This window comes from Haliotis rufescens, unplaced genomic scaffold (genome assembly GCF_023055435.1).
Source record: "Haliotis rufescens isolate VD_foot unplaced genomic scaffold, xgHalRufe1.0.p SCAF_1, whole genome shotgun sequence".
NCBI lineage: Eukaryota > Metazoa > Mollusca > Gastropoda > Lepetellida > Haliotidae > Haliotis > Haliotis rufescens.
The window spans coordinates 1,777,307-1,893,734 of NW_025963779.1; the positions used below are offsets into that span (position 1 = coordinate 1,777,307).

Here is a 116,428-nt window from a genome sequence, read left to right on the forward strand (position 1 = left end):
CAGCTATATCATGTATATGACTGCAGTCTGTAAATAATCGAGACGATCGAGTGATGGACATCTTGAGCATCCATCCACACAATTGGGATATGATGACATGCATCAACAAAGTCAGCAAGCCTGACCATCTGATTCTGTTAGTCACCTCTTACGACAAGCATAGTCGCCTTTTACGACAAGCATGGGTTGCTGAAGACCTATTCTAACCCGGATCTGGTGAAATCACCAGTACTTGACTCGCCTTCTGCGTTTCCAACACAACTGTAAACATGTGTTAGCATAAGGACTTCCTTCCCCACCTACTACACAGGAAGTCATCATCTCAGCCACATGTACTTAAAGAGCAATCTTCTGATTCCATGAACTAAATTCTGTGCTAAGTTAGTGATAAGAGAAATGGCGACATCACTTGGGAAATGAAGCTATTGTGGCTAAAGGGCCCAAGATATTTATCCTAATTTAATAGAGATATAACACACTGGCTAATTGAGGATGGAGCATCTAATGTTCTCACAAAGTACACAACAAAGGCGAAGGGTGGCTTTATATCACAGCAGCACAGTTAACATGGATGTTTTATAGTCAGTAACATCTCGAAATATACAGTAGCATAAATATGTAAAAAATCATCTTGTGCAAAGTTTGCGATCAGTAGATCACGAAACTCCTTAGACAAACATTGCAGGAAATGTTCACAACATGGGATATACTTTAAAACAGGGCCAAGATTCTAATGACATGAACAAGAGTGAGTGAGTGAGTTGGGTTTAACGCCACTTTAAACATTATTCCAGTTATATCACGGCGTGTCAGCTTAATGTGGGAGGAAAGCCCGAAGTGATGCAGGTTTCAGATGTTTACCACTTCAGTGAAACCCATGAGCACGGGTATGGTGCTGACAAACCTAGAAACATAATCAGGGCGAACCGGGATTCGAACCCACAATCATAGGTTTCTGGCATGCCCAAGGGACGCAACTCTGTGAAGCGAATCACGGCGCCTTAGACCACTGGGCCACCCGTGCCCCCACATGAACAAGCATTTGTTTAAATCAAAGGTTCACTTGTTTGCTAAGGAAACTGGTGCTTTGGCAAGAGAAGCTGAACATGATGAAGGCTTCAACCAGGGGTTGGCCAATACACCATAGAATCATATGCTTTGAATCAATCGTTCCTTTCTCAATGAACAAGTCATGTCCATGAAAATAACAGAGGTGAGATCAAAATGAAAGATAAATAGCTGTGTGTCAATAAACTTTTGTGCCAAAATAGTTGCTAAATACAGTTCCTCCTCTAAACATTTTCTTTCAAGACAAAATCAAACTCATTTTAGTTAATGAATTAAGCATGTCAAGTGATATGTAAGTTTTGAGGTTGGTCTTTATTTCAACTGGCACTCATATATAATGCCCTCCAACAACTGCCAACATTGTCCAACAACTGCCAACATTTTCCAACAACTGCCAACATTGTCCAACAACTGCCAACATTGTCCAACAACTGCCAACATTGTCCAACAACAGCCATGTAAACACAACTTGTTCTGTTAATGACTGGCTTCTTTCCTTGGATTTCAATAGTTCCTGGAAGTTTCCTCTTCTTCCAGAGAATTCTCCATATCAGCATCAGTCACTGGAAAATGAGGAAATCCAAAGAAAAAAGCCAGCCATGAACAGAGACAAAGGCATTAACCTACCCAGCATGTACTCAACTGTTCTCTCATCATAGCATCAACCACAAATGGACATCTTGATCACCATCTGTTGTTAGTGTTACCACAGGCAGCCCCTTGTTATTACGCCCAGCTCAACCACTCACCGTCATCGTACTTCATTGGCTTCTCTAGTGTTAATCTCATTGGCTACGTCATTATATTGTTATCTTTGTACATAAACCCTACCATGTGTTAACACATCATCACGTATATATATCAACTCTGTATGTTCACTCAGTATTCACCTGATGAAGGGACAAAAGTAGCTCTGAAACATTGTGACAAAGAATTAAAGAAGTTGTTATCAATAAAAAATTGTCATGTATTCATGTTCTTCAAACTACTTAATGCCTATCAGTCTCCATGGCTGTTGGCATTAAAACGTCACAAGTGTTTTCAACCAAATACTACTTCTCCTGCTTACTTGTTATGAGAATTCATGCAGATTGCTATCTAGTTGTATGTATCGTATGTATGTTGTATGTTCATGACTTTTGACCTGGAACCAAACATTTCTAATTTTTGAAAAACCATGTTCAAAGTTTATTTAATAGTTTAATAGTCTTCAGCGTGACGAGCGTACACTTTAACCACAAGGCTACCCCACCGCCCCACAAAGACAATGTAGCTCACCTGCCATGTTCCTAGTGATACAGTGTAATCGGCACTGCTTTACATGGGATGGCTGTAATGCAATAATGTAATATTCAGAGGATGTGCTTATTACTGTTATATCCTTTTCTTTTGCTACATATCGTACTAAAGTTTCAGTTCCCTTGACCTTCAAGGTCATAAAAGTTGTTTTTACAAAAGGAAGAAAATAATAACCTTCTTCTCACATGCTTTGATCTGAGTCCAGTTAAGGTGCTACATATCCACAAAAAGTTTCAGGATAGAGACAAAAAGAGTATTTGGTTGAAACTTTAATTTTTTGTCTGAAAGCAGACATAAATTGCTTTCATCAGTGTTCATGGTCTCCCTGACAGCCTGGGGACAGACAGTCAGGGTATACCTGCTGATTTCTGTGACAAAATACCCTGCATGGTCCTCAGCACCACGTCCGACACAGTGTCCAACTCTGCCCTATTCTGTCCCTGTTAGTGGTCAATATGGCACTGAGTTCATTCACAATATATAGGTCAAAACATGAAATCCTCAAGCACCATGGCCTTAGTCTTAAACAAGTAGTCAATTTCTCCCAAGGAGATATAATTCTTAATGGTCTCTGGAAGCTGCATCTGTAGCAGCGCATCAGGTACAAAACAAGTGATACTTCGTCTGAGTGTGACTCGGCACTGGTGCATCAAGGACAGGGGACTGCTCTCGTACCTCCAGCACCACCTTGCTATCTCGGGGCAGATCTTCTTGATGACACTCACGTCTGACTTGGTATAATGCCAGCCTGCCCCACTGGCATACAGGATCAGTTTCCGAAATACTGATGCTTTTGTCTCTCTGCATGCCCAATGGGATTCTTTGTAGTATTCAAAAGAATTGAAAACAACACACAGATTTTCACCATGCACAATCTTTAAGAGTTTGACAGTAAAGTCGGCCGAGCGCTGCAGGAAGGGGTCAATGATTCCAGCACACATGGGCTGAAGCCGGTGCAGCTTCTGAAGTAGCAAATCATGGAACTGTAGTGACGTCGCATGAGCTATGCATGTGTCGATAATACGGAAGATAAAGTCATGGTCCTCAATTTTGAGGGCTGTGCGAATTACGTACATCATGGCATCCTTGCGGACAGGTTCTGCATGATTCTCCAACAGAACTGAGACAATCTGCCAGCATATAGCATGGCGTGGTTCCAGACGGTTGTCGAAAGTTGTAACCAGCGCTAGATCTAGGGGAGAACAGTTGCTTATGTTGACATAATTTTTATCACAGTTTTTCTGTTTGAGCAAAATCTGGACCATATCAATATGACTCAGTTTCACTGCAAGGATTAATGCAGTTTCCTGGCGGTCGTTGAGAGGTAGATTGACATTGATGTGTTTGAGCAAGTCTTGAAGGTCACTGGAACTATTGTTAATGATGGCATTCTCCAACGCTCTGGACTTGGCCAAGGTTGGCGACAGTTTTCTTTCTGTGTCACATTCATAATCCATATTAGTGGCGCCAAGGATCACATACCGATTCCATCAGGGTCATGCTTTGGGGAAAAACCTGGAAATACAAATCAAATGGAATATGATTTTCTTCTTGATTAGCTTGTTTCAATGATCAAATGAAATTGTAAAATGATAGGGAGTGTGTGCTGCAATTTGATTGGTTGAAAAACATTTAATGGGATTCAAAGCCTGGAAATCTTATTGACTACCCATTTCGTAAGCATACCATTTCTTGATAAGTATCTTTTTCAAAACAGGCCATTTTATTGATTATTCTATGCCCAGAATATTTAATACTCAAAACTTTCAGCTAACACCATTGGTTCCAAATGAAATGTCAGGATATCAGATACTTGATAAAACCTGACAATCTGAAAACATATAATGTTTATCGCCTAATTAATTTGATTAATTTGAACAGTTTTAACGCACCATGGGAAGGAATCATAGGCCACATAGGGTTCTACTACTACCGTTTGAGGCAAGGCGCTGGTTACCATGGTAACATAATCAGAGATAATCTGGGATTCAATCAAAAATATTTAACCAGCTATGGAACTATTTGTTTTGATTATCAAAACTGACTTTTCTGGGAACTGCTGCGAAACAAAAATTAGTTGAACACAATAAATGTTTATTTGATGGCTTGTTTGTTGTTTAACACAGCACTCAGCAGTATTCCAGCTATATGGCAGCGGTCTGTAAATAATCAAGTCTGGACCAGACAATCCAGTGATTGACATCATGAAAATTGATCTACGTTATTGGGATACGATGACATGCATCAACCAAGTCAGCAAGCCTGACCACCTGATCCTGTTAGTGGCCTCTTACGACAAGCATAGTACTACTAAACACTACATTCTAAAATGCACGAAACTATTATGACATCACAGTCTTGTAAACAATACATTTTAAAACGCACTACACTAATATCACATCAGTCTCATAAACACTACATTCTAAATAGGGTTAAATATTGCATTCCAGATTATAGTAGCCTGCAGCCTCGGGGAACCGGGGAAACAGAACAAAACCCACTAGCTAACCTTTATGATTGATTGTGTTATCTATTTCAGATATCAATTATTTTATTTCACTATGCATATTATACTGATAAAAGTTTATTATTTACATTCGTCGCACCGACAACTCCAGCCTATCGTGGAAAAATTGTGTATGGAGGTCTGAATTGAACAAAAACAATACATAATTCTACCTACCAGTACCACTAGATCTGATGATGCCAGACTTCAGTAATTTATCCAAAGACAGCACAAGCACAATTCAGTATGTGTAATAATTAGTAGGTATTCAAAGCATATTTACCAAAAAGTAAGAATTGTTTGTTTTTTATCAATAACAAAATATCAGGAAAGATAGTTTAAGATTTTTATTTTAGAATTGGATGAAAATAAGTTTTCCAAAAAAGTGGAAAAAAATGTTAAAAGCTAACAATAAATATTTAAAAAACACTCCTTTTAATGACAACAGTATGTATGTATCATTTGGCTACTGGTGAAGAACGTACTGCTAGTTATGGAATTATGGCCCTTATATTACCTATTAAAACAATCTGGCCACATAGCGGGAAAAATATGTAGACTACGTCACTTCCATTGCCTTATTTGTCACCATGACTGTGCAGACGATCTAGCTCAGGTCGATAGAGAAAGTTTACTTGGGAAACTGCGGGTCATATCGTAGTCCATTGATATATTGGTGTAAGGTGATTTTAAATGCTAAAAAGATGCCAGAAGTAAACTTGTATCAACACGTTAATAAATCCTTACTAACAGTAGAAGGAACATTCTGCAGAAATTGAAATTGTTTAAGAAGCAAGCACTTCCTGGTTACTGATTTGCATTAGTAAACGGACGCAAGGATGCGAGTTATATAGGCGTATGGCAACGTTCAGGCACACATATAAAGGTCAGAAGGAATGTGAGCATAGAAAGAAATACCAAGATTAGCGACTTGTAGTGTAGCCATGAAGTATTATAGTTACTGTAGTCCTGTGACTGACCACGGGGCTGGGTAGTCCTGTGACTGACCACGGGGCTGGGTAGTCCTGTGACTGACCACGGGGCTGGGTCGTCCTGTGGGTATCGAGGCCCTACTCTGGAAACACCATGTAGCCTGGTCACAAACATATTCACAAATATACAATAGATTTATTATCCCATTAAGTTAATTATGAAATTAATTGAGTATAATCTTGTATTGATATTGTTTTACACACCTGATATGAGAATGCTATTTTTAAAAAGGATGAGACTTTCGCCCGTATACCCCATAAGTATACACAAATATAAGGAATGGGCGGCACGTAGGCCTGTAAGTGTAACGTTTGGATGGGGGAAGTCTTTCCCTTGCATCATCATTTACAAAGTATCACAATACATCTTTACTACAGATGTTAATATGTATCATAATACAGTCCTCAGTGGCACAGTTAACAGTACACCAAGCAGTATAGCCTAATTAACCCGAACTGTTGGGGAACAGCGTTCAGGGACGCCGGTGGTCAGCAGACACGCTCGACGAGAAAGTGAGATGACATAATTTGTGCACAAACGTTTCCTTTTTGCACATAGAAAGTTCAGAAAAATATCTACACATTAATCCATCGGAGAGGTAGAAGTGTCACACCGCAGGCATATCAGCTGACACCGTGCATCAGCACATGGAATCAGCTGAACTGGAGGTAACAAATTGTAAACAAGATTCACTTCCGGTGGAGACTCGGGTATCTTCGCTACGTTCCGTTTGAAATCGGAATATGGGCCATCTCCGTCTCTCGACGTTGCCTGACATTGGTGGCCTCGTCTATGAAATCTTTTATAACATTTCTCTCTTTTAAACAAATTTATTTATAATTTTGATTTAATATGTGTAATGTAGATAGCTGGATTTTGCTTTTATAATGTAGATTGTATTTGATAAAGTTAAATGACGATATCCCGGGCCACAGCCAGAGTGCAGGGTGCCGTTGGACGAAACAGCTTAGCGCTACGATTGTCGTAAGTCTATGTTAAGGTATCGTAGAGTTACGATCACCATAGCACTAAGATCGCTTTGTACATCCAGAACGGCCCCAAGGACTATTTCTCAGCAGAGATGAAGTTCAGATTTCAGGATACCTCAGGAACCAACGATGATACATTCGATACCAAACACACATACATGTTGCTCAGTGATACGATCTCCATTATCTGTGCCCCAGAGTAACTATCCTGACCCCCCACCCCCAACCCAGAAGCCCCCTTGACCCCCCTCCGCCCCCCTATATGTCACATGGGATATTCGTCACTTGTTACAGCCCTTAGACATGATGACGTGTCTAATTAGAATAAGGGGCCAAATCTCCCTACTGAATCATATAGACATATGCTAGATTAAATGAGACTAATTCTCATACACAGATGCATTTGACATCTTCATGTTAGGTCTTAGATATGTATTCATGAGTAGATATATTTGTGATAAGTATGTTATTCATCTCTACTGAAATTAGAGATGTCTGTTAGAAGCGGCCGCTGGTCATCTGTCGCCATGTTGCATGGTGTCGCGACAGGGCCAGGTCACAGACCGGGTCGGCCCTTTGTCGATTACCAGCATACCACTGCAACCTCACGAAATCCTAGTGTGATGTAGTATGACCAACATGACCCGTGAAGATCCGTGTGAGAATCGGTTGGTCTGGCTCGCTGACTTGGTTGCATAGGGATCCAGAGGAGGTGTCCACGAACCCCCCCCCCCCCCCCCCCCCCCCCTTTTGGATCCCGCCCTTTTAAAAATGCTGGATCCGCCCTTGCATTTGCGTAGATCGATGCTCATGATGTCAATGTGATGTGGTAACTGTGATGTGTGGTTCAGAAATGTAGCGTTTACAGGACTGTGATGTCATATTATATTTGTGCTATTCAGAATGCTCTACAGGACTGTGATGTCATAATAGTCTTGTGCATTTTAGAATGTAGTGTTTAGTAGTACTATGCTTGTTGTATAAAGAGGCGACTAACGGGAGCAGGTGGTCAGGCTTGCTCACTTGGTTGATGCATGTCATAGTATCCAAGTTGCGTAGATCGATGTTCATGATGTCAATCACTAGATTGTCTGGTCCAGACTCGATTATTTACAGACCGCCGTCGTGTAACTGGAATGTTGCTGAGTGCATCGTTAAACAACAAACAAACAACACAACATGTATACACGGTCAGAAGCTTGAAGTCATTGTGTTTATGGACGACAGCCTCTTTCACCGAGTCACAACACGGAAGAAGTCGTTTCCTTGATGACGGTTTAAAGGCTACTCCGTTTCGCTGATAGTCAAGTACCAGTTAGACTTGCACAAGTCTCTAAGGCAAAAAAAATATTAGTTTCAATCACAATTTTTAGATTATGTAAATAATAAGAAAAAGTTGTCTCTATAAGAGACTGGCGTCCTTGCCTTTTATAAAGATAGAATTACTTTACAACCATGGTCTTATCATTCAGTACAGCCCTCGAGCAAGGCTAAGTACCAGTGCGATGCGCCGTGAGTGTACGGACAGTGTTAACGTGTCACAGGCCTGCTTGACAGTGAAACGTACAACTACTCCTTGTGTTTGATGGAACACGCTGGCCTTGGGCATCTTGTTGTTTCTATTGATGATACAATAATAACTTCAGAAGTAGTCTTAATAACAACGCCATTAAAAGAATCTCAAATAAATAAAGTATGACACACAGGCACATACACATACACACACATGGATAAATACACACGTGATGCACATATGGCACGTGATACGCACATGAGGCGCATAGCGGTATAGTGGTTAACGAGTGACACATGTAGCGGTATAGTGGTTAACGAGTGACACCTTTAGCGGTATAGTGGTTAACGAGTGACACCTCTAGCGGTATAGTGGTTAACGAGTGACACCTCTAGCGGTATAGTGGTTAACGAGTGACACCTCTAGCGGTATAGTGGTTAACGAGTGACACCTTTAGCGGTATAGTGGTTAACGAGTGACACCTCTAGCGGTATAGTGGTTAACGAGTGACACCTCTAGCGGTATAGTGGTTAACGAGTGACACCTTTAGCGGTATAGTGGTTAACGAGTGACACCTCTAGCGGTATAGTGGTTAACGAGTGAAACATGTAACGGTATACAGGGATGTGAAATCTCCGCGGAAACGCGGAAAATCGCGTTTTTTAAAACAGTAGTCCTAGGAAAAAATCATCTTCCGCGGAAAAAAATATTAAATTTAAAAAAAAAAACACTCCGAAAAATATGATCGAAAACCGGACAATTTGCGCGGATTGTCCTGTTTTCGATCGGAGCTTTCACAGCATAGGTTTTCGGACATCATACGTTTTCTGTCACGAATACTTGCACTATAACGTGGGGCATGGCGTCACACAGAAATTGTAAATACTCAGAGTCAGCTGATGGCTTGTTTTTAAGATAAAGTTGTCTTTTAGCCTGTAAGTGAATGAGATGTTTTACAGTTGTTCATGTGATAAGCGAGAAATTTATGAATGTTTCTTCAGCGTCCAAAACCCCATGTCATGGGGATATATATTGTATTAATGTCTTATGTTTGCAATGGAGTTTTGTTTTTTTCATCAAAAGGTAAGTACAAGGTAAGTTTTTTTTCAATATGCTTCAACATGGGGAAAGGGTCAGACATTGCACACTTGTGACAGTTGTCCTTGTGTCTGGGGGATGGGGGTTGAAGTTTATGGCAGTATTGCTCCCAGACCTGGCGGGTAGCCAGGTGCGCGAAAGCTATGCCCGATTTTTTTAAAGTACTGATTTAACTTCGAAATTTTACTGCATCTGCCATCTTGTTTATTTTACTTATTGACTTTTGCCATTGACTTATTACATTTCTTGGTGTGAATGTTGTCCAAACTGCATGAAATTGCTTAAAATGCAATCAAATGTTTTAAAAATTTCTGGGGGGGCATACCCCCAGACCCCCATAGACTTTTCCTCTTTTTTCGGCAAAATCTGCTCACATCCCTGGGTATAGTGGTTATAACGAGTGACACCTCTAGCGGTATAGTGGTTAACGAGTGACACCTCTAGCGGTATAGTGGTTAACGAGTGACACCTTTAGCAGTATAGTGGTTAATGAGTGACACCTCTAGCGGTATAGTGGTTAACGAGTGATACTCTAGCGTTATAGTGGTTAACGAGTGACACATGTAGCGGTATAGTGGTTAACGAGTGACACCTCTAGCGGTATAGTGGTTAACGAGTGACACCTCTAGCGGTATAGTGGTTAACGAGTGACACCTCTAGCGGTATAGTGGTTAACGAGTGACACCTCTAGCGGTATAGTGGTTAACGAGTGACACCTTTAGCGGTATAGTGGTTAACGAGTGACACCTCTAGCGGTATAGTGGTTAACGAGTGACACCTTTAGCGGTATAGTGGTTAACGAGTGACACCTCTAGCGGTATAGTGGTTAACGAGTGACACCTCTAGCGGTATAGTGGTTAACGAGTGACACCTCTAGCGGTATAGTGGTTAACGAGTGACACCTCTAGCGGTATAGTGGTTAACGTGTGACACCTCTAGCGGTATAGTGGTTAACGAGTGACACCTCTAGCGGTATAGTGGTTAACGAGTGAAACATGTAGCGGTATAGTGGTTAACGAGTGACACCTCTAGCGGTATAGTGGTTAACGAGTGACACCTTTAGCGGTATAGTGGTTAACGAGTGACACCTCTAGCGGTATAGTGGTTAACGAGTGACACCTCTAGCGGTATAGTGGTTAACGAGTGACACCTCTAGCGGTATAGTGGTTAAGGAGTGACACCTCTAGCGGTATAGTGGTTAACGAGTGACACATGTAGCGGTATAGTGGTTAACGAGTGACACCTCTAGCGGTATAACGGTTATGGAGTGATACCCCTGGCGGTAGTGGAGAATGAAAAATACCTCTAGCATTAGCGGTTAACGAGAGACACCTCTAGCGGTATAGTGGTTAACGAGTGACACCTCTAGCGGTATAACGGTTACGGAGTGATACCCCTGGCGGTAGTGGAGAATGAAAAATACCTCTAGCATTAGCGGTTAACGAGAGACACCTCTAGCGGTATAGTGGTTAACGAGTGACACCTCTAGCGGTATAACGGTTACGGAGTGATACCCCTGGCGGTAGTGGAGAATGAAAAATACCTCTAGCATTAGCGGTTAACGAGAGACACCTCTAGCGGTATAGTGGTTAACGAGAGACACATCTAGCGGTATACCGGTTAACGAGTGACACCTGTAGCGGTATAGTGGTTGACGAGAGACACATCTAGCGGTAGTGGTTAGCACAGGTCCTATCATGGCAAAGGCGTGCCTCTGTGCATATTTCACATTTAAATATAAAAGGGACATTTCAAAAGAAAAATCGTATCCTGTTTGTTACAGTCAATGTCTATATATAATCAGGCAGTTTGTACATTGACTGATTCACTCGGGTAATGTATAGATTGGCTAAACTACTCTGGCAAAAATGCACATATTGACTAAACGTTTCAGTTAATATACATATTGTCTGATTACAGACATTGACTGTAACATAATATGTTTCTGACGAGACATGCTTGTTTTGCAAAAAGTGACGCGCTCAAACTTAAATGCAGAAACCGAAATCAGTTATGTAAAGACATGTTATGTAACTGTATCCCATGGTAACACTACTTTCATTATCCTTTCAACCACTTCGTCTTCCATCGTGTGACGTGACCAAGTCCCAGGGACCGGCTGGGGCAACAGCTGTCATTCATCGCCCTTCATACCAACTTTAAATGTCAGCAGGTATCTGTGGTTACAATATGTTATATGCAGATATTTAAAAGAAAAGAAAGTATGATGTAAACACCAATATTATTTGAAAATAAATAAATAGTGGTGTTTAACCTTTTTTCATGTGTATATATTATGATTCAGCACTTTATGTGTAGAGACGTGAGTGGATAATACTTAAATAGCACGTTCACCGAGCTTCATGAATGGTGCAGAAGAAAGCGTGTAAATTACAAAAATAGATAATTAAAAGACATAGCATATTTTCTTCCTGTTTTATTCATCAAAATCAAATATGATCGAACAATGTTTGTTATGCGCGGCCAGTAGAGAACGATTTTTCATCTTCGATTTCCCTTGACTGCGGACGTACGTCACATGAACCGTCTGGCGTGTATTGACGCGACCCGTCATCACACTCAAACTGCTCCTTGTATCAGTCTTATACGCTATGGACAGTCATCTGATTTAAATCTAAAGACTTTCATCTACAGCTGATTTAACTCCATGTATTCTCATATCAATGTCAAATTTGACGACCCATCCACAAATGTCAGTGATAATAGGCTTCGCATGTACACTGAAATGCACTGGGAAGCTGTAGGTGGTCGAAGCATATTAAAACACGAGCTGTGACCGAGTTTGATCTGTGACTGCCACGCAAGGCGCTTCCAAACTTAACAGCCTGTTTACTTAAATCCCATACTTGGCTGCCATGCTGTTATCAATACCCATATAGCCGTCATATCATAGCCAGCTGTGTCGTGTCCGATGTGGCAAAACAAATATTAGTGACCGATCACTGCAATGTGTCTCCATACATTGTAGATGTTCTTTTTGTGTGAAAAAAAAAGAACATAAATGTTTGATTGATCCATTCTCTAATTCCAGACCTATACATTACAGATGCTGTAATGTCACATTTAAACAGCATCTGTCCCTGAGATTAGCTGGCGATAATGCTGTTATAACGCTGTCAGTCGGTAGATCTATAACCTAATGTATTAATGTAGCGTAAATATAGGTAACGTTGACACATACAGATGGGTGATGTGTCATTTACTAACATATGATGTTTATAAAACGTAAATTCTAAATCCCCAGCGGTGGGGTCGTCAGAGTTTGAATTCCTACCTGTCACCACAAAGGTCACGCATATGAACCTTATGAAAAAGACGACATAATATATTGGGGGTGTAGAAAACGTCCCAATGCAAAAATGTTCACAGACAATTTGGAGAAAATATACTAACACAAATCTGTAGTGACTTAGTTTATTTATTGTTTAGACATTCAGTTAATTTATTGATATTCTGGAATGTCACAATGTCACATGGTTTCCAAGTCCACCTGCAACTCTTCCCAAAATGTGTGGCCATTTTCACTAGAATTTGGGCTCATTTTCTCCAAACTGTTTGGTGCCAATTTTGCATGTGTTCATTTTCTTTCTGACCCTAGATGGCACATATCTGCATTATCAGGAGTGCTATTATATGTTATATCATACTTAAAAATTCCAATATTTCTGTTCATACTATACGAACAGATGTTGTATTTTGTATGGCATTTCTAACATTCGTTTTTAATCGTGTGTCTTGATTGCTGAATGTCAAAGGTTTTGAGCAAGTTGCTTGGAAATCTGCCAATCAGCGTGCGACACATTTTATGCCCATTTGTCAAAAATAGTTCACAATAGTTCAATCAAACAACGTCAACGCCTGTATAAATTGCCGATTATCTGGAAACATTTCATACTAACAATTGTATGTAACATTTTCAAGAGACAGGATAAACAATTTTCTTTATTAATAGAATCTTGATGAAGATTTGCTGCGATCAGCGAACATTGATGTTCGGAGCTTTACAAATGAACCGGTGTTGTTTGTGAAAGCGCTTTCTACAACGAACAATGTAAGGAGTTTGCTTTTCCAGCAACAGGTGTCTTGACCCGGAAGAACTCCACGAAGGTCAGACATCGTGGACCAATGAGAATCCGACAACGCACGAGCCGGGTCCACGTTAGGTCACTTCCACAAGCACGTTGCAGGGTAAAGGTGTGCGAAATTTATTAGAAATTAGACTCTCATCGAAGGCAAGATGAAGATTGTCGTCGTAGCTCTTGCTCTTATCGCCGCTGCTCAGGCCAGCGACGTCCTCGAATTAACAGATACCGACTTTAAATCTAAAGCTGCTCAACATGAATTGACCCTTGTCGAGTTCTTCGCACCGTGGTAAGTTTGGATGCCTGATACGTGCTCACGTTTCAACAATCTTCATTCAATTCCATTATAAAACTCCTTAGGCCTGCTTATTTTCCACATTCACGTCTAGAAGTATTAACATAACACTTTGCTGTGCCGACATGTATAAGAACGATGAATGATGACACACTGTCAGCATACCAAGTGTGTGTGAATACCTCTCATGGGCCTACAAACATGGTAAAGTTACATAGAACATTTATTTTCCTTTATTGCTGAACTGATGTGTGGAAGGCAGAAAATGGTGTTTCATTTAGGGATTAAACAATCAAATGAATTGGTAGTATTACTTAATCACAGTAATGGCATACCAGGTTTAACCGAAGATAAATTGTAGTCTACTTGAAACTTTAAGGGTAAATAAACTTTGTAATTTTTAGTTTTGGGAAGGTAAATAAAGTTTTGGGAAGGTAAATAATCAGATAGTGTTGAGTATTTTTTCTATTTACGCAATGGACAACCAGCTAAGCTAAACACTGATTTTCAATTTTCAGTTTTGGTTTTTAGCATGTCTAGCTGACAATAACTTCCTTATGTTGAATGTACACGTCACTACTGGGAAGAGTCTAGTCATTATTACAAAGTACTTGTACTAGCTGTTAAGATAATTGGTCTTGAAGAGCTGATATGTTTATTAGTCAAGCAATTGTTTCCTGGCCAAAGCAGCCATTGCAATGACACTTGACATGTTTGTGATGACAGTTTTTAATATAAAATGGTTTTGAGATTGTCAAAAGCTACAAGAGTGTTATCACAATGACATATGGTAGTATCAGATATTTGTTTTACGTTCGGATATTGATTAGCTTTGAAAATTAAGCATTATCAATATTGTAACTGGGGGTGTTCATGAATAACACGAGTCATTATTTGTGATGAAGATTTATTATCAGTCAAAACAAACGCCCTGAAACATATACTTGAAAATAAATATACACGTATATATATATGTATGTAAATATACACAAACATAAATATGTAAGAGCACATCACATTATATTATATTCATTCACATCGTCACACCGGAGACATCATAGAGATAGAAGGTAAGGTGAAATGGGGTTTAACATCGCGTCCAAGATTATTGCACTTGTATAGCGACATGCATGCACGTGTGTGTTTGTGTGGCTGCTTGTACTAGTCTGGACTGATGCCGATTTATAGTGCTAGCACACTAAGATACCATGCCGCAGTTTAACATGAATACCCCACTCAGAACAGTATACTGACTCCGAGCCGTCCAGTCCTTGTTTTAGCCCTTTAATGCCGAGCGCCAGACAGGGTAACAAGTACCATCTTTTAACGTCTTTTGGTATGACACGGCCGGGGATCGAACCGGGGATCGAACCCCAGACCGAACCCCAGACCGCTCTCCGGGCGGACGCTCTACCACTAGACCACGGAGGCGGTCATAGAGATAGAAAAAACTCATGCTTTTAACAAATACATTGAAGGATGTGTTATAATTCACAATACCTTTATATACATTTGTATTCCTATACATGTGTATTGTGTAATATGATAAATACAATTAATTAATTTCATTAATACCTGAAACCTGGGCGGGACCTGCGTTCACCAACACAACTGACAGGACTTATGTTGCCTGCATCTAAATACAAATACAAAAACAAATATACTCACTTAGGTAAAACAGGTTACCTTAGAAAACATGAATTATGTGTGACACATAATATACCTATGAACGCTTTTCATTATACATAAATAACATTGTCATAAGCAAACACATACATCATAAATACATACCCACTCGCTCACTCATTCTCAAATGAAACATTTAGGAAAGGTGAAGATATACAGTGCTTGATTTCTCTTGGAACGTACTGACCTAGTTAAAACATTTACATGGCTGCAATTATGAGTATATGTAATGACCTATCTGAATATGTATTAAGACTATGTAACACTACAACTGATTACACAAATAGATGAAAGTATATTGTAACAATACGTATAGAAACATTACTAACCTGTAGGAAGATCTCAGTTGAAAATACTACACAATGCAGATATGTTGTCAACATGGTCAAGGTGTAGTGGCTGGTGTGCTGGTTAAATGCTGGGTGTTAGTATTTGAAACAAGGCCAATCAGGCGTCAGCTGTATTAGACAAAGGACCGACCCAAGCTACCTTCCCTACCCCACAACCAGTAGAAGTTAAATAACAGAAAACTCTGCGCAGAGATCAAGTCGTTATGCAGAGCTGTAGAATACAGCAGCCATACAGGGTTATTTAATTTAATGCAACACAATAAAAGGTTAAAACACCATTTCATTACAAAACATTATATGTATACAAATATATAAAATACAGACAATACACATGTATACAACACTGCCACAATATGACAGTATGTTGATATACTAAATGTGACAAGTCATGGCCATTTGAAAAAAGGTCCTTTAGAACTGATGGTTCTCTAGACATGCTATAGCGTGGGCTAAAAATCAATGCTGTTGCCATGTCTGAACTTCTGATAAGAATTTTCCCTGATCAAAAGAGGGGTAGCCATTGTGTCCATGTCAAAGATTATGTTGGGTTTTAACTTAACTCCAGTACACATTAATACATATTTATTCAATGACCACCAGCCCACTCATCCCACTTCATTGCTTGGTATCGGGAACATTATACATGGTATAGCTTTCCAACAGTTTTTTAGTTTTATTTGAGTATGAAACCTGCACACTTTTCTGTATGAAGTTGACAGTATTTGTATTGTTACTAGTGCATGATCAGTGTGGTATTGGCAGCATTGTAATCACTATAACCCATTGTATTATTTCATGCTTGTGGAGAAAAATCTTTGATATACTTCAGTTCATGTATTGATTGCTCCTTGCAGGTGTGGCCATTGTAAAAAGCTTGCTCCGGAATATGAAAAGGCTGCAACGACTCTGAAATCAAATGACCCTCCTGTCGCTTTGGCCAAGGTAATGATATTATTGGTTGAATGAAAGCGTGCTTACAAGTAATTTGAGCTCATCCATGCTGCTCAGTTGGGGGCTGATAGACATGTCAGAGAAGTGATGGACTACTGTACATTGCACTGCCTTTACGTCCCGCTTCCTGCAACATTTTTGCAGTTGTACAATGTTGTATGTAAAATGTGTGACCTGAAGCATACTTTACTAGAGCCATGGCAGTAGGCAAAGTTAGAAGGTATTGCATAAGCAAATTGTAAAGTGAATTGATTTCAAGCGTAATGGTCGGTTGCTTAAAAATGTGAGTGAATATAATGGTTGGAGTTATCCTTGTATTTGGAACATTGCGAGACTCCCCTTCTGCTTCCAGGTTGACTGTACTGTCCAGACTGAAGTGTGTAAACAATATGGGGTCTCGGGGTACCCAACCCTGAAGATCTTCAGGAATGGTGAATTTGCTGAAGAATACAACGGCCCCCGAGAGGCAGGTCAGTCTCAGCTCTATTGACCTGCTGTGTTTCAGAAGAGATTGTACAAGTTTGCCCAATACTGACATGCTGATGATGAATCTGTTGAGCTTATATTGCTGAATAACCATGACTATCAATGATAGGACTGAAGCATGTTTCATCTTCTCCTGACACAATCCCCAGGCCTGGGGATCTGAGTCTTCCGACACATGCCATCCAGGGGTGGGGATCCGAGTCTTCCGACACATGCCCCCAGGGGTGGAGATCCGAGTCTTCCGACACATGCTATCCAGGGGTGGGGATCCGAGTCTTCCGACACATGCCCCCAGGGGTGGGGATCTGAGGTCTTCTGACACATGCCCAAAGGGGTGGGGATCAGAGGTCTTCTGACTCATGCCCCCAGGGGTGGGGATCCGAGGTCTTCTCCTGACGCTTGCCCCCAGGGGTGGGGATCCGAGGTCATCCGACACATGCCCCCAGGGGTGGGGATCCGAGGTCTTGCGACACATGTCCCCACGGGTGGGGATCCGAGGTCTTCTCCTGACACATGCCTCCAGGGGTGGGGATCCGAGGTCTTGCGACACATGTCCCCAGGGGTGGTGATCCGAGGTCTTCCTACACATACCCCTAGGGGTGGGGATCTGAGGTCTTCCGACACGTACCCCTAGGGATGGGGATCCGAGGACTTCCGACACATACCTAGGGGTGGTGATCCGAGGTCTTCTGACACATGCCTCCAGGGGTGGGGTTCCGAGGTCTTCCGACACATGCCCCCAGGGGTGGGGATCCGAGGTCTTCTGACTCATGCCTCTGTCGGGCATACAGGCTATGACAAGACTTTTGTAGGAGTTAAGCTGTGAACGACAGTGTTATATTTGTCATTTTTCTGCAGTGAATGTAAGTGTGTGTACAAGAGTGTTCCTTGTATTGTTTGTCTTGGTTATGTCTGTAGACTGTTTGGTTGTGGTTCATGCATGCCAATTGAGGACTGATCTTGAATCTCTGAAACAGTCTCCAAACAGAAATATCTGATGCATGGTATCTCCTTCAGGTGGCATTGTCAAACTCATGAAGTCCAAGGCTGGGCCTTCCTCCAAACTTTGTGAATCCGAAGAGGACTTGAAGAAGTTCCTGGCAGTGGAGGAATATGGAGTAGTTGGTAAGGCTGTGTGATCTCTGTTGCAAGGATCACGAGTATCAGAATAAAGACAAAAATACGAGCCAAACAACTATTCTTTATAATATATTTTATCTTGCAATACATCCTGACATTCGACGTACAATAGTTCTACAACAATACTAAAAGGTATTCCTGCTGCTGTGATCTTGCACCCATGAAAGTTTTTTTTTGTAACATATTCTCTTGAGCATTATGCACATAGATATATTGTTCCAGAATTTAATTGCCGTAATTAAGGGTGCATATAACACAAGTGCGTATTATGCATGAATAAATAAGTCTTGTGTACATTTATCAATCTGGGGGCTAATTGGGATTGTTCACTAGCAAATAAGTAAGCAAATATCGCCATGGGCGCTTAGTAGAGCGGGGCGCTTAGTATGTCAAATAAGGTAAGTGCATTACACAGACATTGAATAGTTTTTCTGACTAATATTTAAACACATACTTCTTGCGTGTAACCGAAAATAGCGTATCACCAAATCTGTACTAAATGCCCCAAGTTGACCCTGTTATAACACCATCTGGTTATAAAGTGTTAATTGTATATGTCTTTGTTTTTGATACATTTTATTTAAAATCCCTGGTAAATTATTGGAGTTAATGTGCATTCAGCTGATTGCTATTTATTCCTTTAAGATACAATTACATAATGAGTCTCTGAATTTTATAGATGCCTAGCATGAGGGTAAATAGAATTCAACTTTTGAATCACGTCTAGTGTGTTTTGTTTCAAAATTCATCGTTTACTTTTTCACCAAATACCTAACACTGCTCATTTATATTGAAAGGATTGTTTTTTTAATATAACACGACTTAGACATAATAGATGTCCTTACTGTCTTGAGAGTCTTAATACTGTTTGCTGATCAGTTTTTAATTATTAATGTAGGACTGTCGCATTAATGATTTGTTCATGACACATTCTAGTCTATGGGTGTATAGTTGTTGATATAGGCACTCAGTTCCCCCAACTTGCTTTGCGCTGTGCCCCAAGAGGGCTATCACACCTGTAAAGTTATGTTAATTGTAAGCAGCAAATCAAGTCTTGGAACTGATGCCAATGATGAGATGACATGAGCTATTTCCTTACTCATCTGATATCCCATGATCAGGAATGATAGGACTGAGGCATTACGGTTCCCATTATTAATGAATTACCAGAACAATCCTTTGTTTTAGGTGGCGCAATGTTTGATAATTCAGGCACAGTCTGTTACTTGATAGAATTATATTAACCAATCACACCCACTGCTGATTCTGTCAAGTTCCATATCTTCCTGTTTCTAGGCTTTTTTGGTTCCAAGGACGACGAACTGGCCAAGATATTCAAGACTACGGCTGATACCATGTCCAGTGATCTGCGATTTGCTCACACATACAGCAAAGATGTTGCAAGGAAATTCAAACGCTCAGAGTAAGCTCCCTTAGAACATGTCAGCAGTCATCTGAAAAGCTTCTTATCTTTGGTGGAAAGCTTTGGTGCAGCTTATTTAATGTTAATCAGAATTGACGACAGAAGCACCAGTACTAACATGTCAAAGATGCTTTCTGCTTGTAACTGGCTACGTGCCACAGTTCACCTGTGATTTGTCATGTTCTGCGTGGTAACTGCCTTCATGATTAATCACTCTGAAACAATGGGTGGCTTGGTTAGTATTGTTGGAATAATCAGATGAAATGTCCTGGATTTGTACTGTAAGCCTTGGTTAATTTTAGGTAATGTTCTCTTTTTCAGTGAAATTGTAATCTATAGACCCAAAAAATTCCAGAGCAAATTTGAAGACAAAGAGGTCGCCTTTGATGGGGATGTGAAGGAATACAAAGTAAAGGCGTGGATTGAAGACACAAGGTAAGATGAGTTTGTTCTGTTTACCTGTTTAAGGAGCCCTGAATACCGTACCAGTCAACTAGAATTCAGCTGAAACTGAATTTAAAATGTAGCTGTGCTATGTTTACATTTTCTGTCGGTTTTATTCAGATCAATTTGTAGCAAAGTTGAAGCACTGAGAACTGGTTCAGCATTATAGCCCATAAATGCTACTGGTTAATGAGGCCTATCCTCATTGGGTTTTCACCTGTCCTTGGCACAATGTAGTAGTCTCTGGCCAGCAGGCTAGCGTGACTATTGAAGGATGTATTGTAGGGGTGAAACGATACAGCAAGGTCACGATACGTATCATGGTATGTAGGTCATGATACATAATATGATGCACATATTAACGTCCAATCACGTGGAACTTCTTGACCAGAAGTATTTAAAAGCAGTTTCAAATGGTAAAGCTAGCTGGCTAGTGGCTGTTGTAGTAGTGAACTTGAGACCTTAATATTGCAACATATTTTGTGACATTTGACTGACAAAAATGCTGTCATTAAATGAGTAGTAATGTCTTCTAGGAAGTGTCGTCTTGTATCGATACAGTTCTTCTAGGAAGTGTCGTCTTGTATCGATACAGTTCTTCTAGGAAGTGTCGTCTTGTAACAATACAGTTCTTCTAGGAAGTGTCGCCTTGTATCGATACAGGAAGAAATGCATCATGCATTGTATTGTCGCATGAAAACTCATAATGCACCGATACATTGTCTAATCCCTTTCATGGGCTTGGAGGCTGTGATCTTGGTGAACTGGGCTGGAATTTCTGGGCTCATCATAGCACCACCAGTGGCTATTACGAGTTATCTCTTCTGTGTCCCTTCTATTGACAATCAGATTCCACCTCTCATATCACTTGCATTTGCTTCAAAAGAAATGGCTGCACACAGTCAAGATGATCTGATCGATAAACAAAATCTATATTGTAATTAAGAGGGTCTTACTTCACTAGGTTCATCAAATCATGTGAACAGTTTCATTCAAAACATGAAAAGATTTGGAAAATATCTGTCGATTTCTTTATGAGATTTTGATTGGACTATACATAGGCTCGTTAGTCCAGCCAAAATATAACTCCTTAATTCCAGCCTAGATCGGCAAGGCTGGAAAAATGGCCTTTTGAAGTGAGTTACCTCCCCTCCCTGTGAAGATGCAGTTGGGCAAGATATACAACATTGATTTTATTTTATTTTCAGCAAGGGCCTGTGTGGGCAGAGGAAGCAAGACAACGCCGACCAGTTCAAGAAGCCTTTGTTTGTAGCATACTACGATGTCGACTATGTCAAGAATATTAAAGGAACAAACTACTGGAGAAACAGGTGAGCCTAAAACAGGACTCCATTTAGCAACAGTAGAGGGACCTACGTAAATACTTTAAAATATCCTAGGTTTGACAAAACCGAAAATGAAGAAAGGAATACACAGGGACCTTGCTTTTACTTTGAGACAACAGTAGGTTCGACACTTCGGTGTTTGACTATATACAACAAGCACCAGTGCAACCTATTATTGAAAAATGCAACCAAAGACTACATGCACCAAGTGCATGTCAAAATTTGTGTCTTGACCCTGAATTGTCCACACATTGATCTTTGAACATACTCAATACCTCTTAGCTTTATTTACTTACCATACTACATCACTCATCTCTGGGGCGGTCGGGTAGCCTAGCGGTTAAAGCATTTGCTTGTCATGCTGATGACCCGGGTTCAATTCCTGACATGGTACAATGTGTGAAGCCCATTTCTGGTGTCCCCTGCTGTGGTAATGCTGGAATATTGCTAAAAGCGGTGTGTAATTTCTTGTGATGTGGGTACTTCAACATTATGTACTGTACCGGTAATCATGTTGCCACAAAAGTACTGTCTCTACAATCATGACAGTCAGCAAAGGATTGAAAATTTATTTAGACTTGATCATACATCTATATTTCAACTTTGATAGATTTTGGGACTAGGTTGGAACTAGATTTTCATGTCAACATGAAACTGGTTAAAGTTAAATCAGACTCGTGAAGATCCGGGGTAGAATAGGACTTCAGCAACCCATGCTTGCCGTAAAATGTGACTATGCTTGTCATAAAAGGCGACTAACATGATCGGGTGGTCAGACTCGCTGACTTAGTTGATGCATGTCATCGATCCCAATTGTGTGGATCGATGCTCATGATATCAATCATTGGATTGTCTGGTCCAGACTTGATTATTTACAGACCGCCGTCATATAACTGGAATATTGCTGAGTGCGGCATTAAACAACAACTAGCCATCCAATTGGGGTAATCAAGCCGTGCTAGAAGAATTATTAGTTTGTTTGTGTTCTTGATTTAATATAAAGTACTTCTTGTTCTGATGAAATGTATGAACTGATGGTGTGATGTCATACCCTGAACATGCTGATGGTGTGGATGTGGAACAAGCTATGAAGCACTGGTTCATGTGTCCCAGACTATTTACAGGCCACAGTGAAAACTGCAGAAAAGGGTTTCTCTCTGTAGTCCTGTTGATAAGTTGTATGGAAATGTTTTCTGCCCACAGAGTGATGAAGGTCGGGAAGAAGATTAGGGACGAGGGCAAGACTGTCTACTTCGCCATCAGCAACAAGGAGGAAATGAAGTTTGAGCTGAATGAGAACGGTATCGACGACATCTCCGGTGACAAGCCATTTGTCTGCGCCAGAGATACACAGGATAAAAAATACAGGATGGAGGGAGACTTCAGGTGTGTTGGACAGCATGCTTAAAACAGCGGACGTCTTATGGATAACTGTTTGTCACGATGTTCCATTGTGTTCAGCCAACTTCAAAATGCAAATCAGACACCATGGTTAACTTTATACTTTAAAAATCTCATAAATAAGAAAGTAGTATTGTAGAATTATATATAAAAGATCTATATCTGCATGCGCTGAAGCGCCTTCTTCTTGATGACCTGTTCTGCAATAAAACATTTGTTGATTATTTCAAGTCAGAAAAGGGCCGGTGGGGTAGCCTAGTAGTTAAAGCGTTCACTTGTCAGGCTGAAGGCTCGGGTTTGATTCCCCACATGGGTACAATGTGTGAAGCCCATTTCTGGTGTTTCCCTATGTGATATTGCTGGAATATTGCTAAAAGCGGCGTAAAACCATAATCACTCAAGTCATTAGAAAATAGGACATAGCTAGCTTGGTATGATTCATGTAAAGATGGAGAGGTGATTTCCTTTAGTTTTGTCAGTATTCAATAATGTCTTGTTTCCACTTGTGTTAAAGTTTGACATGGTAGGAATGTCATGTAACAATCTGTAACACATTGATACTTGTGGCTTTCAGCATGGAGACATTTGAACAGTTTGTGAGGGATGTTCTTGATGGGAAGGTGGATCCCTACCTCAAGTCTGAAGCCGTCCCGGAGCCTAATGATGAGCCGGTCAAGGTACTCCCACTTTTCCATCAGGTCTTCAGCAACCCATGCTTACCGTAAAAGGCGACTATGCTTGTCGTAAGAGGTGACTAATGGGATAGGGTGGTCAGGCTCGCCGACTTGGTTGATGCATGTCATCGTATCCCAATTATGTTGATCGATGATCATGTCAATCACTAGATTGTCTGTTCCAGACTCAATTATTTACAGACCGACGTTATATAGCTGAAATATTGCTGAGTAAAGCATTAAAACAACAAACGTCATGTAGACTCTGTACGAGAACAAAATCAACGTTTCCTTGCTGCAGGCTGAGGCCATCGTTATCCATCATTTGATTCCGGAGTTGAATCGGTACAAGTAGAAATTCTTTTTAGGCCCCTTTGCATTTCGACAGCTAGTCGTCAGTGTTCTATGAGGAATCAGGGACTTGATTTCTGATCAAATAAAACATTAACTTTCTGACACTTGCTGTTTGCAGAATTCATGTCATTGAATGAAATGTTCATCATATTGATTACCATCTACAGTTAATTGGCATTTCCTCCATGTTGCATGATGCAAAGAATGGGAATCAGCAAGGTGGATGAGCAAACTAGTGAGTCCCTTGAAGACACTAGCCCAGTCCACGCCGGGCTCATTTCGGGGCTCATGATTCTACTAATGCTATGATTATTTTTTCTAGGTTCTCGTGGCCAAGAACTTCGATGAAATTGTCAACAACAAGGAGAAGGATGTTCTTATTGAATTTTATGCTCCCTGGTGCGGCCATTGTAAGAGTTTGGCCCCGAAATATGATGAATTAGCAGAAAAGGTTAGTGCTCTGATTGATACGTCGGTGCATGGCTCTGATTGATACATCGCTGCATGGCCAGTGCAATAGTGACTGCAGCTCTAGGCATGTGGCTTTGTTTGACCAGCTAACATGATGATAAAAGATGGGACGTAATTCAGAAATGCTTTGCTGATAATCTTTCTGATTGTGCTGTGTCAAAAAGTAATGTTTTATCTGGCGACATGTTTTAAATAAGATACTTATCATATCTCTTTTGTAGACCAATGTCAAAATTAAATTCAGCCTTCTATAAGGCAGTTAGTTAAAAATAAATATGGTGCTAGAATATCATGAAACATACGACTGTATTGTAGTTTATTAATGATTAGTTTTATGTGGTACGCAATTATGTAATAGCAGAATGACTAAGCATGCATGCAAATCTTTTGCATCTTAGTGAATGTACTTTGCATCAGTTTTCAATTTTTATGCAAAAAGGATGCAGGATTTCGCTACAGTAAGTCTGTTGATCACTTTATGGAACCATATCACCGAATTATCCCGAAGGCTGATTTTTGAATAGTTTAATTGAATGTTTATGCATTGATTTTGAAGCTAATCCATGGCCTCAGTTTCTGTCAGTCTCCTTCACCATGTTTACTATTTTGTATCTTTGGACCGAGCATGGCATTTTAACAAGCTTGATCCCTGACCAGCTAACATGATGATATAAGATGGGACGTAATTCAGAAATACTTTGCTGATAATCTTTCTGATTGTGCTGTGTCAATAAGTATGTTGACCCGTGAAGATTCCGGGGTAGAATAGGTCTTCAGCAACCTATGCTTGCCGTAAAAGGTGACTACGCTTGTCGTAAAAGGGGACTAACGGGATCGTGTGGTCAGGCTCGCTGACTTGGTTGATGCATGTCATCGATCCAAAGTGTGTGGATCGATGCTCATGATATTAATCACTGGATTGTCTGGTCCAGACTCGATTATTTACAGACCGCTGTCATATAGCTGGAATATTGCTGAGTGCGGTGTTAAACAACAAACCAACCAACAATAAGTATGTTAGATAAGGGAGCACATACCCAACATATAACATACCCAGTCAGTGTCTTCGATCTGTCGAGCCCCCGACCTCCACATTGAACATGACATGTAGCTGGCTGTATCAAGTTCACTGTAGTCAACAATCAACTTTTATGACTGAAATGTTTTTTCAAGATTGTTAGTTGTATGACCAGGTCCTTTTATCATCTAATAGCATGTGTATGTATAATCTCCATAGCTTCTCTGCCTGAAGCATTGCATTCATATGACAGGTCTGTATGAATTCTCAGCATGGTGTTTTAACAAGCTTGATCCCTGACCAGCTAACATGATGATATAAGATGGGACGTAATTCAGAAATACTTTGCTGATAATCTTTCTGATTGTGCTGTGTCATGGTCAAACAACCTTCATAATGAACACTGGGGTTATGTCAAAATCTATTTGCTCTTTTACTATAGCCATGATAGTTTCTATAGTTGTGCTGTATCTATAGGACACCCATACTTTACCCCAGTTGTGCTGTATCTTTAGGACACCATACTTTACCCCAGTTGTGCTGTATCTATAGGACACCCATACTTTACCCCAGTTGTGCTGTATCTTTAGGACACCATACTTTACCCCAGTTGTGCTGTATCTATAGGAACACCCATACTTTACCCCAGTTGTGCTGTATCTTTAGGACACCATACTTTACCCCAGTTGTGCTGTATCTATAGGAACACCCATACTTTACCCCAGTTGTGCTGTATCTTTAGGACACCATACTTTACCCCAGTTGTGCTGTATCTATAGGAACACCCATACTTTACCCCAGTTGTGCTGTATCTTTAGGACACCATACTTTACCCCAGTTGTGCTGTATCTATAGGAACACCCATACTTTACCCCAGTTGTGCTGTATCTATAGGACACCCATACTTTACCCCAGTTGTGCTGTATCTTTAGGACACCCATACTTTACCCCAGTTGTGCTGTATCTATAGGACACCCATACTTTACCCCAGTTGTGCTGTATCTTTAGGACACCATACTTTACCCCAGTTGTGCTGTATCTTTAGGACACCATACTTTACCCCAGTTGTGCTGTATCTATAGGACACCCATACTTTACCCCAGTTGTGCTGTATCTTTAGGACACCATACTTTACCCCAGTTGTGCTGTATCTTTAGGACACCATACTTTACCCCAGTTGTGCTGTATCTATAGGAACACCCATACTTTACCCCAGTTGTGCTGTATCTTTAGGACACCATACTTTACCCCAGTTGTGCTGTATCTATAGGACACCCATACTTTACCCCAGTTGTGCTGTATCTATAGGACACCCATACTTTACCCCAGTTGTGCTGTATCTATAGGACACCCATACTTTACCCCAGTTGTGCTGTATCTATAGGACACCCATACTTTACCCCAGTTGTGCTGTATCTATAGGAACACCCATACTTTACCCCAGTTGTGCTGTATCTTTAGGACACCATACTTTACCCCAGTTGTGCTGTATCTTTAGGACACCATACTTTACCCCAGTTGTGCTGTATCTTTAGGACACCATACTTTACCCCAGTTGTGCTGTATCTATAGGAACACCCATACTTTACCCCAGTTGTGCTGTATCTATAGGACACCCATACTTTACCCCAGTTGTGCTGTATCTATAGGACACCCATACTTTACCCCAGTTGTGCTGTATCTATAGGACACCCATACTTTACCCCAGTTGTGCTGTATCTATAGGACACCCATACTTTACCCCAGTTGTGCTGTATCTATAGGAACACCCATACTTTACCCCAGTTGTGCTGTATCTTTAGGACACCATACTTTACCCCAGTTGTGCTGTATCTTTAGGACACCATACTTTACCCCAGTTGTGCTGTATCTTTAGGACACCATACTTTACCCCAGTTGTGCTGTATCTATAGGAACACCCATACTTTACCCCAGTTGTGCTGTATCTTTAGGACACCATACTTTACCCCAGTTGTGCTGTATCTATAGGAACACCCATACTTTACCCCAGTTGTGCTGTATCTATAGGAACACCCATACTTTACCCCAGTTGTGCTGTATCTACAGTGTCACAAATCAAAAGCAGAACTAAGGATAAACAGCACACATTATTACAAACGAAAAAGAAAAATACTTTAGGTTGATTGCATTTATTACAGTCAGCAATATTTCACATGTTAAGTCAGCAATATTCACATCATCAGGTGTCCCATTCAAAAGTCGGTGATGGATGTACAAATTAGGGACTGCAAGTAGGAGCAATCACACTAAGGCCTGAAATCATGAAAAATGCCTAACTACAAGGTGACAACTATCATGTATTTCAATACAAGAAGTTAAGAACATTGAAAAGAACATATATAACAGGCTATATTTCCATGATGGACAATCCTTTTGGCAAAGCAAACCTTATTTACAATTAAACACGAAATAACTATTCAAAAAATTTATCCTCGAAATAACACAATATTATACTCACAAAAGCCTTTCTCCTGGCCAGGTCTCACGACAGTGAAAGATCAACTGTGTCTTAAAACTGCTAAGACATGGCTTTATATAATCAAGTCAGAGACAAAACGCATGCTTTTCACATGTCAAAATGGTGTGTTTGGGCGACCCGTTCCAGTATTAAGGATGACATCTACCCCTACCAAACTACATCCCTAAAGTAATGATAAAAGAGCACATGATGTGACTTATAGGAACACCCATACTTTACCCCAGTTGTGCTGTATCTATAGGAACACCCATACTTTTCCACTTAACATGAATGCATTCGATTGTTTCAGCTTAAGGATGAGCCAGAGATCACGATAGCCAAGATGGATGCTACAGCAAATGATGTAGGAAAACCATACGAAGTCTCTGGGTAGGTAATCCTTCTGTCAGCAGTGGGCCGTGGTGAGTCCGCCATGGTGACTCATTGTAAAATTGGTATGATGGCTTGCTTGTCATGAGATGAGATGAGGTTAATCAGATGGTTTGGGAGGCCACTCTGTGCATTGGGTGTCAATGTTGGGTGCATTGGGTGGTCACGTTTGGTGCATTGGGTGGTCACATTGGGTGGTCACGTTGGGTGCATTGGGAGGCCACGTTCGGTGCATTGGGAGGCCACGTTTGGTGCATTGGGAGGCCACTCTTTGCATTGGGTTGTCACTCTGTGCATTGGGGGGGTGGGGGCACGGGTGGCACGGGTGGCCAAGTCGTCTAAGGCGCCGCAATTCGCTGTGCATAGTTGCGTGCCTTGGACACGCCAAAAACCTAGGATTGTGGGTTCGAATCCCGGTTGGCCCCGATTATGTTTCCAGGTTCGTAAGCACCATACCCGTGCTCGTGGGTTTCACGGAAGTGGTAAACGTCTGAGACCTGCATCACTTCGAGCTTTCCTCCCACATTAAGCTGACATGCCGCGATATAACTGGAATACTGTTAAAAGCGGCGTTAAACACAACTCACTCCCTCACTGTGCATTGGGAGGCCGCTCTGTGCATTGGAAGGCCGCTCTGTGCATTGGGAGGTCACTCTGTGCATTGGGAGGCCACTCTGTGCATTGGGAGGCCGCTCTGTGCATTGGGAGGCCACTCTGTGCATTGGGAGGCCACTCGGGGCATTGGGAGGCCGCTCTGTGCATTGGGAGGCCACTCTGTGCATTGGGAGGCCACTCTGTGCATTGGGAGGCCACTCTGTGCATTGGGAGGCCACTCTGTGCATTGGGAGGCCACTCTGTGCATTGGGAGACCAATCTGTGCATTGGGAGACCACTCTGTGCATTGGGAGACCACTCAGGGCATTGGGAGGCCGCTCTGTGCATTGGGAGGCCGCTCTGTGCATTGGGAGGCCACTCTGTGCATTGGGAGGCCACTCGGGGCATTGGGTGGGCGACAGCATGACAACATTGCTCTTATCTGGTTTGTCTGTCCAGGCGGCTGACATGAAGCTCAAATGATGACTGTCTTACAGCAACAAATGATGTAGAATATTGTGAAGGAAATGTCCCTTTACCAGCAAGAGGTGACAGAAACGGAGACAAGGTGTACAAGCTGATGCCGTCATTATAGCTGAAATCATGTATTTGGGTATTAAATCTTGTGCCTTTGAAAGAAAACTAAATGTATTTGTATTTGTTTCAGATTCCCAACACTATACTTTGCACCCAGGAACTCAAAGAGTGCTCCCAAAAAATATAATGTAAGTATGACGTCAGTCCGTGACATTCTATACAATGAAGTATAACAGCAGAGCATTTACTGTGACACAGCATCAACGTGACACAGTATGGAGCGTGACACAGCATCGAGCGTGACACAGCATCGAGCGTGACACAGCATCGAGCGTGACACAGCATGGAGCGTGACACAGCATGGAGCGTGACACAGTATTGACAATGACAGTATCGGTGGCAGCTGCACACACATGATGTTGTTTCAAGACGGGGCAGACAATCACTGTTGATACTCGAAGTGCTGATGTGTGCGGCAGACCAGACCACGACTCCATTGGCTCGAAAACTTACTGCTTATGTTTCGATACATCGAAAATCATTCCCATAACGAGTCAGTTTCTTAATAAAGCAAATAAGTTACCTCCCCAGGGGGGTTCTGGGGAAGAATGGTTTCCCAGCATGTATGCAGAATTAAAGTCAGGATTTGATGGCTACCCAAAGTTTCACTGTTAGGGCATCAAGCAGCTGGGAAAGGCAATTTACCTAAGCATTGACCCAGGGTGGGTGGTTCTACTTCAATAATTAGACCCGTGAAGATCTGGGTCAGAATAGGTCTTCAGCAACCCATGCATGTTGTAAAAAGCGACTAACGGGATCGGGTAGTCAGGCTCACTGACTTGGTTGATGCATGTCATCGTATTACAATTGCCTGGATCGACGCTCATGTCAATCACTGGATTGTCTGGTCCGTTCCTGACAATTTACAGCCATCACATAGCTGGAATATTGCTGCATTTGGCAACAAACAAACAACTCCATGCATTGACCCGTATAAGGGCTTCTACTCCATGCTTTGCATTGACCCAGGGTTGGGAGTTTGTTCAGTCTGTCACAAGTGGGGTATCCTGTCACACACATGATGGTGTTTCAAGACGGGGCAGATATATACTGTTGATATCCGAAGTGCTGATGTGTGCTGGCTACATCCACTTGATGACAACACGCACTCGCTCACTCCTATACACCACCTTGCACATTGAGTTGAAGACGAGATCTTTGAATTAGGGGAATAGTGCGTAGAGCACATCTCTACAGTGGCTTTCCCAATGACAGGCCTTCATTTATAACAATTGTTTGTTTGTTGACACCACAACTCTGCATGTTGGTTTCCCAAATAGCGAAGCCCACTCAGTCATTGAATGATTTTTAAACTTGGATACAAATTCGTGTTTCAGGGAGGTCGTGAGGTCGATGACTTCTTGAAGTATCTGGCAAAAGAGTCTACAAACCAACTGAGGGGATACGATAGAAATGGAAAGAAAGTTAAATCTAAGAAGACAGAGCTTTAGAGGAGATTGTTATTGTACAGATGTAAGAATATTCCGCAGTAGCTAGCCTCATCATCTCCCCCCCCCCCTCGATTCTGTTGGCAGGAGCGATAGTTTCATTGGCTGCGACATGGCAAGTGGAATTACTGTTCTTGTCTGTCTGCTGTCATTAGCTCAAAACATGTACATTTTATACTGTCATTCTTTTAGTTCCCACTGTTTGATGTATATTTTGAAGATGTCAACTCATTTATCCGGGGAGTGCTTGGTGTTTGTCATGATAATCATGATTGTGAGTTTGTTCATTTCTAAATCCGACGCTTCCAATCTTCCCTGACTTAATAACTAAACTCACTATACAGATAAGTATCATAAAGCCTGTCATCTCTACCTAACATGTTTTTACTCAGTTGGAAACTTTTCCTTAATTATTTATTCTTCTTTGTAAGATGATTAATTTTATAGATTGATCTGTCTGTATACAGGTTTACAGAGGTTCATTTTATGCTGACATGTTATTTATGTGCCATCGGGATACAGTACTCTGAAGTCCGTACGTCGCCATCGTCATCATGTGTTGTGCATTACTCGCCTAATGCGTATGTTTGGCTATTTGTTAAAATTTTCATACATGCAAGATGTATAAATGATAGTTATATCGAAAGTAAATATTACATTTCATAATGGTTGTTTGTTTTGTTTGTACATGGGCAGAGGGTAGCCCAGTGGTTGAAGTATTTGCTTGTCATGTCGAATGCCTGGGTTCGATTCCCCACATGGTTACAATGAGTGAAGCCAATTTCTGGTGTCTCCTGCTGTGATATTTTTGGAATATTTCTGGAATATCGCTGAAGTAACGCTGAAAACAGTGTCAAACAATATTCACTCACTCACTTGTTTGTTGAGATATTTTATTATTTTAACAAATTTTTATATTACATTCAATGCAAAAATTAAAAATTAAACTGAAAGCACACTTCTTGTAACCATGGTAACAAAAATTGTGAAAAGTTGAAGTTCAATTTTGTCATTTTTACCAACATTAACTTGCAGGCTTGGAGCCGAATTTTGGCCTCTGAGCAGGGCGAGATAAATCGATGGGGATGCATGAGGCGCATGACATTATCCCCCCAGTCACCAGATCAGTGTACATTTCTCATTCTCAGCCCCCATAGTGAGTATCGACCCCAGGCTGCCTGTCAGGCGTAACCATACCTCACAGTATGTTTATCTCCGTTCTACCAGGAAAGTTAAACACCTTAAACACTGCATCACTTCAGCTCTTTCATGCAAGACAGCCTCCGTGGTGCGTCTGACTGGAGAGCGGAAGATCTGAGATTTGATGTTAAAAGATGGGGGATACTTTTTGTTGCCCCGTCTGGCGCTTGACAGTAAGGGGCTAAAACAAGGACTGGTCGGCTCGGAGTCCGTATAGGTGTCTGAATGGGGTATTCACGTTATAATGCATCATGGTATCTCAGTGGGTTGGCACTATAAAATTGGAATTAGTGTGGACTTGTACAAGCAGCAGCGCCCCCCCCCACATATAAGTGCAATAATCTTGGACGTGACATTAAACCCCATTTCACCTCACCCTCCCCTTTCCCGCAAGCCAGGAGGTTACTGTGATACTGTTTAAAGCCATGTTTAACCAAACCAGTCCCTCATGATTAAACAATGAGTAGTATGTGACTGAATTAGTACAGCTGAAAAAACTATTCTAATGGGGAAAAAAGAAACTACTCCATGTCAACTTAATAAATATATTCTGAAATTATATACTGCATCTTTTAATTCATATTCATGACATCTCCCCTACTTTTGTTTCACCTTAAATCTTGGCTTGGCAGCCCCAAGGCTTGCTGAAATTCAACATCTATGCTGCAAAACAGGAATTACACAGAAACAGTTAACAGACATTTTTAATGTTCATCGAAACAATATCATCTGTTTGAAGATGGTATCTTCAGCAGGGCAACACTCGTGACTTGCCACGGGCCAGTTGTCCATGTGTGATGTCAAGACAACCATATTCGGTTGGTGCATCTACAGAATCGATCCCAAATATTATTGTCACATTAACAGCTTTGACATTTCCTTGGTTGAGACCGATTAGTGGCACAACAGTACGCAAAGGGTTGAGGGAGCACACCAACTGGCCCTGACGTGCCAACGAAACCTCACTTGAGGTAAGCGCCATCAGAGAGGTGCAGAAGACAAGACGGTGCACTGTTGAGGTTTCATCAGGACGTCCTGATGGTCGCGCAAGGTCTACAGGCGCCAGGAGAATGTTTACGCGACTTGCGTTATTCAACATCGCCAGTTTTGGGTGGAAGTATGATGGTATGGGTAGGCATCATAACTCATCATTGTTAACGGAAATTTGAATGGCGTGCGCTACCAGGACGCCGCCGTTCGAAATCATGTTCTGCCCTTTGTGCAAATGCAGGGCGTCTTCAGTGCGCCACCGCTGCCTCGCCTGCACCAACGCAAATGGAGGTCACACCCGATATTGACATTGTTTGAGTTCGTGCACCTCTCCTCTTTTATGGGGTGTCTCCCCGTCTCTTGTTAGGTAAATGTTTTGTCAGTGGACTCATGATGATAAATCATTGATCTGACGAATGACTAAATGTTATATTTTTAAACTTATCATATCTCACACTATGCATTTCTTCCTTCTTTCGATCGTTTTGTGGAAATGTGCTTGAACAAAGTTTTCAGCTTCTAAACCCTTTGGCCGAACACATCCCAGCAGTGCCATGGTCACCACCCCAACAACAGGGTCTCGCACTGTAACCCCGTGCATAGTGACCTTCGCCATATTATCACCTGACTACCACTGCCACATCATTCTCTTTCTGATCACCAACCTGTGGAGAAGTGTATTTAGTTGTAGAGAATATATTAAGTGGTATGCCGGATGCTTTGTTTGTTTCTTGTTTACCGCCGCACTCGGCAACATTCCAGCTACAGGACGGCGGTCTGTAGTCGAGTCTGGACTGCATTATTTCGGGTTCTCCTCCCACAAAATAAGCTGACGCTGTGTTATAACTCCGGATACTGCTCAAAGCGGCCTTAAACGCAACTCAGGGAAGTGCGTGACAATTATATGAATGAAGCGCCTGAAAATATCAGCCCACTGCCCAGTGGCTCTGCTGACATTATTCCACGCAATGCATACAAAAACCATGCAGCTGTGATGTTAAAATACCCACTTAATACAAATAAAGCCATTTAAACAATTGCACTTTTGGACAAATCTTGAAGGCACCATATTTATGAATACATTGCGAGAAACGGCTACGAGAAAGAGCTTTTATATTGTTACAAGACATGAAATCTGGATTATATATACTCATTCAAACAAGTATGGGAACACCCCCACATTGTACCATAGTACATTCAACCTCTGTATTTCTTGAAACAAGCACACAATTTGATGCTGTAGAAACAGATCGAACACTGGAGATCCCATGCCTTAAAAGCAATAAGATTTTTGATTGTGTGATGCTGCACACAAGGGAATAAAGGTTGACATTGCACTGGACTAACCACTAGGGCACCTAGATGACCACACGCCTCGTGGACAGAGGGAGGACACTGCATGGCTACAAGATGGACAAGCCATCAGTGAAGGTGCCGTCTGTTCCCCGTCTTGTGGCACAGGTTCCAGAACTATGAAGAAGTCAAGGATCGACCTCGTTCAGGCAGACCAAGATCAACCACAAGGCTGAGGACCGTTATGTCATTCTGGCAGCTTTGCGGCATCGGTTCACAGCAGCAGAACCATTGCGACTTTAACTGAGGGCAGTGCACAGACAACCAGGAACTGTCTCAGAGGTGCTGGCTTCTGCTGGTATCAACTCCAGGCGTCCAGCTGTAAGACCACCTCTACTGGCACGTCACAAAACTGCACGTCTTGCATGGTGTCGAGCTCATCTCAGCTGGAAAGGCAGAAGTGGTCGCAAATTTTGTCCACACATGAGTCCTGTTTCTGCATGCAGTTCAATGATTGTCGTGGTAGAGTGTTTTGCCACAGAAGAGAACGGTTTCAAGATGCCACAGTCAGGGAACGGGACAGATTTGGTGGTGGCTCAGTGATGATATCGGGAGGCTTCAGTTTGAATCACAGGACCCCACTTTACATGTCAATGGAGAGCTGACAGGTATTTGCTATAGGGACGAGATCCTTCGACCAGCTTTGGCTGCCATTTGACCTGGTGCCACACTTCAGGGTGATAATGCTCGGCCTAGCAGGGCAAGTGTGGTTAATGACGTCATCAACTAAATGGGATCACCAGAACGTGGGCTGCCTATTCCCCAGATCTGGAACCGATCGAACCCCCGTGGGACGTACTGCGACGACGTCTGCGTCCACATCACCACCTTCTTCAACCTACAACGACTCGTCCAATACCTGCATACTGAGTAGCGAGCAACACCTCAGGCAACTTTAGGGACTCTTGTCAGGCCCATAAGACAGCGGCGCAGAGACCGTTCCTTTTCACGAACACCTGGTGTCATTACTATTTGATAGTGATTCATAAACACATACTCATGATATAGTCGGAATGGTACAATCGACTCTGCTGTGTGCAGAGATTTCTACTGGATATGGAAAGGGTTTTGTCGCTTTATGTAATACTGACTCCACGTGTACCCATCTGCTCCAGGTGGTGGGTGTGGCAGGACTTGTCGGGTCTTGGCTTACATTCGACAGAGTAACAGGTCAATAACAACAGGAACCGGGGAACATAACAACATATACATCACTCTTGCGGTTACAAGGATTGTGTCTAACAAAGAAAGTCTTCTAATCTGTTACGTGTACAGATGATACCATAGTAACAGCTGTAACAACATTCATGGCTCGTGATGATACCATAGTAACAGCTGTAACAACATTCATGGCTCGTGATGATACCATAGTAACAGCTGTAACAACATTCATGGCTCGTGATGATACCATAGTAACAGCTGTAACAACATTCATGGCTTGTGATGATACCATAGTAACAGCTGTAACAACATTCATGGCTCGTGATGATACCATAGTAACAGCTGTAACATCATTCATGGCTCGTGATGATACCATAGTAACAGCTGTAACAACATTCATGGCTCGTGATGATACCATAGTAACAGCTGTAACAACATTCATCGCTCGTGATGATACCATAGTTACAGCTGTAACAACATTCATGGCTCGTGATGATACCATAGTTACAGCTGTAACAACATTCATGGCTTGTGATGATACCATAGTAACAGCTGTAACAACATTCATGGCTCGTGATGATACCATAATAACAGCTGTAACAGCATTCATGGCTCGTGATGATACCATAATAACAGCTGTAACAACATTCATGGCTCGTGATGATACCATAGTAACAGCTGTAACAACATTCATGGCTTGTGATGATACCATAGTAACAGCTGTAACAACATTCATGGTTCGTCATGATAACATAGTAACAACTGTTACAGCATTACGTGTCCTTAATCACAACATATTCATCTTCTCCATGAGGGAGACGTGCTGTACGTTTACTGCGTGATGCTGTGGGAATTCTGGTAAAAAACGACTCACTTATCTAGTCACTCCCTCATTCACTCAACCGCTAACAAACTCACTCACTCACTCACTCACTCACTCACTCACTCACTCACTCACTCACTCACTCATGGTGTTGGATGTGAATGTGTAACTGCTCACTGCTCGTCAAGATCCGCTGATCTCTGATAGAGTGACCTATGTAACACCCTCTCAACGCCATTCCCATGGTCGAGCTGCATCACTGTTTCCACATTTAACACACCGTATTACAATTAAAGTGCTTTTCAAAGTCACGTTCAACTCACTCCCTGCTAAAACCCTGAAAACCGTAATTAAATTGTCCCGTCAATTCAATAGGATATGGTATTTACAGAACATTAACATGTTTTGAGTCCAGTTCTCCGCTCTATGTCCTGAAGTATAATTCATTTAACGAAGAACAGTAGAATGTCAAATGTCATAACAGAGGACAAAACGTAATAAGAATTTGTCTCTGCCGATTACAGTCTATTCTGTTGTAATCACATCCGCCATGTACACACAAACCACGCCCACTTCTCGGTACACGATCAATGTTACGAAGACCGAGCCTGGAGCCAGAAGCTGGGAAGGCATCGTGACACATCAGAAGAAACACCATCAACTGCGCAAATCACCACCTACAATCTCTCCTACAAAAAATCCTCCCATCCTTGTGTACGAGTGTACGAGCTTTCGCGATAACACCCATAATCCCACTAGAGACATCTGTCTGAGAACACCATGTTCCATCTGCACACGAGAAAGACTGTTGGTATTGTTGTCGACGTGTCAGCCTGGGGCGCGCGTGATACCGAACACCTTCTAATAACGTAATGCAAGATCCAATCAATACCAGTCCATGCATCTGCTGGATGCTGATCGGTGTACGCCAGTGTAGAGTTTCAGGTTAAGTAGGCTACTTCTGTAATGACAAATTTCTGTTACCATGGCAACCTTCTAAACATTGTCTACAATTATTGGGCCAGAATAATCCATTTATGCCACAGTACCAATCCCCAGAGATCTGCCTTAACGCTAATCTGTGTATATACAGGGGGTGGTTCCCTCAGGGATCCCTCATCGTGATTCATCATCGTTTCAACTCTAGTATCAACAAATATAACGGCAGGATAGATGATAATTCTAATATATACAAAAAAATCAAAAGCGATAAAAATGATAATGATAATGCTAAAACCAAATGACGATAATGCCAACAACAGCAGCAGCAACAACAACAATAACAACTCTAAATATATAATAATAATAAACTAGTGTCCAAAAGAAACGATACCACCTGTTTGCAACGACATAAAAGAAAAACTAAACAATGCAGAAGTTTAGGATTGGTGTTATGCTTTTGAGAAATCCTTTCACAACATCTGTACAAAAATTTCATTTCAATAAAATCTGTACAACCAATATGACAAGCCTTTAAAGATGGGTGGGGTCGAAAAATGAACATTTCGTTAGAGCACTGATCACAGAAACAACGGGAAATGTCACACCACACGTCTCAAAGTCAAGTCAGTAGCGGGTATGTCCACCGTGAGCATCAATACATGCCAGAACACGCCTACGGACTGATGACGTCAAACGTCTGATGACGTTGGGAGTGATGCGTTGCCATTCCTCGAGGAGACATCGTTCCAAGTCCTGGACGTTGACTGGAGGCACACGGCGACGTCGGATTTGCCGATCGAGGTGGTCCAATAAGTGCTCGATGGGATTCATGTCCGGTGAACATGCGGGCCATGGCAAAACCTGTACGTTGGCGTTGGCAAGGAAGTTCTGTGTCAATCTTGCTGTGTGTGGCCTTGCATTGTCATGTTGGAAAAGGAGTCCACGAGGCTGTTGCTGAATAAAGGGCACCACAACAGGCCGTAGGATGTCATCAAGATAACGCTGTGCATTCAGGTTTCCACGAATTACGACAAGCATCGTTTTGACGTCACCACATATGCCACCCCAAACCATTAACCCTCCACCTCCAAACGGCCGGACCTGTTGGATACAGTTAGGCGCCAAACGTTCACCAAATCGTCGGTATACAAGCTGCCTTCCATCGTTTCTGAAGATGAGGAATCTGCTCTCATCAGAGAACATAACACGTGCCCAGTCCCGCCGTTGCCAACGTCGAACTCGCTTGGCCCAGATCAGTCTGTTGTTCCGGTGTCGAGGCGTCAGGAGCGGTCCGCGGTAGTGATGACGTGGCCGGATACCATACTGCCGTAGTCTCCTGTAGACGGTCTGTCGACTGATCCTGTGTCCCAGTGCTGTAGCCGCCGTGGACGTCGCTGTTACGGTGCGGTTCCTCAGGTGTAATACCCGGATGTAACGATCTTCACGGGGCTTGGTTACTCGTGGTCTTCCACTCCTGGGCCTGTCTGACGTCTGACCTGTCTGACGTAACCGCTGCATCAACCTGGTGATAGTGATGCGTGCGCAGCCCAACCTTCTGGCGACGTCGACGTGTGACGCTCCTTGTTGGACCATTCCAACGGCTCTCTCTCTCTCGATGGCTGTCAAACGTGGCATATCTTGTGTTCTTTTTGTTGCTGTGATATCAACGTGTCTGATCAGCCGTTTTATACAGTTTTTCTGCACGTGCAGAACATGCTAGAGAGGGAAATGTCACTTTCACGAAATTTACGTTTTTTCCCCGGAAGTGATCACGTGTTCCCAGTATTTTTTATCGCCTATGCTGTGTTTGGGATGTGCAATACGAATTGGCATGTTTTCATACTTGACAATTCACTTAGTAAAAAACAATTTTGATAATAAGTTGGTATCGTTTCTTTTGGACACTAGTTTATATTGATAATGGTGGTGATCACATTGAAGATGATGATGACTATGATGATGATGATGATGATCACGCTGCTGCTGCTGCTGATGATGATGATGAAGACAGATCACGGACAGGAATAACAATGCAGGACCTTCCCCGAACCACACCACACAGTATCTATATTAACTTGATAATTGTAGACGTAAAGTGAAGCCTACAAGAGCTCCGTTCCTTGACCGGTTCGTGTCCATGTTTCTCTCTGATTATCTTCCTGGCTCGCCAGCACCATCCATTGTAGGCGTGGGTTGTATCGGAACAATGCAAGTCTGGGACCTGCGTCACTTCAGGTTGTCATTCTATAACAAAATGTCAACCAGATGAAATATATACTACTTAAAACAAGTTAAAGAACACCCACAATTGGAAGACTATGCGTTGCAATACCCACAAGCTATGACAGATAAATCGCGTTTTCTTTAACTTCTCTTGAGTAGTATATACACAAGGGCAAAAGAAACTACACGAAGTATGATATGATGATGATTAACATAAGAGTGAGTGAGTGAGTTAGTGAGTGAGAGTATGTTTTTTTACCCCGCTTTTAGCAATATTCCAGCAATATCAGGGCGGGGGACACCAGCATTAACAGAAGAGGCAAGACAGCTGAGATATGATAGTTGTCATTGCCCAATACATCATTTTGCCCAACATAAGGAATTAATCAATGGTAGGTTGATAAAATAAAGTGTGCAGGGGAAGTTGTCCGTATTCGACGATTCAACAATGCATTCAGTAAACCGTCAGTCATGGTGACATGATGGTCACTTATTTTGTCAATATCGAGTGTTCCCACCACCGGCATCAATACAGACTCTCACTCGACGGCGAGCGGGGTACGTCAGACGTCGAATGACCTCTACCAACAACCTTGTGTAGTCACCAGTGGAACCTGTCTTGCTCTAATGTTAAGGTATCTACTGTTGGTGAGGTTTAGCCTCCACTACACCCCTGCCCCAACCAAAACCGACAAGAATCCGTCCCCATCAGAAGATTTCACATCAAATCAGCAGATTACTTAAGCATCAAACAGGCAACTATGTCATCTTCACTGGCTCCCCATCCCTAAGGACCATCCTCCAAGCTAATGGCCGTAACCCTCCCTCCAAAAAGCGGCCCCCCAAAGGAGTGATCCATAAAATTCACTGTTACTGTGGTGACGAGTACATTGGTGAAACGTCCCGCCCAGTATGTACCCGCATCAGGTAACCTTATACTACAACAGCAAAAAACACCGGTGAAGATCCGGGGTAGAATTGGTCTTCAGCAACCCATGCTTGCCGTGAAGATCCGGGGTAGAATATGTCTCCAGCAACCCATGCTTGCGCGTTAAAGGTGACTAAGCTTGTCGTAAGAGGCGACTAACGGGATCGGGTGGTCAGGCTCGCTGACTTGGTTGATGCATGTCATCGTATCCCAATAACATAGATCAATGTTCATGATGTCAATCACAGGATTGTCTGGTCCAGACTCGATTATTTACAGTCCGCTATCATATAGCTGGCATATTGCTGAGTGTGGCGTTAAACAACAAACAAACCATCAAACAGACATTTATTGGTAGACCCGAGTTATTTATTGTGTTCAATTATTTTTGTTTGTTTCGCAACAGGTCCCTATTATAAAAGTCACTTCGTGATCCTGTGCCCAGGAAACAAATCAAGTACGTGAATTTAAGCAACGTCGGTCGCGGTGAGACCTTGGATGGGTGGCCGTGTTTCAGCAGCTTGGCTCCTGTGAGTTTCTGGGTTTCGGTTCTGCCCAACACTGAATCCCACGTAACACACGTGGTTCCACCTTGTAGTGGCTTTGTTCGACAGGCATACATCTGCTCACCAAGCAGCGAATGGGTAACCGGTAGGACTTGGTGGGTGCATGTCTTCGTATCCCAGTTGCGTAGATCGATCACTGGAGTGTCTGGTCCAGACTCGATTATTTACAGCCCGCCATCATATTGCTGGAATATTGCTGTGTGCGTTAATCAGCAAACAAACAAAAATGATGAGATGGTAACCTTCCAGCGCCTAACAGGCAGCATGTGTTGTATACTCCCCAGGGAGATTGTTGAGTGCACACTGATCCAGTGACCGGGGTAATAACAGCGCATTGAATGCACCAGTGTGGTGTGGAAACATCCGCAATACAAATGGCCTATTATCATTATTAACTCCTCTCTACCAAACATCAGGACTTCACAAAATATCAATTGTCAATGCAAGATACAAAAACAGACCATATTATCCGTCGAAGCAGATTCCATTTGGCCTAATTATTAGATGAATAGATCAGTGAAAATGGTAATGACACCAGGTGTTAGCGAATAGAGTAGGTATGCCCTGCTCTACCAGCAGAACCCGTCCTCATAGAAAACTCTCACATCTCTCTAGAGGCTCTACCAGCAACACCCGTCCTCGTAGAAAACTCCCAGATCTCTCTAGAGGCTCTATCAGCAACACCCGTCCTCGTAGAAAACTCCCAGATGTCTCTAGAGGCTCTACCAGCAACACCCGTCCTCGTAGAAAACTCCCAGATCTCTCTAGAGGCTCTACCAGCAACACCCGTCCTCGTAGAAAACTCCCAGATCTCTCTAGAGGCTCTACCAGCAACACCCGTCCTCGTAGAAAACTCTCACATCTCTCTAGAGGCTCTACCAGCAGAACCCGTCCTCATAGAAAACTCCCAGATCTCTCTAGAGGCTCTACCAGCAACACCCGTCCTCGTAGAAAACTCCCAGATCTCTCTAGAGGCTCTACCAGCAACACCCGTCCTCGTAGAAAACTCCCAGATCTCTCTAGAGGCTCTACCAGCAACACCCGTCCTCATAGAAAACTCCCAGATCTCTCTAGAGGCTCTACCAGCAGAACCCGTCCTCGTAGAAAACTCCCAGATCTCTCTAGAGGCTCTACCAGCAACACCCGTCCTCGTAGAAAACTCTCACATCTCTCTAGAGGCTCTACCAGCAACACCCGTCCTCGTAGAAAACTCTCACATCTCTCTAGAGGCTCTACCAGCAGAACCCGTCCTCGTAGAAAACTCCCAGATCTCTCTAGAGGCTCTACCAGCAGAACCCGTCCTCATAGAAAACTCTCACATCTCTCTAGAGGCTCTACCAGCAGAACCCGTCCTCGTAGAAAACTCCCAGATCTCTCTAGAGGCTCTACCAGCAGAACCCGTCCTCATAGAAAACTCCCAGATCTCTCTAGAGGCTCTACCAGCAACACCCGTCCTCATAGAAAACTCCCAGATCTCTCTAGAGGCTCTACCAGCAGAACCCGTCCTCGTAGAAAACTCCCAGATCTCTCTAGAGGCTCTACCAGCAGAACCCGTCCTCATAGAAAACTCCCAGATCTCTCTAGAGGCTCTACCAGCAACACCCGTCCTCGTAGAAAACTCTCACATCTCTCTAGAGGCTCTACCAGCAGAATCCGTCCTCATAGAAAACTCCCAGATCTCTCTAGAGGCTCTACTAGCAACACCCGTCCTCATAGAAAACTCCCAGATCTCTCTAGAGGCTCTACCAGCAACACCCGTCCTCGTAGAAAACTCCCAGATCTCTCTAGAGGCTCTACCAGCAACACCCGTCCTCGTAGAAAACTCCCAGATCTCTCTAGAGGCTCTACCAGCAGAATCCGTCCTCATAGAAAACTCCCAGATCTCTCTAGAGGCTCTACCAGCAACACCCGTCCTCGTAGAAAACTCCCAGATCTCTCTAGAGGCATCCGCCGTCACAAACCTTTGATCAACAAATATCAAGGATATTACATCGTGTCCGCCTATGAAGAGCTAATCAAGCAATAGACTCTTTTTTATTTATAAGCCAATCGGCTTGTTCAACCGTTTAATCCTGACTGTGTATCTTGCTTCATTACCTGTGTGCTTCATTACCTGTGTGCTTCACTACCTGTGTGCTTCATTACCTGTGTGCTTCATTACCTGTGTGCTTCATTACCTGTGTGCTTCATTACCTGTGTGCTGTTTGTTATCCTTACTCTGCAGCTGGTCTCATCCAATTACCTGTGAGCTACTTGTGATATATTACCTGTTGTTAATATGTATCTGCTGCGTATCACAACATATCATGTATATATACCTCTCGTTGCTGTAGTCACTCCAGCTTGATAATCTACATCGAAACGTCGCTGAATACAACAAACCAGGAGTTGTTATTCATAAAGTTGTATGTTTTTTTATGTAATCGCTAACTTCAAGAACTCCAATGAAACAGCTCTTTGTTAACAATATTTCGATTATAGTTACGACAAAATTTAAAATTTGGTATAGTTCCTTCTGCCCGTGAGTACATATCAAACCGCGGCGTTCAACCAAGTCACTTCCTCCTTCCGTCAGCCAGTCAGTAACTCACTCACTGATGCGTCGCCCGTGTCACGTGCACAGTTACACGAGAAGACCGCTGCACTATTTCTTTAATATATTATCTGCCATTTCGAAATGAATAAACTTGTTTGACATAATTAACTTCGGCCATATATGCTAAAATTGCTTATCAATAATATTCAATTATGCCAATTTAGAATCTATTTAATTTAATGCTTTAACAGATAAAGCAACTTTGTAGATTTTGATATTCTGAGAGGGGGGTTGGGGAGGTTATATGTGCATGGGATTTTGTATGAAGATATTTTGTTAGTTTCAGCTGAAAAAGCAGATACTTTTTAAATTAAACCTAGAAGCATATGTATTGTTTAAAAACAGCCACTTGCAACAACGTGTTTTATTTATTCCAGACAGTTAGTTGACAGTTTGAAGCATAAATATTTTGTTCGAGCATTTACTGTGACAATTTCCTTTTGTCGATAAATTCCCAATACAGTACAAGACTGTAGGATGAAGAGAGAAAAAAGCCATAAAAATATGACAGCGGTCTGTAACTAGTCTGGGCCAAACAATGCAGTGAATGACATTATGAGCATCGATGCGCGCTGCTCCGCTATCTACCAAGTCACCGGGCCTGGCCACCCGATCCATAAGTCTGCCCCTGACAACCAGCACATGCTGCAGGCACCAGCTCCACCCCGGCTAACCGCGGGATGCTACATGTGTTTGTAGCTATGAAGCAGGTTGATAAACAGTTTTGTTATAGTGAGGTAACAGGGCAAAGGATGATGGGAAACAACTCTACACGGATAGATTCCACTACAATTAATGTAATACCAGATACCAGTACGTATGTAATAAAAGATACAAATACAAATGTAACACAAGATACCAATATGAATATATTACAAGATACCAATATGAATATATTACAAGATACCAATACAAATGTAACACAAGATACCAATATGCATATATTACAAGATACCAATATGAATATAATACAAGATACCAATACAAATGTAATACAAGATACCAATATGCATATATTACAAGATACCAATATGAATATAATACAAGATACCAATATGCATATATTACAAGATACCAATATGAATATATTACAAGATACCAATATGAATATAATACAAGATACCAATACAAATGTAATACAAGATACCAATATGCATATATTACAAGATACCAATATGAATATATTACAAGATACCAATACAAATGTAACACAAGATACCAATATGCATATATTACAAGATACCAATATGAATATATTACAAGATACCAATATGAATATAATATTAGATACCAATACAAATGTAATACAAGATACCAATATGCATATATTACAAGATACCAATATGAATATAATACAAGATACCAATACAAATGTAATACAAGATACCAATATGAATATATTACAAGATACCAATATGCATATAATACAAGATACCAATACAAATGTAATACGAAACACCAATCTTTTGGAGCTACTCCTTGTCCTCTAATCAGATGAATACTGAGTATGTACAGGGATGGAGCTACTCCTTGTCCTCTAATCAGATGAATACTGAGTATGTACAGGGATGGAGCTGCTCCTTGTCCTCTAATCAGATGAATACTGAGTATGTACAGGGATGGAGCTACTCCTTGTCCTCTAATCAGATGAATACTGAGTATGTACAGGGATGGAGCTACTCCTTGTCCTCTAATCAGATGAATACTGAGTATGTACAGGGATGGAGCTACTCCTTGTCCTCTAATCAGATGAATACTGAGTATGTACAGGGATGGAGCTACTCCTTGTCCTCTAATCAGATGAATACTGAGTATGTACAGGGATGGAGGAACAAGGAGTAGACCGGAAACGTCGTTATAAAGAATTAAAGAAGTTGTTATCACTAATAAAGTGTCAGGTATTCACGTTCTTCCAACTTCTAAATACTTATCACAGACTTCAAGACTTGAAGTTAGTAATCAGCTCATACCTGGTTGTGATCAGTCCATACCTGGTGGTAATCAGACCATATCTGGTGGTAATCAGTCCATATCTAGTGGTTATCAGTCCATATCTGGTGGTAATCAGTCCATACCTGTTGGTAATCAGTCCATACCTGGTGGTTATCAGTCCATACCTGGAGGTAATCAGCTCATACCTGGTGGTAATCAGTCCATACCTGGTGGTAATCAGCTCATACCTGGTGGTGATCAGTCCATACCTGGTGGTAGTCAGGTCATACCTGGTGGTAATCAGGTCATACCTGGTGGTAATCAGCCCATACCTGGTGGTGATCAGTCCATACCTGGTGGTAGTCAGGTCATACCTGGAGTTAATCAGCTCATACCTGGTGGTGATCATTCCATTCCTGGTGGTAATCAGCTCATACCTGGTGGTGATAAGTCCATACCTGGTGGTAGTCAGCTCATACCTGGTGGTAATCAGCTCATACCTGGTGGTGATCAGTCCATTCCTGGTGGTAATCAGCTCATACCTGGTGGTGATCAGTCCATACCTGGTGGTAATCAGCTCATACCTGGTGGTAATCAGGTCATACCTGGTGGTAATCAGCCCATACCTGGTGGTGATCAGTCCATTCCTGGTGGTAATCAGCTCATACCTGGTGGTGATCAGTCCATTCCTGGTGGTAATCAGCTCATACCTGGTGGTGATCAGTCAATACCTGGTGGTAATCAGCTCATACCTGGTGGTAATCAGGTCATACCTGGTGGTAATCAGCCCATACCTGGTGGTAATCAGTCCATACCTGGTGGTAGTCAGGTCATACCTGGTGGTAATCAGCTCATACCTGGTGGTGATCAGTCCATACCTGGTGGTAATCAGTCCATACCTGGTGGTAGTCAGGTCATACCTGGTGGTAGTCAGGTCATACCTGGTGGTAATCAGCTCATACCTGGTGGTGATCAGTCCATTCCTGGTGGTAATCAGCTCATACCTGGTGGTGATCAGTCCATACCTGGTGGTAATCAGCTCATACCTGGTGGTAATCAGTCCATACCTGGTGGTAATCAGCTCATACCTGGTGGTAATCAGTCCATACCTGGTGGTAATCAGCTCATACCTGGTGGTGATCAGTCCATACCTGGTGGTAGTCAGGTCGTACCTGGTGGTAATCAGGTCATACCTGGTGGTAATCAGCCCATACCTGGTGGTGATCAGTCCATACCTGGTTGTAATCAGTCCATACCTGGTGGTAATCAGCTCATACCTGGTGGTAATCAGTCCATACCTGGTGCTTATCAGTCCATACCTGGTGGTAGTCAGGTCATACCTGGTGGTAATCAGCTCATACCTGGTGGTAATCAGTCCATACCTGGTGGTAATCAGCTCATACCTGGTGGTGATCAGTCCATACCTGGTGGTAGTCAGGTCATACCTGGTGGTAAGCAGTCCATACCTGATGGTAATCAGGTCATACCTGGAGTTAATCAGCTCATACCTGGTGGTGATCAGTCCATTCCTGGTGGTAATCAGCTCATACCTGGTGGTGATCAGTCCATACCTGGTGGTAGTCAGGTCATACCTGGTGGTAATCAGCTCATACCTGGTGGTGATCAGTCCATTCCTGGTGGTAATCAGCTCATACCTGGTGGTGATCAGTCCATACCTGGTGGTAATCAGCTCATACCTGGTGGTAATCAGGTCATACCTGGTGGTAATCAGCCCATACCTGGTGGTGATCAGTCCATTCCTGGTGGTAATCAGCTCATACCTGGTGGTGATCAGTCCATTCCTGGTGGTAATCAGCTCATACCTGGTGGTGATCAGTCCATACCTGGTGGTAATCAGCTCATACCTGGTGGTAATCAGGTCATACCTGGTGGTAATCAGCCCATACCTGGTGGTGATCAGTCCATACCTGGTGGTAGTCAGGTCATACCTGGTGGTAATCAGCTCATACCTGGTGGTGATCAGTCCATTCCTGGTGGTAATCAGGTCATACCTGGTGTTGATCAGTCCATACCTGGTGGTAGTCAGGTCATACCTGGTGGTAATCAGCTCATACCTGGTGGTGATCAGTCCATACCTGGTGGTAATCAGTCCATACCTGGTGGTAGTCAGGTCATACCTGGTGGTAGTCAGGTCATACCTGGTGGTAATCAGCTCATATCTGGTGGTGATCAGTCCATTCCTGGTGGTAATCAGCTCATACCTGGTGGTGATCAGTCCATACCTGGTGGTAATCAGCTCATACCTGGTGGTAATCAGTCCATACCTGGTGGTAATCAGCTCATACCTGGTGGTAATCAGTCCATACCTGGTGGTAATCAGCTCATACCTGGTGGTGATCAGTCCATACCTGGTGGTAGTCAGGTCGTACCTGGTGGTAATCAGTTCATACCTGGTGGTAATCAGCCCATACCTGGTGGTGATCAGTCCATACCTGGTTGTAATCAGTCCATACCTGGTGGTAATCAGCTCATACCTGATGGAAATCAGTCCATACCTGGTGGTAATCAGTCCATACCTGGTGGAAATCAGCTCATACCTGGTGGTTATCAGTCCATACCTGGTGGTAGTCAGGTCATACCTGGTGGTAATCAGCTCATACCTGGTGGTAATCAGTCCATACCTGGTGGTAATCAGCTCATACCTGGTGGTGATCAGTCCATACCTGGTGGTAGTCAGGTCATACCTGGTGGTAATCAGTCCATACCTGGTGGTAATCAGCTCATACCTGGTGGTGATCAGTCCATTCCTGGTGGTAATCAGCTCATACCTGGTGGTGATCAGTCCATACCTGGTGGTAATCAGCTCATACCTGGTGGTAATCAGTCCATACCTGGTGGTAATCAGCTCATACCTGGTGGTAATCAGTCCATACCTGGTGGTAATCAGCTCATACCTGGTGGTGATCAGTCCATACCTGGTGGTAGTCAGGTCATACCTGGTGGTAATCAGCCCATACCTGGTGGTGATCAGTCCATACCTGGTTGTAATCAGTCCATACCTGGTGGTAATCAGCTCATACCTGATGGTAATCAGTCCATACCTGGTGGTAATCAGTCCATACCTGGTGGTAATCAGCTCATACCTGGTGGTTATCAGTCCATACCTGGTGGTAGTCAGGTCATACCTGGTGGTAATCAGCTCATACCTGGTGGTAATCAGTCCATACCTGGTGGTAATCAGCTCATACCTGGTGGTGATCAGTCCATACCTGGTGGTAGTCAGGTCATACCTGGTGGTAATCAGCTCATACCTGGTGGTAATCAGTCCATACCTGGTGGTAATCAGCTCATACCTGGTGGTGATCAGTCCATACCTGGTGGTAGTCAGGTCATACCTGGTGGTAATCAGTCCATACCTGGTGGTAATCAGTCCATACCTGGTGGTAATCAGCTCATACCTGGTGGTGATCAGTCCATACCTGGTGGTAGTCAGGTCATACCTGGTGGTAATCAGTCCATACCTGGTGGTAATCAGCTCATACCTGGTGGTGATCAGTCCATACCTGGTGGTAGTCAGGTCATACCTGGTGGTAATCAGTCCATACCTGGTGGTAATCAGCTCATACCTGGTGGTGATCAGTCCATACCTGGTGGTAGTCAGGTCATACCTGGTGGTAATCAGTCCATACCTGGTGGTAATCAGTCCATACCTGGTGGTAATCAGCTCATACCTGGTGGTGATCAGTCCATACCTGGTGGTAGTCAGGTCATACCTGGTGGTAATCAGTCCATACCTGGTGGTAATCAGCTCATACCTGGTGGTGATCAGTCCATACCTGGTGGTAGTCAGCTCATACTTGGTGGTAATCAGTCCATACCTGGTGGTAATCAGCTCATACCTGGTGGTGATCAGTCCATACCTGGTGGTAGTCAGGTCATACCTGGTGGTAATCAGTCCATACCTGGTGGTAATCAGCTCATACCTGGTGGTGATCAGTCCATACCTGGTGGTAGTCAGGTCATACCTGGTGGTAATCAGTCCATACCTGGTGGTAATCAGCTCATACCTGGTGGTGATCAGTCCATACCTGGCGGTAGTCAGCTCATACTTGGTGGTGATCAGTCCATACCTGGTGGTAGTCAGCTCATACTTGGTGGTAATCAGCTCATACTTGGTGGTGATCAGTCCATACCTGGTGGTAGTCAGCTCATACTTGGTGGTAATCAGTCCATACCTGGTGGTAGTCAGCTCATACCTGGTGGTGATCAGTCCATACCTGGTGGTAGTCAGCTCATACTTGGTGGTAACTCTTTTTGAAAAGATGACACAGCGTGACGACGTAGTTTCTGTGATCCAATCGTTTGGTTTTCATCACCTATTGTGCTCGGTTCAGTCAGTTTCGGCGGGTGGTTGAGGCTGAATATTATCTGGCGTTGACGCTTCATCTTAAGTAAAGTACACTTGCAGTAACCGTCAGCATTGTCTCACCATATTGGGAACTCGAAGACTTTCTTATGAGCTGTTTGAGTGGCACATAGAAGTTGTATATATAATACATGACAAGAATGTAGGCGAGATCACTTCTTTATACGATTGTAGCAACGTTTCGATGAAGATTCCAACACCGCTAGTAAACATGGGCTGGCTGTGTGAGGAATGGGTTGTATACCTGCACATCTTCCTGAGGCAAGGGAGTTAACTGTAAAAATCCAGTTTTTACCCTTGCCGAACTAGATTGGAGTTATGGAGTTTTATTTTGGCCGGACTAACGAGTCTATGCATAGTCCAATCAAAATCGTGTGACGGGTAATAAACAACATGGCAATTACCGGGCAGATATCGCTCGATTGCAGGATTCGCAGAGCATGTGTACCGTCAACTGGGCGTCTACAGATATTTTTCAAATCTTTTCATGTTTTTCAAGGTGCTCAAGTGTTCTGATGCACTTCGCGAGTTAAGACCATTAACCATCATTACAATAATGATCTTGATTATCAATCAGATCATCTTGACTGGTCGCCACAATCTTGTCTGAAGCAAATGCAAGTGATACGAGAGGTGGAATATCTGATTGGTCAATAGGAGGGACATAGAATAGGACATTACTCGTAATAGCCACTGTTGGCGCTACGATCGAGCCCAGAGATTCCAGCCTAGTTCGGCAAGGGTGGAAACTGGACTTTTACATGACGATGATACCTGCATTAATACACTCACTCGGTACCGACACTGTAATATGTAAAACCATTACAAACACGTGTAGGTTAATACACAAACAAATACCGCCTTAGGAAAACGAAATTGTTTGACAACGATGCATGCCTATTGTGTGAGATACATATAGGAGTATTTTACTCATCCACCATGAGAGAACTTCATTACAATAATTATTACTGTAGAAGGCAAACGGACAGGGCGTCGGTATTCCATAATACCAAGAGCCCGGGTATGCAGACCTTCTAGCATCTGACAGGTAACTTCGCTTGTATCCTTCCCAGGGAGTTGAGGACGTAATATGACTGCACACCGATCTGCGGACCGGCGGAGTAATATAGCAAACGCTGTGGCTGTGATTCGCGTGTGGGGATGCTTGGTATCTGGTCCCGGGTAATATGTTACAGTCCGCCTAGATGGAACAGGTGGCCAGGCCGGGTGACATGGCTGCTTGCGTAACAGGTGTTGCAACTAAATTACGCAGGATCCAACTACCGTCATCATATCGGGTACGTTATGCTTTCCACTCCCTTACACAATGTTGTGTTTGATGATCTGAATTCCACACAGCTCATTAATGTGGTTGGGAAACGGACCGGACCGGACCCACCAGCCAGCCCCGCAGTAAAGATCGCTGGCCAACATCACTTGGAGCTTCCAGATGACCTCATACAATATACTTGTAGTAAGACCAAAACGGGATCGTCATCGAGCCTTCCTTATGTTTGGGTACAGATGTATGCTGTCGGAGTTTAAAGCCACATCCGTGGATTTTTGCCATGACAATGTTTGATTTGTGCATTGACGCATTGTCCTGATGGAAGAGCACATCTTTTCTCCGCTTCCCACGTCTCCTTGTCTTAATTAGTGCAAAAGTGCCGCATAAAATGCTCCGTTTATTGTCTGGCCTTTTGGACAGTCCGCCAGGATGACAGCCTCGGAACACGGAGATAATAACCTTACACGCTGATGGGACAGTCTGTGCCATCTTTGGCGTTGGTGATGGCAAGTGTTTTCGCCGTTTTGATTGTTGTTTGAACTCAGGTTCAACAATAGTCACACATCATTGCAAGAACCATTAAGTATCAGCTTCCAACAGAACTAGTTTATCGCAAACCATGTTCTGTCTGTTGCGTTTTTTGATCAGATGTAAGAAGCTCTGCGACCCAACATGCTGATACCTTCTTCATTGACAAAGTTTCTGGGATAATGGAAAGAATTCTCTCGTGGGGAGAAATCTACTGAATCAATATGAAGTTCAGTCATTCGCCGGTCGGTCATCTCCTTATCGTGGATTCTCGGGAGCAGTTCTGGTGTTGCTGACGTTTAGGCCGTCTCCCAGGGTCTCCCTGTCCGTCTCTAGCTCTTTACAGGGGCATGGTATGGGCATCCTTCGCTCGTGATGGCGATAGTGGCTTTTGGTGTTAAACGCTTTTTCTGAAAGTACTTGATCACTGCGCATTCCTCAACTTTGTCCATGTCCCAAAGGTCACAAACCCTGCTTATTTTACTGACATGGCCAAATAATTGGCTCAATTGGCCCAGGATGTCGTGGATGTACCTCTGTGACATCATGTAATGTCCTCAACAAAGCATTCACTAGTACCAAGACCCTCTTTGTGAGGCTCAGAACCTATCAAGCAACCCTTGTATGATAACACAGTTTCCACATATCAGCTTGTGTTCAGAAAACCTGTCAATATCTCTGACTGTATTTAAAGCAGAACATGCTATTGAATGCAATGTCGTTGGCAGATAGTTATTGTGACTTTTTGTGGCAATCTGAACGTAAACTGTAGCCTTCTATTTCAGCTAAAGCGCCTTATCAGACAAACACGATGTAGTGAAAGAAAATATACTCCTCATTCTACGGATAACCCAAATAGACTTTTGACCAGCAGAGATCCTCCCGACACGAAACATGACTAGCTTTTAATAGAAACTTCGAGAAGACATATAATTGGTTACGGTATGTGCTAAAACTGCAACGTTCAAACTTGTTATTCAAAAGCTGGGTTCTAATTGCCGAGCGAGTGTCCCCCGTAGAACCAACCCATCGATCGGGAGTGGAGGCTGGTGAAGCCGGGCAGGCAGCGTGGTCTGTGATACAGCGACTTCGTCTCCATCATGATGCCTCGTGTCCGTGGCCGCCGCTGTCAGCAAACGATGTGGTCGCTGTCCCTGTGATTAACGTGATTTCGCTCATTGATCAACATGTGCCAGTGAAATCTGATGACAATGACATGGCACGTTTCCATGGTGATTGTGACAAATCTCGGCACGTGGAGGCGAGTGGCACGAGATGTACGTGGAATAGTCGAGATGATCACAAGTAAGATGGCGGGAAAAGTGCCCCACTGACAAGCCGCTGGTAGTACTGCTGCTGCCACAGCGATGGCGTCGGCTGGCTCGGCGTCCGTGGATCTTAACCTGGAACACTCGGAACTTGTGTTTTATTCCGGGGATCGGATGAGAGGGGCTCTCGTAATGCAGCTAGCGACACCGCTCACAATTGCAGGTCAGTCATAAAGGGCGTGCCCAATATGGCCGCACTCAGTAATCTTTACATAGCAAATGTTCTGTCTTGTAAAGTTTTCATCCTCTTGTCTCAAGCAAAGACTATTGCATACTGAAACAGCATGAGGAGCCAGTGCAGGGCATAGCGTTGTGCTTGGTCGTGAGGTCGCGGCCTGCAGCACGGGTACTCCGTATAATGTGATCGATGAGATCGTGTACTGTGCGATATAAACGTGCTCAGTACAATGGAAGGTCAAGCGTGGTCAACCGCCGGATATATGTTAGCTTTGTCACAATAACAAAACCGCTATGAAATATTTAGAGAGATTGCTGGTGTGGGTTGTATGAGCGTGCGATGCTCCGCGGCCCTCGAATCAATATGGGCGTGATAGAGACTCAGCCCAGAGACTACACTGCTAACATAAGATATCGATGTGCTTCTGCCAGCAGTTGTGGATATTTCCAACAGGGTTAACCACACGTGTGAAACAGTTGACAACTATTTGCTGATTGATTTAGTTAAATGTATCATTGTTACGTATGACGATGTTGACACATATTTCAGCTTATATTCGTTTCTGTTCACACGACACAATTATTGGTGTTTGTTCTTCAGTCTCAAATATGATATTTGTTTTTCTAAGAACCCAAAAGCTATTGGTATCGTTGAGACCGGTAGAAGAACGTAGACCAGTAGAAGAACGTAGAAGTCGTAGAACCATGGTGTCACGGAGGGTGTTTTTGTCATTTGGTGTTGTAGTATTCCTTCAGACATTACTCCCGCTTCGTTACATGTGTGTCTGAATAAATCTTCCTCGATGTGGCGAGTGGTCATCAACAAATTCCCCACCCACACCCTTTCAAATTCCTGGAGCCTCCCCGGAAACGTCTTCCTGGCTGGTGAGTGACGGTTATGACAGTGCAACCGTCTTCAAAAACCGATCTGTAATTCATACAAACCAATTCACCAAAATACTTCATCTCATATTATTGAGAGAAAGCAACTGTCTGGAACTGAACGATTGTAGAATGGTTGTGGACTAAGTCCATGGTGACATTGACCCTCAACAGAACGGTTGCTAGGGGTACAACAGGGCATGCGCACAGCGGACACCTGGTGTCACTTTGTTGACCTAACGAATGTAGAATGCCCATGAATTTGTTCACAGATTCCATATTTTCTTATTGTTTTGAAACATGACCGTGAGTGGGAATCGTAAGAATGTAATAAGCTTATAATACCCACTTACGCACCTGTCACCTTCGTCCACATTCATGGCTTTTAAAGTGAAGAGTTGAATACTCTGAAGGTGGCGAGGTAAGCAAAACAAGAACTGAATGCTCCTTGGACTAATTTGACTGATTTCCGAATAACCTTGAGAATGAAGTAAAATGTCATAAGATATCATAATAGAACAGCAGAATGGCTTAAAGGTCCACTTGTCCTTGCTGAGCTGCTCGCCCGCCTCTGGCTTGGATTACATACGTATTGTGTCGGAGTTGCTCATTGGCCTCTTGCTTGGATTACATACGTATTGTGTCGTAGTTGCTCATCCACCAGCAGCTTGGATTCTATACGTATTGTGTCGGAGTTGCTCATCCACCAGCAGCTTGGATTCTATACGTATTGTGTCGGAGTTGCTCATCCGCCAGCAGCTTGGATTCCACACGTATTGTGTCGTAGTTGCTCATCCGCCAGCAGCGTGGATTACATACGCATTGTGTCGAAGTTGCTCATCCGCCAGCAGCTTGGATTCCATACGTATTGTGTCGTAGTTGCTCATCCACCAGCAGCTTGGATTACATACGTATTGTGTCGTAGTTGCTCATCCGCCAGCAGCTTGGATTCCATACGTCGGAGCTGCGCCTTCTGCTTAGACGTTTTGGACATTATTTTGGTTTATGAAACCGTTTCTTTCCAGGGGGTAGAAGGCTTAAAATTACACTGGATAAGGCGATTGTCCTCTCAATGGATTTCCGAATTTAAGACTGTTGACATCCAACGCGTGTTTGTCCATGTCTGTGTATAGGAGTGTGTGCACGCAAGTTGCCAACAACTGGCAGGATCAACACAGCGTGGGGCAGGTTACGCTCAACCTTCGGGAACACCTGGTATCACCACTCTTTGATCGTGTTTCATTAACACATGCCCTTCATGTAGTCGCAATCGTACAGTCGACGCGATCAATCGAGATGTCAATACAAATATTGAGGGCGTGAGACGATATAGGCAGATATGAATACAACTGCGTCTGCGTTTGTACTGCAGGTGTGAGAGGATATAGACAGACAGGAATACAATGATGTGCGTGTTTGTACTGCAGCGAGATTATATAGACAGATATGAATACAATGCTGTCTGTGTTTGTACTGCAGGTGTGAGAGGATATAGACAGATATGAATACAATGTTGTCTGTGTTTGCACTGCAGGAGAGAGAGGATATAGTCAGATATGAATACAATGCTGTCTGTGTTTGTACTGCAGGAGAGAGAGGATATAGACAGATATGAATACAATGCTGTCTGTGTTTGTACTGCAAGTGTGAGAGGATATAGACAGATATGAATACAATGTTGTCTGTGTTTGCACTGCAGGAGAGAGAGGATATAGACAGATATGAATACAATGTTGTCAGTGTTTGTACTGCCGGTGTGAGAGGATATAGACAGATATGAATACAATGTTGTCTGTGTTTGTACTGCAGCTGTGAGAGGATATAGACAGATATGAATACAATGTTGTCTGTGTTTGTACTGCAGCGAGAGGATATAGACAGATATGAATACAATGTTGTCTGTGTTTGTACTGCAGGTGAGAGAGGATATAGACAGATATGAATACAATGTTGTCTGTGTTTGCACTGCAGGAGAGAGAGGATATAGACAGATATGAATACAATGTTGTCTGTGTTTGTACTGCAGCTGTGAGAGGATATAGACAGATATGAATACAATGTTGTCTGTGTTTGTACTACAGGAGAGAGAGGATATAGACAGATATGAATACAATGTTGTCTGTGTTTGTACTGCAGGAGAGAGAAGATATAGACAGATATGAATACAATGTTGTCAGTGTTTGTACTGTAGCGAGAGGATATAGACAGATATGAATACAATGTTGTCTGTGTTTGTACTGCAGGTGTGAGAGGATGTAGGCAAATATGAATACAATGTTGTCTGTGTTTGTACTACAGGAGAGAGAGGATATAGACAGATATGAATACAATGTTGTCTGTGTTTGTACTGCAGCTGTGAGAGGATATAAACAGGTATGAATACAATGTTGTCTGTGTTTGTACTGCAGCTGTGAGAGGATATAGACAGATATGAATACAATGTTGTCTTTGTACTACAAGAGAGAGAGGATATAGGCCGATATAAAATACAATGTTGTCTGTGTTTGTACTGCAGGTGTGAGAAGATATAGACAGATATGAATACAATGTTGTCTGTGTTTGTACTGCAGGTGTGAGAGGATATAGACAGATATGAATACAATGTTGTCTGTGTTTGTACTGCAGCTGTGAGAGGATATAGACAGATATGAATACAATGTTGTCTGTGTTTGTACTGCAGCTGTGAGAGGATATAGACAGATATGAATACAATGTTGTCTTTATACTACAAGAGAGAGAGGATATAGGCCGATATAAAATACAATTTATGTCTGTGTTTGTACTGCAGGTGTGAGAGGATATAGACAGATATGAATACAATGTTGTCTGTGTTTGTACTGCAGCTGTGAGAGGATATAGACAGATATGAATACAATGTTGTCTGTGTTTGTACTGCAGGTGTGAGAGGATATAGACAGATATGAATACAATGTTGTCTGTGTTTGTACTGCCGCGAGACGATATAGACAGATATGAATACACTGTTGTTTGGTTTTTGTACTGCCGCGAGACGATATAGACAGATATGAATACAATGTTGTCTGTGTTTGTACTGCCGTGAGACGATATAGACAGATATGAATACAATGTTGTCTGTGTTTGTACTGCCGCGAGACGATATAGACAGATATGAATACACTGTTGTCTGTGTTTGTACTGCCGCGAGACGATATAGACAGATATGAATACAATGTTGTCTGTGTTTGTACTGCCGTGAGACGATATAGACAGATATGAATACACTGTTGTCTGTGTTTGTACTGCCGCGAGACGATATAGACGGATCTGAATACGCGAGTGAAACGAAAAGTGTACGTTTAACCCTTTTCCTTGAAAACAGAGTATGAAACAAATAAAAAACAATTAGCTTTCAACTTATCCCTGATTTACAGAGAACGACACCAATTGGACGTCAACACACTTCTATATTTGTTAAAAAAATCAACTATCTGTCTTCCTCCAAGCTGTCGATCTCCGTGTCCTCACAGGAGTGGTTTGTGGCACCGTCATAATCCTGTCCAGCGCTGAGCCTCACCAGCTCAGGAGACAAACTAGCCCTCACGTCGTCCTCCCCCACAACCAGTACAAGGAAGGACCCTGGGGCCGTTACTGCCTCCTTGTCATTCCCAAATAGTCTCCACAACTACCAGTGACCCGTTATTAGACTGACAGATGACAGTGTGAGCCCTATCCGTTTGTCTCGCTACCTGTGTGTAGCTATAAAGGGACGGAAGCACGGAATACACTACCGACGTGGAGGAAACAATACCAGGAAATATAACTCTCTCGTCCATCTCGCCAGGATCGCTGTACAGAACATCCTGTTATGTTAGACAGCGTATTTATTCAGAAAGGCTCCGTTACGTATCGCCATGACCATATGAATCATGTACTAATACACCGTGGCACACCGCGAGTGCATATAGTTATTTTCATATCGTTTGATTTCTCAACTTTCCGAGAATATCATTTTGTATATGGTCAGTGTTTTCTGATGGAGTTTACCCGAAAGTTTGTGTTTGGGCTTTGTACGTTTTCCCAAAAAATGGAATTGTTGCTATGTCGCAAATTTCTCTTTAAATTTAATCTTTAATAAATGCCAGTGTCTGTCACTGGCAGGACAATACCTTCTGTGCAAATATATATGCAGTGCTTGAAAGTGCCACCAGCCACTGTAAGCGCTATGCCGGAATGGCTGCAATCAGTTTACTTCCAACAGCGACATTACCGAAATTAATATTTGTTGACCAGTGTTTGGAAATGTGACCATACTGCACGGCTACGAAAGACGCAGGTGTTTTAACATATTTGACAATATCCTCTTTGTAAAATGTATTTCTTAACACTGCACCACACACGCCAGATGACGCTGTATCGCCGGATAATGAGATTTGAACAATGAGAATCCGAGAACAATAAATATTGTCGGATCCGTTTTTACTCAAGTCATGAATACTCCATGTCGTACAATGACACCGTGTATGCTGCCGGAGGTCAGGGCTCGGTTATTGCCAACAAGGATTCTCTACCACAAGAGCAGCGTGTTAGAGAACGCAGTACACCTTCCTGTGCTCTGGAGCAGGATGAGGGCGATGTTGGCTGGACTGACGAATCAATGTCCGGCTTCGCTGTGATCCATACAACACAGCATGTCACTGCGGTCATAGCACTAGTGAAGCGGAATGTCACTGCGGTCATAGCACTAGTGAAGCGGAATGTCACTGCGGTCATAGCACTAGTGAAGCGGAATGTCACTGCGGTCATAGCACTAGTGCAGCGGAATGTTACTGCGGTCATAGCACTAGTGAAGCGGAATGTCACTGCGGTCATAGCACTAGTGCAGCGGAATGTTACTGCGGTCATAGCACTAGTGAAGCGGAATGTCACTGCGGTCATAGCACTAGTGAAGCGGAATGTTACTGCGGTCATAGCACTAGTGAAGCGGAATGTCACTGCGGTCATAGCACTAGTGCAGCGGAATGTTACTGCGGTCATAGCACTAGTGCAGCGGAATGTCACTGCGGTCATAGCACTAGTGAAGCGGAATGTCACTGCGGTCATAGCACTAGTGCAGCGGAATGTTACTGCGGTCATAGCACTAGTGCAGCGGAATGTCACTGCGGTCATAGCACTAGTGCAGCGGAATGTCACTGCGGTCATAGCACTAGTGAAGCGGAATGTCACTGCGGTCATAGCACTAGTGCAGCGGAATGTTACTGCGGTCATAGCACTAGTGAAGCGGAATGTCACTGCGGTCATAGCACTAGTGAAGCGGAATGTCACTGCGGTCATAGCACTAGTGAAGCGGAATGTCACTGCGGTCATAGCACTAGTGAAGCGGAATGTCACTGCGGTCATAGCACTAGTGCAGCGGAATGTTACTGCGGTCATAGCACTAGTGAAGCGGAATGTCACTGCGGTCATAGCACTAGTGCAGCGGAATGTTACTGCGGTCATAGCACTAGTGAAGCGGAATGTCACTGCGGTCATAGCACTAGTGAAGCGGAATGTTACTGCGGTCATAGCACTAGTGAAGCGGAATGTCACTGCGGTCATAGCACTAGTGCAGCGGAATGTTACTGCGGTCATAGCACTAGTGCAGCGGAATGTCACTGCGGTCATAGCACTAGTGAAGCGGAATGTCACTGCGGTCATAGCACTAGTGCAGCGGAATGTTACTGCGGTCATAGCACTAGTGCAGCGGAATGTCACTGCGGTCATAGCACTAGTGCAGCGGAATGTTACTGCGGTCATAGCACTAGTGCAGCGGAATGTCACTGCGGTCATAGCACTAGTGCAGCGGAATGTTACTGCGGTCACAACACTGGTACAACTTAATGTCATTGTGGTCACAACACTCGTACAAGTTAATGTCACTGCGGTCTTAACACTGGTAAAATTTAATGTCACTGCGACAATAAGAATGGTACAATTTAATGTCACTGCAGTCATAACACGGGTACAATTTAATGTCATTGTGGTCATAACAATGGTACAAGTTAATGTCATTGCATTCATAAGACCGGTACAGTTTAATGTCCATGTGGCCATAACAATGGTACAGCTTAATGTCACTTCAGTCATAAGACTGGTACAGTTTATTGTCCATGTGGCCATAACAGTGGTACAGCTTAATGTCACTTCAGTCATAAGACTGGTACAGTTTAATGTCCATGTGGCCATAACAATGGTACAAGTTAATGTCACTTCAGTCATAACAGTTGTACAATTACTGCAGTCATAAGACTGGTACAAGTTTTTGCCATTGCAGTCATAACAATGGTACAAGTTAATGTCATTGCAGTCATAAACCTGGTTCAACGTAACGTCACTGCGGTCAAATCACTGGTACAACTTAACGATCAGCTGTGCTGTAACAAGACAATGATATCGATGTTGAAGTGTATGGCTTGGAGCCAGTCTCTCTCTCTTATAATGTTGAACGCAGCGTGGAGCGCCTAATCAGCAGTGGTGTGACAGTCCGGAGGGACGTGTAGTGGCGCTCACTGACATCAATAAGGCGCGCTAGGGGGAGGGGGGTGGGGGAAGGGGGGGGGGGGGGGGGGGGTGGGGGGGTGGGTGGTGGTTGGTTAGACTGGAAGGACTGGCGGCATGGTTAGACTTACTGGCGTTGTGAATGTGTCTCATGATTGTGTCTTGGCCACAAGTTTATATCAGTTATATAAAGATTAATATATTATACTCGTAATTGACAAATCTTACGATTGTATTATGATCTGTATAGTGCCGAAGATGAAACACACTGACTGCAAGTTCATCCTTACAATACGTACATCCTTATTACATCTAAAGTTTAACACCACTCCCAATTATTTGGAGAATTTTTATAATTGTAAGGTGTGACAATATGTCACTCATGTTGGAATATTATTATACAATTCGCACGTTGCTTTATCATTGTTGTTTTTCAAAATAATTTATTTTCATTTTTCGGTATTTATGAGGAAGGATAAATCACTGTATATTCACTTTTCTTGCAGGTGTTGAACTTCGATTCCGCGGATCTGCACGTGCGAAATGGCGCGAGCATGTTCACGAAGGCCTCCGACGAACTGAGGTTGAACATGAGAAGGAGGAGATTTACTTTGATGATCGGTTCTGCCTCTGGGGAAAAGGTAGGCGGACAACACTTTACTCGCAGCGTCAAGATCTGATCCCAGTGTAATTGATGCACTGGAGACCAAATTTAGCTTAATCAATGGTTGCCACACGGAGCCTGGTCACGACGAGCTTCAGGGTCGGTTGATGCGTGGCCTGGCTGTCAGTTAGTCCTTACCTTCCTGGCTGTCAGTTGTCCTTACCTTCCTGGCTGTCAGCCGTCCTTACCTTCCTGGCTGACAGTTGTCCTTACCTTCCTGGCTGTCAGTTGTCCTTACCTTCCTGGCTGTCAGTTGTCCTTACCTTCCTGGCTGTCAGCCGTCCTTACCTTCCTGGCTGTCAGTTGTCCTTACCTTCCTGGCTGTCAGTTGTCCTTACCTTCCTGGCTGTCAGTTGTCCTTACCTTCCTCGCTGTCAGCCGTCCTTACCTACCTGGCTGTCAGTTGTCCTTACCTTCCTGGCTGTCAGTTGTCCTTACCTTCCTGGCTGTCAGCCGTCCTTACCTTCCTCGCTGTCAGTTGTCCTTACCTTCCTGGCTGTCAGTTGTCCTTACCTTCCTGGCTGTCAGTTGTCCTTACCTTCCTCGCTGTCAGTTGTCCTTACCTTCCTGGCTGTCAGCCATCCTTACCTTCCTGGCTGTCAGTTGTCCTTACCTTCCTGGCTGTCAGTTGTCCTTACTTTCCTCGCTGTCACTTGTCCTTACCTTCCTGGCTGTCAGTTGTCCTTACCTTCCTCGCTGTCAGTTGTCCTTACTTTCCGGTTGTCAGTTGTCCTTACCTTCCTGGCTGTCAGTTGTCCTTACCTTCCTGGCTGTCAGTTGTCTTTACCTACCTGGCTGTCAGCCGTCCTTACCTTCTTGGCTGTCAGTTGTCCTTACCTTCCTGGCTGTCAGTTGTCCTTACCTTCCTCGCTGTCAGCCGTCCTTACCTTCTTGGCTGTCAGTTGTCCTTACCTACCTCGCTGTCAGTTGTCCTTACCTTCAGCGCTGTCAGCCGTCCTTACCTTCCTGGCTGTCAGTTGTCCTTACCTTCCTGGCTGTCAGCCGCCCTTACCTTACTCGCTGTCACTTGTCCTTATCTTCCTGGCTGTCAGTTGTCCTTACTTTCCTCGCTGTCAGTTGTCCTTACTTTCCTGGCTGTCAGTTGTCCTTACCTTCCTCGCTGTCAGCCGTCCTTACCTACCTGGCTGTCAGTTGTCCTTACCTTCCTCGCTGTCAGTTGTCCTTACCTTCCTGGCTGTCAGCCATCCTTACCTTCCTGGCTGTCAGTTGTCCTTACCTTCCTGGCTGTCAGTTGTCCTTACTTTCCTCGCTGTCACTTGTCCTTACCTTCCTGGCTGTCAGTTGTCCTTACCTTCCTCGCTGTCAGTTGTCCTTACTTTCCGGTTGTCAGTTGTCCTTACCTTCCTGGCTGTCAGTTGTCCTTACCTTCCTGGCTGTCAGTTGTCTTTACCTACCTGGCTGTCAGCCGTCCTTACCTTCTTGGCTGTCAGTTGTCCTTACCTTCCTGGCTGTCAGTTGTCCTTACCTTCCTCGCTGTCAGCCGTCCTTACCTTCTTGGCTGTCAGTTGTCCTTACCTACCTCGCTGTCAGTTGTCCTTACCTTCAGCGCTGTCAGCCGTCCTTACCTTCCTGGCTGTCAGTTGTCCTTACCTTCCTGGCTGTCAGCCGCCCTTACCTTACTCGCTGTCACTTGTCCTTATCTTCCTGGCTGTCAGTTGTCCTTACTTTCCTCGCTGTCAGTTGTCCTTACTTTCCTGGCTGCCAGTTGTCCTTACCTTCCTCGCTGTCAGTTGTCCTTATCTTCCTGGCTGTCAGTTGTCCTTACCTTCCTCGCTGTCAGTTGTCCTTTCCTTCCTCGCTGTCAGTTGTCCTTATCTTCCTGAATTAAAAAGACTAACGCCATATGGAAATCAAACCGACTATAGTTATATAGAATTGGACTGTCATTGTCTCTCCACTATCTATTATGGTGTGTCCTTTGTTGCTGGGACCAATTGTGATGGCACTTGGAGAGATGGAGACTATTTTACATTTTCTTTAGATACAGTTTACCTACTGATTGTCTTTGACTATTTACACCGAGTCACTTAGTTGTCCTGGGTGCTCCCGACATGATGGATTGTTGGTCGTTTACTGGCGTTTGTGTGCTCGTAAATTTGAAATGCTAGTTTCAGACTCCCTGAGTTCCTGAAACCAACTACTAAAGACCATCTGGTAATTAAGGCATAACATTTATTTACATATCTCATTTAAGCTTTACATAAACAGGCTATCAATAAAGGGAACACGAACACACAGAGCAGAGACTGTTACATGGCTGACTGAAGTTTTCTGAACGTGTTCTCCACGAAAACGGCACTGTGCGGCCTAACACACCCACACAAAACTCTGTCGGGGCACGTGGTCCTACAAGGGTAGTTATATAGCTGACGGTGTTCGGCAGCTTGACTCCTGAGAGTTTCTAGGTCTTCGGTCCTGCCACAAACTGAAGAACATATAGCACATATACTTTGTTCGAAATGTGACTCTGTTAGCCCAGCAGTGAATGGGTACCCGGAAGGATGAGATGGTTTTGTGTCTGTAACCTGATCCATTAGCCGGGGTAATAATGGAGTTAGCGCTTTGAGCATGAGTCAACGGAGGGCTTATAGCGGTTAGAAATATCCATAGTTACATAAATAGAATGGAGGACGGAGAAAGGGGACGGCTTGTAGCACACACACGACACACTGTATACCCCGAATGCCCATTACAACAATGGATGGTATGTATGGCTGGTGTACAATAGCCTACTGACATGGGTACAGAATATACAGTGGAAATTGTGTTAAATAGTGTGTATGCTACAAGCTATACATGTAGATAATACATCTGGCAACCTGTAGTAATTATACATGCGACAGGTATATGTAGCGATAGTGAGAGCCTGCGGTGTTTTACCGAGTTGTACTCGCAACATGTGTATGTATGTGTTCAGAGTTGAAAACAAACCAGAAGAGCAGTAGAACCACAGAACACTGGCCAGATTCAAATGAATTCAAATGATTCACTTGTCAGAAGGAGAATGAAAGGTCATTGGAAATACAATCTCATTAAAATCAGATCTCAGTTCTCGCTATCGCTAAACAAAGACCTGAGGACATCCCATTACGGGTCACGTCAGAACGACCTTTCATCCGACCAATGAAAGCGTCGCTAAACAGGTCATGAAAGTGACAGTTGGAATGTGTTTTCAAATCATGCAACCTCGAAAACGTTAACACGGGATAATCCGAACGACAGTTACGGCCCGTACGACTGATTCCGTCAAAATTATCGTCTGTCTCTCGCTTCCGTGGGATAAACATTTGAACGGAGGAGGCGTTGCACAGTACGTGGGAAGCACTGCAATACAATCGCAACCATATATTAGACGTTCTGGAATGTTCGTTTGTTCAGTTTTCGAGAACTGTGTCAACATAGTTTTAAGCATAGTCTGAAATGGAAATCGCCAGGTTGAAACGAATGCTGTAAAGCTCAAGAAAGCTGCTTTCTAATTGGCTGATGTCATTCCAGTGGTCTGTCGAAGTTCGCAAAAGGTTGGTTCTGAAGTGACCCGTTATGGGATGTCCTCAGATCTTTGATTAGCGGCAGCGAGAACTTAGATCTGATTTTAATGAGATTGTTGAAAATACGAGCTAGAAAGGTAAGGTGAGGTGAAGGTGAGGTGAAATGGGGCTTAACGTCGCGTCCAAGGTTATTGCACTTATATAGCTAGATATTTGCTCTCGCTCGCGTGTTTGTGTATGTGTGTGTGTGTGTGTGGCTGTGGCTGCTTGTACTTATGCCGGTGTTATAGTGCTAGCCCTCTGCGATACCATGTCGCAGTTTAACATGACACTCTTACCCAAATCAGACACAGTGTTCTGACTCCGAGCCGACGAGTCCTTGTTCTAGCCCCATAATGCCGAGCGCCAGACAGGGTAACAACAAGTACCATCTTTTAACGTCTTTTGGTATGACGCGGCCGAGGATCGAACCCCGGACGCTCTTCCACTAGACCATGTAGGCGGTCAACCTGAAAGATATAAGTATCTATGACGCGCTTTTTCTGTGGCAATAAGTAAGGGGCATGGGTGCGATGATGGGGTGGTGGGTGGTGGGTGGTGGGTGAATATTGCAGTGTAGTCCGCCTTTAAGGGATGCCGTGCGCGTGACGATGACTCTGGCACGGCTCAGTCTAACGTATCGATGTATCGCATGGATGTTCTCCATGAGGGCGTTATACAGCAGTCTCCGGAGGCTATTCACTGCGCCGCCTTAATGAACTAAGACGCAATCGATATTTCTTGAGTTTGCCAAATATAAGGTCATAGCAACATTGGTATTGAACAATGTTTAAACATTTTATACGCCCACAAAACGTTTGACGCAGGTTATCCCAGCTCATTCTCCGAGCTTCAATGCATGGTGTGTTGGATATTGACCTGTCGTGATGGCTGGTTTAATATGGAGCACGGAAGTGTTATTAAAGACTGACTGTGACTCTGTGACTTACACATACTGTTTCATCTGTTGAAGTGTGTGTTACTTTGGTTGAACCAGAAATCCATCAACATCGCAGGACACATATGTCAGTTTCATATTTACTCACTAGTTCCACGACAAACGGTTTGTTCAATTCTTAACTTTATCCAAATTGAGTTACCGTCATACTATATATACATAAATAAAAACGCCTATGTCATAAAGGATTAAATTTTATATTCTTCACTCTGTCACAAGAATAGTTAAAAGCAAAGTTGAAAGGGACAGAGCTCAAAACAGTGAATGAAGCGGATTGTCACGTTTCGAGTGAGTGAGTGAGTGAGTATGGTTTTACGCCGCTTTTAGCAATATTCCAGCAATATCACGGCGGGGGACACCAGAAATGGGCTTCACACATTGTACCCATGTCGGGAATCGAACCCGGGTCTTTGGCGTGACGAGCGAACGCTTTAACCACTAGGCTACCCGACCGCCCCTTGTCACGATTCGAATGGGATCGTCGTTGTGTTCCCCGTGTGCGCTGTGTACACAAGGATTAGCTTCCGGTGTCCAACATGTCTGTCAACGTTTACACCATTTCCAGGACAGAATAACACGATTACTTCGTAATGAGCACTTTGGAGGATATCATATAATGGTTCAATGTACCTTTTGTATTCGCTTTACGAGATATCATGTTGACGTAATGTTAAGGTGATGTAACAGCAACACTGACTTGCTGTCGGATTTTGTAGATGTGTATATACAGGTGTCAATGAAAATGATGATTTGTCTGCACCAGCGTGGAACTTTTCTAGTTAGTTAGCTGTGATATTGTCTCTCCTATTTCTTTTATCGAGCAGAATATTGACAGATGTAGCCCGGGATAGCACGCACCACAGTCGAATTGAATTTGGGAATCGAACCAAAGTCCCGTCCAGCAGCCCACCAGTGTGGTGTTAGTCACGTGATGTGACGTCACAGTACCATGATGCAACACTCCCGACATAAATGGCCTCTAGGTCGTAGGACTGTATATCTGGTTCAGTGTACGAGGGCTGAGTCAATCCCAACAGACTACAGTGTGAATAGCGCAGTGGGACACTTGACATGCGTTGTATGCATGGATCATAGGACCGAAAACTTGAAGAGGGTTCACAAACAATGATTAGTTCCCGTGTGAAGCCCATCCCTGGTGGCCCCCGCCGTGTGAAGCCCATCCCTGGCGTCCGCCGCCGTGTGAAGCCCTTCCTGGCGTCCGCCGCCGTGTGAAGCCCATCCCTGGTGGGCCCCGCCGTCTGAAGCTCATCCCTGGTGTCCCCCGGCGTGTGAAGCTCATCACTGGTGTCCCCCGCCGTGTGAAGCCCATCCCTGGTGGCCCCCGCCGTGTGAAGATCATCACTGGTGTCCGCCGCCGTGTGAAGCTCATCCCTGGTGTCCCCCGCCGTGTGAAGCCCATTCCTGGTGGCCCCCGCCGTGTGAAGCTCATCCCTGGCGTCCGCCGCCGTGTGAAGCCCATCCCTGGTGGCCCCCGCCGTGTGAAGATCATCACTGGTGTCCGCCGCCGTGTGAAGCTCATCCCTGGTGTCCCCCGCCGTGTGAAGCCCATTCCTGGTGGCCCCCGCCGTGTGAAGCTCATCCCTGGCGTCCGCCGCCGTGTGAAGCTCATCACTGGTGTCCCCCGCCGTGTGAAGCCCATTCCTGGCGTCCGCCGCCGTGTGAAGCTCATCCCTGGCGTCCCCCGCCGTGTGAAGCCCATCCCTGGTGGCCGCCGCCGTGTGAAGCCCATCCCAGGTGGCCGCCGCCGTGTGAAGCTCATCCCTGGTGGCCGCCGCCGTGTGAAGCCCATCCCTGGTGGCCCCCGCCGTGTGAAGCTCATCACTGGTGGCCGCCGCCGTGTGAAGCTCATCCCTGGCGTCCGCCGCCGTGTGAAGCCCATCCCTGGCGTCCGCCGCCGTGTGAAGCTCATCACTGGTGGCCGCCGCCGTGTGAAGCCCATCCCAGGTGGCCGCCGCCGTGTGAAGCTCATCCCTGGTGGCCGCCGCCGTGTGAAGCCCATCCCTGGTGGCCGCCGCCGTGTGAAGCCCTTCCTGGCGTCCGCCGCCGTGATATTGCTTGATTAATGCTGAAAGCGGCGTCAAACCATTAAAACAATATTTGGTGCAGTTCTACACATTCTGGCACTGGGAGGTTGCCTGGGTTCGAATCCTCACAATGTTCTATATGGCGTCCAGTGATATCTGTTTCATCGCTAAGCATTGGTGTATAATATCATTCCATCACTCACCGGTATGCGCCTGTCGATCTGAACAACCATTCATCCTTGCAGCCCAATTTGCATTAATATTTTGACAGGGGGCATCAAGAGCTCTGATGATGAGTCACTAAATGCATTCGTTAATGAAAAATATTCATCACGTTGCGAGCTTCCCCGGGCGGGGATAGGGCTGCCCGCGAGGTATGTGATGCAGTGCACGATGACCCGGAACAACCTGTCAGCTCCGACGGTTTGGACACCATCTCAATGCCAGCCTTCATTTCCAGAAAGGTGCTTCTCAGAATCTAGCAGTCTTGAAAACATATTGACATGCTTGTCATATCTCCAGCTGCATTAACCAGGACTTACAGACAGCTTTGGGTCGCCATTTTCATGTCGGACGTCACTGGCGATTTAAGTGGGAGGACCTTTCTCGCCACTCGTATCTGGCTCTCGTTTACATAGAAACCATGCGGCTATATTAAACCTACTCCCGGTGGGCCTGTGACGACGATGTACAGTGTACATGAAAATATGACGAGAGGTTAGAGCCATCATCTGCCAGCTTGGCGGTTACAGCTGAGACAACAGCAGTACGGGAGCTGGCAATAAGGGTGTTTTACAAATGAGAGTAAGAATACATGGATACATAGGATACATTAACTGCGACATTACAGAGAGGTAACACGGAAATCAACACGGAAAATGCCATCCTGGTCCTTTCACAGTGGCATGATGTTAATGGTGGCGTATTGATTTATCTGGCCGTTTGTTATGTCAGGCGTTAAATGAAGAGGGGGTGTCATCATAGGCAGGGTCGTATAACAGACAGAACTCGACCAACAGGGCCGCGTGTACTCTTCTCTTTGCAGTTACAAATAGGAGACACGCACAACGGTGTACCCCAATGCCTGTATCATTGTATTGCCAACACCGAGATTGAGGCTGATCAATGTCAAGGTCACTATTAATCCTGGGCAGGGCGTGAACAGGTAACAAGTCAGGTGACTAGAAGCAACGATGGCGGCGGAGAAAAGGGATCATGTTTCACTGATTCCTGGGAATTTTTCTTGGGCTATTTTAATAGCCCTCAAAGTAGCCTTAGGATTTCAACTTACCCTCGGTCAACCAGCGTGGGTGGGACCCGGGAGACTGGGGCGAGGATTCGAGGACATTAATGATAATTTACTGAAGCTTTGACTCTGCACTCCCCAAGGAGTTGAGACCAGGGTAATAATGATACGCGCTTTGAGTAGGGCCCTTGTATGTAAGTGACCTAGTATACACTTAGTGGAATAAGGGTCTCTGAAATCCTCAAAGTGAGGAACAGCTAACTGCATTCCAGTCCCCCCAAAACTCCCGCTATCAGCAGGGGTGCTCTTGCCAGCTTCCCTGGTGTGTCACATCTGATTAGTGACCACAAGCTATTCTGTAGCAGACGACATGTATGTGAGTCCAGAAAATAATTGTCTTCTTTTAAAATATTGATATTTGGTTATTTTAAACTACTTTGAAACATTTAAATGTTCTGCAGATTAAAAAAATGATATTGGTCAACTTGTAGACAACCCATTTAAATTTAAAGTTATTGTGCGTAACATAATGGCCTTATTAATGCTTCCAAAAGCAGGCAAGACATATTACAAAGTATAACTCTTTTGCCATGAAACATTTATCTAGTCAGTTGTGTACGAAAATATCAAAAGTACAGTAGACATTGATGAATAATTAAAACAAATGTTCATAATTAACAAATCAAGTGGGTTTTTTACATGAAGCAGAAACAGTATTTACTAACTGGATTCAATATTTGACATAATAAGAAATATCTTTCAAGGCTATAAGCGTGTTCATACACCTGCAGGTGCAATGGACATCATGTTACTGACCAGTACATGTGGTGCACGTGGTCTTCTGGTGACATTCATGTAGATGCGAGAAGTTCAGTTGAACAAGCTATATAGAAATAGTTTCATCTTGGTTTTCCTTCCATGTAAATACCATAGTCACCCCTATTTCTTTTAACTTTGATGGCAAAGAGTATTTAAAACATAAATAAGTACAAAGTAACCAATGTCATATTTGGGATAAAACTTCCTCTGTAAAGTGCAAACCCTAGTAATTTTTGGAGTTGAGTCCCATCTGGGACAAAAATGGAAGTTTGACAAATGGTACTCACAAGCTTCGTGTACCACTCTGACAAGTGTATATTGGCACGGGTACAACTTTGCAATATGTTTGCTACTTTTTAAACCCACTAATTATAAAGTTTAAAATTTTACCCATCATATTATTCTCAAAAAGGTTTGAGGAACCATTCTACATTGCTACGTTAGATTTTGAGGAGGTTATTGAGGCATATAATATATCCTTTTAATAATTTGAAGTGGCAGTCAAACATACGAAATGTTATATTTGGGATAACACTTTCTTTGCAAAGTACAGTTTCTCCGGGATTCAAACCAACACTGCCAGAGTGAGGCACAAATCGCCAGCACACAAAGTCAGCGATCTAACCCACTCAGCCACCGAGACTTCCACAAAAATAAAAGTCCGACAACTGGTAGTCTAGATCACGTACTTTGTGTACCCCCCTGACAAGTGTAAATTGGCACTGCTCCCATGACCGAAAGCTATGAACACACAATGCCATGTAGAAAGTGGTCAAATGTAACAAATGTTATATTTGGGATAACACTTTCTTTGCAAAGTACAGATTCTCGTACTTTTTTGGGTTGAGTCCCGTCCAGGATTCGAACCCACACTGCCAGAGTGAGGCACCTAATCGCCAGCACACAAAGTCAGCGATCTAACCCATTCAGCCACCGAGGCTTAAACAAAAAAGAAAGTCCGACAACTGGCCATGGGAGCCCTGCCAATTTACACTTGTCAGAGGGGTACACAAAGTATGTGATCTAGACTACCAGTTGACTACCAGTGTTATCCCAAATATAATATTTGTTACATTTGTCCACTTTCTAAATGGCATCGTGTGTTCATGGCAGTAAAACAGTTTTGAACATTATTTGTAGAGGCGAACATATTGTAAATTTGCCCCAGTATAAATCCATTTTTCAATTTTTCACTGAAAGAGCAAGTTGAACAGAATACTATTAAAACACTAGTCTGCCTCACAGAATCTCAAGCTTTTTAGTTTCCTTTCTGCCTTCCCCTTACTGAAATGGTATAGCCCTAAAACATGAAGCAAGTGTAAAATTTTCTAAAAGCTGAATCTCTCATCTCAATGTGGCTCTTTTTCAATTTATTGGCGTTATTGGTTTTTATCAAAATTATATAGACTAAGGGTTAGTCTACTAACATACCTATGAGTATGAGCCTAACCCAAAACTACCATCATTAGTAATGGCTAATGAATTGCCTAATTGGGTTTAAACCCGATATATATAAATGCTTACCACATTGAACATGATTTAAATATTGGTCAAGGGATGTCAGTTTCCAGTGAATAGACACTTTATTATAATTATTACCTCCAAAACGTTTTTCAAAGAGTTGATTTGGTCACTGTAGTTTCACTGTTTTGTCTTGGAGTGTTATGTTTCAATCCTTGAGTGTCAAGCTGGCCCATGCCATCAGTGCCCTAAAGTAAACAAACTTGGACCAGCTTGACCGTGCCTGCTTCACTGGAGCAGGGGAACAACTGATAAGATCATGGCTAAAGAGTATCAGATTCAGTGAGAGGGGGGATGCTGACAGGGAGAGTTTGGGCTTATGCCACTAAGTGTATAATGATTATGCTGATATTAGTTTTACTTCCGTGTACGACTGATATATTTTCCGACCAGGAAATAAGTTATTTCAAGTTTTGTTTTATCATGGTGTGGCCCTGAACTGAATGTGGTATGCTCCAGCGTCTTTGATGATAAATGCCAAACATGTACACAAACATGTACACAAACAAATGGAGCGTTTTAATCTCGTCGCATGGCAAATGTTTGTCAGCAACATGTAGGCAGCATGCAGGACATGTGTATGATACTTGCAGGATGTTTTGTTTGCTTGTTGTTTAACGCCGCACTCAGTAATATTCCTAGTATATGATGGCGGTCTGTAAATAATCGAGCCTGGAACAGACAACCCAGTGATATCATGAACATCGATCCACGCATTTGGGATCGATGACATGCTTCAACCAAGTCAGCGAGTCTGACCACCCGATCCAATTAGTCGCGCACCTTGGATGTAGAAAACAGGAAACAGCTCAACTTTGTTTTTTCAATGTTTGTAATGACAAAGTAGACACCATCAACATCCCGCACGTGCTCTTTGATCAGTTTATCTGGAATTACTGACATGTTTGTTTTCCTGACAGTATATCGACCTTCTGTCTCAACACAGAGTCGTAGGCGTTGGTTCGAGAAGCGGGGATTGGAGAGTGGTCTTCCTTCATGACAACAACCACTGTTTTAACACACAATCAGGCTGTGGGGTTTAATATTTAAGTATTGAATGTTTTATGTTGATAAGTGCCTTCCAGAGAACCCATTGTAACCAGGGTGTGTCTGCAGCACCTAGCACTGTGTGTGCGTGTGTTAAGATGGGTAGTGTGTCCTCAGAATATGCAGTCACCACCGACATATAGATGGAATATTGCTGAGTGCGGAGTTTAACAACAAACCAGACAAACTATGAAGTCAAACAGGTTTTTCTCTTGTGTTAGAACCACCAAGTCAACATCTACTTGACGGGAGCCTCGGTAGGAGCTCATTGAACAAGATAGAACAATAGAAAAACAAAAATATGAATTGTTTCTTGTTTTACGCCGCATCATCAATATTAAAGGTATATCACGGACACAAAGCTAGAAATGACGTTAACGATAATTCGCTACCACAGTCCAGTAAAAGACAGTTGTTGATGACGCTCGATACGGTGGTGCCTAGCCCCGAGCCTCATGCTAATGTATACGCCGGTGCTGTCGTAGCTGCAACGCTCACTCACAGCTCTCATTTAGTCGTGATTGACGCACTGTCTGTGAAGTGGATACATGGTGCGGCGAGGGGAGACGTGAATATATCTGGTCTTTGTGATTAAATGTCGGGTGCAGGCTGTGAATGTTTCTGACGCGAGAGCGACATCTGCGGGCTATATTCGCTGTCCTGCTCTCAGCCACTGCACAGGCGACTGTCTGGAAACAGACAGCACAGGAGTCGTAATGGAAATTCTTTCCAATCTTTGCTTATAGTCATCCATTCCGCGACGATGTCTGTGATATTATGTCGAACGTTGGCAGAATGAATCTCGTTCATTTCCGGTACACCCCTTACTTGTGCCAACAACCAGCTCAGCTTCGATGGGACAGACGGCAATGTGTCTAGGTGTGGGCACGCAATTGTTCCGTCCAACAAACGCATCGATCTGTCGTCTGCGGGAGTAAGTGTGCCTGCACGATCCATGCCTGCCGTATTTCTTCAGTGGAAGTGTTGACGCGGTTATATAGGTGTAGCATTTCTCAATCAACAGGTTAGAGAATTCACAGCTTCCATGTTTAGTTGTGGACACAGTGTATTACTTTTAGTCATCATAGAATCTCCGTAGGTATGGACGATTTCCAAACCAGATTCTCAATGAGGTTAAAATAATGTAATCAAAGAATGCATTATAGTTGCTATGAGTTTGTTTTTATTTCACGCTAAGGAGTTTGTCTCTAATGTCAGGTTGTTAAAATTGAAATGATTTCAAACGTTCTTGATATGGATATTCCTTCATCTTTGAAACCTGTCTTGAACTTTACCGAAAACCATAATTATTGCCTCCACACACCAGCTGATATTGTTCACGAAGGCCACCCTGATCGATATCCAACTGTACATCGTGTGGATTCCTGCGTGCAGGTTTCCCCCATAGTGTGACATGCTATGGAACCATATTTCCAATACTATCGGTAGCAGCGTTTCTCGGGGGAACCACTGTCGGTCTGACGCATGCAACCCCTGTCTTCAGGCAAACAGGCTTTGACCTTATCACGGCTTTGTATTCGTGCGCCAATCAGTCTAAATTCGTCCCCGCAACCATCCAAATGCAAACCCTGTTGCGCGAGTGACTGTTTGTGAGGTGGCGTTCTATTCGTGTTCAATAGCTGCTATCTTAGTTCGGTGAATGCTTTGTGAGCTTTGGTGAGATAGAAAGGACTCTCGTGATCATTACTAAAACTTTAGTTTCAGAATATGATGGAGTTCAGTGTCAACGTAATGGAAATGCCCTTATCTTAAAAGTGGCGAGGGGCGGTGGGGTAGTCAAGTGGTTAAAGTGTTCGCGCGTCACGCCGAAGATCCGGGTTCGATTCCCACATGGGTACAATGTGCGAAGCCCATTTCTGGTGTCCCCCGCCGTAATATTGTTGAAATATTGCTAGAAGCGGCGTAGAACAATACTCACTACAACCGTGGCGACAAACACTCGCATCGCTAGGCTGTGTAACAGTAGAACTCCTGTAGGGTGCCGTCCTCAGTTAACTCCTGGGCACATGATGTCCTGAATACATGGATGGAGACCATGGAACATACCTGTATCAGGGCGCACCTGTAGCTGATACATCAGGGGACACCTGTAGCTGATAGATAAAGACACACCTGTATCTGATACATCAGGGCACACCTGTAGCTGATACATAAAGACACACCTGTATCTGATACATCAGGGCACACCTGTAGCTGATACATCAGGGCACACCCTGTATCTGACATCGGGGCACACCTGTATCTGACATCGGGGCACACCTGTATCTGACATCGGGGCACACCTGTATTTGACATCAGGGCACACCTGTATCTGACATTAGGGCACACCTGTATCTGACATCAGGGCACACCCTGTATCTGACATCGGGGCACACCCTGCATCTGACATCGGGGCACACCTGTATCTGATACATCATGGCACACCTGTATTTGACATTGGGGCACACCTGTATTTGACATTGGGGCACAACTGTATCTGACATCAGGGCACACCTGTATCTGACATCGGGGCACACCTGTATCTGACATCAGGGCACACCTGTATTTGACATTGGGGCACACCTGTATTTGACATCAGGGCACACCTGTATCTGACATCAGGGCACACCTGTATCTGACATCGGGGCACACCCTGTATCTGACATTAGGGCACACCTGTATCTGACATCAGGGCACACCCTGTATCTGACATCGGGGCACACCCTGTATCTGACATCGGGGCACACCTGTATCTGATACATCATGGCACACCTGTATTTGACATTGGGGCACACCTGTATTTGACATTGGGGCACAACTGTATCTGACATCGGGGCACACCTGTATCTGACATCGGGGCACACCTGTATCTGACATCAGGGCACACCTGTATTTGACATTGGGGCACACCTGTATTTGACATTGGGGCACACCTGTATCTGACATCAGGGCACACCTGTATCTGACATCGGGGCACACCCTGTATCTGACATCGGGGCACACCCTGTATCTGACATCAGGGCACACCTGTATCTGATACATCAGGGCACACCTGTATCTGATACATCGGGGCACACCTGTATCTGACATCGGGGCACACCTGTATTTGACATGAGGGCACACCTGTATCTGACACCAGGGCACACCTGTATTTGACATGAGGGCACACCTGTATCTGACACCAGGGCACACCTGTATTTGACATCGGGGCACAACTGTATCTGATATCAGGGCACGCCTGTATCTGACACCAGGGCACACCTGTATTTGACATCGGGGCAAACCTGTATTTGTCATGAGGGCACACCTGTATCTGACACCAGGGCACACCTGTATTGACATCAGGGCACACCTGTATCTGACATCGGTGCACACCTGTATCTGACATCAGGGCACACCTGTATCTGATACATCAGGGCACACCTGTATCTGATACATCGGGGCACACCCGTATCTGACATCAGGGCACACCTGTATCTGATACATCGGGGCACACCTGTATCTGGCATCAGGGCACACCTGTATCTGACATCAGGGCACACCTGTATATGACATCAGGGCACACCTGTATCTGACATCAGGGCACACCTGTATCTGACATCAGGACAAACCCGTATCTGACATCAGGGCACACCCTGTATCTGACATCGGGGCACACCCTGTATCTGACATCGGGGCACACCCGTATCTGACATCAGGGCACACCTGTATTTGACATTGGGGCACACCTGTATCTGACATCAGGGCACACCTGTATCTGACATTGGGGCACACCTGTATCTGACATCGGGGCACACCTGTATTTGACATTGGGGCACACCTGTATCTGACATCAGGGCACACCTGTATCTGACATCGGGGCACACCCTGTATCTGACATCGGGGCACACCCTGTATCTGACATCAGGGCACACCTGTATCTGATACATCAGGGCACACCTGTATCTGATACATCGGGGCACACCTGTATCTGACATCGGGGCACACCTGTATTTGACATGAGGGCACACCTGTATCTGACACCAGGGCACACCTGTATTTCACATGAGGGCACACCTGTATCTGACACCAGGGCACACCTGTATTTGACATCGGGGCACACCTGTATCTGACATCAGGGCACACCTGTATCTGACACCAGGGCACACCTGTATTTGACATCGGGGCACACCTGTATCAGGGCATGTTGGAAAAGGACAAGCAGGCATAGTACCACCTTTCCAAGGTTAACATGACGATGTACAATCGGGCTCTGATCCCATTGACTTGATGTGTGTCTATTTGTGAAAAACAATCAGTGTCCGCTGTTACTTGAGCAGAGCCGTTACTTAGTAGGGAGGATGTACAACAGAGGCGTTACTTAGTAGGGAGGATGTACAACAGAGGCGTTACTTAGTAGGGAGGATGTACAACAGAGGCGTTACTTAGTAGGGAGGATGTACAACAGAGGCGTTACTTAGTAGGGAGGATGTACAACAGAGGCGTTACTTAGTAGGGAGGATGTACAACAGAGGCGTTACTTAGTAGGGAGGATGTACAACAGAGCCGTTACTTAGTAGGGAGGATGTACAACAGAGGCGTTACTTAGTAGGGAGGATGTACAACAGAGGCGTTACTTAGTAGGGAGGATGTACAACAGAGGCGTTACTTAGTAGGGAGGATGTACAACAGAGGCGTTACTTAGTAGGGAGGATGTACAACAGAGGCGTTACTTAGTAGGGAGGATGTACAACAGAGGCGTTACTTAGTAGGGAGGATGTACAACAGAGGCGTTACTTAGTAGGGAGGATGTACAACAGAGGCGTTACTTAGTAGGGAGGATGTACAACAGAGCCGTTACTTAGTAGGGAGGATGTACAACAGAGCCGTTACCTAGTAGGGAGGATGTACAACAGAGGCGTTACTTAGTAGGGAGGATGTACAACAGAGCCGTTACTTAGTAGGGAGGATGTACAACAGAGGCGTTACTTAGTAGGGAGGATGTACAACAGAGGCGTTACTTAGTAGGGAGGATGTACAACAGAGGCGTTACTTAGTAGGGAGGATGTACAACAGAGGCGTTACTTAGTAGGGAGGATGTACAACAGAGGCGTTACTTAGTAGGGAGGATGTACAACAGAGGCGTTACTTAGTAGGGAGGATGTACAACAGAGGCGTTACTTAGTAGGGAGGATGTACAACAGAGGCGTTACTTAGTAGGGAGGATGTACAACAGAGGCGTTACTTAGTAGGGAGGATGTACAACAGAGGCGTTACTTAGTAGGGAGGATGTACAACAGAGGCGTTACTTAGTAGGGAGGATGTACAACAGAGCCGTTACTTAGTAGGGAGGATGTACAACAGAGCCGTTACTTAGTAGGGAGGATGTACAACAGAGGCGTTACTTAGTAGGGAGGATGTACAACAGAGCCGTTACTTAGTAGGGAGGATGTACAACAGAGGCGTTACTTAGTAGGGAGGATGTACAACAGAGGCGTTACTTAGTAGGGAGGATGTACAACAGAGGCGTTACTTAGTAGGGAGGATGTACAACAGAGGCGTTACTTAGTAGGGAGGATGTACAACAGAGGCGTTACTTAGTAGGGAGGATGTACAACAGAGGCGTTACTTAGTAGGGAGGATGTACAACAGAGGCGTTACTTAGTAGGGAGGATGTACAACAGAGGCGTTACTTAGTAGGGAGGATGTACAACAGAGGCGTTACTTAGTAGGGAGGATGTACAACAGAGGCGTTACTTAGTAGGGAGGATGTACAACAGAGGCGTTACTTAGTAGGGAGGATGTACAACAGAGGCGTTACTTAGTAGGGAGGATGTACAACAGAGCCGTTACTTAGTAGGGAGGATGTACAACAGAGGCGTTACTTAGTAGGGAGGATGTACAACAGAGGCGTTACTTAGTAGGGAGGATGTACAACAGAGGCGTTACTTAGTAGGGAGGATGTACAACAGAGGCGTTACTTAGTAGGGAGGATGTACAACAGAGGCGTTACTTAGTAGGGAGGATGTACAACAGAGGCGTTACTTAGTAGGGAGGATGTACAACAGAGGCGTTACTTAGTAGGGAGGATGTACAACAGAGGCGTTACTTAGTAGGGAGGATGTACAACAGAGGCGTTACTTAGTAGGGAGGATGTACAACAGAGGCGTTACTTAGTAGGGAGGATGTACAACAGAGGCGTTACTTAGTAGGGAGGATGTACAACAGAGCCGTTACTTAGTAGGGAGGATGTACAACAGAGGCGTTACTTAGTAGGGAGGATGTACAACAGAGGCGTTACTTAGTAGGGAGGATGTACAACAGAGGCGTTACTTAGTAGGGAGGATGTACAACAGAGGCGTTACTTAGTAGGGAGGATGTACAACAGAGGCGTTACTTAGTAGGGAGGATGTACAACAGAGGCGTTACTTAGTAGGGAGGATGTACAACAGAGGCGTTACTTAGTAGGGAGGATGTACAACAGAGGCGTTACTTAGTAGGGAGGATGTACAACAGAGGCGTTACTTAGTAGGGAGGATGTACAACAGAGGCGTTACTTAGTAGGGAGGATGTACAACAGAGGCGTTACTTAGTAGGGAGGATGTACAACAGAGCCGTTACTTAGTAGGGAGGATGTACAACAGAGGCGTTACTTAGTAGGGAGGATGTACAACAGAGCCGTTACTTAGTAGGGAGGATGTACAACAGAGGCGTTACTTAGTAGGGAGGATGTACAACAGAGGCGTTACTTAGTAGGGAGGATGTACAACAGAGGCGTTACTTAGTAGGGAGGATGTACAACAGAGGCGTTACTTAGTAGGGAGGATGTACAACAGAGGCGTTACTTAGTAGGGAGGATGTACAACAGAGGCGTTACTTAGTAGGGAGGATGTACAACAGAGGCGTTACTTAGTAGGGAGGATGTACAACAGAGGCGTTACTTAGTAGGGAGGATGTACAACAGAGCCGTTACTTAGTAGGGAGGATGTACAACAGAGCCGTTACTTAGTAGGGAGGATGTACAACAGAGGCGTTACTTAGTAGGGAGGATGTACAACAGAGCCGTTACTTAGTAGGGAGGATGTACAACAGAGGCGTTACTTAGTAGGGAGGATGTACAACAGAGGCGTTACTTAGTAGGGAGGATGTACAACAGAGGCGTTACTTAGTAGGGAGGATGTACAACAGAGGCGTTACTTAGTAGGGAGGATGTACAACAGAGGCGTTACTTAGTAGGGAGGATGTACAACAGAGGCGTTACTTAGTAGGGAGGATGTACAACAGAGGCGTTACTTAGTAGGGAGGATGTACAACAGAGGCGTTACTTAGTAGGGAGGATGTACAACAGAGGCGTTACTTAGTAGGGAGGATGTACAACAGAGGCGTTACTTAGTAGGGAGGATGTACAACAGAGGCGTTACTTAGTAGGGAGGATGTACAACAGAGGCGTTACTTAGTAGGGAGGATGTACAACAGAGGCGTTACTTAGTAGGGAGGATGTACAACAGAGGCGTTACTTAGTAGGGAGGATGTACAACAGAGGCGTTACTTAGTGGGGAGGATGTACAACAGAGGCGTTACTTAGTGGGGAGGATGTACAACAGAGGCGTTACTTAGTGGGGAGGATGTACAACAGAGCCGTTACTTAGTAGGGAGGATGTACAACAGAGGCGTTACTTAGTAGGGAGGATGTACAACAGAGGCGTTACTTAGTAGGGAGGATGTACAACAGAGGCGTTACTTAGTAGGGAGGATGTACAACAGAGGCGTTACTTAGTAGGGAGGATGTACAACAGAGGCGTTACTTAGTAGGGAGGATGTACAACAGAGGCGTTACTTAGTAGGGAGGATGTACAACAGAGGCGTTACTTAGTAGGGAGGATGTACAACAGAGGCGTTACTTAGTAGGGAGGATGTACAACAGAGGCGTTACTTAGTAGGGAGGATGTACAACAGAGGCGCAGTTTTTTTAACTGTAATTTCTCATCGATTTCGTCCCCGTCCCTCCTTTCTCTCCTCCTCCCTTCCCGCCTCCCTTCTCCCCTCCATCGCTTCTCCTCCATTCCTCCCCCTCCCTCGCCCTTCTTTCCCCCCTCCCTTCCTCCCCCCACCCGCCCTCTCCCCTCCATTCCTCCCCCCTCCCTCGCTTCCCATCCCGTCCGCTCCCCCTCCCCCTCCCGTCCGCTCCCCCTCCCGTCCGCTCCCCCTCCCCCTCCCGTCCGCTCCCCCTCCCCCTCCCGTCCGCTCCCCCCTCCCTTCCTCTTCCTCCCCCTTCCTCTCCCCCTCCCTTCCTCCCCCCTTCCTCTCCCCCTCCCTTCCTCCCCCTTCCTCTCCCCTCCCGTCCTCTCCCCTCCATTCCTCCCCCCGTCCTCTCCCCCCTCCTTCCTCCCCCTCCCCTCCCCCCTTCCTCCCCTCCTCTCCCCCTTCCTCCCATCCCCCCCTCCCATCCTCTTCCCCTCCCCCCTCCCTTTCTCTTCCCCCTCCCTCGCCCTCCTTCCTCACCCTTCCGACTCTGCGAGAAAGAAAGAAAGCCAAATCAGGACTTATTGATTCACACAAATCAAATTACTAGTTCTTCCATCAGTTGCCTCCGACGCTAATAATCGTTAATTGAGCAGAAGGGCGGTAATCCCGCACTGAGATCACGACACAGACGACGGGAGAACGCAGAGCACGACGTCAGGAACAACAACCAAACGTGGATGTTGCGAGCTATTCCTGAACGTTTGGTGAGATGAGGTGTGCGTGTGTGTGCGTGTGTGTGTGTGTGTGCGTGCGTGCGTGCGTGCGTGTGTGTGTGTGTCTGTGTGTGTGCGTGCGTGTGCTTGTACTAATCCGAACTAATCCCGCTTTTAAAGTGCCAGCCCATATCGATTCCATGCCGCAGTTACCCCACTCAGACACAGTATACTGATTCCGAGCCGACCGGTCCTTGTTTTATCCCTTTAATGCAGAGTGCAGGCAGAGTAACAACAAGTACCATCTTTTGACGTCGTTTCAAATGACGCGGCCGGGGATCGAACCACCGACCTTCCGTTTTCCGAGCAGACGTTTTATCCAATAGACCACGGAGGCGGTCCCATACCTATATGCAACTTTTGAAGGTCAACAGTGCAGTTTATGTATAGGGTCAGTTTATCTTCGGGTTACATTATATGTTAGGTCAGTATGTGTTTTGGTGACATTTTATATACGTTGGACATTTAATCTTTTTATTTAGTTTAGTTTTTTTTATATTTCTTCGATGAGACTATCCGGGACTAGTTACTTGCTTCATTTTATCAAAGTTGACCTTGACATCGGCAAAGTAAGTTTATATACTTTGTCTTCTTCAGTCGTCCATGCCTTCAGCCATCTGTCCGCAAGCTCTGAACCTATAAACTCCAGGTTTCTACTCAGTATCAGGATCTGCTGAAGAAATGAACCTGGCCTGGTGTAGATGTGACATGTTGATAGCGATACACGTATAAAACGTGTGCTGCACAGTCATCGAGTGAAAGGAGGCCTTCCGACATTATGTGGAGTGTACTGTCACGGGAACCACAGATTCACGGGTATAATATCTCTCCATCCAGACCACCAACACCATCTCGCATGCATGAAGCAGGGTGGTCGAGTGGTCCAGGGGGCGACATAACGTTAGGCAGAGACACAACCAGACATCGTGGGTTCGAATCCCAATTCATCACCCTTCATTTGAAAACCAAATGAAGTATGCTGTAGACATCTACCCCCCACACCCCGCCACCACCAGAACTGAGAGAGGATTTTGATATTGGACCCCCTACCTTTTAAAAATGCAGGATCCGCCCTTGCTCTTTTTCTATCAGCGCCATAACTGGCCTGGGTTGTCATCTCACATGAAGCTGACAAGTCGTGAGATGACTTACCCCTGCTCAAAGCGGCGTCAAACCCAGTTACTCACCCATGTAGACCAACAGTAGATACCATGCCCCGTCTCGTGTTGAGCAATATTGTCACGCATTTTAGTTCCAGATGAGGGTCACTGGGAGAATCGGGAAGTACTCAAGAGAGGGCGCCACCTGTTTCCGTTCCAGTATAAACTTCCTGAAGGAATACCCTGTTCTTTCCAAGGCCCTGATGCGTCGGTCAACTATACAGTCCAGGGAATCGCTGTCCGGCAGAGCGGCGAGAACCTTACCACACAAAAAACGTTTACCGTCCTCAGAGATCTCGACTCCAAGCGTGATTCTGAAAAACGAACCCCCTCAGTGAGTATTAGACAACGCTGGATGGGACTAGAATAAAATTTTATCACCATAAACTAAACAGTAACGACATTAACGTTACTCTGACTTTAGAATGGTAATCCGAGGTAACATTTCTTTGTAGCGCTACGAAGCTGTGACCTTGACCCATAAGTAATATTAAGTCTGTAATATATGACCTGAGAAGTACAAAAATGTATACTGCCTTCTGATAAACATATCATATTATAGCCAACACTTTCATTCTCTTTCAAACCATGCAGGTCACCAACATGAAATATACCTACATATACCGGGGTTGTGGCTGGCCCCATCGTTCAAGGCGCCGCAATTCGCTGTGCAGAGATGCGTCCCTTAGGCACGCCGAATATATATGATCGTGGTTTCGATTTCAACTACCGTTCACATATTTATATTTGTATCTCAGCCCCGACATCCCCTCGAGGACCACGCGGAGCGATCATTCAGTACCGTGTGTTGCCGCCCGGGCCGTGTATCCTGCTCTCTCTCCGTCATAAAACGGGCGTACGTCCCAGGGGAGGTAATCCGGGCGGACGTGCAACTCCAGAATCTTTCAATGCGCAAGTCCGGCGTGTGTAAAGTCCAGTTAAAACAGGTGAGAATTACAGAGAAGTTTGTTTGTTGACAAAATTGCCTCGGTTGATGAATAACTTGGTGTGGTGGCCGTTGACGATTTTAGTCTTGTCAGTGAGTGGCTTTGTACACTTCGAGGTGACACTCCCTTGTAAATACTATCTCGTCTCATTCGAGAATATACAGCATTGCCACACAAGACAATAATTACAATTTTGTGGAGAAAGGGACCTATGTAATGATGATAGTGTTCGCTTGTTACGTCAAAATTCCTGGTTCGATTCCTGGCAAGAGTACAACATGTGAAGCTAATTCGCGGTGATCTCTCCCCTCCCTGCTCTGAATCTCTGCTGGAAGCGACATAAAACTACACCAAACACACCTGGCAACGGCACTTTAACTTTAATAGCATGTCCCCGCCCATCGGCTCGTCAAGCCTATGACCCGGGTTTGATTCCCCACATGGGAACAATGTGTGAAGCCCATTTTCCGGTGTCCCCAGCCGTGATATTGCTAAACGCGGCGTATAACCATACTCACTCACTTCCCACCGTCGCTGTTCTGTAGATCAGGTCATCATTAAGCACTCACTTCCCACCCATCGCTGTTCTGGAGATCAGGTCATCATTAAGCACTCACTTCCCACCCATCGCTGTTCTGTAGATCAGGTCATCATTAAGCACTCACTTCCCACCATCGCTATTCTGTAGATCAGGTCATCATTAAGCACTGACTTCCCACCATCGCTGTTCTGGAGATCAGGTGATCATTAAGCACTCACTTCCCAACATCGCTGTTCTGTAGATCAGGTCATCATTAAGCACTCACTTCCCACCCATCGCTGTTCTGGAGATCAGGTCATCATTAAGCACTCACTTCCCACCATCGCTGTTCTGTAGATCAGGTCATCATTAAGCACTCACTTCCCACCATCGCTATTCTGTAGATCAGGTCATCATTAAGCACTTACTTCCCACCATCGCTGTTCTGGAGATCAGGTCATCATTAAGCACTCACTTCCCACCATCGCTGTTCTGTAGATCAGGTCATCATTAAGCACTCACTTCCCACCATCGCTGTTCTGTAGATCAGGTCATCATTAAGCACTCACTTCCCACCCATCGCTGTTCTGTAGATCAGGTCATCATTAAGCACTCACTTCCCACCATCGCTGTTCTGTAGATCAGGTCATCATTAAGCACTCACTTCCCACCATCGCTATTCTGTAGATCAGGTCATCATTAAGCACTGACTTCCCACCATCGCTGTTCTGTAGATCAGGTCATCATTAAGCACTCACTTCCCACCATCGCTATTCTGTAGATCAGGTCATCATTAAGCACTTACTTCCCACCATCGCTGTTCTGGAGATCAGGTCATCATTAAGCACTCACTTCCCACCATCGCTGTTCTGTAGATCAGGTCATCATTAAGCACTCACTTCTCACCCATCGCTGTTCTGTAGATCAGGTCATCATTAAGCACTCACTTCCAACCATCGCTGTTCTGGAGATCAGGTCATCATTAAGCACTCACTTCTCACCCATCGCTGTTCTGTAGATCAGGTCATCATTAAGCACTCACTTCCAACCATCGCTGTTCTGGAGATCAGGTCATCATTAAGCTGAGTGAAGTACAACGTGAGAGCTGCCAGCTGTGTGTGTTGTGGAGACACTGCTGGCACAGGGCGCTGTCCCCCAGACATATTTGTCCAATCTACTGATTTGCATTTTGATTGTCACCTCATAACAGTACTGAGATGTTTACTGTGCAGTGAAACTGATGATTGTGTCCTCGTCCAACACGTGTGTCACGACTGGTGTCACATTTAGACAGTTTGGATTTGTTTTAATTAATTTGTAATCGGTTTATATGTTTAAATACTCTTATAGTCATGTCGCCGAGAATACCTCCGAGTCAAACTTATCCAAGTTCTGTAAAACACAGGCTGTCATAATCGATACAATTTGTCCAAAACATACAAAATCGATATCAGTGTTCGTGTTGATACCTCACAAACACTCGTGTGTGGGTGTAACATTTGCCCACAATATAACAGCAAATAGTTTTTGTTATAATCATTGTCACTTTGATCCCTCTGTTAGTCGTCATGTTGAAGTAATGCCATATAGTTAGGAAGCTAAAGTGACATCTATCATATAGTTAGGGAGCTAAATTGATATATGTCATATAGTCATCGAGCTAAAATGACATATGTCAAATAGTTAGGGAGCTAAATTGATATATGTCATATAGTCAGAGAAACAAGATGACATGTCACATAGTCAGGGAGCTAAATTGATAGATGTCATATCGTCAGGGAGCTAAAGTGACATATGTCATATAGTCAGGGAGCTAAAGTGACATATGATATATAGTCTGGGAGCTAAATTGACATATACGCAACATCGGCATCATGCTATATACACTCTTCAAAAAAGGAAACGCACATGTAGTATTAGTCAAATAGTCAGGGAGCTAAAGTGACATATGTCAAATAGTCAGGGAGCTAAATTGATATTTGTCATATAGTGATGGAGCTAAAGTGACATATGTCAAATAGTCGGGGATCTAAATTGATATTTGTCATATAGCGATGGAGCTAAAGTGACATATGTCAAATAGTTAGGGAGCTAAATTGATATATATCATATAGTCAGAGAACCAAGATGACATATGTCATATCGTCAGGGAGCTAAATTGATAGATGTCATATCGTCAGGGAGCTAAAGTGACATATGTAATATAGTCTGGGAGCTAAATTGACATATACGCCACATTGGCATCATGCTATATACACTCTTCAAAAAAGGAAACGCACATGTAGTATGTAGTTTATTGAACCTGACTTCACAAACAATCCGGTTTGTAAATTGGATATGTTAACAGAAAATGTAAGTGGCCTGATATTCGACAGACGGTGCGTCAAAACGCAGCCATTGTCGATTTGCAATGTCTTAAATGCACGTGCAAGTTATGGCATTCGTAACTCGTGGTAGTGGCTATGAAAAGACAAGCATAAGCCAATAATTTGTCGTTCAATTGTCAATACTTTTCATGTTCGAAAATGCGGAGACTCAGCGCTGACGATCGGAACATCGACATAGGATGTATCCAAAGAGGGAATCGCAGTCTTCTGTTGCACGCCACTTCAACGTCCACCACAGCACCATTCGTCGCCTTTGTGACCGATACACACAGTTCATTTCAATGCAGACCGTCCGAGTACCGGCCGACCAAGAGTTACCACCCCTTCACAGGATCGCTGCATTGGACTGTTCCACCTACGTCATCGCAATGCCACAGCTACGGAGACAGCAGGTCGCATCCCTGGTTTGAAGAGGATATCGGACCAGACTGTCAGAAACCATCTTCGCGAGGCCGGAAACCGACCCAGAAGACTAATTATCGTCCCTGTTTTGCAACATATCCATCGAGAGCGACGCTTGCGCTGGTGCCATACCTTACAGCCTTGTAATTTGAGAAACTTGAGACGAGCCTGGTTTAGCAATGAATCACGATTTCTTCTTTACCGGCGAGATTGAAGAAAACGTGTTTATCGTCGTCGAAATGAGCATTTTGCTCTACATTGTATACTGAATTCGACAATTTCGGTGGCGGTGTGTCACGGTAGACTCCTTCATAATGCCAACATCAACGACCTGCCCTGGCCGTCGATATCTCTATATCTCAACCCAATCGAACACCTCTTGGATGAACTCGATCGACGTGTACGTCAACGTCAGAACACGCCGCAGACACTCCCACAGCTGGCCACAGCGTTACAAGCAGAATGGCGCAGAATTCCGCAGGACAGAATTCGTACACTTATTCAGTCAGAGATGCAGAGCTGTGATTGCTGCCCGGGGCGGTCACACGAGATACTGAGTTCAGCGCAACCTTGTGGCCTTATGTGACATGACAATAAACAGTTTTCAATGCCTTTGTACAACAACATGTGACTATCGAGCTCCAAATTTCATATTTGTATCTATGATATTAAATTAAATATATCCACTTTATTAGTTAATATGAATTTACTAAAAATTTACCTGTGCGTTTCTTTTTTTCAAGAGTGTATAGTGATATAGGCTATATAGTCAAGGGACTATAGTGATATTGTCATATAGTGAGGAGCAAAAGTGACTTTGTTATATAGTCAGGGATATATATAGTGACATATGTCATATAGTCAATGAGCTAGAGTGATATAGGATATATAGTAAGTGAGCTTTAGTAATATATGCCATATAGTCAAGGAGCTTTAGTGATATATGCCACATAGTCAATGAGCTAGAGAGAAATAGGATATATCGTCAATGAGTTATAGTGATATAGGATATATAGTCAATAAGTTATGGTGATAAATGCCATATAGTCAAGGAGCTATAGCGATATATGCCATATAGTTAATGAGCTTTCGTGATGTAGGATATATAGTCAATGAGCCGTAGTGATATATGCGATGTAGTCAGGGAGCTATAGTGTTATATGCCATATAGTCAGGGAGCTATAGAGATATAGGCTATTTAGTCAATGAGCTGTTGTGATATATGTCATATAGTCAAGGAGCTATTGTGATGTAGGATTTATAGTTAATGAGCTATAGTGATATAGGATATACAGTCAATGAGCTGTAGTGATATATGCAATATTGTCAAGGAGCGTTAGTGATTTATGCCATATGGTCAGGTCACAGAGTCAAAAATAGCTCTTCATGACATCGCGGTTACACTGAAGGCCACGCGGTCAGCTAGCGCGTGCTGCACGTGCAAAATTTTCTTCCCATGAATCAATCTTCGCTAACGGGACGATGATTGATGACTGAAACCGAACAAGACATTGTACCCGAACCACACCAATGTCGGGGACAAACAGCGGGGGTAGCGATAAGTTCGCGTTAAATACAAATACGTCGGATTTTTATTTTTTAAAAACGGTCGGTATATAAGTTGGATAAAACCTCCTCTCCGGGTGCTCTATGGATAAAGGCCCTAGTTCCGCCCCCTTGGGTATCCCCTCCGGGTAGGGCAGACCATCCATAGAAAACCCGAGGGGTGGGGGAGGCTTTATCCACACAGTACCCGTATTCCAAAGATGTAGGGGATACTGTATTCATTGGGATCAGTGAAACACATGATGCACGTCCTGCACGAACGCACTATTATTGATAACTATATCAATAAATCACTCTTCAGGGCGAGACCGGTGTGTCTGAAGTGCTGATAAATCATGCAACGCCTTAGTGCGTTGTCATTTATTATATCAACAATTTTAAATCTGTGATTTCTTGATGTAAAACCTTCCCCAGGCCACACTTCGTCTCTCGGAATGACAACGCAATCAATCTGGTTCACATCACACGCATCAACCTACCTTAAATGTCTGTGGGAGATTGGCTTCAAAACATCAACATGATGTTACATGGAAACGAATGACTTATATGTATCAAACACATCACCTATATGTCTGAAACACATCACCTATATGCCTGAAACACATCACCTATATGCCTGAAACACATCACCTATATGCCTGAAACACATCACCTACATGCCTGAAACACATAACCTGTATGTCTGAAACACATCACCTCTATGTCTGAAACACATCACCTGTATGCCTGAAACACATCACCTACATCCCTGAAACACATCACCTCTATGTCTGAAACACACCACCTACATGCCTGAAACACATCACCTATATGTCTGAAACACATCACCTATATGCCTGAAACACATCACCTATATGCCTGAAACACACCACCTACATGCCTGAAACACACCACCTACATGCCTGAAACACATCACCTATATGTCTGAAACACACCATCTATATGCCTGAAACACATCACCTATATGCCTGAAACACATCACCTATATGTCTGAAACACATCACCTATATGTCTGAAACACATCACCTGTATGCCTGAATCACATCACTTCTATGTCTGAAACACATCACTTCTATGTCTGAAACACATGACCTCTATTACTGAAACACACTACCTATATGTTTGAAACACATCACCTATATGCCTGAAACACATCACCTCTATGTCTGAAACACATCACTTCTATGTCTGAAACACATCACTTCTATGTCTGAAACACATGACCTCTATGTCTGAGACACACTACCTATATGTCTGAAACACATCACCTACATGCCTGAAACACATCACCTCTATGTCTGAAACACATCACTTCTATGTCTGAAACACATGACCTACATGCCTGAAACACATCACCTCTATGTCTGAAACACATCACTTCTATGTCTGAAACACATCACCTATATGCCTGAAACACATCACCTACATGCCTGAAACACATCACCTCTATGCCTGAAACACATCACCTCTATGTCTGAAAAACATCACTTCTATGTCTGAAACACATCACTTCTATGTCTGAAACACATCACTTCTATGTCTGAAACACATCACCTCTATGTCTGAAATACATCACTTCTATGTCTGAAACACATCACCTATATGCCTGAAACACATCACCTACATGCCTGAAACACATCACCTATATGCCTGAAACACATCACCTCTATGCCTGAAACACATCACCTCTATGTCTGAAACACATCACTTCTATGTCTGAAACACATCACTTCTATGTCTGAAACACATGACCTCTATGTCTGAAACACACTACCTATATGTCTGAAACACATCACCTATATGCCTGAAACACACCACCTATATGTCTGAAACACACCACCTATATGCCTGAAACACATCACCTGTATGTCTGAAACACATCACCTCTATGCCTGAAACACATCACTTCTATGTCTGAAACACACTACCTATATGTCTGAAACACATCACCTATATGCCTGGAACACACCACCTCTATGCCTGAAACACATCACTTCTATGTCTGAAACACACTACCTATATGTCTGAAACACATCACCTCTATGCCTGAAACACATCACCTCTATGCCTGAAACACATCACTTCTATGTCTGAAACACATCACCTCTATGTCTGAAACACATCACTTCTATGTCTGAAACACATCACTTCTATGTCTGAAACACACTACCTATATGTCTGAAACACATCACCTCTATGCCTGGAACACATCACCTCTATGCCTGAAACACATCACTTCTGTGTCTGAAACACATCACTTCTATATCTGAAACACACTACCTATATGTCTGAAACACATCACCTCTATGCCTGGAACACATCACTTCTATGTCTGAAACACACTACCTATATGTCTGAAACACATCACCTATATGCCTGAAACACACCACCTATATGTCTGAAACACACCACCTATATGCCTGAAACACATCACCTGTATGTCTGAAACACACCACCTATATGCCTGAAACACATCACCTGTATGTCTGAAACACATCACCTGTATGTCTGAAACACATCACCTATATGCCTGAAACACATCACCTATATGCCTGAAACACATCACCCCTATGCCTGAAACAAATCACCTATATGCCTGAAACACACCACCTATATGCCTGAAACACATCACCTCTATGCCTGAAACACACCACCTATATGTCTGAAAAACATCACCTATATGCCTGAAACACATCACCTTAATAACAAAACTCCACACTCACTTGTAACGAACGTGAATAGTCCTTAATGACAAAACTCCACACTCACCTGTAACGATCGTGAATAGTCCTAAATGACAAAACTCCACACTAACCTGTACCGAACGTGAATAGTCCTAAATGACAAAACTCCACACTCACCTGTAACGAACGTGAATAGTCCTTAATGACAAAACTCCACACTCACACTATATTCTACTAAAAAAGTTTAAGAGCCACCCCGTTCTTTCATTTTACTTAAATTAATGTGCCATGACATGACAGATTAATTAAAGTAATAGTTACGAATTAAACTTATTTTGAGCAGTATATATACAACAACGAATACATGCCTCGCAGTGATGACCAGAATTAAATATCTTTTTCAAAAGCAAGTTTTTTTTATTGAATCCAGGACCTATGTATCATGGCGTGTGTGAGCATGAATCGCCTCGTCACAGCCACCTGTATCAGCTAACAAATGAGCCCACTCAGATCTGCTTGCTCCCAAGGTTAGACAACAGTTCGTCTTTGACGTAAGTCAGTGTCGGAGTCAGCAGAATCCGGCACATCGCGTCTGTATATTAATCAATAACAACCATGAGGATATATACGGTAACAGGATACCTGCACCTCAACCTTTACAGGAAGACACTTCGTTGCTGACGTCATTTGTGGTATCTATATACTAACTGTCAGTTTGATGATGTCTGCGGTTATTCATACACCTAAAAAGATACCTAACATACGTTTAAAAGTCGTGCTACTTGATGTCGTGAATAATACAATAATTTACAGATATAACAAGTAAAAGAAATAATGACCGATTAGTTATTTAATACAAACAGTGATTAGAGACACGATACTGAGTCGGACATTACACATCAAGATTAGTTCTAAGGAAGTTTCAAAAACATGAAATCTAGTTTTCATTTTCTTCTCCAAATGTATTGATTCGGGGATCATCCTTGTCATATATTCTATGAATGTTTTCTTCGGCGTCAAAGTTCGTGAAAAACATTAGTTCATTCTACGCGTGTTCGATGGAACATCAAGGAAGGGAATGCTACACGCAGAAGGGACGGGTTCTTCAACCCGTCAGTTTGTAATGTCACTATGTTCATTCTGCAGAGTGAACTCCATCCTCTACAGACCGCCTCCGTGGTCTAGTGGTAGAGCGTCCGCCCTGAGAGCGGAAGGTCCGGGTTCGATCCCCGGTCGCGTCATACCAAAATGCGTTACTCTGCCTGGCGCTTGGCATTAAGGGGCTAAAACAAGAACTGGTCGGCTCAGAGTCAGTATTCTGTGTCTGAGTGGGCTATTCATGTTAAACTGCGGCATATTATCTCAGTGGGCCGGCACTATAGAATCGGCATCAGTCGGGACCCCCCCCCCCCCCCCCTCCACACACACACACACACACACACACACACACACACACGAGTGCATGCTCGTCGCTATATAAGTGCAATAATCTTGAACGCGACGTTTAACCCCAGTTCACCTCGCCTCACCATCCTTTAGATGTCGATATGAACACCCTGCATTATAAGACAGAAGTCTGCGGGTGAATGGCCGACCATGTATAGGTTTGCCTTTGATACGGTAGTGAGATTGCTGCAATGTGACGGGGGTACAAGAAGCCAGAAGGGCTATCCACATCAATCAGCTGGAGGAGCTCCTAGGCTCCACTCATGACAGCACACCGACACACTGACACGAGAACAACCCACTCTTACATTGCCTTCTTATTGATATCCAAATCGTTGATCTGCCGCATGAATTCATTTAGCTTAACATAGCCTCATGTAGGACTCAGTAATCAATCATCCACAGCAGATGTCTGAATGACTTGCCAGAATGGACAAAGCGGCAACGTATGGGTTACTGTTAGAGTCTCACCACTGCCAATACAGTGAGTGAGTGAGTGAGTATGGTTTTACGCCGCTATTAGCAATATTCCAGCAATATCACGGTGGGGGACACCGGAAATGGGCTTCACACATTGTACCCATGTCGGGAATCGAACCCGGGTCTTCTGCGTGACGAGCGAACGCTTTAACCACTAGGCTACCCCTCCGCCCCGCCAATACATTAAGTGTGGCTTTATATATAGATGACCATACGTCGGTGTCTTTGATGAGAAGAGTGTTCTAATGATTATGCCATAGCCGTATTACACAATAAGCTTCATGCAGCTTTCAAGTTTTGATGTTCTTGTATACATTGTTATTGTGATGTCGATTTTACACCGATAAAGTTAGGTACAGTGACCGTTTTCTATATTTCAATGGCATCAGAACTTGTAACATAAGTCACATTATCATCCAAAACTTGCTCCCACAGGAGATATCTACACTGTAGATATCGCTGCAATGAAATTACATCACAATGCTTTGCAGAACATTGTGACATCACTGGTTACCATGACGTCACAATCAAATGACATCACTAATGGCTCTGCTACTGAAGCTGTTTGCAGTACTTTTTACACTGAAGACACTGCTAATTACTGTCTACAAATTGAAAAAGTTGAAAGAATGATGTTGGATGATAAATAAAATCTCACCCTCGTGTCTTTTGATATCAAATATATCAACACTCGTTGTCAAAAGACACTCGGGTGAGATTCTCTATTTATCACCCAAAACTGGCTCCCACAGGAGATATTGCTTGGGTGACCAAGTTTTTGATAGTGTAACATGCCGTCAAAAACTTTGACAAAGTTTTTGACGGGACTTTGATGGAACAGAAACCAATCCTATTTCTCGTCAAACTTTGATCAAAGTTTGATGACGTTGATTTAATTTAGCCAATCACACTGCAAAGAACATTTACCCCTTTTCAACCGGAAGTGCATAGAGTCAAGTCAAAATGAGTCAACTATTTTTGACTGACGAAATGTTTGAAGAATTAATTGATTTGTTTCAACAACAAGCAGCCTTTCTCGGGACCAAATATGCCTTTGCCTACCCCGACACCGCCTTTTCAACATGGCTATACACAAAATACATATGACAACAGCAAAAGAAAACCAACAGAAGCATCCACCTTGGCAAGATAATTCCCACCAAAACTTTACGGCCTGTCAAAAACTTTGACGAGTGAAAACATTCCAATTTGGACCAAGAAAACTTGGTCAAAAATTTCTTTGACCAAGTTTTGGATCACAGTTTTTGATAGTGTAACGGAGGCTTAACGGGGGCTTGAGATCTACATTGTAGATATCGCTGCAATGAAATTGCATCACAATGCTTTACAGGCCATTGTGACGTCATTGGTTACCATGACGTCTCAATCAAATGACATCACTAATGACTCTGCTACTGAAGCTGTTTGCGGCACTTTTTACACTTAAGACACTGCTTATTACTGTCTACAAACTGAAAAAGCTGGAAGAATGATGTTGGATGATAAATAAAATCACACCCTCGTGCCTTTTGATATCAAAAGGGAGCAAAGGTATAAAGGAATTATGAGCTCATATGAGCTCATTGTATCACAGATTTTATCATAAATCAACATGTAACAACTATTTTAAAAATATTTCCTTCTGTTTACTTCGATTGTAATGTTTTGTTTTATATAATATATTTTGTTGTTTAACGCCGCAATAGTCCATCTATATAACGGCGGTCTGTAAATAATCGAGTCTGGATACTTCTGTGATTGATATAATGAGTATCGATCCACGCAAATGGGATACCGTGACATGCACCGACCACGTCAGCGATTGTAACCACCCGACCCCGTTAGTAGCCTTTACGACAATCATGGGTTGCTGAAGACCAATTCTCACCCATATCCTCACGTTTTTAAAACAAGAATTAGATACATTCAAGGCTCGGACTGCTTTGTATATAGCTTAAAACAAATGCCATGCACTTGCATGCCCACATCAGGCCAACCGTGGGTCACTGGGTGCAAGCAGAGCGAGGGAGGACACGCGAATGAAACTAATTTAGATATATAAGAGTGCAACTAAAAATTGAAATGTATAAGGAAGGTGCAGCTAATATAGACCTATCCTACCTGTTCTATTGTCATTCATCAATGATGGAAACAAGCTTCGGGGTGTGTTTGTTCTTGTAAACACGGTTTAGTGAAAGACACGGTGTAGGACGTCGGTCGTGGGGTGCAGCACGCCGTGAGAGGGACCAATACGGCATCAACGTCAGATGAAAGTCTTGAAACTGACATAGTGCTGGTGATTAAAGTATTATTAGACAAAGTTCGCTGGAGGGGGACACATGTTTAGATAAGATCTGCAATTGTCACCGTTGGCATTGATTTATTCTTTTCATGTTTGAAGATAAATAAGTCCCCCATGGAGAAACCTGGCAATGTTTTGGACATCACGCCATGGACGCAGTTGTCTTATTTCTGAATTTCGTCATATCTTGAAAAAAACGTTTAAGTCATGGATGAGCTAGAGATGATTTTTATTTCACTTCTCAAGGTTTCCAAGCATGCTTGCAGGGTTATTACGTAAGCGGCTTGCGTGCAGCGTACATTATGGTTATGACGTCACTGAACGGTGTGGTTTGACATAACTGCTATCTGTCTCTCTTTTATTGTCCTCGGCATGTACATAAGGTGAAGCGTTACATGTTTAATGAGATATTTATGACGACAGTCATTATCTGTTTTTTTTACCGGCGGTAATTTTGTAAGGATGTGATGATACATACAGGGACACGGGTGAAACACTGGCAGACTGGTTCACTTGGCTGTGCTATCACTCACGCATTGATTCCTCTGGAATGTGACAAGTCGCGGTTCGGGAAGAATACCTAAAGGGAAACAGAAAAATAATACGCAAAAGGTGTAGGTGTTGAAGGTGCAGGTGGTGCAGGTGTAGTGGTGCAGGTGTAGTTGGTGCAGGTGTAGTGGTGCAGGTGTAGTGGTGCAGGTGTAGTGGTGCAGGTGTAGTTGGTGCAGGTGTAGGTGATGCAGGTGAAGGTGATGCAGGTGTAGTGGTGCAGGTGTAGTTGATGCAGGTGTAGGTGGTGCGGGTGTAGTGGTGCAGGTCTAGGTGGTGCAGGTCTAGGTGGTGCAGGTGCATGTTATCAGATGAAGTTGGTGCAGGTGTAGTGGTGCAGGTGTAGGTGGTGCAGGTGTAGTGGTGCAGGTGTAGTTGGTGCAGGTGTAGGTGATGCAGGTGTAGGTGGTGCAGGTGTAGTGGTGCAGCTGTAGTGGTGCAGGTGTATTAGTGCAGGTGAAGGTAATGCAGGTGTAGTGGTGAAGGTGTAGGTGATGCAGGTGTATTGGTGCAGGTTTAGGTGATGCAGGTGTAGGTGGTGCAGGTGTAGTGATACAGGTGTAGTGGTGCAGGTGTAGTGGTGAAGGTGTAGTTGGTGCAGGTGTAGGTGATGCAGGTGTAGGTGGTGCAGGTGTACTGGTGCAGCTGTAGTGGTGCAGGTGTATTAGTGCAGGTGAAGGTAATGCAGGTGTATTGGTGCAGGTGTAGTGGTACAGGTGTATTGGTGCAGGTTAAGGTGATGCAGGTGTAGGTGGTGCAGGTGTAGGTGATGCAGGTGTAGGTGATGCAGGTGTAGTGGTGCAGGTGGAGTGGTGCAGGTGGAGTGATGCAGGTGTAGTGTTGCAGGTGTAGTGGTGCAGGTGTAGTTGGTGCAGGTGTAGGTGATGCAGGTGAAGGTGATGCAGGTGTAGTTGTGCAGGTGTAGTGGTGCAGGTGTAGTTGATGCAGGTGTAGGTGGTGCGGGTGTAGTGGTGCAGGTCTAGGTGGTGCAGGTGCATGTTAACAGATGAAGTTGGTGCAGGTGTAGTGGTGCAGGTGTAGGTGGTGCAGGTGTAGTGGTGCAGGTGTAGTTGGTGCAGGTGTAGGTGATGCAGGTGTAGGTGGTGCAGGTGTAGTGGTGCAGCTGGAGTGGTGCAGGTGGAGTGGTGCAGGTGTAGGTGATGCAGCTGTAGTGGTGCAGGTGGAGTGGTACAGGTGTAGTGGTGCAGGTGTATTTGTGCAGGTGTAGGTGATGCAGGTGTAGTGGTGCAGGTGTAGTGGTGCAGGTGTAGTGGTACAGGTGTAGTGGTACAGGTGTAGTGGTGCAGGTGTATTTGTGCAGGTGTAGGTGATGCAGGTGTAGTGGTACAGGTGTAGTGGTGCAGGTGTAGTGGTACAGGTGTAGTGGTGCAGGTGTATTTGTGCAGGTGTAGGTGATGCAGGTGTAGTGGTGCAGGTGTAGTGGTACAGGTGTAGTGGTGCAGGTGTAGGTGGTGCAGGTGTAGGTGGTGCGGATGTATTGGTGCAGGTGTAGTGGTGCAGGTGTAGGTGATGCAGGTGTATTGGTGCAGGTGTATTGGTGCAGGTTTAGGTGATGCAGGTGTAGGTGGTGCAGGTGTAGTGGTACAGGTGTAGTGGTGCAGGTGTAGGTGATGCAGGTGTATTGGTGCAGGTGTATTGGTGCAGGTCTAGGTGATGCAGGTGTAGGTGGTGCAGGTGTAGTGGTACAGGTGTAGTGGTGCAGGTGTAGTTGGTGCAGGTGTAGTTGGTGCAGGTGTAGGTGATGCAGGTGTAGTGGTGCAGGTGTAGGTGATGCAGGTGTAGGTGATGCAGGTGTATGAATGCAGGTGTAGGTGATGCAGGTGTAGTGGTGCAGGTGTAGTGGTGCAGGTGTAGGTGATGCAGGTGTAGGTGATGCAGGTGTAGGTGATGCAGGTCTAGATGGTGAAGGTGCATGTTAGCAGGTGTAGTTGGTGCAGGTGTAGGTGGTGCAGGTGTAGGACGTTGGGTTTCCTCCAGCATTAAGCTGATACTTAACAGAAATAACAGAAATGCTGATAGAGACAGTGTTAAAACCCAACTCACTCACTCACGAATCCTCCCATACCACGAAATACCCCACTCACTACTTCTGACATAGCACACAAATACCAGATCTGTAATACATACATATATCACGCTTATAAGAACCCTGAAAAAATGACAACAATCCTCAAACATATCTTTCTTTGAACAATACTCAATGACATCCAAGCTCATTTACCGTATCCAAAAACCCTATTTTCTCCTACTGACGCTGCATCTGAAAGATCGTGTCCGACGACGTCATATCTGACGTCAGTCACTCTCACAATATCTGCAATAACAGTTTTTTGACGAATACATGACACGTAATTTTAAATAACAACTTCGTTTATTCTTTGTAACGATGCTTCAGAGCTACCTCTTGCCCCTTCAGCACCTACTGCTGAAACGTCGTTACAACGAATAAAAAAGGTTGTGATACATAAAAAACATGTCATGTATTCATGTTCTTCAAACTTCTAAGTGCCTATCAAAGACTGTTTTCTCTACGTATCCAAATAGCCCAACATTAATATAATGCTGTGTTTGCTCTCCAGTTGCTCATATACGGAGATGTCCACAGTAAGTCTCTGGTGCTAGCTGAGGCCCGCTTGTTCGATGGCATTCGCCCTGGGCAACGTCGGCACTGGAAGGACTTCCCACTGCTCGTGCCCCCAACGTGCCCATCAAGGCTCAGCAAATGTCGCGTCATCGACGTCAGATATTGCGTAGCGGTAAGTGCTTCTGTTCTTGACGCGGTGCCAATTTTAGGTAAGGCGAAACTATAATAGCGTAATGCTATTAAAGGGACGTGGTTCACTTCATAGACAAGACAGGACAGACAAATGATAGAAGTGGCACAAGTGAAATTTCATACGGTAAGGGGGTTCTGAGCCTCACATTGAAGGAATTGCATTGTCGTGAACTCTTTGTTGTGGGCGTAACATGACGTCATAGAGGGGGTATATCCGCAAACTCTCGAGTCAACTGAGGTGGTATATCCGCAAACTCTCGAGTCAACTGAGGTGGTATATCCGCAAATTCTCGAGTCAACTGAGGTTGTATATCCGCAAACTGTCGTGTCAACTGAGGTGGTATATCTGCAAATTATCGAGTCAACTGAGGTGGTATATCCGCAAACTCTCGAGTCAACTGAGGTGGTATATCTGCAAATTATCGAGTCAACTGAGGTGGCATATCCGCTAACTCTCGAGTCAACAGAGGTGGTATATCCGCAAACTCTCGAGTCAACTGAGGTGGCATATCCGCAAATTCTCGAGTCAACTGAGGTGGTATATCCGCAAATTCTCGAGTCAACTGAGGTGGCATATCCGCTAACTCTCCAGTCAACTGAGGTGGTATATCCGCTAACTCTCCAGTCAACTGAGGTGGTATATCCGCAAATTCTCGAGTCAACTGAGGTGGCATATCTGCAAACTCTCCAGTCAACTGAGGTGGTATATCCGCTAACTCTCCAGTCAACTGAGGTGGTATATCCGCAAATTCTCGAGTCAACTTAGGTGGTATATCCGCAAATTCTCGAGTCAAGTGAGGTTGTATATCCGCAAATTCTCGAGTCAACTCAGGTTGTATATCCGCAAACTGTCGTGTCAACTGAGGTGGAATATCCGCTAACTCTCGAGTCAGCTGAGGTGGTATATCCGCTAACTCTCCAGTCAACTGAGGTGGTATATCCGCTAACTCTCGTGTCAACTGAGGTGGTATATCCACAAACTCTCGAGTCAACTGAGGTGGTATATCCGCAAACTCTCGAGCTCTTCTATCTGGACAATAATGAAGAAAGCTCTAGTCGAAATCCTTCTCAACTCAAACGATGACGTCATACTTTAGGGATTGATGCTATTTCCTTTGCCACTCACCATATGTAACAAACCCAGCACTGTAATCATCTCTCATGAAAGAGTTAAGAACATTCTGAGAAATGAACTGGACATGACAAAGGTTTCAGCACGTTAGGTTCCCAGGCTCCTGACTCTTGATCAGAAACGCTCATCATCTCTTGTGAGAATTTATGTAGTTTTGAAGCAGACCCAGCTGATGGAGTTTTGGGTTCACACTATCAACCAGAGACTAAAGAACTCCCAAAGCAATGGAAACGTCTCCTCTTCCGAAGAACTAAAAGTTTGTTCTACAAGGGGGCAAGTCGACCGCTTCGGTTTTCTGGGACTCCAAATCAATCCTACTGTTGGGCTACCCCCGGAAAGGCAATACTAGTGATTGCCATATTAAGCTAGTCAGTGTTGGTAACAGTGTGAAAATATCAAGGCTAAACGTCATGGATAATTCACTGAAGATGAATTCTTTCACCAGGAAACATGTTGCATGTCTGCAATGCATGACTGTGGCTTCGAACCGATTGAACATCCTCCATATTCACGACATTTGGCACCGACAGATTCCCACCTCTTCCCAAACCTGACAACTGTGTGGCAAGTTTTATGCAATTGATGATGACGTCATTTTAGCTGTGAAGGATTTTGCAACACTAGCAGGAAGTCTTCTACACTAGTGGGATCCTGACATTCCAGCATCGTTGGCAGAAGTGTGTGAAAAAATATTTAGTAATATCAACGCAGTCCATCACAGTTAGGCTCAGAGCGTGTCGGACTCCCGTCGGATTACACCTTGAAGGTCAATTGACATTAATATTGAGGCACATACACGGAATGTTTAGCCATTTCATGTAAACGATTAAAGGATGCGATTATAGTCATAGATATGATAGAGCTAATGTTGTATTTTCTACCTCAATAATCGATGATAAATGAAAGGTCTTGTATCTTGTGTCCGATTAGAAGGGTGAGGTGAGGTGAAATTGGGTTTAACGTCGCGTCCAAGATTATTGCACTTATATAGCGACGTGCATGTACGTGTGTGTGTTTGTGTGGCTGCTTGTACTAGTCCGGACTGATGCCGATTTATAGTGCTAGCTCACTGAGATACCATGCCGCAGTTTAACATGAATACCCCACTCAGACACAGTATACTGACTCCGAGCCGACCAGTCCTTGTTTTAGCCCCTTAATGCCGAGCGCCAGACAGGGTAACAACAAGTACCATCTTTTAACGTCTTTTGGTATGACGCGGTCGGGGATCGAACCCCAGACCTTCCGCTCTCCGGGCGGACGCTCTACCATTAGACCACGGAGGTGGTCTGACTAGAAGGGAATACGCTGCCATTTACATATTGAGCTCAACCTTAACAATCAACTTTACATGTGTATGCCTTGCAATTACGAGCAGAATACAATGACATGACAGTTGTAAGGAATTAAAATGCTGTGTGCGGAATATAGGTTACACCTAAGACCATCGCGCCAGTAGTTTCAAGCAGTGGGGCCAAACACGCTACCAAAGGGTTGAGAGAGAAACACGTCATCTTTCTTTTTGTATTTCAGGTTGAAGCGCATTTTTCCGATTCCGTTTTATATGCTGCAGTCCCAGTTACCGTGGTTACCATTCCAGAAAAAGGACTTATTCCAATAAAGTGGATGTACAGGGGTAAGGTGGAACCATACATTCTTGTTGCAGTGACAGGTTATATTTCTGCTAACTCCAATCTTGTACTATCCGACTAAATTGGAATGAGGCGACAAACCGCAACATTAATATTCATATTATCCACCACCGGTTTGTCAAGTACAATTCTCAAAGACATACGTGATGCAGGTGGATAATGGCTGATTTCACAATTTTGCTGTCTCATTCCTTTTGTAATACTTCATATATCAAATAGACACGCTCTGATGGTGACATGGCGTTTTGTGTACGATGTTTTATTTGTAACTTTTGCCAATGTATATTTCTGGCTAGATGACTCGTTTGACATGCCACTCATGCCGAATGCGTGCAGCTCTAACGTAGATTGAGGCGCAGGTCCGCTAGAAAAATAGGTCACTATTTGCAGTCCACGAAAAGGCGTCACCATAACATGGGGTGAGGTGAAATGTCTCCCTCACGGTTATTGTACGTATAAAAGCAACATGCATATATAAGCACGCGTGTGCCTGTGCATGCGTGTGTGTAGCTACTTGTGCTAGTTCTGACAAATGCCGGTTTCATTTTGCTAGGCCACTGAGATACCATGCCGCAGTTTAACATGAATACCCAACTCAGACACAGAATACTGAATCCGTGCCGACCAGTCCTTGTTTTAACCCCTTAATGTCGAGCGTCGGTGCATATGCTTACTCATTCGCTTGATGAAGAAGGAAGAAGCATATACTCCGAAAAGTTGTGTTCTTCATAATAAAGAAGTTGACATCCATAAACTCTCTTCCTAACTGTAGGATTCCTAGATTCATATTGATAATTATTCGTGTTTTATAGACACCCTATCGGTGGTGTTGGATTATTAAACGGATACCACCTGTCATAACTCCAATATTGATAGAAGCAGCGGGTCCGGGTCCCTCACTCACTCTACTTTGATGTTTTCAGAATGTCCACTGACCGGCGGCGAGGAGCAGGGCGAGGAGGGGACGACGGAATTACCCAAAGATTACCGACCTAAGTATAAATACTATGAAGAGATCAGGGACGCGAGGAAGGACAGGTATTACCTACTGAAACTGAGGCAGAGCCCGGGGATACGGAGGCGCCAGTTAGTAGCTAAAGCCGAACTTAGTGCAGGTATAAGACCCGACAATGTTGACCTGATCAGTGAGTCTCATGCATGATCGTCGAAATACAGACACGAGGAACTCGGAATGTAGCTCTGAGCGTCATCGGCAGATTCCGCCGCGCCAGTTGATAGATCGCTGTGTTACGTCAATCCATGACGAATGGTCGCGTCGTCTGGAGCGTGTGTTCAAGTTAATAAATGAACGTTTGGGCCTTGTTGACAGTTTGTGAAGGGTTAAAGTTCAGTGTGTCAGATTCATATTTTGAATTCGTTCATAGACGTAAAGTGTTCGTGTTCTACAAGAATCTTTTCATTAGCGAGTAACAAGGAACAAAAGGATGTCAATACACCAGAAAAAACCCAAATACATCAAGGTTTTCGATACTTGAGATGTGTGGATAGATGTATGATTAGAATTATCATAAACCCTAACATATCAGAAGGACGAGAACAGTTCGTGGAAATGATGAAGTCAACAGAAACCTCCACCGATTCACCATTACCGGATATCAATCTTTTGCAAATGAGAGCTGTGTTCCTGTAATGTTAAGATGGCGACCATTTCCTGAGGTCGCCTGTAAGGGCATTCCTGTTCTTTTCATTCTCCCAATGAGCTGTAAAGTGCACCGTGGTCTGCAGGCGTGCAGCTTGGTAGCATTCCTTAGTTTGAGATGTCAACACTTCTCTGATGCCATTTACAAATCTGTATTTATTTCCACATCATTAGACATACTATATTTGTCAGTAGAATTCTGACTTTTAAGTTTGTTAGGCGTGAGACCTATTTTGTGAAATTGCAAAAAGATGTAAATTTGTCATGTTGAGTAACCTAACAGGTCAATTGTATCATTTGACGCACTTTGAAAATTCAAATTTGAAAATGAACGATAATACATGTGTGACATTCGCTGTCAATGTTTTATACATCCAAGACCAATAAATATCTCCTGAACACGATTTTGATTTACAAAAGATTATGTGTACGTCAAACAAAAACTTTATGATGATCTATAGAAAGTCACGTTGCTTTGATTGTCTTGCTAATTGATTAGGGATAGACTGGGACACGGTGACTCATGTGTCTTTCAGTCACTAGATTTCCTGAGGGCTTTTCGCTGAGACCTAGGACTGCCATGCTCAATACGACGGTCGGTCGGTGCTTGGTTCTTATGTCGGTGTCTTTCTATTTCTCAGTTTCTGTTTCTTTTCCTTTTGTTTCAACAAACTTAATCTCGATCAAGCAATTGTGTCACACTGTAAAAGTGTGCGTGTTAGTGGTTGCCGGGACGGGAAGATCCAACTTGGTTTGCCACTCCCTACATGGTATCTATGTGTTTTCTATATTTAAAAGACCGTTGTACAAAGATTAAGTAGCTGACTATGTGCCGGTTTTCAGTCACAATGGTTTTAAGAGACAATACTGTTCACCGAAATAATAGCCTTTCGTCGGTCCGGAAATTGCAGGTTACATCAACGGTGTCCCACCGCCTGCCACACAACTTAGACGTGCTACACTGAGACATGCTACCCTGAGAAATGCCACACTTAGGAATGCGACATGCTACACTGATACATACTACACTGAGACGTGCTACACTGAGACGTGCTACACTGAGAAATGCCACACTTAGGAATGCGACATGCTACACTGATACATACTACACTGAGACGTGCTACACTTAGATACCCTACACTGAGATATGCTACACTGAGACATGCTACACTGAGACACTGAGACGTGCTACATTGAGATACCCTACACTGAGATATGCTACATTGAGACATGCTACACTGAGACATGCTACACTGAGACATGCTACACTGAGACATGCTACACTGAGACACACTACATTGAGACATGCTACACTGAGACATGCTACACTGAGACATGCTACACTGAGACAGCCTACACTGAGACAGCCTACACTGAGACATCCTACACTGAGACATCCTACACTGAGACATGCCATACCGAGACATGCTACACTGAAACATGCTACACTGAGACATGCTACACTGAGACATGCTACACTGAGACATGCTACACTGAGACACACTACATTGAGACATGCTACACTGAGACATGCTACACTGAGATATGCTACTTTGAGACATGCTACACTGAAACATGCTACACTGAGACATCCTACACTGAGACATCCTACACTGAGACATCCTACACTGAGACATGCCATACTGAGACATGCTACACTGAGACATGCTACACTGAGACATCCTACACTGAGACATGCTACACTGAGACATCCTACACTGAGACATCCTACACTGAGACATCCTACACCGAGACTTCCTACACTGAGACATCCTACACCGAGACATCCTACACCGAGACATCCTACACTGAGACATCCTACACTGAGACATCCTACACTGAGACATGCTACACTGAGACATCCTACACTGAGACAGCCTACACTGAGACATCCTACACTGAGACAGTCTAAATTGAAACTTCCTACACTGAGACATCCTACACTGAGACATGCTACACTGAGACATGCTACACTGAGACTGCCTACACTGAGACAGCCGACACTGAGACATCCTACACTGAGACATCCTACACTGAGACATGCTACACTGAGACAGCCTACACTGAGATATGCTACACTGAGACATCCTACACTGAGACATGCTACACTGAGACATGCTACACTGAGACATGCTACACTGAGACAGCCTACACTGAGACACACTACATTGATATATGCTACATTACTATATTCGTCTTATACTCATATTTACACCATTATTGTTTATGAACAACAGTGTGTGACTTCAAGAATTGTTCTATTTGATGTGTAAGTAAGTAAATAAGCTTACTTTATTTAAATGAAATGAATGTATCTACACTGAGACATGCCTGAGACAAAACAAAGGCTAGAGTTGTCACGTATATCATTATGTTACTTCTTCTGTTATGGTGTTCAGTGACACAAATCTCAGGTGATTCAATGTAGAGAACAAGAGAGATACTGGAATAAACACATCTACCTACTGAATGCATGACGTCTTAATCCTTTGTGATGTAACAGCCTGGTGTGCTGGCCATGTCTCCTTACTCACTGGCAGTGACGTTTTTAATAAAACTTGTTTGAGTGGTGTGTGCTGTCGGAAGAACGCTTGTTTGTTTGTTTGCTTGTTTATTGTTTAACGCAACGGTGGTCTGTAAATAATCAAGCCTTGGCCAGACAATCCAGTAACAGACACCATGAGCAAATGGGTATACGATGACATGTATCAACCAAGTCAGCGACCCGTTACTAACCTCTTACAACAAGCATAGGTTGCTGAAGACAAATTCTAACCTGGTTTGTCCCAACGGTTAACACCTGGTGTCATCACTGGTTTGTCCCATCGGTTAACACCTGGTGTCATCACTGGTTTGTCCCATCGGTTAACACCTGGTGTCATCACTGGTTTGTCATATCGGTTAACACCTGGTGTCATCACTGGTTTGTCCCATCGGTTAACACCTGGTGTCATCAATGGTTTGTCCCATCGGTTAACACCTGGTGTCATCACTGGTTTGTCCCATCGGTTAACACCTGGTGTCATCACTGGTTTGTCCGATCGTTTAACAACTGGTCTCATCACTGGTTGGTCACATCGGTTAACACCTGGTGTCATCACTGGTTTGTCCCATCGGTTAACACCTGGTGTCATCACTGGTTTGTCCTAACGGTTAATACCTGGTGTCATCAATGATTTGTCCCATCGGTTAACACCTGGTATCATCACTGGTTTGTCCGATCGGTTAACACCTGGTGTCATCACTGATTTGTCATATCGGTTAACACCTGGTGTCATCACTGGTTTGTCCCATCGGTTAACACCTGGTGTCATCACTGGTTTGTCCCATCGGTTAACACCTGGTGTCATCACAGATTTGTCCCATCGGTTAACACCTGGTGTCATCACTGATTTGTCCCATCGGTTTATACCTGGTGTCATCACTGGTTTGTCACTTCGGTTAACGTCTGGTGTCATCACTGGTTTGTCCCATCCGTTTACACCTTGTGTCATCACTGGTTTGTCCCATCGGTTAACACCCTGTGTCACCACTGGTTTGTCCCATCGGTTAACACCTGACGTCATCACAGGTTGGTCCAACCGGTTAACACCTGGTGTCATCACTGATTTGTCCCATCGGTTAACACCTGGTGTCATCACTGGTTTGTCCCATCGGTTAACACCTGACGTCATCACAGGTTTGTCCAATCGGTTAACACCTGGTGTCATCATTGATTTGTCCCATCAGTTAACACCTTGTGTCATCACTGATTTGTCCCATCGGTTAAAACCAGGTGTCATCACTGGTTTTTTCCCAACGGTAACACGTGGTGTCATCACTGGTTTTCCCATCGGTTAACGCCTGGTGTCATCACTGATTTGTCCCAATCGGTTAACACCTGGTGTCATCACTGATTCGACCCATCGGTTAACACCTAGTGTCATCACTGATTTGTCCCATCGGTTAACACCTTGTGTCATCACTGATTTGTCCCATCGGTTAACACCTTGTGTCATCACTGATTTGTCCCATCGGTTAACACCTGGTGTCATCACTGATTTGACCCATCGGTTAACGTCTGGTGTCATCACTGGTTTGTCACATCGGTTAACGTCTGGTGTCTTCACTGGTTTGTCACATCGGTTAACGCCCGGTGTCATCACTGATTTGTCCCATCGGTTAACACCTGGTGTCATCATTGGTTGGTCCCATCGGTTAACACCTGGTGTCATCACTGATTTGTCCCATCGGTTAACACCTGGTGTCATCACTGATTTGTCCCATCGGTTAACACCTGGTGTCATCACTGGTTTGTCACATCGGTTAACGCCTGGTGTCATCACTGATTTGTCCCATCGGTTAACACCTGGTGTCTTTACTGGTTGGTCCCATCGGTTAACACCTGGTGTCATCACTGATTTGTCCCATCGGTTAACACCTGGTGTCATCACTGATTTGTCCCATCGGTTAACACCTGGTGTCATCACTGGTTTGTCCCATCGGTTAACACCTGGTGTCATGACTGTTTTCAGTTATCATCACATATATATGCCATCTCTGTTCTGCATTTTACGCTTCTGTTTCAGCAGGTATTACAGATTAATTCTTCTGTGGCTTTTACTTAAATTAAATTTAAGTCACTGTGTCGGACACATTTTCATCTGCAGTAGAGGCTCTCAGGTTAAGTATCGTCAATACAGAATGTTGTAGAAATGGAAAGAGTGACCTTTGGCGACGGGCAATCCTGGAAAACGTCCGATGAATGAACAACTGGGGGTCTCCTTGACATCATTCGTGAGTTTTCTTCACGCAGGAAACGGGCAAATAATAGCACCAACAAAGGCAATTCATTGTGCATTTGTTTGACATAGCCAAGTCTTCATTCATGACGTACGCTACCGGTAGGGCGGGGCATGTTCTTTGAGGTCATCACTGGCAGATGGTCGGTCTATTGTGCTGCCTTCTTGGCACGTTCTGCGCTCTTGTTGCAAAAACATTTCGCCTTTCTCATTTTCTGCCTTGTCAGCATATTCTAATTTGATGTTGCATACTTGCTTTTGGCTTGTTGCTCACCTGTTACTGATAAGTGAGATGAAATGGGGTTTAACGTCGCGTTTATTGCACTTATATAGCACTTATATAGCGACGTACATGCATGCATGTGTGTGTGTGTGTGTGTGTGTGTGTGTGTGTGTGTGTGTGTGTGTGTATGTGTGTGCTTGCACTGGTCCGGACTGGTGCCGATTTATAGTGCTAGCCCACTGAGATACCATGCCACAGTTTAAAACGAATACCCCACTCAGACACAGTTTACTGACACCGAGCCGACCAGTCCTTGTTTTAGCACCTTGATGCCGAGCGCCAGACAGGGTAACAACAAGTACCATCTTGTTGCTTTTAAAAACATTCCCATAATCATAAGAAATGTCTGCTGAAAACTGAGTTCATTGTACGATTTCGACTATGCCACTGCATGTGTTTATGAATAACTATCAAATAGTTATGTTCGAGAAAAGGTGATCATATACTGTCCTACAGATGGCACTTCGGCAAGGTATGTTTTAGCCTTGAGTAAGAGTTGTAGGACGCTCATTGAAATCTTCGTATTAAGAGCATGTTTCTCAAGTTTGTGAAATATAGACTCAAGAGGCTGGAGCTGCTGAAGTTGCTGGACATAAATGGAAAATTGACTAATGGAAAGTTGTATCCAGTATATATAAAGCGTCAACGCCAGAGAATACGAAGTCCCGATTATCGACCGAGACAAATTCCATGGGGTTTTATGTAAAATAACGGTGAAAATTATATGAATGGATCACTGAAAGTCAGTGATTCCACCAGATTTTCGCTTTCAGGGTAAACATGTCCTGTCTACCTGTAGCGGCCGCCACTCGCTTGTTGTCTAGTCATTTTGTTTCGGTAAATCGCTCTTGTTTCCGAACTCACTTCTTATTCACCAAGGGAGATATTTCCAAGGACGAACTTCAATTAAACTTACAGAAAAACAAATATAATAATTTATGTACTAAACAATATTCCTATCAGCCAGGTAGAGACTTAAAGACGAAGTAGAACAAATAATTCTGTCTTCACAGAAAACTATTTCAAAGGATATTGGTACATTACGCATATCACCAATGGCCTGCTCAACTAGAACTACCGACTGCATCACACCTACTAAGCTAAAACTGCCTGCATACTCATTCTTTCTAATCTAAACCTGCCTGCTAACTCGCTCCTTTTAATTTAAAACTCAAGTTGTCTTATCTACAACTGACTGCATACTCATGACATCTTCTAATCTAAAACTGCCTCCTAACACACGGATTCTACATTGAAACTGCTTGCAAACTAACGCCTTCTCAGCTAAAATTGTCTACAAACTCATGGCATCTAATCTAAAACTCTTTGCAAACAATCGCCTTCTCAGCTAAAACTGTCTACAAACTCATGGCATCTAATCTAAAAGTGTTTGCAAACTATCGCCTTCTCAGCTAAAACTGATTACAAACTCATGGCATCTAATCTAAAACTCTTTGCAAACTATCGCCTTCTCAGCTAAAACTGTCTACAAACTCGTGCCATCTAATCTAAAAGTGTTTGCAAACTATCGCCTTCTCAGCTAAAACTGTCTACAAACTCATGGCATCTAATCTAAAACTGTTTGCAAACTATCGCATTCTCAGCTAAAACTGTCTACAAACTCATGGCATCTAATCTAAAAGTGTTTGCAAACTATCGCCTTCTCATCTAAAACTGTCTACAAACTCATGGCATCGAATCTAAAACTCTTTGCAAACTATCGCCTTCTCAGCTAAAACTGTCTACAAACTCATGGCATCTAATCTAAAAGTGTTTGCAAACTATCGCCTTCTCAGCTAAAACTGTCTACAAACTCATGGCATCTAATCTTAAACTGTTTGCAAACTATCGCCTTCTCAGCTAAAACTGTCTACAAACTCATGGCATCTAATCTAAAACTGTTTGCAAACTATCGCCTTCTCAGCTAAAACTGTCTACAAACTCATGGCATCTAATCTAAAACTCTTTGCAAACTATCGCCTTCTCAGCTAAAACTGTCTACTAACTCGTGCCATCTAATCTAAAAGTGTTTGCAAACTATCGCCTTCTCAGCTAAAACTGTCTACAAACTCATGGCATCGAATCTAAAACTGTTTGCAAACTATCGCCTTCTCATCTAAAACTGTCTACAAACTCATGGCATCTAATCTAAAACTCTTTGCAAACTATCGCCTTCTCAGCTAAAACTGTCTACAAACTCATGCCATCTAATCTAAAACTCTTTGCAAACTATTTCCTTCTCAGCTAAAACTGTCTACAAACTCATGGCATCTAATCTAAAACTCTTTGCAAACTATCGCCTTCTCAGCTAAAACTGTCTACAAACTCATGGCATCTAATCTAAAACTGTTTGCAAACTATCGCCTTCTAAGCTAAAACTGTCTACAAACTCATGGCATCGAATCTAAAACTCTTTGCAAACTATCGCCTTCTCAGCTAAAACTGTCTACAAACTCGTGGCATCTAATCTAAAACTGTTTGCAAACTATCGCCTTCTCAGCTAAAACTGTCTACAAACTCATGGCATCGAATCTAAAACTCTTTGCAAACTATCGCCTTCTCAGCTAAAACTGTCTACAAACTCATGGCATCTAATCTAAAACTCTTTGCAAACTATCCCCTTCTCAGCTAAAACTGTCTACAAAGTCATGGCATCTAATCTAAAACTGCTTTCAAACTTTCGCCTTCTCAGCTAAAACTGTCTACAAACTCATGGCATCTAATCTTAAACTGTTGGAAACTATCGCCTTCTCAGCTAAAACTGTCTACAAACTCATGGCATCTAATCTAAAACTCTTTGCAAACTATCGCCTTCTCAGCTAAAACTGTCTACAAACTCATGGCATCTAATCTAAAACTCTTTGCGAACTATCGCCTTCTTTGCGAAAACTGTCTACAAACTCATGGCATCTAATCTAAAACTGCTTTCAAACTATCGCCTTCTCAGCTAAAACTGTCTACAAACTCATGGCATCTAATCTAAAACTCTTTGCAAACTATCGCCTTCTCAGCTAAAACTGTCTACAAACTCATGGCATCTAATCTAAAAATGTTTGCAAACTATCGCCTTCTCAGCTAAAACTGTCTACAAACTCGTGCCATCTAATCTAAAAGTGTTTGCAAACTATCGCCTTCTCAGCTAAAACTGTCTACAAACTCATGGCATCGAATCTAAAACTCTTTGCAAACTATCGCCTTCTCAACTAAAACTGTCTACAAACTCATGGCATCTAATCTAAAACTGTTTGCAAACTATCGCCTTCTCAGCTAAAACTGTCTACAAACTCATGGCATCTAATCTAAAACTGCTTTCAAACTTTCGCCTTCTCAGCTAAAACTGTCTACAAACTCATGGCATCTAATCTTAAACTCTTTGCAAACTATCGCCTTCTCAGCTAAAACTGTCTACAAACTCATGGCATCTAATCTAAAACTGTTTGCAAACTATCGCCTTCTCAGCTAAAACTGTCTACAAACTCATGGCATCGAATCTAAAACTCTTTGCGAACTATCGCCTTCTTTGCGAAAACTATCTACAAACTCATGGCATCTAATCTAAAACTGTTTGCAAACTTTCGCCTTCTCAGCTAAAACTGTCTACAAACTCATGGCATCTAATCTAAAACTCTTTGCAAACTATCGCCTTCTCAGCTAAAACTGTCTACAAACTCATGGCATCTAATCTAAAACTCTTTGCAAACTATCGCCTTCTCAGCTAAAACTGTCTACAAACTCGTGCCACCTAATCTAAAAGTGTTTGCAAACTATCGCCTTCTCAGCTAAAACTGTCTACAAACTCATGGCATCGAATCTAAAACTCTTTGCAAACTATCGCCTTCTCAGCTAAAACTGTCTACAAACTCATGGCATCTAATCTAAAACTGTTTGCAAACTATCCCCTTCTCAGCTAAAACTGTCTACAAAGTCATGGCATCTAATCTAAAACTGCTTTCAAACTTTCGCCTTCTCAGCTAAAACTGTCTACAAACTCATGGCATCTAATCTTAAACTGTTTGCAAACTATCGCCTTCTCAGCTAAAACTGTCTACAAACTCATGGCATCTAATCTAAAACTGTTTGCAAACTATCGCCTTCTCAGCTAAAACTGATTACAAACTCATGGCATCTAATCTAAAACTCTTTGCAAACTATCGCCTTCTCAGCTAAAACTGTCTACAAACTCGTGCCATCTAATCTAAAAGTGTTTGCAAACTATCGCCTTCTCAGCTAAAACTGTCTACAAACTCATGGCATCGAATCTAAAACTCTTTGCAAACTATCGCCTTCTCATCTAAAACTGTCTACAAACTCATGGCATCTAATCTTAAACTGTTTGCAAACTATCGCCTTCTCAGCTAAAACTGTCTACAAACTCGTGCCATCTAATCTAAAACTGTTTGCAAACTATTTCCTTCTCAGCTAAAACTGTCTACAAACTCATGGCATCTAATCTAAAACTCTTTGCAAACTATCGCCTTCTCAGCTAAAACTGTCTACAAACACATGGCATCTAATCTAAAACTGTTTGCAAACTATCGCCTTCTAAGCTAAAACTGTCTACAAACTCATGGCATCTAATCTAAAAGTGTTTGCAAACTATCGCCTTCTCAGCTAAAACTGTCTACAAACTCGTGGCATCTAATCTAAAACTCTTTGCAAACTATCGCCTTCTCAGCTAAAACTGTCTACAAACTCATGGCATCGAATCTAAAACTGTTTGCAAACTATCGCCTTCTCAGCTAAAACTGTCTACAAACTCATGGCATCTAATCTAAAACTCTTTGCAAACTATCGCCTTCTTTGCGAAAACTGTCTACAAACTCATGGCATCTAATCTAAAACTGCTTTCAAACTATCGCCTTCTCAGCTAAAACTGTCTACAAACTCATGGCATCTAATCTAAAACTCTTTGCAAACTATCGCCTTCTCAGCTAAAACTGTCTACAAACTCATGGCATCTAATCTAAAAGTGTTTGCAAACTATCGCCTTCTCAGCTAAAACTGTCTACAAACTCATGGCATCTAATCTAAAACTGTTTGCAAACTATCGCCTTCTCAGCTAAAACTGTCTACAAACTCATAGCATCTAATCTAAAACTGTTTGCAAACTATCCCCTTCTCAGCTAAAACTGTCTACAAAGTCATGGCATCTAATCTAAAACTGCTTTCAAACTTTCGCCTTCTCAGCTAAAACTGTCTACAAACTCATGGCATCTAATCTTAAACTGTTTGCAAACTATCGCCTTCTCAGCTAAAACTGTCTACAAACTCATGGCATCTAATCTAAAAGTGTTTGCAAACTATCGCCTTCTCAGCTAAAACTGATTACAAACTCATGGCATCTAATCTAAAACTCTTTGCGAACTATCGCCTTCTAAGCTAAAACTGTCTACAAACTCATGGCATCTAATCTAAAACTCTTTGCAAACTATCGCCTTCTCAGCTAAAACTGTCTACAAACTCATGGCATCGAATCTAAAACTCTTTGCAAACTATCGCCTTCTCAGCTAAAACTGTCTACAAACTCATGGCATCTAATCTAAAAGTGTTTGCAAACTATCGCCTTCTCAGCTAAAACTGTCTACAAACTCATGGCATCTAATCTAAAACCGCCTGTAATTCATCGCCTCCTAATTTAAAACTGCCAGCTAACCCACACCTTCTTATGTAAGACGTCCTGCTAACTCACGTCTTCTAATCTAAAACGGCCTGCTTTTTCCCACAGTCACACCTTCTGATCTAAAACTGCATACAAACTCGTTACATCTAATCTTAAACTACCCGCAAACTCCTGACATCTATCTAATATTGTCTGCAAACTGTCACCTCCTAATTTAAAGCTGCCAGTCAACTCACACCTTCTAATCTTAAACTGATTCAAACTTATGACATCTATCTAAAATTATCTGCAAACTATCACCTTGTCATCTCAAAATGCGTGCTTACTCTCTTCTTCTAATCTGAAACTGCCTGTTAACTCAGCCTCTCAAAGTAAAACTGCCTGTTTACCCACCCTCTCAAAGTAAAACTGTCTGCTAACTCACCCTCTCAAAGTAAAACTGTCTGCTAACTCACCCTCTCAAAGTAAAACTGCCTGCTAACTCACGCCTTCAAATCTAAAATTGTCTGCAAACTATCGCCTCCTAATATAAAACTGCTGGCTAACTCACGTCTTGTAATCTAAAACTGTTTGCTAACTCACACCTTCTCAGCTAAGTCACGATAGAGTCTCATTTCTCCGAGTCTCAGTTCTCCATTCCATCTTATTGCCATGACCCTTACATATTTCAAGAGTGGATTGAAGACACACCTGTTCCCTAAATACAACGGCCCAACACGGATTGTGTTCTATATAACATGCCTGTTTGATTAACTCTGTAGCGCTTTGAGATTCCACTTGAGAAAGTAATTTGTAGCCAAACAAATGTACTTGTTATATTTGTTATTATTGTTAGAGGTTTAACAGGTAATGTAGAACAATGTAACAATATTTTCACATCTCCATTATGATATAACTAATGTCACAAATGACACTTTAATGAAAAAAATAGTGTTATACAACTTTGCCGTCAAAAAAAAAATACAACGAATTTTTACAGCCTTTCCATTCATTACTTGCGCTGTTTGGTCTGTGATAAATGGAGCTGCGAGAAGCTGAAGTAAGCAACATGTTTCAGGATTGTCACACACGAAATCCCGGAACAAGGAAACACGTCGTTAAGAAATAATGTAATGAACATTTGTACCAGCATATACAGTTACCATATAGAACACGAACTCGACAACCATTAGCATATGGCAAATACACGAAAAGGCAGTGATAATTAATTGGCAGATAAATAAGTGTGTTTGACGGTTTTTCATATACTGAGATATGATGTTATGGTGGACCTTTTAAATCCTTTATTTCGTGCATGGTCAGTTAAAATTTATGTAAGACTGATGACACTTACACAATCTACAGCTCACAGAGGTGTGTCTATGCTTGACGAAGACGATGTGCTTTCATAGTTTCTCGGTGCAGATGTTCCTGACTAAACTGACGACAATGATTATGATATTTGGAAATATATCATACTGCCTATTTGCTACTCTATTAGGAATTTAAAAAAACACCTGATGTATATCTACTAGACCCATGCAACCTTTTGATTACAAATTGTGTGAGGGGCTACATTGTATGAGTGTAACATTGTATGTTGGATCACATTGTATAAGTGTAACATTGTGTGAGGGGCAGGCACTGTATATATGTATTATTGTGTGAGGAACTACATTGTATAAGTGTAACATTGTGTGAGGGGCAAGCACTGTATATATGTATTATTGTGTGAGGGACTACATTGTATAAGTGTAACATTGTGTGAGGGGCAAGCACTGTATATATGTACTATTGTGTGAGGGACTACATTGTATAAGTGTAACATTGTATGTTGGACCACATTGTATATATGTAACACTGTGTGAGGGACAAGCATTGTATATATGTATTATTGTGTGAGGGACTACATTGTATAAGTGTAACATTGTATGTTGGACCACATTGTATATATGTAACACTGTGTGAGGGACAAGCATTGTATATATGTACTATTGTGTGAGGGACTACATTGTATAAGTGTAACATTGTATGTTGGACCACATTGTATATATGTAACATTGTGTGAGGGACAAGCATTGTATATATGTATTATTGTGTGAGGGACTACATTGTATAAGTGTAACATTGTATGTTGGACCACATTGTATATATGTAACACTGTGTGAGGGACAAGCATTGTATATATGTATTATTGTGTGAGGGACTACATTGTATAAGTGTAACATTGTATGTTGGACCACATTGTATATATGTAACATTGTGTGAGGGGCAAGCACTGTATATATGTACTATTGTGTGAGGGACTACATTGTATAAGTGTAACATTGTATGTTGGACCACATTGTATATATGTAACACTGTGTGAGGGACAAGCATTGTATATATGTATTATTGTGTGAGGGACTACATTGTATAAGTGTAACATTGTATGTTGGACCACATTGTATATATGTAACATTGTGTGAGGGGCAAGCACTGTATATATGTATTATTGTGTGAGGGACTACATTGTATAAGTGTAACATTGTATGTTGGACCACATTGTATATATGTAACATTGTGTGAGGGGCAAGCACTGTATATATGTATTATTGTGTG

At 43.5% G+C, this 116,428-nt stretch overlaps 3 protein-coding genes across 7 annotated transcripts; 2 read left to right on the forward strand and 1 right to left on the reverse strand.

The window, feature by feature from the left end:
- Positions 1-2,621: 2,621 nt before the first annotated feature.
- LOC124117452 lies at positions 2,622-6,575 on the reverse strand. Of its 4 annotated transcripts, none has more exons than XM_046479357.2 (3): positions 6,446-6,559; positions 5,854-5,948; positions 2,622-3,882 (listed from the first exon to the last, which is right to left on the reverse strand). In XM_046479357.2, the coding sequence occupies exon 3, from the start codon at positions 3,822-3,824 to the stop codon at positions 2,853-2,855; it is 972 nt and encodes a 323-aa protein (XP_046335313.1). In that variant the 5' UTR covers positions 3,825-3,882; positions 5,854-5,948; positions 6,446-6,559; the 3' UTR covers positions 2,622-2,852. The 4 variants fall into 4 exon arrangements, with proteins under 4 accessions (XP_046335313.1, XP_046335310.1, XP_046335312.1 ...); XM_046479354.2 differs by having other exon boundaries at positions 5,836-5,948; XM_046479356.2 differs by having other exon boundaries at positions 5,792-5,948.
- A 7,024-nt stretch (positions 6,576-13,599) lies between these two features.
- Positions 13,600-31,779, forward strand: LOC124117450 (protein disulfide-isomerase A3-like). Its single transcript, XM_046479352.2, has 13 exons — positions 13,600-13,858; positions 16,755-16,842; positions 17,204-17,321; positions 18,355-18,462; positions 19,774-19,900; positions 20,222-20,335; positions 21,553-21,675; positions 22,894-23,076; positions 23,666-23,768; positions 24,442-24,570; positions 28,398-28,477; positions 29,739-29,796; positions 31,006-31,779. The coding sequence occupies exons 1-13, from the start codon at positions 13,725-13,727 to the stop codon at positions 31,117-31,119; spliced, it is 1,479 nt and encodes a 492-aa protein (XP_046335308.1). The 5' UTR covers positions 13,600-13,724; the 3' UTR covers positions 31,120-31,779.
- A 21,044-nt stretch (positions 31,780-52,823) lies between these two features.
- Positions 52,824-103,568, forward strand: LOC124117444 (arrestin domain-containing protein 2-like). Of its 2 annotated transcripts, none has more exons than XM_048394957.1 (7): positions 52,824-53,524; positions 61,422-61,556; positions 82,733-82,974; positions 83,399-83,587; positions 98,524-98,700; positions 101,386-101,488; positions 102,428-103,568. In XM_048394957.1, exons 1-7 carry the CDS (start codon positions 53,401-53,403, stop codon positions 102,664-102,666), a joined length of 1,209 nt encoding a protein of 402 aa, XP_048250914.1. In that variant the 5' UTR covers positions 52,824-53,400; the 3' UTR covers positions 102,667-103,568. The 2 variants fall into 2 exon arrangements, with proteins under 2 accessions (XP_048250914.1, XP_048250964.1); XM_048395007.1 differs by having other exon boundaries at positions 52,827-53,524; positions 82,739-82,974.
- The last annotated feature ends 12,860 nt before the right edge of the window (positions 103,569-116,428 follow it).

Coding starts and splice junctions, on each gene's coding strand:
- LOC124117452 (XM_046479353.2), bottom strand. CDS start 3,824: ATGGATTATGAATGTGACACAGAAAGAAAACTGTCGCCAACCTTGGCC.
- LOC124117450 (XM_046479352.2), top strand. CDS start 13,725: ATGAAGATTGTCGTCGTAGCTCTTGCTCTTATCGCCGCTGCTCAGGCC. Junction 13,859..16,754: donor GTCGAGTTCTTCGCACCGTG/GTAAGTTTGGAT, acceptor TGCTCCTTGCAG/GTGTGGCCATTGTAAAAAGC. Junction 18,463..19,773: donor GGAGGAATATGGAGTAGTTG/GTAAGGCTGTGT, acceptor TCCTGTTTCTAG/GCTTTTTTGGTTCCAAGGAC.
- LOC124117444 (XM_048394957.1), top strand. CDS start 53,401: ATGGCGTCGGCTGGCTCGGCGTCCGTGGATCTTAACCTGGAACACTCG. Junction 98,701..101,385: donor ACGTCAGATATTGCGTAGCG/GTAAGTGCTTCT, acceptor TTTGTATTTCAG/GTTGAAGCGCATTTTTCCGA. Junction 101,489..102,427: donor AATAAAGTGGATGTACAGGG/GTAAGGTGGAAC, acceptor TGATGTTTTCAG/AATGTCCACTGACCGGCGGC.